This window comes from Lycorma delicatula, chromosome 12 (genome assembly GCF_047948215.1).
Source record: "Lycorma delicatula isolate Av1 chromosome 12, ASM4794821v1, whole genome shotgun sequence".
Lineage (NCBI taxonomy): Eukaryota > Metazoa > Arthropoda > Insecta > Hemiptera > Fulgoridae > Lycorma > Lycorma delicatula.
Genome location: NC_134466.1, coordinates 8,804,980 through 8,949,158, shown reverse-complemented (window position 1 = coordinate 8,949,158; position 144,179 = coordinate 8,804,980). Strand labels below are relative to the sequence as shown.

At 29.4% G+C, this 144,179-nt stretch overlaps 1 protein-coding gene across 4 annotated transcripts; it reads left to right on the top strand.

Annotated features, from left to right (window-relative positions):
* The first annotated feature begins 49,855 nt into the window (after positions 1 to 49,855).
* LOC142333015 (uncharacterized) lies at positions 49,856 to 125,200 on the top strand. Of its 4 annotated transcripts, none has more exons than XM_075379791.1 (7): positions 49,856 to 50,194; positions 69,291 to 70,284; positions 75,696 to 76,104; positions 92,781 to 92,893; positions 114,063 to 114,582; positions 117,803 to 118,080; positions 124,792 to 125,200. In XM_075379791.1, exons 2-7 carry the CDS (start codon positions 69,514 to 69,516, stop codon positions 124,936 to 124,938), a joined length of 2,238 nt encoding a protein of 745 aa, XP_075235906.1. In that variant the 5' UTR covers positions 49,856 to 50,194; positions 69,291 to 69,513; the 3' UTR covers positions 124,939 to 125,200. The 4 variants fall into 4 exon arrangements, with proteins under 4 accessions (XP_075235906.1, XP_075235904.1, XP_075235905.1 ...); XM_075379789.1 differs by lacking the exon at positions 49,856 to 50,194 and adding an exon at positions 50,236 to 50,374 and having other exon boundaries at positions 69,097 to 70,284; XM_075379790.1 differs by lacking the exon at positions 49,856 to 50,194 and adding an exon at positions 50,246 to 50,374.
* Positions 125,201 to 144,179: the final 18,979 nt, after the last annotated feature.

Here is a 144,179-nt window from a genome sequence, read left to right as displayed (position 1 = left end):
CTAGTAAGAACACTGTAATTCATTTTGAGCTAAGGTATTAAAAACCGATTGAAAAATCTATTATCTTAAAGTTAATTATGTAAAATTATGAAACGGTTTTCTAAAACCGTGTAATGTTTCCTTTAATTCGTTAAGAATTTATTTTCATCTGTAGAAAAATTAATGTGCGATATAATGTTTAAATCAAATATCTTTAATGCGGATCTTTTTTAATTATCCGAACAAAATTATAATTTAATGAGACGAATAAATGTTTTATACAGATCGCTATTCAATTACGTGTTACATAGATCATATAAGTAATGCGCTTGTTAAAAAAAAAAAATTATTACATTTGCGGTAAGTTCAAGGAAAAGAAAAAAAATCTTGATCCGACTGGCATTACAAAATAAAGAAATTAGTAAATTAATTAAAAACGTAATTACATTTCTTATTGTTATCCGTTTATAATATAATATAAAAATACAATATTGTTTTTGTAAAATTAGATGTTTAATTTTAAATAAATTAGACAAACAGTTGCTTTCTTATAAGATGAAGTACGAGTATGCTATGTAATAAAAAATAATTTTATTGAAGTTAAATATATATATATATATATATATATATATATATGTATGTATACAGATTTATTTTCATAATTTAAAGTTACATAAGTTATAATTTTATTTTGTGGTTTTTTTTTATATTAAACTATATTAGAATAGCTTTTTATTTATAATAAAAATTGTATTAATGTATTTATTTGATACGATCTAATTCTTGTTTTATAAACGTACTGTACGTGTAATTATTATTTAAAAATACTTTATCGGCATTATTTGTGTGTGATGTGCTTTATATGTTGTGATATATACGATCAGAGAATATTCTATGTTGTATTTACAATAATTATATCGATATAATTTTAACGATGCGACAGATTAATAAAATATGAAACAAGTAGTTTATAGAGAGTATAAAAAAAAATTATACTGAATTATTTCAGCTTGAAAAATACTGCGATCACGGCAGGAAATAAACCGTTTAAAGTGAGTTAAGGGATGCAAATGTTATCGATGATGTACGTTTGGATCAAAAGATGTACTAAATCGGTCTATAACATCCATTTGACTTTACATAATCAGCGTATCCGCGTACAATCTAATCGTTTTTGTAACACCTGGAACTATAGAGTAGTATTTTGGAAACGGAAGGATGTAAAATAAATTCAAAAATGCGTTTAATAAACTGCTTTCTATAAATCAATAAGGCAGCGCTCACTGCTTTTGATGGTTTGTATTAACAGGTAATGACTGTACCGGTTGATGCAATTATGTGGTCTTCATCAAAAAATTGTAAACCTCCATTGGTTGTTTTGTCTCTGGTATTTACGATACGTTTCTACGAATCAATATTTTTAAAGGCTTATTGAAGGCTATCTGTAATATCAAATACAATTTTTCTAACATGAGAAAAATGCATAAGGAGCTATATATAATTTCTGATGAAAATTAGCTTTTTAGATCAGAACTGACATAAAAAGTTTTGAAATTGTTATAAAAAAAATAATCTCTTACTTTTTAAAAACAAAATTAAATTATTTAAAATAGATATTTTAATACTTCACGGTTCATATTAATTTTTGATCGGATGTTATCAGATTAAGTGGCTTAAAAGTTTATGCGGTTTAAATAAATTTTTAGATAAACCGATTAATAAATTCTCATGTAAATAATTTAGAAGGAATCCTGAAAAGTCTGAAAAATTAGTCGTATTATGTGATATGATTACCTTTCTAGAATCGGTGCATTTTTCAAGCGCTAGAACATTAGTATTTTAAATTGACCAATGCTAGACAATATTTGTATGTGAATATACAGAAAACTTTTCTTTAATAACTTAACACTAGTTAATATAAAGAAACATTTTTTTACTGTTATTTTCATATTCATGTCTTTTTCCCCTATTATACGTGTGAACCATTACACCATCAAAAAACATTATTGAACTATTACCATCCGTATAATATGTATATTTTTTTTTTTAGATTTTCTTTATAACACCACAGAAAGGAAAAAATTACAGGTTTTTTTGTGGAATTTTTTGTTAGACCATTTTTAAAGGATAACTAAATAAGATATCTCCTAATAAAAAGAAATTCCAATTTCATATAGTCACCTACCATAAACGCATTTAATATTAAAAATTCTCTTCAGAATGTTGGGCATTGAATCGTATAACTGAACTCTGAACTATAGTTCATTTTATTAAAAACCTTCATGAATGAATTTTAAATTCGTTTAATTCGGTTATAATATGGGGTCCGGTTTATGAACCTGACGATTTTTTAGGAATAATAATTAAACTGTGTTTCGTACTAATAAAACATTTAATATATCAAATTAAAGATCAATTTTTGCAATTTATAGAGAATTACTTACATATATATATATATTTTTTTAATATTGTCGTCCAAATGTTTTCCATTACTCCTCACACACTCGCTTAACCACATTCTAAAATTTGACATTGCTCGCTCGATCATCACTTGTGGAACCGCTTCAATTTCCGTTGAATGGCCTCTTTGAGTTCTGCGATCGACTATGGTCGACTACTGAAGACTTTACGTTTGAGATACCCCCGCAGAAAAAAAATCACAAACAGCCAGATCAGGTAAACGCGCTGGCCAAGGAATGTCGCCAAATCGGGAAATCAAACGTCCAGGAAAGGTTTCTCGCAGAACATCCGTTGCGATTCTCGCCGTCCTGTGGTTTCCACAGGACGGCGAGAATTTCATGTCCTTGAAAGCCATTCGGTTTCGGTTGCAGAAATTCATTCGACATGTTTACGTATCGATGAGATGTTACTGTTACTCTGCGATTTAACTCCTAAAAGAAATACGGGTCGATTATGCCGAACTTTGAAACCGCACACCGCACTGTAACATATCGACTGTGAAGTGGTTTTTCAAGAATTTGCCGTGGATTATGCGAAGCCCGATAACGGTAATTTTGTTTATTCACAGATCCTGACAGTGAAAATGCGCGTCGTCACTTAAAAGAATAACGGCATCCTGGTGGACATTTTCGGGGATGACCTCGCAAGCTGCTTTGAGAGACGCCTAATCATTTGCATTAAGTTGCTGCACTAACATCGTCTTATACGGATGGAATTTCAGGTCGGCATGAAGAATTCGTCGTACACTTCGATCAGAAATGGTTAGCACAGCAGCATGTCTCGCTGCTGAACGTCGTGGAGACCGCGTAACGGCTAACCTTACAGCGTTAATGTTTTCAGGCGTTCTCACAGTCTGTTTTCGTCCTGTAGGTTTCATTTTTAAAGCAGACTATGTGTTCCTAAAATTCTTCACCCGCAACAATAGCGTATTCCTACTAGGAACAGACGCGTGTCGATTTAAATTGAAATGTCTGCGAAATAAACGCTGTGTTACAATAACGGAGTCATTATTTTTAAAATAGGCTTCGATCACAAACGCTCGTTGTTCACCCGACCACAACATACTGGCTACTGAAATAGCATGAATAGACCTGTCGATGTACAACACTCCCGCCTTCTCATTGACAGTGGTGCCAATATAACAATTACTACAAAATCGCCAGTTTTATATGCCGGACTCTGTACCTTTCAATATTATTATTTAATAAAAATTTTCTATTTCATCTTTTCAATTCAGATTAAGGAAGAATAGATAAAATTAGATCCTAAAACAAAAATATTTGGAATCTGTTTCTTTTATATTAAAATATCATGGATGTTTCTCAATTTTTTTCATAATCGTTCATGAAATATTACACGTTAAATAAAAAACTAAATAAGGGCATTTTAAATATAATTTTATTCTTTTTGATACTTCAAACAATCTTAAGCTTTTAATGAACTGTAAAATGTTTTAAGCTTTTTTATTTATAAAACCGATAGAAACTTTTAACTGTCTGTTATTACTTTTTAATTATTTTAAATTGACCTCAAAAATGTTGGATAAATTTAATCCTTTTATTTTTTTGTATTGTATTCTTGGAGATGTCCCACTTTAGTAAAACTATCAGGCGATAAAAAAAAACTATTTTCTTACCCAGGATTCAATTCGGTCGGTAAGAGTACTATCTTTTTAAAATTAAAAGAAATAACTATTTCTTACACTGAAAATGTCTTTCCTTCAATTCTTGTTAAATGTAATTTTAGAAAGATTATACAACTCCCAGGTGGAAAAATATTTGAAAAGTACTGGATCAGGTTTTACACCGAGTTGCAATCTTATCGAATTTCATCAACAATCTTCTCCATTGTTTCTATCTAGCAGCCTTATGAATAATCTAGATAAAGTAAGATTTGATGAGGAATAGCTTTACCCATTGGGAGACCACAGTCACTAGTTTGACATTTTGTACAATCTTCAGATAGGAATAAAGATTTCTTGGACGGTTATACAAAATAAAATAAAAGGATATGGCTGTTCTGTTTTTTGTTAGAAGATGCCACAGGTTGAATCAGCTTCCCCGCCCCCAAAACAACTGTATTTCCATCGTACTCATCCAAGAACAAAAGGAGTGATTGACACACAGCTTAGTACTGACTCTGATTGAGGTTGTTTTAGGCTCTACATGTGGCCTAATCGTGGTGGTTGATCTAATCGGTATGCGACTCTATTCTACAAAGATATTATCAGCAATCACGATAAAAGGAAAAACGAGGAGAAGACTAATTCAGGTCGATAACTCTTATCGTCTACAAAAGAACTCCAAACCTCTAAAAAGATCTGTTCAGGACTAGGATGATCGAGTAAATCCTTTTATCTTAAGATTTTTTTATCGCTTAAAATTATTTCCAAAAATGTTGTATTTATTGACAGTTTTTTGTAAGAATTTTCCATTCGCATCCAAATGGAACAAAAAAATTTATGTAATCATTAAATATATATTCATAGAGTATTTTTTTTGGAACACTCATGCTTATTCAGAAAATGCTTTTCCAGAAAATTAAATCCGGTTAAAACAGAAAATACATGTAATATAACCTAATAATTATGTTGTTAAAAATTCTTTCTATATGTTATTTAAAAATATTAACTAATTTATCGCTTATTTAACATAGGATATGTAAAAATCTATATCAATTGAACTAGTCTTAATATTTTAGATTATTAAGTATGCTCTAATTATTACTTCAAAATATGTGTTATATAAATAAAACTGTATTATTCTCGTATTACTAGTAAATTTTATTATTATTGTATTTATAACCAATTTTTATAAAATAAATACATCTGTGTAATAGTAATACATGACTAGTATCTATTTTATTTTATTTGTATTGTGTAGTATATGGCTGTATTATTGTTTATTTGATGGTTACATAAAGACAGCTGCAATACCAAAGATATTAATATATAGTATTTTTTTAAATAATAAATATTCTTAAATTTATCTTAATTATATACTGTCAGTTCAATAAATTTTCTTAATAGACTCAATTTTAAGGATAATTTATAAAATTCTTTTTTTAAGAATTATATCGCAAAAGTTCTTCCATTTATTAATTTTACATTGTGTTATACGAATAAAAAATGTTTTAAATTGCTTGAATATATTTACAATCTCAGCAATCTGAAAAAAATAAAACGCCTCAACCACTGGTTGTGCAATTTTACACCGATAGCTAAAATTACCATTCCACTGAACCCTGATAAAGAATCAGTTCTATTAACAAAAGACAATATGGACAGGAAATCCATGTTATTTATCTAAGGGTTTAATCATTTGGATAGCAAGTCAATCCACAAAATAACTGATTTAAATAATTGACCATCTTGCCTAAAATAAAAAAAATAAATTAATTAAAAAAAAAATTATTAGTAATTTTCTGCTGATGATAAATTACTGCTGTCATCAAAAATCAAAATTTGATGAAAAAATATTTTAATACTGTAAATTAATACACCATATTTTAATTTTATAATATTTTTAACTTTTTTTAATGTTTTTATTTACGTGTTTTAACAAATTAAATAAATCTTCAGATATAAAGGGTTAGATAATATGATATGTACTATGAAATTAGTAGTGTTTTGAATTGAAAACTTAAGTAAAATTATTTATCATTGAACTAAAGTCTTTACAAATTATTTGAATTGACAGTAAATATTTGTTACTGTCAATGTATATATAAAGTGTATGTATGCATGTATATATTTTTTTATTATTAAGGCTTGTAATGTTAATGTTAGGTCATTTTAGATAATAATAATTTTAGTATAAATTGAATTTAAGATTGGAATTATAGAAATTAAATCGGACAAAACAAAATAAAAATTTTTTTTCAAAGATTTTTTGTTTAGAATGCACCAATGTATTGGTACATTTTTATAAAAAAAAAAAAAGGTAGGTGACCCGATGGGAATAAAAAATTAATATGAGATTGAAAGAGAATTACTGAAGAAAATAATAATTTTTTTTAAAGAAAAAACAAATCTATTCATCAACCTGACTTCCTGTTGAGGTTAGATATCTGATTTCTGCGAGGGGCTCTTCACAACGGTTAAGAGTTGGAATTGGAATGGAAAAGCTGAGAGAATTCTCTTGTATAAATTGTACTGAGATCACTACTCAGAGTAAACTCACAGAGTATTCATAGTTCACTCTAGGTTATGTTCTAGGGCCCTGCTTCGTAATCTTTTATTAAAATTAATTCACAGTTAATAAATTTCAAAAAACCCTTTAGTATTATGTTTATTTTTATTATCGTCATAAAAATATTGTTTTGCTAAGCGTTTTTGTAAACTTATTAAAAATTTCTTTGACCTAAGGTATAAAAAAGTACGTTCTTAGAAAATGTAGACGTGTAAGAAGAATACATCAGCGGTTTGTTTCGGCTTAAATCTAATCAATCCATCATTTTCTAGGACGAGTTAGTCTGTGGCATCATCTGGATACCTCTGATGTTTCAAGTTTCAGCTATTGTTTAAAGCGTATTTAAAATATGATTTGCTATAAAATATGTTTTACCAATTCGCTCATTACAAGTCCCGCCTAGGAAAAGCTTATAAGTATACGCTTACTGTATAATAATAGTCATATGTTTCCAGTCGCTCATTTTGGGATGGGATGCTGTTACCTGTCGATCCATAGGAGGTATTTTATTACCTTCTCGTACTATTATATGTAGGAGGTGTTCCATTATCCACTGAATGCCCCTTTTTCAGTCAGGGTCCATTAAGTGTATATGAAGCTTTCTTGGTATTATATTTTAAACAAATAATTTCTTTTTCTACCAAATCATTTATATAATTAGACTTCATTTATTAGTAATAAGAGCACAAGTAAAGAGAATACATCCACTACGCCTACTGTAATCCGTACTACAATCGCTAAACTGACAACTGAGTGTAAAAATATATATCATTTTAGTCCATTAGACCCAGACAGCAAAACCACCTTATTTCTCAGAACATTAGTTTCGTTAATTTTTCAATAAAAAGTAAAAGAAAAATTACAATTTTCCAGTAAATTGAAATGCTACTTGAATGTAAAAATCCTACAAAATGTCATCTTGTTTATAAGACAAGGATGGATAAAGTTTTACTTTTAAAAAGAAAAATAACTTTTTCAATAAAAAAAATAACATTTTCTAACTACTGTACTGTAAAATTTACAATACTTTGTAATTTATTATGATTTAAAATTAGGATCAGATTTAATTTAAAGTTTTTTATTTTAAATCCTGTATTTTGTTAGTTTATATTACTTCGTATTTTTTTTTTTTTTTTTATAAAATGAAATAAATATTCAAATTTAAAAAAAATTAATTTATGGATCTTTAATTTTTTAAATTCCAATCTTTACATCAGTTAAAAAAGCATTTAAAAAATGTACAGAAGTGAATGCCTTTCTTTACATTTATATATATAATATATTAAATATATATATATATACACACATATTTGTATCATGTTAATATTAAGTAAATTATATAACTGCTTATAATTATATATATTCAGTAGCATTATAAATAATATTACACATTCATATATTATAAATGTATTAGTAATAAATATATAGTAACTGAGCAAATTAGATTTTAAATTTATTAATGTTGTTTACTATTAAATTATAATTTCTTCATGTTTACTGTGCATTTATTTCTCTACCATTTTAAGAATACTAAAAAAATATTAATATTTTTAATAAACAAAATAATTTATAATTAACATATTTATGAGTATATAAGAAATTAATAAAACTAATTTTTTATCAAATACAATTTCTTTTTTTGTAGAAATTATCTTGATTCCACAAAAATATATAATATAAAATAAATGATATCCATAATTCAGAAATTTCATGTAATGAAAAAAAAACATTCCTATAAATTAAATTCACTCACCCTACCTTTTTTAATCAAATAGCACATCCTGATTTAAATTTTAGTATTCTTTAAGTTAAAAAATATAGAATACATTTTATATTGTGATTTGGCCACATTATGGACTGCGTTACAATTTTTATTTTGCCTTACTCGGTTCTTTTCTCTTTTTCCGAATATTAATTCATCGTATCATTTTTTGATTTCCAATCAAGAGATATTAATTTATGTTTGTGCTTTTTTTTATTTTAGCTTGGTAACACTACCGATTTTTTGGATTTTTTTTTCATAAAAAATTTCCACCTACTAGATTTCTACTTCGGTCATATATTTCCCTCTCGATTTTAACAACTGAGAAAAGGGGTAATTAAATTTTTCTGTTTTTAAAGTATTCTAAATATTTTCTTTATTAATTTATTTTTTATTTTTTAAATACGGCTGTAAAATATTAATCTTTTCTTTCTTAGATATACTTTATTTTAATACAAAATGTATAAACTTTTACCTGCATCTGAACTATTTTTTGCTTTTTTGTTTAATTTAGAGAAAAATGTAGCAAATTTAGTTAAAATTTGGTATACCTTTTATCTTAAAATAAAAATATACTTTAATCATTTACTTATTAAAAATCTGTATGTATGTTATATACTTATTTCATTATGATTCATACTCAGTAAATGCATTTCAAATAAATTTTTTTCTAAATTTTTTTAAGAGGTTAGGTTAGTTTAAGGTAAAAGTGAAACTACTTTAGTATGACCGTACATTTTTTAAAAATACAAATTTAAGATAACAATTAAAAATGATAAAACTATATGTAGTTTTTACAATATCATTAAAACATAAAATTTATTAAAAAAAAAAATGGTAGAGGATTTTAGGATTTTAAAAATCATATCTTATGATAAATGGTTTTTATTTGCGTTTCATTAATTTAGTATAAAAAAAATCAGTGGTGGCTATTTAAAAAAAAATAATAAAAAAAATTTTCAATTATTATTTTTAAATGATCAATGAAAATTTTAAATTTTAAATTATTTTTTAATCGTTATTTAAATGATAAATTATCATATAAGATTGAAGCTTATGTGATAAAATACAGTGTATGGAAAGTACCTGATTGGAATTCAAACTCAGCACTTCCTTGATAAAAGTCTAAAATGTACTACTCTATTCATAAAAAATTGTTGAATATTTTGATTTATTTATTTTCTTAATGTGTACTTCTTTAGAATATGTTCAACTAGTGAACACTAAGCAACCCCCACAACCTAATGAAATGAGGATGATATGTATGACGTGTAAATAAGTCTTGTACAGACTCAGGTCGACCATTCCTAACCCGTTGGGTCGGTCTAGTGGTGAACTCATCATCGCAAATCAGCTGATTTTGAAGTTGAGAGTTCTAAGGTTCAAATCCTAGTAAAGGCAGTTACTGTTACACCAATTTGAATACTAGATCATGGATACTGGTGTTCTTTGGTGTTTGGGTTTCGATTAACCACACATCTCAGGAACGGTCGACCTGAGACTGTACAAGACTGCACATAATTTACATTCATACATACCATCCTCTGAAGTAATCACTTATGGTGATTCTGGAGCTAAACAGAAAAAGAGAGAGAGGTTGACCGTTCCTGAGATCTGTGGTTAATTGAACCCCGATCATTGAAGTACACATCCACTGTCCAGTATTCAAATCCATATAAAAGCAACTATCTTTTATTAGGATTTGAACCTAAGAACCTTCAACTTCGAAAATCGGGTGTTAGATAACTGACTTAACTACTAGAGACCGCTGGGCTAAAAAAAGCCCAGCCCCTGTTAACTCTGAGAGTTAATTAATTAATGACAGTATCTGAGAGCTTAGAGTTCTCAGGAACGGTCAGTTAACCTGAATCTGAACAAGGCTACACCTCATTTACATATTGCATATATCAATCTTATTTCATCGGGCTGTGAAGGATTACTTAGTGTTCACTAGTTCAACAGATTGCAATGTACGCATTAAGAAAATAAAAAAATTGTTAAAGTAGTAAAACTATTATTTTAATATAATAGTTAACAATTTTTTTTTAAACTTGTGAATTGAAACTATTATACCTGGATTAGGTTAGATTCTGAATAAGAATCGGATATCAGTGTATAATTTAAATACAAAATAATCGATAAATTACTATTGTTTGTTTAATTTTTTGTGACCATAATTTATTCTTCAAATTAATATACCTATTGCATATTACAGAATAAATTAATACGCATTCGATGTAAAGTCATAAATTAAGTAGTTAATTTTCGATTTTTAATTTTTTTTAACAGCGATTAAATAAAGTTTACAAATAATTAAATTTAAAAGCAAACTTTTCAATTCATTCTTTGTAATTAATAACATACTTTTTTTGTGAAACACTACTCTCCGGTCTGAAAATAAAAACTGTTCTTCAGAGTCACTGAAGCTGCAAGAGCAATATAAATTAAATTATTAAAAATGAATTTATTTAATTTTATTTGTATTTTTTTTAAAAAAGTTTATAATTTCAGATAATTTTTATCGCTGATCAACTGGAAAAAAAGTATAGCGTATAATGATTTTTTGTCATAAGCTGCCACAGAAAAAATTAAAATAAACAACATTTTAGGAAAAAAAAAGCTTATTGTTCTCTAGATGTTAATCAAAATAGAATTTAATTTAATTTGACTGTTTTAATTTACAGAAATTTCTTCAAAAAAGTTTTCTCATACAACGATACTAATAAAAAAATATATACTAAATAAAACACATGATTATATTGTGTTTTAATTAGTAACATAGTATATATTTTTTTTTAAATAAAATATAATCTAAAATATATTTATATATGTTACATGTCATCAGTGTACTGATTTGTTAATTTATCGTATTTATTTATCTATCTGCTCTATAATGTACTTAGATTAAGTATAATGTATTGTAAATCGTATTAAAATTAATTTATTAGCGGCTAATATACAATTTCTTAATTTTATATATTGAATATAAGTTTATTAAAAATTTAATTATAATTCAATTAAAAGACATCAATTAAATAGATTTTATTCAATACTATATTATATACAAATTTAAATAAATAATATACTAAGGTCTATAAACTGGATGTTGTTCTATTGTTAGTAAATTCTATTCGCCTGCATAATTTTTAATATGTTAATATTCAAGTTTATTTAAAAAATTTGTTTAATTTTATGAGGGCTTCACCCATCAGGGGACCTCAACCGCTAGTTGATAATTTTTGTAATCCTTGGATTGGAATAAAAATTTCTCGGATGGTTTTACAAAATAAAAAAGGAAGCGGTTGCTCTATTCTCTATTAGAAAGTGCTACAGATTGAATCAGTTATGGCAGCTGATCCGATCGGTATAATATTTTATTCTATAAAGATATATAACAATTAGGATAAGAAGAAAAATGAGGAAAGGACTAATATCCCACCTTTGACCTCGGGTTAATAACTCGATCGTCTTCAAAAAATCTATAAACCTCTAAGAAAGTCTGTTCAGCAGTAGCGATTCAAATTAAGAATTTTTAGGATAAAATCTAAAATGCTAGTACTCCACTTCAAAAAAGATACAAACTGCGCGTTATTTTTAGCATTAAAAATATATTACCCTGAGTAATGAGGATTATATCCTTAATTTTTTAATAAACAAATTTATTTTAAAATTCTCTTTGAATACTTGTTTAAATGTTATTTTATTAAACTTAGTTAATTTTAATTAAATCAAATTATCTTGAAGTAATTAATATGTTTAAAACGTATTTGACTAGGAATTGAAAAACGGTCAAGAATTCTCATCGGCTCTTTGCACAGAAAACTTTTTATCTTTTCGATTAGAAATGTTAAATAGAACTATTTCTTTCAATTGGTTATATAAATTTTTATCTAGATTTCAGATTATTGTTAAACGTTTCTTATTTAGTTTGACAAATTAGAAATTGATTCTTTTTTTCATACGTGAATAATAGTCTAAATTTATTTATTTTTTTATCGACCAAGTTCTAATTTTTAATATATTAACAGCGTCTTTGAAATTATTCAAATGTATTGGAAACTTTGTTTTTAGTACATAATTAATGTGTATGTTTATACAGTTTCCATACAGTACAATTTTTTTTAGTAGAAATATCATTATAATTCTAATTAATAATAATTTATTTAAATATGTTTGATACGTTATAGAAAATTTTATTTTTACTAATTAAGTTTTTTAAGTTTAATACAGAATCTTCAAAAAAGATGGTGGAGTTTTGAACATGAAAATCAAAAATATTTACAGTTGATGTTTATTTATCAAATTTGTCATCTCAAATAGTTTTTTTACCTAATTAATAAATTTCAATATGGCACCGTTAGTCGCTCGGGAAATGCCCAAATTGATACTCAGTTTCTCCCCGTACCCAAATTAGCTATCTTCTGTTACAGTTACAATTGTTTCATTAATCCTTTCCTTTAAGTAATGTAGGATGCTAATTTTTCAATCTTTTGTGTAAAAATTTGTGAATTTTTATTTTCGGAGTATCTAATTCGAGGCTTCGACAAGAGATGGATTTGTTAGGACTTCTGATTGTAGATTGTCTAATTCATTCAACAGTTTCATCTGCTACTCGTGGTCTGCCAGTTGATTTTTCCTTGAGAGCAAATTCAGTTTCTTCAAACCGTTTGAACCGCGTCATATGTTATTTTCATACGGTAGCTCTAATCCGTATTCACATTGTAATGCATGTTGAAGTAAAATTACAGTCTTTAATTCAGCCTACCGCAAAACAGCTAATGAACTAAACACTCATCAGCAACAATACAAAAACTAGTGTGGTGGTTTGAACTGCTGTTATACAAACTTTTGGGTTGGAGGCTATCAGGGCTACCAACATAACTTTTAAAAATTTCTCTACTGCCTTGATCTGAATTACAGAAACCCCACCATTCTTTTACGATTTGCTGAACGACTAATGGTGCACATATTGAAAGATACTGTACAATATGTTTAATCAAAAAAATTTTGTGTAAATTATTAAAAAAAAATTAATCTTATATAAAACAGTTTTAAAAAATGATTACAAAACAATAAAATACAATGAAAATTATAAAAAGTTTAACCAAAGTAGAACAAGCTTTTTGTATAAATCATATTTGTTCTGATACTATATCTATTTCTATGCTTGGTATCTTTTCAAGAAATTTTTTTATAAATTGATTATTTAAAAAAAAATTTACACTACATTTAATAGAATAACTGTTTAAATAAAAGTTAAAGACCTTATTGATAAAGAAATTATGTATTTGGAACGCTTAATATAAGTGAATTTATAGAGATATAAGCTTAAAATATCCCGGTGAGTAATACTGTGATTTCTTTATGATGTCATGAAAATTACACACTATAAAGTTATGAAACCTAGATAAGGCAAAAAATACAGTAATAATCTCATTTGTTTTGACCTACGGTATATATGTACCGTAAAATAAAAAGAAATATCATTATATCATAGTTAATGCTTGACCGATGAATATGTTTGCATCAATCTTTTAAGAAGTTAATTTTATATTGAGTTTAATATAGGCAAATAAATTTACTTATGTTTTGTGCTATATGAATTGCAAAAAAGTTAATTAGAAAAACCCAGTATAAAAAATCAATAAATAATATACATTTCCTTTTTTTGAATAGTATTTTAGATTTTTTAAATTGTCTACTGCAGATGTAAACAGTTTTGAAGATGAACAACCAAAAAGATAATCAGCATTGCATCATATTAGAAAAAGTAAAATTTTAAACAGCCTGCTACTACTTGAATAAAAAATGACTGGTTAAAGGATTTGAACTAACCAGTTCAACATAAGCTGATTGGAGTATTTAAAGAATAGAGAGGGATGATGGTGCTCTACGTAAAAATTTATTTGCATCATTCTAACTTTAATTTTCAATTTATATACTAATTTATTTCTTCACTTCAAATAACCAATTTTGTTTTTCTGTAGTTACCGATGTGTGTGTGTATATATGTATATAATAGTAATATAGCGTTTCACCTCCAATGTGAGGCTTTATCAAGTGCTACACAGTTAGTATATGTAGTTGATAAAGCCTTGCATTGTAGGCGAAATGTTGTGTTATTGTTTTATATTTTGTTTTATTTTAAGTAATTATATCATAATATTATAAAATGGTTATTTTTACCTGAAAAAAATCTGTAATCTGGGTATTTTATCTGCATATTAATATATTTATTTCTTTTATTTGCATAATGACTTATTTGGGTCTGAATATTCTGTGTTCCTGTTATTTTAATATCCAACTGAGAAGTTATAATTTATTATATATATATTAGAATCATATTCTTCTAGTATATAAATTTAAACTATAAATTTAAAGAATTTGATCAACCTAAGTACAGAACAATAAATAAAGTAGGATTACACTTACCTATTTTATCATGTATACAAAAACAGTTTTGCAAATTTCTCACATCCTCAGTTATAATCCCATTATTTTAAAATTGTTCACTTCAAATTACAATTACACATAAATGTTATCAAGAATAATCATTTTTTTATATTTAAAATATAATAAAAACTTTGTTAAATTTTTTTAAAATATAAATTATAAAAATCAATAATTTAAAGTTAAAAATTGAAATTAAAATTAAATAGTTTTTAACATTTAAAATCAAAAATTAAAAATTACATATATAAAAATATGACATCAATTCATAAATAAATATGTAGGTTAAAATAGAATAAATATACGTATGGTCTGGCTAAAATATTCTATTTTAACCTATTTATTTGTTATTTAGTTTAATTTTTAATTTTAATATTTTTATCAACTGACATCATGCTTTTATATATGTAATTTTTAATTTTTGATTTTAAATGTTAAAAAATGTTTAATTTTAATTTAAATTTTTAACTTTAAATTATTGATTTTTATAATTTATACTTAACAAAATTTAAAAAAAGTTTTTATTGTATTTTATAAAAAACAAAAAAGTTATTATTCTTGATAATGTTTATGTGTAAATGTAATTTGATGTGAACAATTTAAAAAAAAAATGAATTACAACTGAAATATATACACACATACACACACACACACACACACACACACACACACACACACATGAGTATATTGTAATTTTTATATGTAATATGATGACTTACATATTACTGTATTTAAAAAAATAGTACATATTGTATTATTGATTGGAGTAATTTGTAAATTTCTCATAAGATATAAATAAAGTCTTTTTTACAAATAAATAGCATACATAATTAGTAATTTTTATTCACTAGTTATAACATGACAGTTTATAGACAATATTTTTATCACTACAAAATTGTAATAAATTGTTTTACATTTTTTCCAGATGTCCAGATCATTTCAACAAAAATTAGTTTTACATTTTTTTTTTAATATCTCAAACTTTTCTGTTTCTTAAAGAAATGTAGAATTGTATATCAAGAGATTAGTATTCTTTTATTACCTTTGTTTTTATATTATTAAGCTATAATTTGTATGATTTTAAGAAATATATATATATTTTTTTCATATAATATTAGAATAAATGTATATTATAATTATATTACTAAATATTATAATGTTATATAAGATGCCATTACTCACTGCCATATAATATAAATTCATTACTGTTATATAAGTAATCCTATTATTTTTATTATTACTATTACTATTTTATTGTAATTATTGTTGTTGTGGTAGCTCTTACATTCATAAAAAAAAAATAGTCATTGCTACTAATATGCCTTATTAGATGAAAAAAGGCCCTTATATTCTAATATTCAAGAAATATTACACTTTTTTTTTAAAATCTATAAAGTTGTTAAAATGTATTTTCATGTTTATTTTCTTACTTATATATATATATATATATATATATATATATATATATATATATATATATACACATATATACACAGTAGAAATCTGATCTGTGGATTTTTTTATTATATTGGACCCAGTCTTAAAAATAAAAAATTAATAATTTTTAAAAAGTTATTTTTAATTCTAATTAAATACTGGAATAATCTTAATTAATATGAGGTAATTTAAATAAAATTAATTATCATGAATATTATTTTGATTATATATATGTATATATACAAATAACAACAATCATCTGAGTTTGTGCATCATTTTGCAGGCAGCAGAAGCTTGTCTCATTCTTGTACCACTTATCAACAAAACATACCCAGCGGAAAACAAAACAAACTACTGCGCATCAGTAGACTACACTTATCAAATTTACTAAGTCTTAAGATTAAATTTTAATAAAAATAAATATTTAATTATTACTTTATTAAAATGTATTTAATATTTAAAAAAAAAAAAACAGATTTTATTATTAAAAATTTTAAATTAGAAGAAATGAATAAATAGATATTACAAGCATTAAATTGAAAGAAAAATCTCAAAAAAAAGACTAATAAAAGAAAATTTTATTTAATTCTTGTGTATACCATTAAAATCTCTTAATTAATATAAAATTGAGGTGTATTCTAATAATATATTTAATTTAGCAAGAAATATTAAATTTGTCACACACACAGTTGTTTTTATTAGAAATTTTAGTAAAATATTCCCTTTTTTCGGAATTAATAAAGGAAACTAAAAATATAACACAGGTACAAAACAAAACTAATATGTAATCGATTTTATGAAGAAAATTAATACTTTGATGACAGTTTGAATAAACTCACTTTCATGACATTATTAAGGGATCTGCCTTAAATGGGTGCGAGCTGATGGCGACTGCTGGTAGAGGTACCTTAAGAACAAATAATGAGCAAGCAATCTTTGGAGGATAAAATCACCAAATACTAGTCATAAGTTGACAATTAAATCACATTTTTACCTTTTTTTTTTTAACTCTTTCTAATTATAGGTAAATCCATTCAATTTTAATTTTAAAGCATTTTACTATGGTATCTACTCAAATATTTTAATGTACATTAAATTGTAGCCAAACTTTACTCAGCAACTTCATTAATAAGTATACTACACATTATATATATGTAGTATACTTCATGTATATTTAATACAGTTCCTGATGTAAGTAGCTGTATTTAGCTGTACAGGATCCATACACTAGTACATAGCCACCATTTCACTGCGAACTTGGATGATCGGCCCGCACATCGCTGCTATAATATTGCTCTCTGAATCATGGGAGGAACACCACAATCAGTCATCTCTTAGTAGCATAAACATGATGCATGATACCTCTGGTAATAATCATCGCCACTCCAAGCTCACCAATACTTAGTGGCAGCTGTACTTCATAATATTTAAAAAACTATTAATAATTAATATTATTGATTTATTAGTGAAAAATACATTACAATTTTTTTTCTATGTTAATGAATGAATCTAGAATCAGTTCAAAGGACGAGTATGAAATAGTTTTTTTTAAATCATTATATAAACTAAATTGAATTTAAATCTGTTGTCTGTATAACCAGAGCACTATAATACCTGATTTACAAGAAAATTAAATATTTATTGATTGAAATATTGTACAATTCTAATAATAATAATAAGAATATTTCTTAAAATATGAATAAATTATTACAATTGATTGACTTACTTTCATGGTAACAATGTTATAATATTAAAAAAAAAAAAATTATATAAAATTTATTTGGTTTTTGAAAATAAAATTTAAACTTTTATATTTTATTTTATTACTAATATAAATTATAAAACATTATATTTTTTTATAATGAAAATTGAATAATTTTTGCGTTAATAATTTATTTAGTTATGATTTTAATAGTAATATCTCTCTCTCTCTCTCTCTCTATCACACACTCTCTCTCTCTCTCTCTCTCTCTCTCTCTCTCTCTCTCTCTCTCTCTCTCTCTCTCTCTCTCTCTCTCTCTCTCTCTCTCTCTCTCTCTCTGTGTGTGTGTGTGTGTGTGTGTGTGTGTGTGTGTGTGTGTGTGTGTGTGTGTGTGTGTGTGTGTGTGTGTGTGTAAAAAATAGTAATATACCAAAAATATTTTATTATATGGTTATATACAATAATATTACATTGTTATATTATGTCAAAATGTTAATAATAATATATAAATTAATTTAATACAATGATAAAATTAAGGTTATATGCGTATACAATAAAAATTAAAAAAACCCAATGCGTATGAATGTTAAAATATATAAATTTTGTTTATAAACTCATAAAAAAAATTAATATTAATTGTAATTATAACAATATAAAACTGACTGCTAGTGCTTCTACGTATGATGTTTTAATAATAATACAAATAGTAAGCTTTAAAAAGGAACGATTAAAAAAAATTGAATTAATTACGTTAATGCATTTTTACATTTCATATAATGATTATCATATATTTATAATTTTAAATTCAATTATAATAAATTGTAAACAGGTAGCATTATTTATTAAAATATATATATGTATATGTATGTGTGTAATTTTAATGGTTGCAGTCATCATGACTGAAATATTGGTAATATGTCTATTTATTACTTATTAATTTGAGATAATGAACAATTTCTTTCAACGTAGCCTGGAAATTGTTTAACAATAGGATAGGTTAGTTCATACATTGATTGCAATGTAATTTAATATTTCATGTTAATTTAATTAATAAATGTTATTATTATATGTAGATAATATTTATTGTAATTGTAAAAAAAGGGCTTTAAATATGTATTATATTTAAATAATATATACATTTTTTATTTATTTTAATATTATTAATTTTTCAGTAATACTTTTATAAAATGGACACTTCAGTTTAGTAATCGTTATTTTTTAATAATTTAATTTCTAAGAAATAATTAAAGCACATTAATGGATTTTTTTTAGATTCTGTTATCTTTATAACTAGCCATTTACATTTTAGTTGTTTTTTACTTGTTAAAAGTTATTTAAACAATATCAAATTTATACTCTCAGATTGTAATTTAAAATACAACATGCTTTTTTAAGTTGACCAGTTTGCATATTAACTTTGTCATATTAAAATTATAAGTGAACCGCTTTTTTTTCTCGAAGCCTCCCAGAATTACCTCCAATGTATCTAAGTATCCACCGAATGAGTCATAATACAAGCCAAACCACTGATCGACAGGGGTTTTCTGCATTCCTCCACAAAATGATGGGTACCTTCCACCAAGTGAACCGCTTTAAAATTAATGTAACATTTTTTTTTAATTATCAATCAACTAATTATCAATCCTTTCTTTAGTATTGAGTATCTAACTGGTAAAAGTTTTTTTTTATCGATTACCATTTTAAAACCCTTATCAATCAATAATTGTGTTCTGCCTTCTAGGAGGTCCTTACTTTCAAATCCTCCATGCTTCACAATTCTTATCAATTTATTAGTGTTCTCACATCTTATTCATTTTGTCAGCCTTCACTCGACATTCTCTTCTAACAGGTACCTAAACCGATTCATTTTATTTATCTTATATGCCGCATATTCTTTCTGATATTCATAAGAGAATATCTTCTGATATCTTTTAATTTAGCATATCACCTAACAGATCAATAGGAAGTGTCCAATTGATTAAAGTTTTGCTGTCAGTACCTATTATTTAATTTGAATTTCATGTAATATAAAATTTTAATTCAAATGTTAGTATTATTAATGTTGTTATCGTTATAAAATGGAACGCTATACATATAATGTTGTTAAACTCTTTAAAAATTATCATTATTATTAAAATAAATATTTTTAAATTTTTATTAAGTATAAGATTAATAAAGTTTTTATTTATTTTTTTATTATTTTTCTTACAACCGTAATGATAATGAAAAGTAAATAATTTTCATGTAAATTTTTACGAATATTGTGGAATAGTACTTTGGTAAGAAGATGACTTTTTAATTTAAATACAAAAGTTTAAATTAGTTTACGTTATTCATGACACTAAAAAAAAAAATCTGCAATCTACCCAAAATAATGGTCTATGCTAATTTCTGGTGGTTTTTATTAACATAATCACTCCTGTTTATTATATAAAGTACAGAATATTTAAGTTTTCCTCTCTTCTGAAGAAACTTGCTAATATATCTTATTGAATGAGTATTAAATTAATGCATTTTAAGTTATAAAGTCGGTAAATAACAATTATGATAGGTCTCCTTATCTGATAGACAAACAATATTAATATTAGTAAATTTACCATTCAAATGTTATATTAATTGAATAGAAAACAATTTATTTGTGTCGCTAGATTGTTATAAGCAAACTGAATTGTACTTGCTACATCAAACATCATTATTCCAATATACAATAAATTTTTTTTTATTAAATAATAAATACATAAAATAGTCAGCGTGATGATAAGTTAATATTTTATAAAATAAATTAATTAATTATAACTCATTTTCTAAATACCCAGTAATATAATTTTAAATCATTTATGGATAAAATCTAAGAAAGGACTGCATTATATTTATAAAAAGATCTTCTAAAAACATATTTCCAGGTATTTACAAAATGGATTGGGATTATTTTATTAAATATTTATAAAAAAAATATATATATATATATATATATAGACTGAAAACTTAAGAATCTAAAGTTGCATCTCAATAAATTCAACAAATAATTTGATTGGTAATTATTAAAATAAGTAATAATAAATATAATAGTAATAAATTAAATAACCAATAAAATGCAGTGAGTTATTATATTGTTTTATCTACTTAACATGTTTTCAGTTTTACATATTTTTGGATAATGTTAATTTATTTTTTATCTCTGCAGATTTTTATTTTTTGTTTTTCTTGTTATTCTTTTATTGAAGGAGTGATAATTTGCTTGAAGTAATTTTTCTTTTTAATTAAAACCATGTTCATTTATTCTTTTCATAATAAGCCATATACATCCCTTTTAATTATATTAAATTCTATTTCTTATTTATTTATTTTTTTGTAATATTCTTCACCCAATCAGAATTTGATTTACGTTACAAATTTAAAATATATATTGTAATTGTGAGAAGATCCATGATGGTTAATTTTATCAGACTATTTTTTTGGTAACACATAATATATTCTACGATCACTATTAAAATTCGGTATTAAAAAATAATAATTAGTTATTATTTGTAGTATAGGATTTTTTATAATGATTTGTTTGTAGTGAATATGTTAAAGATACTACAATGGTAATACCTTTATATAAAATTGCTAATTTAATCTCATAAATGTAATAAATTAACTCTATTTCTTTATCAACTACTACATTAACAATGGGTTTTAGTTAAACTAAAACATTTAGCCTAACGAACATATAACATATGTTAACATTTAGCCATAAGCTAAATTAAAGTACTTGTATCTATAATAATAAATTATTAAATAGTAATTTTGAACATTTATTAATGGTTATAGTAATTTTAATTACTAATGCTTTAAAAAGTTTAAATGAAAATTATTTTTTATTTCATTAACATGAATTGTTGTAAGGAAAGTGAGGGGTTGTTCTAGTCATTAGTATTTTAAGTATTTGTATATTACTGTGTATAAAATACTCACACACACAAATGAATTTATACAAAGATGTATATATTTATATACATATAATACAATGTTAGTAATCTTTATTAGGTTAGGTTTTATAATTTTAATTATTTAAGATACCTAATTTAATAATGTTCCTTAGATGCTTATTAAATAATGCCCCTTAAACATCTTAAATTATGTGTGAACCCACACTAATAACAACAATAGCACATAATTATATTTATATATACATATATATATAATCATTTCAGCTCTTTTTAATCCAATTCAGCTATTAATGATGTTTCTGCCAATTCAGTCCAAGTACTTGCTATTATCATCAATCCAACAAGACTTTGGTCTTTTCCATGGGCATTAAACATCTAAAGATATCCATTCAAGTGCTATTTTAGTCCTTTGCCATCTGTTCTTCTTGCTACCCGGCCTGCCCACCTCCATGTAATTTGTTTAACATTAATTTAAAATTTAGTCTTCCTATCGCATTTGGTAACTACAAGCATATATCGTTCTGTATTTCTTTGTGCTACCTGCAGCTTCTGCAATAGTGAAATGATTAATATCAAAGTTTCACTTCCAACAGGTAAGGACTGGCAGGATGCATTGATTGAAAACTTTTTAAGGCAGAAGGAGAGTTTATATATATATATAAAGGAATATAAAACATTCAGATTTTATGTTAAATTGTAGCTATAATTTATTCAGTACCTTGATTATGAAGTATGCTATATGTATATTTATATATATTATATTAATCTGATCAACCCAAGTATAGAATTAATCAAATAAAGTAAAATATATGACACCTACCTTAACCCATAATTCAAGCAAGTGCGCTTTCGCGAGTACCTTGCATCATCAATTGCTCTATAATTTTTCAAATCTTTCGTTGCAAATTACACATTAAAATTAAAATTTAATTATTAAAAGATCCTTTTCCGATTAAATCAAAGCGGAAATAAAACTAATTTTTTTTTTATATTCAAAATTTGAAATTGTAAATTTAAATTAAAAATTGCTTATATACAAAATATGAAGTCATTAATAAATTTAAATTTTTACTTCATTAAATTTGAAGTCAAAATTAAATTAATAGTCTAGTCTATATGGATGTCTATTTTATTTTTATTATTAATTTTAATTTAATTTTTATTAATGACTATATTTTGTAAATATACAATTTTTAATTTTAATTCACAATTTAAAATTTTGATTATAAATAAAAAATAGTTTTATTTCTGTTTTGATTTAATTGGAAAAGGATCTTTTAACAATTTTAAATCTCAATTTTAATTTTAATGTAAAATTTTTATTTTAATTATATTTTATATATATATTTGTAAATTTTATAAAAATTTAGTTAAACTAAAAAAAATTATTACAACATATTTCTTTGTATACTTTAAATTACTTTGTTATTTTATAGTTTTAACAATTTTTTATGTATTTTACTTTACCCAAAGTACTTACATTTCATAAAGATATAAAATTATATCTTTATTCTTTTATTTTAAATTATATTGAAAAAACCATAAATATTAACAAGTAAGTATAGACAATATGGATTCAGTAGTGGCATAAATAAACATGATCCGATTAACTGAAATATATATTTCTTATAAAATTAATTATTAAAAGATTATTGATAATAGTGGAATATCAAGACAGTAATAATAGCATAACTGAATAATAAGAAAATTTAAAAAAATTGTAGTAAAAAATTATATATACCAATATTTATAAATATGAAAATATATTGAATAAATATTAAAATGCAGTCTCAGACCAATTAATTGTACGATATATCTGTGCATTAAAAAATCTGAGTAAACAATAGTACAAAAAAATTAATTATATATTTAGTTTGAGGATGTAAATGTTTTAGTTGTCTAGTAGAAAAATTGAATTTTTTTTAGAGAAAAATAATTTATAAATATTTATTGACCGGCGTTAAGATTCATAGTTTATAACTGTTGTTTATTTAATGCTGCTGCTGTTGTATAGGATCCATACACTAGTGCAGTAGCCACCGCATAACTGGAAATGTATCAACATCACACATCATTGCTACACTATTGTTCTCTGAAACATTATGATGACTAATCGTGATCAGTCATCTCTTAGTAGCATAAACATTACGCTTGATATGTTTGACAATTCGTAGCCACTCCAAGCTCATCGTTACTTGGCGGCAACTGTATTTCATTATATTTAAAGATTTATTAATAATCATTATTCATTTAATAATACAAAATAAATCATAATTAATTTCTCTTTTACTTATGTTAATGAATGAATCTAGAATCAGTAACTAAACTGAATTTAAATCTGGGTCTGTATAAATGTAAAACTATAATAGCTGATTTACAACAAGAAAATTAAATATTTATTTATTGAAATATTGTACAATTCTAATATACAGATTCAATAAATATTAAAATATAAATAAATTATGATGATTGATTGACTTGGTTTTGGTTGACTTGAATTTATTTGGTTTTTAAAAATAAAATTAATTAAACTTACATTTTTTTAATTTTTATTTCTATTTTAAATAGTAATAATTATATATATATATATATATATATTATTTGTGTGTGTTTTATTTACGTACATAAAAAATATTATATTATACAAATATATATAATAATATTATGTTGTTATAATGTTAACAATAATATGTTAATTAATTTAATATAATGATAAAATTAAGGTTATATGGTTGTGTACAATAAAAATTTAAAAAAACCAATGTGTATAAATGTTAAAATATAAATTTTGTTTATAAACTCATAAAAATAATTAATATTAATTGTAATTATAACAATATAAAACTGAATGCTAGTGCTTCTATGTATGAATGTCTTCATAATAATACAATAAGTAAGCTTTATAAAAAGAAATGATTAAAAAAAAATTTAATTAATTAATTAATGCATTTTTACATTTCATATCATGATTATTATGTATTTATAATTATAATTTTAACTGATTATGTTAAATTCAATTATAATAAATTGTAAATAGATAGGCATTATTTATTAACAAGTATATATATATAAATTCTTTTAAAAGTTACTGATGTCATGATTGAAATATTTGTCTATTTATTACTTATTAATTCAAGATAATGGAGAATTTATTTTAAGGTAGCATGTAAATTAACTATAGGATATAGGATAATCCATACATTGATTGGAATGTAATCTAATATTTCATGTTTAATTTAATTATTATTAATATTTTTTTGTAAAAAAAGAGTTTAAATATGTATTATGTTTAAATAATATCATATGCATTTTTTGATATTTATTTTAAACATTAATTTTTCAGTAATAGCTTATAAAATGCACACTTCTGTTTAATGATCATTACTTTTTAATAATTTAATTTCTAAGAAACAATTAAAACATACTAATGTTTTTTTTTTATTTATTTATTTATTTTTTATTCTTTTATTTTTATAACTAACCATTTACATTTTACTTGTTAAAAGTTATTTAAAAAATGTAAAATTTATATTCTCGGAAGATGCTGTTTTAAGGTTGACTAGTTTGCATATTAATTTTGTCATATTAAAATTATAAGTGAAACTTTTTTTCTATATGCTTATAACTAATTATCAATTCTTTCTTTAGTATTGAGTATCTAACTGGTAAAAGTTTTTTTTTTATCGATTACCATTTTAAAACCCTTATCAATCAATAATTGTGTTTTGTCTTCTAGGAGGTCCTTACTTTCAAGTCCTCCATGCTTCACAATTCTTATCAATTTATTAGTGTTCTCACATCTTATTCATTTTGTCAGCCTTCACTCGACATTCTCTTCTAACAGGTACCTCAACCGATTCAATTTATTTATCTTATATACTGCATATTCTTTCTGATATTCATAAGAGAATATCAGGTTTCTTTTAATTTAGCATATCACCTAACAGATCAATAGGAAGTATCCAATTGATTAAAGTTTTGCTATCAGTACGTATTATTTCATTTGAATTACATGTAATATAAAATTTTAATTCAAATGTTTAGTATTATTAATGTTGTTATCGTTATAAAATGTAACGCTATACATATAATGTTGTTAAACTCTATAAAAATTATCATTATTATTAAAATAAATATTTTTAAATTTTTAGTAAGTATAAGATTAATAAAGTTTTTACTAATTTTTTTATTATTATTTCTTACAACCGTAATGATAATGAAAAGTAAATAATTTTCATGTAAATTTTTACGTATATTGTGGAATAGTACTTTGGTAAGAAGATGACTTTTTAATTTAAATACAAAGTTTAAATTAGTTTACGTTATTCATGACACTAAAAAGAAAAAAATCTGCAATCTACCCAAAATAATGGTCTATGCTAATTTATGGTGGTCTTTATTAACATAATCATTCCTGTTTATTATATAAAGTACAGAATATTTAAGTTTTCCTCTCTTCTGAAGAAGCTTGCTAATATATCTTATTGAATGAGTATTAAATTAATGCATTTTAAGTTTTAAAGTCGGTAAATAACAATTATGATAGGTCTCCTTATCTGACAGACAAACAATATTAATATTAGTAAATTTACCATTCAAATGTTATATTAATTGAATAGAAAACAATTTATTTGTGTCGCTAGATTGTTATAAGCAAACTGAATTGTACTTGCTACATCAAACATCATTATTCCAATATACAATAAATTTTTTTTTGTTAAATAATAAATACGTAAAATAGTCAGCGTGATGATCAGTTAATATTTTATAAAATAAATTAATTAATTAAAACTCATTTTCTAAATACCCAGTAATATAATTTTAAATCATTTATGGATAAAATCTAAGAAAGGACTGCATTATATTTATAAAAAGATCTTCTAAAAACATATTTCCAGGTATTTACAAAATGGATTGGGATTATTTTATTAAATATTTATAAAAAAAAAAATATATATATATATATATATATATATATATATAGACTGAAAACTTAAGAATCCAAAGTTGCATCTCAATAAATTCAACAAATAATTTGTTTGGTAATTATTAAAATAAGTAATAATAAATATAATAGTAATAAATTAAATAACCAATAAAATGCAGTGAGTTATTATATTTTTTTATCTACTTAACATGTTTTCAGTTTTACATATTGTTGGATAATGTTAATTTATTTTTTATCTCTGCAGATTTTTATTTTTTGTTTTTCTTGTTATTCTTTTATTGAAGGAGAGATAATTTGCTTAAAGTAATTTTTCTTTTTAATTAAAACCATGTTCATTTATTCTTTTCATAATAAGCCATATACATCCCTTTTAATTATATTAAATTCTATTTCTTATTTATTTCTTTTTTTGTAATATTCTTCACCCAATCAGAATTTGATTTACATTAGAAATTTAAAATATATATATTGTAATTGTGAGAAGATTCATGATGTTTAGGTGTATAAGTGATGGTACAAGTTGAACATTTATTTATTGCATTTTTATTAAAAAAAAAAAAAAATTATATTTAAGAGACAATTTTTGTGGTAGCAAATGATATCGTTTTACTTGATCACTATTATAATTCCATATTAAAGAATAATAATTAGTTATTATTTGAAATATAGCATTTTTTATAATTATGATTTTGTGGTGAATATGTTTAAGATGTACTGCCATAATAATACCTTTGTATAAAATTGCTTATTTAATCTCATAAATATAACTGTGTAACTCAATTGCTTTATCAACTACTTCATTAATAATGGATTTTATAGTTTAATATTAGATTAATTAAAACATTAAACCAATGTTATATAAGCTAAATTAAAGTATTTATAATAATAAATTATTTAACTATAATTTTGAACATTTATTAATGGTTGTAATAATTTTAAACTAATGTTAAAAAAATTTTAAATGAAAATTATTTATTATTTCATTAACATGAATTGTAAGGAACGTGGTCATCGTTTACTACTGACATTAGTGTTTAAATATTTGTATATTACAATTTATAAAATATGCACTCACCCATACACACATACACACACACACACACACACACACACACACACACACACAAATGGATTTATATTCAGTTATAAAAAAATATTAGTAATCTTTGTTAGTTTAAATTTATATTTTTAATATTTATATCTAAGCTCAATATGAATTTGAAGGTCATTGTTTTGTATGACTGTTTATATTACATTAGCATTAGTGTATGTATCATAATTAATACTGTGTAACTGCTCTTCATAATTGTTATAAATATTATTTAATAAATGCCTTAAAGATTTAAATATGTTTTTCCTTTCATTTCCTACCTTAAACAAATAATATCTGATTGTTATATAATAATTCATTATATATATATCACATAAAGAATGTAAAGATATGATTCAAGGACTATTCGTAAATTTCTCAACTCGACAAAGTAAAAAGATTTTTCAGAATTTTTTTTAAACTTGCGATTTGAGACATTTATAAAAACAAAGCGATTAAACGTCACAAAATACGCAATTATCACAGTTCTGACCTCATCATTTCAAGTGAATTTTTGTCCAGCAAGCCATTTCTTCTGGTTTGGGAAGGGAAAGTAATAGCTGGGTGCCAATTGTGGCACATATTGATGCACTTAGAAACAAAAGTTACGTAGTTTTGCTATGATAACCCAAGATGTGTGTGCAGGCACATTATCATGGTAAAAGAACTCTTCTATTTTATCCAGACGTGGACAATTAGATTAAATAGCAACCTTCATTCAGTCCAGCAATAAAGTATAATACTCCTTGATGATGACCTTGACTTTTACCAGGTAGTCTATATGCACTACACCACAAGAATCCCAAAAACCTATCCATTAACTTTACTGCAGATAGAACAATTTTCAGTTTCGTTGGCGCATGCACTTTCTACTATTTCTACCCGCTATTTGGACTATTGTTTGATTTCTGGTATAATGGTTACCATATCTCAGAATTTTACTTGAAGATTAGGTATCTAATAATGCTCCTTAGATGCCTGTTAAGTAATCCCCCTTAAAAATGTTAAATTATTTATGGGCCCACCCTAATAACAATAATAGCACATAATCATATAAACTACAAATTAAAGAGTTTTTTAATAGTACACACATTTTAATTTCTGTACTTAGATGAATCAAGTTGGATTAGATATACAATATATATATATTAGTGCAGAGGGATATGGGTCTTGAAAAGATTGACTTAAAAAAAAATATATATATAATGATTTCAGCTGTTGATCAATTCAACTGCTATCAATTCTTCTGCCAATTCAATCCAAGTACTTGCTAATATCATTAATCCATCAAGCCTTTGATCTTTTTCATGGGTGTTAAACATCTAGCTGTATCTATTTAGTCCATCTGCCATCAGTTCTTCTTGCTGTGTGGCCTGCCCACCACCATTTAATTTCTTATAGTTTCATGATTTCTTTAACTTTAATTTAAAATTTAATCTTCCTTTCCAATTTGGTTACTTATGCATGCATTGTTCCATATTTCTTTTTCTTACTCACAGCTTCTGTATTGATTGAATGATTAATATCAAAGTTTCACGTTTCACTTCCAATAAGGCTGGTAGGATGCATTGATCAAAAAAATGTTAAGGTAAAAGGAGAGTTTTTATTTATATCATAGGTTATATCATGACAGTATTAATAGACATAACTGAATAATAAAAATATTTAAAAGAACTATAGTAAAAAATTGATATATGCATCAATATTAATAAATATGAAATGTATTATAATCATCTCAGACCAATTAATTCTACGATATATCTGTGTATTAAAGAATCTGACTAAGCAAAACAAGTGAAGAATTTAATTAAGATTAATTATATCTTTAGTTAATTGTTTTATAACTTGGGTAGTAGAAAATTTGAATTTTTTTTCACACAAAAATAATTTATAAATAATTATTTTTTGACGTTAAGATTCGTAGTATATAACTGTTGTTTATTTAAAGCAGATCCTGATGTAAATAGGTATACAGGTTCAATACACTAGTGCAGTAGCCACCACAACTGCAACCTTGGATGATCAGTCCACACATCAATGCTATAATATTGTTCTTTGAAACATTACAATACCACGATTAGTCATCTATTAGTAGCATAAGCATGATGTGATAGGTCGAGTAGTAATCGTAGCCGCTCAAAGGGCACTGTTATTTGGTGGCGACTGTACTTCATTATATTTAAAAATCTATTAATAATTATTATTCATTTAATAATAAAAAATAAATCATAATTAACTTTTGTTTTTATTTATGTTAATGAATCGGTCTAGAATCGGTTCAAATAACAAGTATAAAATATTTCTCAGTCAATATATAAACTAAATTCAATTTACATCTGGGTCTGTATAATCACAGAACTATAATAGTCAATTTACAACAAGAAAATTAAATATTTATTGATTGAAATATTGTACATTTCTAATAAAAATAATAATACATGTTAAAATATGAATAAATTATTACAACTGATTGACATTGTGGTAACAATGTTAGATTATTTTTAAAAAATTATCTAAAATTTATTTGGTTTTCAAAAATAAAATTTTTATTTTTTTTATTTTATTATTTTTATAAATTATAAAATATTATATTGTTTTATAATGAAAATTGAAGTATTATGTATTATGTTAATAATATATATATATATATATATATATATATATATACATATATATGTATATATACATATACATGTATATGTATATACATACATATACATATATGTAAATAATGTTATTTACGTACCGTATGTAAAAAAATGATTATAATAATATTAAAAACAGTTAATAAATATATAATAAATGTATTTGTCCACATTCCACCCTGTACCAATTATATCAAAGACAAAAGTATTACACAGTTTTCCACCAACAGCATAGAATTGAGCAATTCCTCTTACCTTATGCTTGCTGTTTTTCCATTTTAAGAGCGCTTTCGAGGGTTTTCCTCATCATCAGTCAATAAAAACTTTTTAAAATCACACGTTAAACTCAAAAACATTTAAATTGTAACATATTTTATGTGATTTTAAAATTTTTTTATTAACTGACATTGAGGAAACTCTCAAAAGCGCTCTTAAAATGGAAAAACAATAAGCATACTGTAAGAGGCATTATTTAATTCCGCACTGTTGGTGGAAAACTGTTACTTTTGTCTTTTATATATATATATATATATATACAATAATATATGTTGTTATAATGTTAATAATAATACATTAATTAATTTAATATAATGATAAAATTGATGTTATATGCATGTGTATAATAAAAATAAAAAAATAATAAATGTGTATGAATGTTAAAATATAAATTTTATTTATAAACTCTTAAAAAAAAATATTAATTGTAATTATTACAATATAAAACTTAAAGCTACTGCTTTTATGTATGAATGTCTTAATAACAATACAATCAGTAAGCTTTATGAAAAACAATGATTAAAAAAAAATTTAATTACATAATGCATTTTTACATTTCATATAATGATTATTATATATTTATAATTTTAAATTCAATTATAATAAACTGTAAATAGGTAGACATTTTTTATTAAAAAGTATATGTATACTTCTAATGGTTACTGTTGTCATGATTGCAATATTGGTAATATTTGTCTATGTATTACTTGTTAATTTCAGATAATGGACAATCTCAAGGTAGCCCTGTGAATTGTTTAACTATAGGATAGGCTGGTTCATTCATTGATTGCAATGTAATTTAATATTTCATGTTTAATTTAATTCTTAATAAATGTTATTATATGTAATTAATATTTATTGTAAAAAAAGTCTTTAAATATGTATTATATTTAAATAATATAATATCCATTTTTTGTTATTTATTTTAAAAATTATAAATTTTTCAGTAATACTTTATAAATTGGACGCTTCTGTTTAGTGAACATTAGTTTTTAATAATTTAATTTCTAAGAAACAATTAAAAGCACATTAATGTATTTATTTTTTTTTATTCTTTTTTTCTTTATAACTAATTATTTACATTTTATATTAATAAATATGAATGTATTATAATCCAGTCTCAAACTAATTAAATCTACAATATATCTGTGTATTAAAAAATCTGAGCAAACGAAATGAAAGAAATGTTTAATTAAAATTAATTATATCATCAGTTAATTATTTTATAACATGGGTAGTAGAAAAATTGAATTTTTTTTAGAAAAAAATAATTTATAAATATTTATTTTTTGGCGTTAACATTCGTAGTTTATAATTGTTATTTAATGCAGCTCCTGATGTAAGTAGGTGTATGGATTCCATACACTAGTACAATAGCCACCACGTAACTGCGAGCTTGGATGATCAGCCCACACACATCACTGCTATACTACTGTTCTCTGAAAAACTGGCACACCACGATTAGTCATCTCTTAGTAGCATAAACATGACGCATAATATGCTAGTAATCCTAATCACTACAAGCTCACCATTACTTGGTGACAAGTACTTCATTATATTTCAAAAACTATTATTATTTTTTTTTTTTTTAACTGAATTTTTACGGGCATCGACTGCTAAGGTCATTAGCCCTCGTCACATTCTTTAAAAGAAATTATTATCTCCATCAGGATCGTCATATGTAAGGGTGTAAAGGGCCCTTACATTTTATTTAAAAACACAAACTTCACAATAAACATTAAAACATGAAAGACAAGGACAATCACAAACACTTACGGGGTGTAAAGGGCCCCAATATTAAAATTTGACATAGGTTCTCAAAAGACCATGAACTTAAAATTAAAATTAAACTAATCAATACCATATCTTTCTTTCTTCTGAAGTCTCATTTATAGTTTGCTTAAGCACCCTCGGGGCGACCAGAACCGCCGTTGAGCAGTATATCAGTCGTGCCAGGGTGCCGTGGCAGTTGAATCCTTCTTATATCAGGCCATAGGCATGCACGGCGCACACCCATAGCCTCGCGCCCTCAATCCACCCTTGAGGGTCCCCCATGCCATCATCGGACACACCCCGACTCACTGCTCTTGAATGCAGGTGAGCCAAAATGGCCTAGGCAAGAGGGCTACCTCCCGTCACTATACGTGCCACGCTTCGAGACTCCCTTATATGTATATATAAAACTACCGCTTAGAGTATCTTTTACCACAGCTTTAAACTTCCATTTTATAGACTTTTAAGAAGTCCACTGGCGTGTAAAAATGCAACTATATTTTCTTCATTTCCATTATCCAGATCAGCACTAATATTATTTGTAAGACGGAACCTCTTTCTGAGGTCCTCATATATGGTACACTCTTCTATTAGATGCTTGATTGTCAGTGTTTTATTACAAACACCGCACATTGGTCTCACTTCGCCGGTTAAAAAATATAAATTTGTTAATCGCGTGTGACCGATTCTAAGTCTGGTCACCGCTACTTGTTCACGGCGAGTCAACTTAAAGTCGCTTTTCCATTTATAAGGAGAAGTTTTAACCGAGTTTAATTTTGTATTTAAACTCCTCCATTCAGCGTTCCACTTGTTTCTTACTATGTTTGTTAGACGGTTTTTAACATCTGCCACTCTTACAGGAAATGCATCCAAATCATCGCAGACTGTTGCCTTTCTGGCAGCTTCGTCTGCGATTTCATTACCTGTAATACCAGCATGCCCCGGAGTCCATACAAATACGCATCGCTGTCCTCGTTGTTTTAGTACGTATAAAATGGACAGGATGTTTGCAATTAGGACATCCTTAATGTTCTTGTTCCGAATTGCAACGAGTGCACTTAATGAATCGGAACATATTAGCACTCTCTCTTCGCAATAGTATTCAGTGTAGCGAAGAGCTTGCTGAATTGCAGTGAGTTCTGCCGTGTAGACACTGGCCACATCCGGCAGTCTCCAAAAGTGGGCTTCTTCATTTACATATATCGAGCATCCAACACCATGTTCGGTTTTAGAACCGTCAGTATAAATTCTAATATGTTCTTCGTAATTACTGACGGTTGCCAAAAATTCCTGCTGGATGATCACTGCTGGTTTCTTTTTTATTTCTCCTTGAGAGAGATCCAAACTTACATTTACCGCTGGCAAGAGCCATGGCGGTATTTCTCTAGTAGAAATTGCTAGAGTCTCTGGTATAGCAATTTCATATTTTCTTCTTAATTCGTGGTACCTAATTCCGGCTGGTCTGGAATAGATAGCACGACGTTCGTATAATGCAGCCATGGGATGATTTGTAAACAATTTATTATTTATATGAGCAGGGAAAGCCCATATATTTGCTGCATATCTTAACAACAGGATCTCTCTTCTATAATGTAGTGGCATTATTCCGGCTTCAGACATCAGACTAGCCGCCGGACTTGTGCGGAAAGCACCTGTTGCGTATCTTATTCCGCTATTATGAAATACGTCTAACTTTCTTAAGTGCGATTTTCTAGCGGATGAATATACGATACATCCGTAGTCTAGTTTAGATTGAACCAATGCTTTATACAATCTCAATAATGTCTCTTTTTCTGAGCCCCAATTTAAGTTCGATAAACATTTTATAATGTTTAGGGCTCTTTTGCATCTATCACTCAAGTCCTGTATATGTAATCCCCATGTAAGGGATTTATCCAATACTAGTCCTAAATACCTTACGCTGTCCTTATATTGTATTGGATTATCGTCAATTGTCAAAGCAGGACTTTGATGAGGAATTCTCTTCCTACAAAAGTGTACACAGCACGTTTTTTCTGGTGAGAATTGGAATCCTGTATTCCTTGCAACTTCATTTAGAGCATTGATCGCTCGTTGCAATTTGTACCTCACCATAGCAGTCTTGTTGCTGGCATATATGATTGCCAGATCATCAACATAGACGCTTTTGCTGATTTCTACTGGAATGGCTAATATCAATTTATTAATGGCAATGGTAAACAAGGTACCGCTCAACGGTGAACCTTGCGGTATGCCATTTTCCAATATTCTTTCACGTGAATATTAATTTTTGACGCGTACTTGAAAGGTACGGTCATTCATGTAGTTGCTGAGCAGTATAGGCAGATTGCCACGAATGCCCCATTCATGTAACTGGAGCATTATACCATGACGCCAGGTCATATCGAAAGCCTTCTGAAGATCAAAGAAGACTCCGACACAATGTTTCCTTGTAATAAAGCTGTTATATATAATGTCCTCTAAGCTGATCATTTGATCACTGGTAGAATGGTATTGTCGAAAACCTGCTTGATACGGTGATATCAGGTTTTCTTTTTCCAAAACCCAGACGAGTCGATTATTAATCATTTTTTCCAATATTTTCCCCATAGCACACGTCAAAGAAATAGGACGGTAGCTATTGGGGGTCTGTTAAATTTTTATTTTTCTTTGGTACTGGAACAACATGAGCTTTTTTCCACTGCTGCGGGTACGTTCCATCCCGCCATATTTTATTATACAGTTCTAATAATCTACACTTTGCAGTGGTATTCAGCTGCCTGATCATATTATAATGGATTTCATCCGGACCAGCAGCTGTGTTACCTGCTTTTTCCAACGCTTTCGCGAATTCTTCCATTTTGAATGGTACATTATATGAGTAATTATACTCAGTTCTAAAATTTAGTATACCTTCGAGCTCTTCTTTTTTGGTTCGAAAACCTTCCTCGTAGTTGGCCGTTTTGCTGGCCTTTTCGAAATGATTGGACAACAGCTCTGCAATTTCATATGGAGTATCTTTTATTTCATCTTCATCTTGAAGGCTAGTTATGGGAGCAAAATCATTACGCCCACAAATCGCCTTGACTTTCCTCCAAACATCTGATGCAGTAGTAGTTTGGTTGATGGATGACACGTATTGCTGCCAGGATCGTTTTTTCGAATCTATCATAAGACGTTTTGCATACGCCCTGTATTTCTTAAAGGCAACAAGATTTTCTATACTAGGACGCTTCGTAAAGGCATTATACGCCCTTTTCTTTCTTTTTATAGCTTCACTTATTTCATCGTTCCACCATGGAACGGGTTTCTTTGTAAGTTTCCCAGATGTTTTGGGAATATATCTCGATGCCGACTCAATTATTGCATTTGTTATGGCGTCGACATCGTCTCCGATAACTCCAGTTGTTTCCGGGAGTATCGTTCTAGCTGTGAAGCTCGTCCAGTCTGCCTTTTCAAATTACCATCTTTTAGGGATGGGATATATTGTTCTTGTAACATCAGTTACAATTTGCACCGGGAAATGATCGCTTCCATGCAGATCGTCTATAACATGGAAGCTGTACCTCGAAAGATCTATAAGCTGTACATGGAAGATCTATACAGGACGTCGATCCATCTCTGGCATTGAAAAAGGTTCCTGATCCGTCGTTTAAAATAATAAGTTCTGAATTCATCAGGAACCCTTCCAGTTCTCTTCCACGGGGATCTACTCGATCCGATCCCCAGAGAGAATTATGAGCGTTAAAGTCACCCACCAGTAAAACAGGTGGGGGAAGCTCGGAAATTAGTCTTTCTATGTCATCCTTATTCCAATCGTAATTCGGTAAGTATATGCTGCACACAGTGATCTTAAGCGGTCGCTTCATTCTAACGGCGACCGCTTGTAGGTTGGTGTTTAGAACAACCGCTTCGGTGGTAGCTCTAGTCGATGTTAATATAGCTACTCCACCTCTAACTCTTATATTTGGTGGTTGATCTCGCCGAAATATATTGAATCCTTTTAATTTAAAATTTTCATTTCGGCGGAAATGTGTTTCTTGCAGACATATACAGATCGGGTCTACATCATGTACCAAGCGTTGGAGCTCATGGATGTTTGAAAAACATCCATTGATGTTCCACTGTACTATCGACTCGCTAATTTTTAATTAAATTATTGTCTGGGTTTTCCTTTCGGCCATCCTTTTTTCCGCTTCTTCTCCATGTTGCGAACAGCAGCATGTTCGCGGAGAAGGTCGTCGCCTGTAAGGCTTCCGGTCTCCGTGTCGGAGACCACCGAAGCCGCCGACGACGACGGACATGGATCGGCGCCGGTTTCAGGCGCCGATTGAGAGGCGGCAACCTGGCCACTCCCCGACACGGGGATAGCACCGGCAACCGCCTGTGGGAGGGGGGACACTCGCCCCCCCTGTGTGATTTTTTGTGGCCTCTGAGGCTTAGAGGCCACTTCAGTTGCAGGAGGCTTTGGAGCCTCCATAACAGTCTCTGTAGGTATTGTTGTTTTCTTTACATCAAGAATCTCACTAAGACGGACTTGGTATTCTACTTTGGGGTCCGTTTTCCTCAGCGCGAGAGCAGCTTTCGCTGTTTTATCTTCGGGAGGAGGCTGTACTAATATCTTTGGCTTTATTGTATCTTTAATATTGAAAGATTTCATTTTATTGTCAATAATTCTTTCAATCATGTTAGCCAAGTTCGGAGCAAGTTTACTGATGAGCTGAGTTTCATCTACAGCAATTGGAGCAGGAGCAGGAACAGTAGCCGCAGCCTGAGCATAAGATGTTGTTGCTCTGGGTTTGCGGGCGTTAACAATCTTTTTAGCTTCGATGTAGCTGACTTTCTGCAGAGTTTTAACTTCCTGCACAGCTACTTCTTCTTTGTAGACAGGACAATTCCTGGATCTACATGAATGCTGTCCCTTGCAATTGATGCATGTAGGGGGCTCTTTACACGGCTCTCCCTCATGCACCTCTTCGCCGCACACGCATATTTGCGTTCTCTCACATTTGATGGCGGTGTGGCCAAAACGTTGGCACTTGAAGCATCGCATTGGTTGCGGGATAAATGCCCGCACATCCAATCGATGTATCCCCGCTCTAATCTTCTCCGGCAAAGTAGGCCGGTTAAATGTGAGAACATGAGAGGCTGAAGGTAGGACCTCGCCATTCCTCCTCATGTTCAATCGGCGACACTCTATGACTCCCTGCGTTGACAACTCTTCAACAATTTCTTGTTCCGTACAATTTAAAAGATCCCGACAGACGACCACACCTCTTGAGGTGTTGATCGTACCGTGGGGATCAACATGCACAGCCAGTTCTCCAATCTTTTTAAGCCCTAAAATCTTTTGAGACTGGACATCATTTACAGTCTCAACATGAAGTCCTATAAAGGTCTTCCTTATTTCTTTTACAGGGCCACCAGCGCATTTGGTTATTTCCCGAGCGATGAGAAAAGGACTCACCTTCGAAAAATTTCCATCCTCCTTGGTAACAACCAAATATTTAGGTTTCGGCGTATTATTGTTCTTGAAAAAAGCTTTTTGTAAGCTTTTTCTAGCCTCAATCTCTATCTTTTTAGTTTCGGCACTTTTCCTCCGTTTTGCCTCAGGCGAAACGGCTGGTTCTAAACGAGGGTGTTTACGTGCACCCTCTGCCACGTTTAATTGTTCAACTTGCATGAACAATAAATCCCTTCTGTAGTAAGGCTAGCCGCCGGGGTACACCCCCACTCCAGGGCTACCAACCCTGGAGGTCCGTTCCGGTACTCCGGTGGAACCGGCATATGTCCTGGCAGAGAGCGGATGCGCAGTCTCTGCACTGACTCCAGGCCCTTACACACCGAGGCTTTCAGGGCTCCCATGCTCCGAACAACATGGGCACCTTAACTACATGCTTGCCATCGCGGGGGGCATGTGGACAGCAAAAGGTCTCCGTTACACCTGCAAATAACTTCGACCGTAGCCGCCACATCGCCAGCTCTAAGTTTGGTATATGTCCACTTCCTAATCCATAAATTGTTCATATCCTGCAGGTGGCCAAAAAATCCAATCCATGAGGGGACCTGAAGGTGGAAACAGGTCAAAAGAAAAGCATATCCGAGGAATTTACTCGGAGCCCCGTTAACCAGCTATATGTATTGTACATAAGTACGGCTGTTACCGCCCTGGACGTGGAACGTAGATGTTGTGTTCCGGACGTGGGGATTACCTACCTCAGGGCACTATTATTAATATTATTATTGATTTATTAATAAAAAAAAATCTTTTTTTTTATTTATGTAAATGAATAGTCTAGAATCAACTCATAGTAAAAGTACAAAATATTTCTGTCAATACATAAACTAAATTGAATATAAATCTGTGTCTGTGTAATCACAGAACTATACCTTATAACAAAAAAGAAAATCAAATATTTATTGATTGTAATATTGTAAAATTCTAATAATAATAACAATGTATGTTAAAATATGAATAAATTATTATTATTGGTGGTAACAATTCTGCTTTCATGGTAACAATGTTATAATGTTAAAAAAGAATTTATCTTAATTTTATTTGGTTTTTAAAAATAAAATAAATTAAAATTTTATTTTTTTTATTACTATTATAAATTATAAAATACTATATTTTTCAATAATGAAAATTGAACTATTTTTATGTTAATAATTAATTTATTTATAATATTAATAATAATAATATTTATATATATATAATTTAGCAAAACCAATTCTTCCATTATTGTTATTCATATCTTCCTCTGTACTAGTTATATTAAAAACTATAAGTAAAACTTAGCAATCCACCACAGTACAGAATCTAAATGTTCAAATGAAGAAGAGTAATAAGATAATACAGAAGAGTAATAAGAGTAGTAAGAAATATATATATATATGTTATTTACATACGTAAAAAAATAATAATTATCATAACAATATTATATTAAAAATGTTTTATTTTATGCATATACAATAAAAATTAAAAAACCCCAATGTGTATGAATGTTAAAATATATAAATTTTGTTTATAAACTCATAAAAAAAATTAATATTAACTGTAATTATAAACAATATAAAACTGAATGCCAGTGCTTCTACGTATGAATGTCTTCATAATAATACAATTAGTAAGCTTTATAAAAAACAATGAATAAAAAAAATTAAATTAAATACATTAATGCATTTTTAGATTTCATACAATGATTATGTATTTATAATTATAATTTCAACTGACTATATTAAATTCAATTATAGTAAATTGTAGATAAGTAGGCATTATTTATTAAAAAGTATATATATATATATATATATTCTTTTAATGGTTATTGTAATGACTGAAATATTTGTCTGTTTATTACTTATTAATTCTAGAGATAATGCAGAATTTCTTTTAAGGTAGTCTGTAAATTGTTTAACAATTGGATAGGATAGTTCATACATTGATTTCAATGTAATTTAATATTTCATGTTTAATTTAATTATTTTTAAATACTATTATTACTATATAAATAATATTTTTTGTAAAAAAATAAAGGCTCTAATTATGTATTATGTTTAAATAATATCACATGCATTTTTTGTTATTTATTTTAAATAATATTAATTTTTCAGTAATAGTTTATAAAATGGATACTTCTGTTTAATGATCATTATTTTTTTAAATTTAATTTTTAAGAAACAATTAGCAGCAGATTAATGTTTGTTTTTCTTCTAGATTCTTTTATCTTTATAACTAACCATTTACATTTTACTTGTTCTTTACTTGTTAGAAGTTATTTAAACAATGTCAAATTTATATTCTCCAATTGTAATTTAAAATACAACCTGCTGTTTTAAAGTTGAGCAATTTGTATATTAATTTTATCATATAAAAATTATAAATGAACTGCTTCTAAATTAATGTATTCTTTTTTCTGTACGCTCGTAAGTAATTATAAATCCTTTCCTCAATGATGAGTATCTGGTAGAAGTTTTTTTTTATCAATGACAATTTTAAAATACTTATCAATCAATTATATTTTGCTTTCTGGAAGGGAAGGTAAGTTAAAGTAAGGACTTTACAGTCATCCATCCAAGTTTCACAATTCTAATAAATTTTTTAGTGTTATCGTGTCTTATTTTTTTTTATCTTTCCATCCAACATTCCTTCATTTTTAGTCTTCATTCGACATTCTTCTAACTCAGTCAGTTCATCATTCTTTTTCTAATATTCTTAAGAGAATATCTATAAGGTCTCTTCTAATTTAGCATATCGCTTAATAGATAATTATAAATAGGAAGTGTCCGGTTAATGAAAGTTTTGCTATCAATACATATTATTTAGTTTGAATTAAATGTAATATAAAGTTTTAATTTAAATCTTTAGAATTATTAATGTTGTTATTGTTGTAAAATGTAACACTATATATATGATGTTGTTACACTCTTAAAAATTATCGTTATTTTTAAAATAAATATTTGCAAATTTTTAGTAGGTATAAGATTAACAATGTTTTTTTATTTATTTTATATTATTATATTTCTTATGACTGTAATAATAATAAAATGTAAGTACTATTAAGAAGGTGACTATTTATTTTAAATATAAAAGTTTAAATTAGTTTATGTTATTCATGTTATTATAAAAAAAAAAAAAGTCAATCTGTAATCTACCCAAAAATAATGGCTTATGTTAATTTTTGGTGGTCTTTAACATAATCACTCCATTTTACTATATAAAGTACAGAATATTTAAGTTTCCTCTCTTCTGAACAAACATGGTAATTTATACACACACACACACACACACGAACTTATGCTAAGATGCTAGCATAACATGATGCTAATGTTAGTAATCTTTGTTAGGTTAGATTTTATAATTTTAATTTTGTATATATCTAAGCTCAATATGATTTTGAATGTCAGTGTTTTGTATAACAGTTTATATTATATTAGCATTAGTGTATTAATTATCATAATTAATACTGTGTAACAGCTCTTCATAATTGTTATAAGTATTATTTAATAAATGCCTTAAATATATATTTTTTTTGTCATTTCCAACCTTAAATAAATAATATCTGATCGTTGTTTAATAATTCATTGTATAGATTCATGTATAGATGAAATACAAGGACAGTCTGTAAAATTATCGACCTGACAAAATGAAAAGACTTTTCATAATTTTTTATCAACCTTTCGATTTGAGACATTTATAACAACGATGCGATTAAACAATACAAAGTAGGTGGTGACCTCATCATTTGAAGTGCATTTTCATCCGTCAAATCAGCTCTTCTTGTTTGGTAAGAGCAAGTAATAGTTGGGAGTAAAATGCAGTGTGTGTTGAAGAACGTTGAAGCATTTAAGTTGTGTGGAGTTCTGTCGCAATAACCCAAGATGTGTCTGCTGGTGCATTATCATGGCAAAAGAGCTCTTCCATTTGGCCAGATGTGGATGTTTAACCTAATTAGCACCCTTCAATCGGTCTAGTAATAAAGTTTAATACTCCTTGGTGATGGCCTAACTTTTTCCAGGTAGTCTATGTAACCCACTGGGTTGGTCTAGTGGTAAAAACATCTTTGCAAATCAGCTGATTTCAAAGTCGAGAGTTCCAACATTCAAATCCTAGTAAAAGCAGTTACTTTTATACAGATTTGAATACTAGATCATGGATACCGGAGTTCTTTGGTGGTTAGGTTTCAATTAATCGCACATCTCAGAAATGGTCAACCTGTCTTCACCACTTCACTTACACTCATACATCATATCATCCTCTGAAGTAATACCTGTCAGTGATTCCCAGAGGCTCAACAGAAAAAAGTAGTCTATGTATTACTACACCACAAAAATACTAAAAAACTTATCCATGACCTTTACTGCAGATACAACCATTTTCGTTGGCAATTACGTTTGAATAAGTCTGTGTTCAGTAGAATGCGTTTTTGGTTGATTTTTAAATGTGGAATGTATAGAGTGGATAGCTTTTTCATATCCGTAAAATGTGATGGTCTACTGAGATGTTTGTATCTACTGAGATGTTTGTAATGTCAACAAGCTTGCGTACCTTCAGTTGGTGATCATTTAATATGGTATTGTGGATTTTTGCAATGATTTTGTCGGCTGTACAGATTTTTAGGCATCCCAAACGTTCATCATCTTGAATAGATGTACAATCACGTTTAAATTACGTAGCTCACAGTAGAATTAACATTTCGAATGTCCAATGAGATTAAACTTTTAAAACAGCTTTTTAAACTTTTACTTTTAAAACAGCTTGAACTTCAATTTTATTTATTTTTCAAACAATATCAAAGCTTATTTGCTTAAATTGATCACAAACAAGCAACTAAACCCACGCATCTAAAATTTTGCAGCACACCTTCTAATGAATCATACTTAAAATACATTATAGTCATTTGGTTATACTTGAAAAACGCCATAGTCATTTAGTCATAGTTGAACCTTCTCTATGTCAGGCCGATAACATTTTGAGCAACCCTGGCACTCTAAATATATAGGAAACTGCTTCTACATTTTCCTTGATGGATCAAGGAAAATCTTTGATGTTTTTAGTAAAATCTTTATTAGAGCGCATCATAAAATATACAATTATTTAAATTATTATTAATTATTTACATAAGAAATAATATTAACGTCAATCCATCATGAAGATATATATATATAAAACAGATGTAGAAAATTCAGGGACTTTTTTATGTTTTAATATTATTTAAAAATTCCCTGACAGAATAATATTCTTTCTGTAAAATAAAATATTTTAATTGCATTTTAAATAAATGGTTCAGTCATTTATTAAAGCATAATAAAGTATTTTTCTTGCAGGCCAAAGCACTGAATTGCACAAAAACACTGTTCTATTGGCTAAAGGTTTGTTTTACTCAGCAGTTTTAACCCTCTTATCGCTCTTTTGCAAAATTAACTAAAACCTGTATAACTTAAAATATGCCCCTTTATTTGCAACATTAAGCTTTATACTTTGCTTCACTCTTTTTCATCTTACGATATATATATATATATATATATATATTTCATCTTGCACTTTATTCAGCTACTTAATTTTAATAATCCTTCTGTAACATGATATTTCAAAACGTTTTTTTTCCAACCTACAATTCGTCACAGAGAAAAGGATTACGAGTCTTATGGATCCCATATCTCAGAATTTACTTGAAGATTAGGTACCTACTTTAATAATGCTCCTTAGATGCCTATTAGATAATGCCCTTTAAATACCTTAAAATTATTGGTGGGCCTACCCTAATAACAATAATAGCACATAATTTTTATATATATCTCATCATTTCAGCTGTTATCGATCAGCTGTAAGGTGAAGGCCTCTTCAGTACGTTTCCAATTAATTCAGTCAGTATTATCTTCTACTGTTTGGTCCTCGTACTTGATAATTTCATTAATCAAACGGGCCTTTGGTTTATTTCATGGATGCTAAAGATCTAGTGGTATCCATTCAAGTGCTAGATTAGTCCATCTGCCATCAGTTATTCTTGCTACAAGGCCTGCCCAATACCATTTAATTTCTTTTAACTTTCACGATATCATGTACTTTCATCTGTTCTTTGATCAATTTAAAGATCTTCTTATCTCATCTGGTAACTCCAAGCATACACAATTTCATATTTCTTTGTGCTACCTGCAGCTTCTATAGCGATTGAACGGTTAATGTACATGTACAAGTTTCGCTTCTATAGGTAAGGACTGACTGCCATAAGGAAAAACACCTGCCTTGTGATGATCCCGGTCACCACACCACCTCCTCTGTTTCTACCTTGATGGGCTTTACTGAAGGTCACCTAGACCCTTAATACCCGATTGCATATTTCAGTCCTCAATATGGCCTCTATCAAGATGGCACCAATGCAAATGCCTCAAAGGACATTTCCACTGATGTTAAAATCATCAACTAACAAAAGTTATTTTTCAAACTCATGTAACCCGAATAAAAACAAAACCGATAACCGATAAAATTTACAAATTGAGCTGTAACAAAATATTAATCTCATACCCTCAAAAATTGTTCACAACATCGCAATTTTGACCTATCATACCAAAGCAATCAAAACTGCCAATCAACTTAACAACCAAGCACAATTGCCATATGCTCTTACTCTTGCAGAAAGTAGCCACCCAGGCTACTATTCTACACCAAACACCTTAAAAATTTTTCAGATTTGAACCAATACACTCAAGCTCCCTGACCACCTCTGCATGCCAAACTCATATTTTGAGCAGATATACAGCACATGATATGCATCATCCGATACTAAGCATTGAGGACATTGACCCGAATCAGTCAAGCCAAATCGGTAAGGACTAGTAGGATGCACTGATAGAAAACTTTTTAAGGCAAAAAGAGAGTATGTATATATATTATATAAATGTAGTCACAACAAAATTAAACTGCTAAACATAATTTTTATAATGTTTCTTTAATCGATAATACTACAACTCTTATAACCTATAAATGATACACAAAAAATTGAAACGTATATTTAAAATATTTTTATACTGATAATGTTGTTGAGAATATAACTAATGATAAAAGTAAATTTAAACCGGCATACAAGTCAAACGATCGTATAATAAAATATTTAAAAAATAACAATCACAGTGACATATATATAATTCATGCGGAATTTATAAAATAAAGTATTTTAAAATTAGATTTTTAGAACACACTGAAATTATAAAAATGGTAAATTGGGCTTAGCTAATATTGCTGACCACCTTATTAATAACAAACATACTTTATCTGATATTCGGACAAATTTGGAAATAGAGGAAATCAAGAAATTTAATTTAAATAGTAATAGTAAAAGTATGAATATTTTGGAGAGATTTTATGTATATAAATACAAAAGAATTTCCAACTTGATCAACTTTCAGATGGAATATGAAGATGACACTCTTCAAGCGGTAACAGATGGCAGCATGTTTTTAGATAAAAATAGATATAATCATAATAATTCAAATCCACTCGGTAATGTAACATTGGCTGGCCAGGTTACATAGTATAAATATTCTATTTATTTTTTAATTTAAAATTTTTTAATTATGATGCCGTATTTATATATATGGCATTTTGTTTAATCGACTTCATAAGTTTTTGTATATATGATTGTAATTTTAATATTTTAGTCTTTTAAATTTAATTTAAAAAATTTTATGTTTGATACGTAATTTTATATAAATATCTTATATACAGGAGTTCCAGTAGTAAAAAGCTCTTAAGTAGTTATTTAATAAATTTAAAAAAAAAAATACATTTTTAAAAATTTTTATTTACAATAATTAAAAATTAAAATGTATACAAAATATAAATTATTGCTGGTGTTAATAAATTATGAAATAATATATTATTAGTTTAGATTTATAGAAAAATATAATAATTAGAAAATAAACAATTTAAATTGTTTACATATGATTTATCTAATTTTATATAATATCTATGTATGATTTAATTTACACATATTTTTATAAATAAATTTAAAATATTTCATTTTTATAAGTTCAACGAAAAATTGCGATACATTCCAGTTTTTGCTAAATCATTAGTAAATTTTTGATTCCTTGGAAAGAAACATGTTGGGACGGTATGTATACTTGGAGGAAAATATCCAAATTCAGATGACGTAGTTATGTAAAATGGATGTGGTTTAGGTATTTTGTGGCAACCATAATTTGTAAACAGTTCTGAAACAAACAATATTAAATTTCTTATATAGTTTTATTTATTTATGTAGAAACTTCAGGCTGACATCCAAATAACAGTTACTGATGAACAATAATTAATTTTATTGCGAGTTAAAAAGTAATGTGCCTGACTGAGACTTGAGCCTGGAATATCCAGTTTAAAGTCAGTGATGCTACCACTCCATCACAGCTACCAAAATATCACTATCACCTGCAAAGTGCTAGCATGAACTAGCAATCTCCACAGATATGACCATTTACGCATTAATACAATTAAAGGTAGGCAAACTATATAAACTATCTACTGGCACAATTCCCTGACACGATTACCTACCTGTTAATATGCTTGAAACAGATACACATGCAGTATATTGGAAGCGCAGCATCATAAAAGACAAAACAATCCTTTGTAATCACCTAGACATTATCGTTAAGAGATACGTACTTACTAGATATTGCCGTTCTCTACTTACATCATCTTGAGATAACATGGAACATAAAAATAAATAATACAGATAACATATTGCTGCAGCATTTGCTTGGCTAGATTAAGAGGAACAGCGATAAAATCTTGATCTGAGCAGCATAACAAAATACACAATTATTTAAAATTTAAAACCACAGATGTGATTAAAGGTCACAATAATTATTTACAAAATAAATACATAAAATAATGTTAAAAGTAAATGAATGAAGACGCTGAATATTAAAACCGGTTCACAATTCAAAAGGTATTAATGAAAATTACTTGAGAATACATTTATGTACACATCAAAGTATTCTTTTCAGCAAAAATTGAACATTCATAAATTCAAACTAAATTTAATTAAAAAAAAAAAAAAAAGACTGTCAGCATTAGTATAAATAATTCCTAATTGGTTATTATATTTTTCAAGTGAATCAAGAAAATTTACTATTAAAATTAGGTTTTTTTTCTAGGCGAAAAACAGTTCTGAGTTATCTCTCGAACACAATATGTATTTTGTAATAAACAAAGATATCTCGCATTATATATTTCAATTAAAGTAATAAAATAACTATCTGCTTTACATGAATAGCTGAAACTCGCTATCTAATTCAAATACTTGAATACAAACGAATGGCCTTAGAAACTGTAAAACATAAGATAACATTTCATTATCCCCTAGAATTGTTTGCATGTTAGCCCTAGGTTAAACTTGTGATACAATGCCGCATAACATATACAATTCATAAGAATGCGGTGCATGCTAGTTGGCAGTATTTTTCAATTATTATAAAACATGCTATATTAGGTAATTATAAGTAAAAATGATAAAAAGTGGGGGGCGTAAAACTAAAAAGTACTGAGGTGGATATTGTTATTTGTTATTAACAATAAAGGAATATTCTTTTTAGTAAAGATTGCAAATTCAAAAAAATAAACACACGGATAAGTTAAAATATTCAATTTATCAGTCTACATGATTTTTGTATACTGTTTTTTCCAGTGAGATTTATAATGGGTAGTTACTAGTGGCATATGTTCTATACATTTAACTATGTTCAGTGAAGTTAATGAATTTTAGCTAATTTTAAAAACTTTGTTGTATAGCTATAATATTTTACATCTAATATGTCACTTCTAATACTATTAAACACATAATTTTTTTTTTATATTTGTTGTCCAAACAAAATTAAAGTTAGTAAAAATTAAGTTTTCATATTTCCTTATCTTGTATTTATATATTTCATAATGTGTAACAAGATGTGTTTCCTTTATTATGGTTGTGTAGTCAATATCTGTTAATTTGTATCTACAAGGTAGTTGCTATAGATATAAGGCTTTTAAAATTTTATGTTTTTGTTTAAAGTTTAAAAACCCACTAACCCACTGCAGTAATACACAGTCATCCATCTGATAGATATAATCAAAAACCTAATAACACTGACAAAAACTTTATTATTATAAAATTAGGTACTTATGTGTTTAGGAGAGCACTGGATTTTTAAATTGTTTCCCAATTTATTTATGTTGATATCAGCATTGCTTATATTTATCAACATTAATGTATTAATTACGTTCCAAACAAAATAAAAAAATTTAATTATAAACTCCAAAAATTTCATCTCCAAAGAACCCATCACAAACACTCTATTTTTATTTATTATCATTATTTTAATTTCTCATAATTTATTAACAGTTTTTTCCTAATTAAATAAAAATTAATGCAGTTAATTATACAAATTTAAATGTAATAAAAAAAATTCTATTTAAATCAAGCTGTTATTTTTGCATTTAATTCTAAATTACTGAGAAATACAGTTATTGAGTTGAAACTTTCCTGCCAATGCTTTAAGTTCTCATAATTGTAGCACGGCATTGGAGAATGAGCAAGTAAATATGAAAATGTGAGAAAACATCATTTCGGTTTTGAATTCTGGTCAAGAATGTCATTTTTTATATACTACAAAATTTTCATTTCATATTCCTATGCAAAAGCTTTGTGCTGATATGGTGAATTAATCGTCAACCAAAAAAATCATTCTCTTCAATACAAAAAAAAATTGATGTTTATCAACAATTTCAATTATATTTTCTACAATAAAATAAAAACTAATATATTCAGGTCGGCACTAATTTTTAAACTGCCAAAGAACATATTAATTAATTTAAACAAAGAAAAATCATTATTTTAAATGAAACTATTGCTTGAATCTAATATGACTATTTTTGTAAAACAAATTACTACTTATCCTGCTTTACAAAATAAGTGACTAATTCATGTTTATTTTCTTGAATTTCTTTTGTAATTTGAATGAAATTTTGTGAACACTTGTAAGTATTCAAGCAAAAAAATAATATTACTGTATACAGTTTGATAAATAACATTTTTTAACGATAATATAAATTCTGTATTAAAAATGTAAAAATTAATAACAATAGTTTAACATATAACCTTTTAATAAATTACTTACGTGGATATTCAAATCTTATTGGTAAATTGCATGTATTATAATAATCCGATGTTTTTGTATTATCTGTGGGAACATCAACTCTGGGGGCAGGCGGGCGGTCCATAATCCGATTTATTAAATTTTATTTCATTCTTTATTTATGGAAATCGGTGGTACTTACCGCACAGTTGCCATAGTAACAACCGTCTTTTAATCTTTTTCAATGTTCGTATACAAAGCGCCATTTTCGAGCAACTTGTCAAAGAGGATAAAATTAAAAAAAAAAAACTACCATCACCGGTGTAGTTTGAATGAAGTCATAGTGTTAGGATTCTGCTAATGTCTTTTATTAAGTATAGAAAACGCACTATTTATTGAATAAAATCAATGAACTTTTAACTGTCTTCGTTTTTCTTCTTTCGAGTTTTTGCAATATTTGGCTTGACTCTTAAGATTATTCGTTAAACAGATAGATTACATTTTTGCTTTAATAAGCATCAATACGGTTATAATAATATAAATTAGTAAAATTAACGATATATTAATTTATTATGAATTTTTAAAGCCGAATTAAAATCATAAAATTGTCTCAATGGCAGTGATGCACTTTCGCCCGCGATGTCTTCTAAGGCGTTATCTATACGATGTGTGTGTGAAAGAGATTTTTGTCCAAAGTTGTCGTAGCAAATATGTTACACTGTCCCTAAACTTCTTAACATTTTGTTATCTTTAGTTGTTGTTCTGAACGTATTATTTTCTGATTTGGTATTTTTAACTGGTGTAGTTTTTAAAATAGGTTATGTGATCTTTTTAAACTATTTGTTAGTTTATATAAAAGTGGTTATTAAAATAATAGTGTTTCAGGAATATTGTAATTGACAGTTTTAAATTACACCAATAAGTTCAAAATTAATATTTTAATTGTATTATAAAACAAAATGTTAGGTATGATTGAATATATATATAGATATATATATTTTTTGTATTACGTTCGTAATATTTGTCTGAATATGAGTAATCAGATTCGTTGCTAACATTGTAATTATAAAAAAAAATGTTTATAGTTGCGATTGTTTGTGAGAAAGGGTTTGATTGTAAATTGGTTGTAACTGAAGACCCAGAAAGGTATTTTTATGTTTTACAGCTTTATCGTTTTACTTTTCTTGTATCTACTTTTTATATTTATTTCAGATTGTTTCATACCTATTTATGTCTACATTTTACTTTCATCACTATTTACACTCTTAGCTTGTTATGAAGTTTATATGATATTTTTAAAGATATACCATTTATGTTTGTAAAATTTCATTTGTTACTCAAACTAGTTTTAAAAATTTCCTAAAATATTTTTTTTTTTTAATTTCCAATGTTTCTACATTTTATTTTCAGTTATTAATATTACATTTAATTGGCCAATACTAAAAAAAAATTCAGATTTTTTTATAATTAATCATTTCAACATTTGAGTAGGAAAAATTTTAATTCTTGCCTTTATAGTGTTTTTATAATAATTTTGTTCACAACTATACATGAACACATAACCTTTAAATAAGTATGGATTTCATTTTAACTCAATATTCTTGTGTTTATAAATGTATTATGATTTTGCGCATGACTGCAATGAAAATTACTTAAAATATCAACTTTATAATAAATTTCTTATATATGAAATTTAGAATTTTTCTTTTCGTTCACTTGTGCTGCTGTTATTATTTGCTACCAGTTTTTTTTAAATTTATTATATTGCGTTTGTTTATCTGTGTATTTCATAATGTTAAAGTGCATTAATATTTGGTCCTTTTTTATGTATATTTATGATATCAAGCTTATTCTTGCTGGATCTTTTATGTACTTCTAAAGCAGTGTTTGTAAACATTAATCATATATAGGACACACATTTATTGTATTGTTTAATGTTATACCAATCCCATTTAAAAATTACAGAATATTTAATCTAGTTGGAGCAGTTGGGTTTATATATTCTAGAATATATGATTTTTGTTTTGTTGAAGGTCATGTTATATCCATTTAAAAAATTTTCTTTTAATTATTGTGTATGTATGTATTTTTATTGGTTGTTTTTAATGATTGTGAGATCAAGAAAATTTATATATTGTGCTCTTATTCCATTCTAAACTTAAAAAAAAATTTATTTTTGGTATATATTTTACAAATATAATTTTGTATGCATGTTTGTTGGTGAGAATGTATGTTTGATATCAAATTTCTGTTTTACACATATAAGTATCATGCCTTGAATAAATGTAGGATTTAATTATTTTCTTAGGCTCGAATATAGAGAAGCTAACATAATTTTTAAATAATGTAAATAATTTTTGTTAATTGAATTTCTCTTGAGTGGCTTATTTTATCCAGTGACATCTCTATTAACCCTTATGTTGTCTTCATTTTGCTCTTTTATGCCACTATTTCCAATTATTATCGATATACTATGTTCAGCATAAGAACTATCCTAGCTGTTGTTTGTAGTAGTGAGATTTTACTGTAGTGTGTGCTATTGTGTTTGTGCAATATATCAGGTGACTCAGTTTGTTAGACCTCACCAGCATTTATGTTATTAATTGCTTTATTTTAACTTGCAATGTTTTTTTAATTTTCAATTTTTTTTTCACGTTTGTCCTCAAAATCTTGCATCCTTAATTTAACATACTTCCTGACATTGGCAATTTAAATTTTATACAATTACTAAGGTTGGGTGACAATACAATATTCCACCATTACTTTTGCAAACATCACTCCATTCAGGGGTAAATTAAGGGTTCAGGTATAAAAAATTGCAAAACATCTATGCAAGGTTTTAAATCCAAATTAACCTACTAATTAAACTCATGCAGTGTATGATAATAATTTGATTAATGTATGAACAAAAGGTATAAAGCTAGATTTTAAAAATCTTTAAACATTTTTGTATTATTTTTTTATTACTTGCCTTTCTTTAACTCGCTATGTTTTTTCATGCTCATTTTCAAATCTTCCATCCTTAATTTAACATACTTCCTGACATTGCCGATTGATGAAATTTTGCACAGTTACTAAGGTTGGATGACAATACAATATTCCACCATTACTTTCGCAAACATCCCCTTGTACGAGAGTAAATTAAGGATGCGGGTGTAATAATTGAACATACTCCTGACATTGCCTATTGATGAAATTTTTCCACAATTACTAAGGTCAGGTGACAATACAATATGCCACCAATACTTTTGCAAACATCCCCAGTACTTACGTATTAACGCCACCGCAGCTACAGCTTTATTTAAAAACAAAGTAGTCAATCGGATTTCGGTGGAAAATGAACAGTCTCTTTATTAAATTTAATAAATGGTTATTTATATTTATTTATTTTATAAATATAATTTAACCTGCGCTCGCTAACCTTGACCAATTAACACCATAATTTGTTGAGTATTTATTTAATTAAATTAAAATTATATTTATAAAATAAATAAATATAAATAACCGTTTATTAAAATTAATAAAGAGACTGTTCATTTTCCACCGAAATACGATTGACTACTTTGTTTTTAAATAAAGCTGTAGCTGCGATGGCATTAATACGTAAGTACCATATCCCTCCATATGGGAGTAAATTAAGGGTGCGGTTGTAAAAATTGCAAAATCTGCAAAACTGCTTTGCGGTTTTGTAATGTAAAAACTCATGTAATGTATGATAATTTGATTAAAGTATGACTAAAGTATAAAACAAGTTCTTTAAAATTTTTATTTTTTATTGTGTTTTTGACAACAGCGATGTAACTTTATAAATAGCTGCGATGTAATTAATTCATAAATAACTTTAATTAGTCGGCGTCAAATAAAAACATCAAAGTAATAAATGAATTGTTCTTGCACTATTTACTTATTTGTACACTAACTTTTGTGACAGTCTATTACAACACCATGCGGTTTGTTTACAACAGGGTAGCTCTTAAAAGTGAATCGAGTATAACAGCATGTCACTTTCCAGTTACCAAATACAAATATTCATTAATGTATGAAATTATGGTTCTAGAAAATCCTTTTTTTCAATTTATTATTATTTAGCTGGCACCTTTCTCAGTGGAATTTTTTTTTTCACTTCCCATTGTCAGGTAATGCACCAGTCCCAAACCACATTTTTACATCAGAAAGGATTGTCATGGTTGGTTTCTTTCATAACTCCATGTAGGCCCATCTACAAATTTTTTTCAATATATTTTTTCAAATTGTTTTTTCTTTTAAAGAGAATTTAATTTTTGAGAAATAAGAAAGGTTTGTTGAAGCCAGGTCAAGCAAGAGCTATAACTAAGGGAATAGTAGAGGGTCTTAGTTTTGGTTAAAAAAAAAGAGTGATGTATCAGCTAAACGAAACTTGCATATGTCATAAAAGTTTGTAGTTATCCCATGAATTTCTGTATTTTCTCTAAGTTTATTGTAAACTTATGGAAAAATTGAAATAAAATCATGAGCCAATTGATATTTGTACTTTTCTATTTTCTGTAGCATCAGATCATGATTGGAATACATGATTTTATGAAAACTTGCAAAATAACTGTAATCCAATGATTCAAGGACCCTTTTTAATGTACAACATCATTTGTTGATTGACAGCTGTTTTTAAATTGCCCAACTCATTTTTTTTTTGTTTTAAATTTTTTACCAAAGAAAATAATTTTTTTAGTATACCAATATGCTGTGATACAGTAGTACATTAATTTTAATACTCTTTTTTTACAACAACTTTTTACATTTTTACAATAATAATCTCTCTCTATAATTATGAGACCTTGCCGATGATGAGGGGCTTGAGTGCTCAGTGATTCAGAGTAGCTGGATCGAAGGTGCAACCATATCGGTGAGGCATCTGTTGAGAACCAGACTAAGGAATGATTTCTGGAAGAGGGCAGTAGCTCTTAAGGGCGTAGGTCGGGAGGACTTAAATGGCCATATCAACATCACTCAATCTTTTGGGTACTGCGCAGCTGAAAGCAATGGAAAACTACAGCTGCTTTTTTTCCAAGAAAATGTAGCTCACTGCATTTTCATGTAACAAAGGTGGAGGCGCCTTCCTTGGTAAAATATTCCAGAGGTAAACTAGTCTCCCATTTGGATCTCCGGCTGGGGAGTACTAAGGAGGGGTAACTAGAAAATTAAAAAATAACATTCTACGATTCAGAGCATGGATTGTCAAAAAAAAGGTTTTTAGGTTAGAAAATTTAAAGAGGGAAATGGGTAGATGGAATGTACATGTATTAGGAATTAGCGAGGTTCGGTGGGAAGGGGAAAATGACTTTTGGTCAGGTGATTTTTAGAATAATTAACACAGTTTCAAATAAAGGGCAGGCAGGAGTAGGTTTTGTAATGAACAAGAAGGTAGGAAAGAGAGTAGAGTATTTCAAAATGCATAGCAACAGAATCATTGAAATAAGGATAAAATCAAAACTTAAGCTGTCAACAATTGTTAACATCTATATACCTACAAATGCCCATGGTGATGATGATGATGAGATAGAGTGTGTATACAAAGAAATTGAAGGAAATACTGTGGGTGAATTTGGGCTGGGCAAAAGGAATAAAAGGGGGAACCGACTTGTAGAGTTTTGCATGAAGTATAATTGTGTAATTACCAACCTGGAATAGATGCCTGGTGAATTACTGCACAGTGCAGGTGAGGAAGCGATTGATCGATTATACAAACTGGTGTGTAATATTTATGAAAAAGGGGAAGTTACGTCAGACTTCAAAAAGAGTGTTATATTTATGATACCAAAGAAAGCAGGAGCAGATTAATGTGAAGAATACAGAACAATTATCTTAACTAGCCACGCGTCAAAAATCTTAACCAGAATTCTTTACAGAAGAATTGAGAGGAGAGTGGAAGAAGAAGGAGAAGACCAATTTGGTTTCAGGAAAAGTATAGGGACAAGGGAACCAATTTTAGGCCTCAGATTAATAGTAGAAGGAAGATTAAAGAAAAACAAACCAACATACTTGGCGTTTATAGATCTAGAAAAGGCATTCGATAACGTAGACTGGAATAAAATGTACAGCATTTTAAAAAAATTAGGGTTCAAATACAGAGATAGAAGAACAATTGATAACATGTACAGGAACCAAACAGCAACAGTAACAATTGAAGAACATTAGAAAAAAGCCATAATAAGAAAGGGAGTCTGACAAGGATGTTCCCTATCTCCGTTACTTTTTAATCTTTACATGGAACTAGCAGTTAATGATGTTAAAGAACAATTTAGATTCGGAGTAACAGTACAAGGTGAAAAGATAAAGATGCTACGATTTGCTGATGATATAGTAATTCTAGCCGAGAGTAAAAAGGATTTAGAAGAAACAATGTACTGCACAGATGAAGTCCGACGCAAGAATTATCGCATGAAAATAAACAACAACAAAACAAAAGTAATGAAATGTAGTAGAAATAACAAAGATGGACCACTGAATGTGAATTAGGAGGAGAAAAGATTATGGAGGTAGAAGAATTTTGTTATTTGGGAAGTAGAATTACTAAAGATGGACGAAGCAGGAGCAATATAAAATGCCGAATAGCACAAGCTAAACGAGCCTTCAGTAAGAAATATAATTTTTTTACATCAAAAATTAATTTAAATGTCAGGAAAAGATTTTTGAAAGTATATGTTGGAGTGTCGCTTTATATGGAAGTGAAACTTGGACAATCGGAGTATATGAGAAGAAAAGATTAGAAGCTTTTGAAATGTGGTGCTATAGGAGAATGTTAAAAATCAGATGGGTGGATAAAGTGACTAATGAAGAGGTATTGCGGCAAATAGATGAAGAAAGAAGCATTTGGAAAAATATAGTTAAAAGAAGAGACAGACTTATAGGCCACATACTAAGGCATCCTGGAATAGTCGCTTTAATATTGGAAGGACAGGTAGAAGGAAAAAATTGTGTAGGCAGGCCACGTTTGGAATATGTAAAACAAATTGTTAGGGATGTAGGATGTAGAGGGTATACTGAAATGAAACGACTAGCACTAGATAGGGAATCTTGGAGAGCTGCATCAAACCAGTCAAATGACTGAAGACAAAAAAAAATTGTTAATTATTTTTGTTGAGAAATACATTTTGATTGAAAATTTTTATTTAAAAAAAATACAAATATATATATATATATAAAACAGTATTAAATCAATAATCATCCAAGTAACTGCTGTGCTTTCAAACTTATATTGTTTATATATATTGAAGTAATTGTATTTGTTACACATCAGTGAGTGAAACACATCAAAGTAGCTGAAGCCTGTATGAATTCATAGCTTGCTGCATTTGTTATAGTTAGCGTTAGCAGGTTAAATTGTTAATAACCACGCATATAACTCGTTCAGTGTAATACTTAAAATATGTTTAATTATTTCATAAAGGTTTGTAGAGGTTTATCCAATTTTAAACTTTTTATTACTCAATAGTATGCCATCTCAAATATCTCAAAACATGTATTACATGACTGAAAAAATAGCTGTACGTAATAATATATAGATCACATAAGGAGTTTTTTTCTAAAGATTAAAAAAGGAATTACCCTAACATTCACCGGGATATATCAAGGGAAATTGTGGTAAGATTCTTTTCGAGCAGCATCGCAAAATGTAAAATTAATTATAAAATAAAAAAAAATATGCGTGATTAAAGTCCATTTAAAATGTAAATATTAAAGTAAATATTTGAAGATATTAAATAACTATTAAATAAATCACAAATCAGAATGCGTCAAAAAAATTATTTTAACATATATTTATATACATACATATTGAACAGAAGTGCAGAAAATTCATTTTTTAGTTTTAATTTATTGTTCAATTAATATTATTTAAACGTTCATTTACAAGGCAGGAAGATATTTTTATTCTATCTTAAATTAATCGATGTGTATTTTTTATTAAGTATTTTTTAAAGGGTTCAGTAATCTATTAAAGCTTAATAAGACACTTATAAGCCATGTCAGTTACATGAAAACGTCATTTTTTTTTTTTATAAAAAATATACCTTGGTCTATAAACTTACACTGTAAAAGAAAGTAGTTTATTTTTATATAGTGGATAACTGATACTTGAAAAAAGTTTTAAAATTTCAAGAAATTGATGTATTTTGATTTTTTGTGTTCCCTCACCCCGAAAAAACACCTCCCAAGAACACATTTTGATTTATCTACGTTTTTTATGTTAAATGGAAGAAAATAAAAATAGATTGAGAGGTGGATATTGTAATTTTTTAAAAAGAATACATGACGTATTTTTAGCAGTGGTTGCACATTTATAAATATAAACATGAGGATAAACCAGAGTATCTAATTTTCTAATGATTCATACTTTTGGGCCCCAAAAATAAATATATACTGATATTTACAAAATTAAACACGTTAATTTATCCATGTTTTTATATTTATGAATGTGCAATCTTTGTTAAGAAGAACAATCATGTATTTTGAAAAATAATATCCACCAATATTAAATCAGACACTAACTCGGCAGTATAATTCTTTGGTTTACAAGAAATGACCTTGTTATGCTTAATGAATTGGTTTGAAACAGTTAAAAAATTTTCCTGACGATTCATTTAAAGTACAATTAAAATGTTTTTTTTTTGTTTTTTTTTACACAAACAACATTGTTTTGTTGATATATGTTTAAATATTACTAATCAAACATTTTAAAAACCTTTCAGTGTTTACGTGAATAAGTACTTAAATAATTTTCATTAATGTCTTCTGAAGTGTGAATTATTTCTTAATTATTTTTTTATATTTAATATCTTCATTTAGTGTTTATATTTTAAACATATGGACTTATAACACATGTAGTTTTTATTATTACCATGGTTTCCCTTAGTACATCCAGGTGAGTGATGAGGCAACTTATTTTTTTTTTTTACCTGTAAAGTAGCTTACTAACTGTTCCTTATGGGTCTACATAATATATTATGTACTAGTCAGAATTATTATTTATTTATTTACATAATTATTAATTCAAATATTCATTATTTTTTAAATTAATGAAAAATTTAACCACGAATTGCTTTATTTGTTAATCTTGTATTTTTTGAATAGTTTTCATCTGGTTTTCTGTAATTTTTCTACTGCAGCAAGTTCCTTTTTGTTATCTGTGGTATATCAGACCAACCATTCATGGGATGAAAAGTTTAATATATAATTCCATATTGGGCAGATTAAAATACTTGTTTGTTCATATTATATATTTAAAAAATTGGGCTGAAAACCTACTTCCAGTCTGTGTGGATATTCTACTGGATAGATTGAGCCGATTTTTTTTTTATTCTGCTCAGAATGACCCACAGATATGTCATCAAGCATCATCGAACCTCAAAATTGAGTTTTGTCTGAGAAATCCTCATGTATTCCTTAATTGAGAAACTTTCTAAGGGTAATACTTACAGGAAAATTACTTCAGAGGTCCATTGATGCTTTATGACAAATATGCAAGCCATTCCGACCGGAATAAAAAACAATTAGAACATGATTAGATTCAGTAGAACATCGAACAAAATAGAAGTAGGTTTCAGCTTTCATTTTACCTGTGAAAGGAAAAAAAGAGAAAAACATGGGGGTTGGAGATGAGACATATTCTAAATGGAATAGTTCTCATAGCTGATTTTTTAAAATATATAACATTAATTTGTAATAATAATTCTGTGCAGCAGTATTATGTTGTACTGTTTTTAGATGATTTTAGGTAGATTTCATAAGAAAGCTACCTACCTATTGTAATGGGTATCATGATTTGACTTCAGGAAAATTTCGACCTATCTTCGCATTTCACATCACCCTGACCCCAAAATCACCGTCAGTTCAAAAGTTTATATATATATATATATATATTTCACTTTCTTGTGGACACAATAACTGCCATCATTTTATGACAATCACTTTCAATTTGATTCATAAAATATAACTACTCAAAATCTTGGTCAAGTTCGTTAATGGGCAAAATTGGACCATGGGTGTGGAAATGGAGAGCTTTTTTGAAAAAATAAAATATCGCTATAACTTCCTTATTAAGTAAAATAAAAAATTTGTTTAAAGTTCCTGTTATTCTTTGGATAAGAGCCTAAAACTTATGTAAGTATTTTGATACTGCTTACCATTGGCCCAGGGGGTGGAAATCTTTTTTTTGAATACAAAAAAAAAATCACCTCCCTTAATAGGCACAGTATTGAATTGGTTTGAAGTGGCCATTGGGCCTCTAAACATTACCTAAAACATTTGTCTGAAACAATTTTTGATATGACCAACTCTTATGGCAAGGGATGACCAAAATGTTGCTAAAATTGTAAGATGTGGCTTGTATGCTACAAAAAAAAAAAAAACACGTTTTCACATGCAGCCATTGTTCTATTGAGTAAATTTGAAGTTTTTCGTAACTTTAAGGTGGAAATCTTTTTTATCTCCTAGCATCGGTGAAATCTACTTCTGCCTTTCGGCGTGCCAAAAGGGATTTTTTTTTAATACCGGGTGGTTCATTTTAAATTGAGACGTCCTTTTTTTTATTTATTTTTTTTTAACCTGTTTAGCCTCTGGGAATCACTGTCAGGTATTAACTTAGAGGATAAATGAGTATGATATGGATGGGTGTACGTGAAGTGCAGTCTTGTACAGTCTCAGGTCGACCATTTCTGAAATATGTGGTTAATTGAAACCCAACTACCAAAGAACACTGGTATCTGCGATTTAGTATTCAAATCCATATAAAAGTAATTAATTGCATTTACTAGGATTTGAATGCTGGAACTCTCGACTTCAAAATCAGCCGATTTTTAAAGACGCATTCATCCACTAGACCAACTCAGTGGATTAAATTGAGACACATCTATACCTCAAACACTACACATTTTAGGAAAAAATGTTTCCTTTAAAAGTTTTTTTATTTCAAGGGGGAAGTATGCTTACAACTAACGTTGTCCTTCATAAGGTCAAATAAAGGTCATTTCAAAGCCAACTTAATTTTTTTTAATAGGAACATATATATTTTATTACAGAATCAAATTATTTGCAAAAAAATTAAAATTTCATTTCAGACTTTTTTCCTAAAATTGATCATTTTTTTTAGTTCATCTTCAAAAATGCTGTAGGCCTATAAATTAGTATTTTTAGTTTCATTAGATCTGGCCCAGCTGACAATTTACATCCAGCTGATGTTAAATTTTAAATAAAAAACAATCTATGAAATGAAATGAACAATAGAAGAAGAAAAAGAAGTTTGGCATGTAAACACCAGAGAACTTTTTAAAATAGCCTAAAAGTGAAGTTCAGTTTCAAATGACACTTGTCTAAGTGAACGTATTATCAGTTCTTCAATTAAATTTTTATTAATTTGTTACTCGCCAACTATTAAATATTAAATTATTTACAATTAGACAGAAAATTGGGGTAATATTGCTTAAGAGGGAATGTCACTGAAATGTTGATCAGACAGTAGCTTTATATGCTCCATGATTTCCTGGTAGAAATTCTCCAAGTCGTGCTTCTGTGTACAGAATTGTAAAACAGTTTAGAGATGATGGAAGTGTGGGGGCCAAAAATAGGAACCATCCAAATACTATGACAGCAGAAAACAGTGAAATAGCGGTGGATGTGGCGGTCACTGTAGATCCTCATGTTAGTTCAAGAAGAATTTCATGTGACTCTGGGATATCAAAAACCAGTGTTAAGGACAACATAGGTTGTGAACGTATTAACCCCCTTGAAATGAAAAAAACTTTAATAGGAAACATTTTTTCCTAAAATGTGTAGTTTTTGAGGTATAGATGTCTCAGTTTTATCCACCAGGTTGGACTAGTGGTGAATTCATCTAACCAAACCAGCCGATTTGGAAGTCAAGAATTACAGCATTCCAATTCCTAGTAAAGTTAGTTATTTTTATATGAATTTGAATACTAGATCGTGGATACTGGTGTTCTTTTGGTGGTTGGATTTCAATTAACTACACATCTCAGGAACGGTTGAATTGAGATTGTACAAGACCACACTTCATTTACATTCATACATATCATCATCCTTACTCATTCTCTGAAGTAATACCTGAACGGTAATACCTGGAGGTTAAACGGAACAAAGTAAGTAAGATGTGTCTCAGTTTAAATGGACCACCCGGTATATAATGTTACTTTGTAATAATAAAGTTGCGGAGAAGCAAGGAACCACTGTTATTGATTTATAAATTTTTTTCTGTTTGTGAAAGTTTGAATAAAACAATTTAAAAAAAATCTATTATAAAAATTTGTTTAACTCAAATTTTAATGAAATTTTGTAAGGAAATTGGGTTTTCTGATGTTAACAAAACAAACTGTGAAGTGGGACAGATAATCAAAAATGTTTTTATTCACACAACCTATACCTGATGCACATATAAAACTACTAATTTGGAGTGAACTTACAATTGAATTCCACTAAGGAGACCATGCATCTAAATGTCGCTATTTTGTTTCATCGTTCTGCAATTTCAGGATTAGTTGTTCAAGTTAATTTATTATTCATATTTTAATTTATTTTTGAGATTTCTAAGTTATAGTTTAATTTTTCCATATCCAAATTTCTTGTATCATAGTAAGAAAAGATAAGTAATAAAAAAAATGAAAATTGAAATTTTTTTTGTATTAAATATTATGTAAATATTATTTAGTCTTCACCCTTTTGTTTTTGTTAAATCAATTGGTAATAGTTTTTTTTACTCTAGTTAGAATGAAAATTTGTTTCATATGTTACTTAATTTCATTTCATTAAACTGACCCATAATAAATAATTAAGTAGGTCTGTTTGACTTTATTGCTTTTATAATTTTTTGACCTTTTTGAAACTACTCCGTGAAATACACTGAATAGTGTAATTCTTAATGATATTGGCATGAATTGTATGCGATTCATCATTAACTTGACAATTTTTTTTATAGGATATTTAGCCATGTTGATATGTGAAAATGAAGCAAAACTTTTTATTGTTTATTCATATTTCTGATCATAAGAAATGTGTTTGTTTATTACCTACTTTATTTATAACTTTAAGTACACACTGTTTGTATATTAAATTAGTTCTTAATGTGAATGAAAAAAAAATAATCTTGATATTTTTATATAAAAATAAGAAAATATAGGAAAATATCTTGAAATAAAAAAATCAGTAGTTTTATGGTATATAATGTACTATATTGTGTGGCTAATCAAATCAGATTTTACATGTTGCAGTTTTTCCAGATCATAATGTTTCACCCCTCTAACAAAAAAAAACATAATTTTAATATTAAAAAATTCCAAAATGATGTATTTTTCTATTGGCCTGTTTTTTCTTGATATCTTCAGATTGGTTGGACTGATTTAGATGAAATTTGGCATGATTATTTCTGTATATTGAGATTATATTGCTGCTATTTAATTTTGGTCACACCAGTTAAGCAGGCAAGGAGATACGGATATTATCAGTGGTCCCTTAATTTAAAATTTTTCCTAAAAAAGTAGGTTAATTTTTTCACATCATTTAAAATACATTTCATGTAGCAATATACTTTCTGACTATTTTGTTCAAACTCTTATAAAAGAATGGCAGCAAAAAACCATTTTTTTCTTTTTTTTTTAATCTCTGGATTCAGTCATATTCTCTTTACTAACTAGGCCATTCTATTATATTGAAAATTCTATCATTTTATATGGAAAATTTCATTCGGAAATAAAAGATAAGTCTATTTTTTATTTTAAAATTTGCAAATATAATATTATTAAGTAAAACTTATTTATTTAATAAACACTTCCAAACACAGGATGAAATTTGAGAGACACTCTGTAAAGATGTGAACAGGTCACTAACTAATGTCAGACTGATCAGTCTGTATCTGCAAAGCTAAATGATGCAACAACCATAAATGAGCATGTTGCAATATGAATTTTTCTTTTGAGTTTTTAGTTATGATTTTTTCTGTAAATCCTTGCCATCACAAAAATAGGTGTACATACCATAACAAAAATGGCCACCACAGGTAAACTGCTTAAATAAAAAAAATAATAGCTTTAAGGTCCTGAGACATGTAGGAAACAAGTGGGTAAGTTTCAGTTTTTTTTTTTAATCTGTCAAGTAACCAGCTAATTTTTTTGGAACACTTCAAATGGATTAACCCTGTTCTTTTCAGACTTGAAAACCAGAAACTTTTTAAGTTTTGATATGGAGAGATTCACCATTGAACAAAGAGTCGCTATTATGGAGCTGTATTTTAAAAACCAATGAACCGTTACTGTGACTCAAAGAGCCTAACGCAGATATTTCATTGTAAGAAATCCACCATCAGAGATGACTATAAGCAACCTTGTTACATGTTGATGATAACAGGAATCTGTAATACTTATTTTGAATAGGTTCACATTCTGCCATTACGGAGCAGAATATTTGACACGTGCTGCCCAGCTTGGGAGAAAATGCAGGAACATCAATCGTACATCATTCTGCTCAGTTGAGGTTGACCCAGTTAAGTCTTCATTGTATTCTGAGACATTTACTTATAGTTGCCTTTAAAATTCAGCTTGTCCTACATTTGCTGCCTGTAGATACCAACGACTTTTCAATTTTCTCTTAGTTTTCAGTAACTTTGTAAAAAAATTTTCTCATCCGATTAATCATGAGTGTTGAGGCTTACTTCTGAAAGGATTCATAAATAAACTGAACTGTAGGTTTTAGGGAATCAAAAATCCAAGAGTTGTCCACGAAAGACTTCATCTCACAACATGTACAGTTTGGTGTGGAATCACTCATGCTCAAGGCATCATCAGACCTTCTTTTTTTGAAGGTGAAGATCGAAATTCTCTAACTGTTACTGGTGAACAGAATAGAACCATACTTCAAAATATTTTACATCCTGCATTACAAAATATGCCAGAGATGTGGTTCCAGCTGGATGGAGCCCCATGTCATATAAGCAGACAATAATGGAGCTTTTAACAGATACGTTTGAGGAACAAATCATTTTTAGATGTTTGGAAATTGCATACACACCACGGTCACCTGATATGACAGCCCCTGATATTCTTCTGTGGGGGTATCTCAAGGAGAGGGTTTACATCAATATTCCCGGAACTTGAACAACTAAAAGAGAATATCTGAGGTGAAATCAGGATTTCAAATGAAGATATTTTAACATCTGTAATGAAAGACTCTTTAGAAACAACAAAAATGTGCAAGGCAAGTGGAAGACATTTTTGGAATGCCGTCTTATGGAACTAATTTTAAAACACTCCATAAATTATACTAACTTTTTCTCCAAATAGTTTTTGTAAATTAAAATTCTTAAAAAGGTTATTGGCTTTTGAAATTCCCTGGGAACTTTTGGGACACCAGTAATTCCACAGATTGGTGTGATAAAATTAAAAAAATTTTTTAAAGAATACAATTCGTTTTTAAAATACAGGGAACCATGCTTTCACATACTCAAAATTAATATAATTTGTTCATTCTCGTGGTTATTTTTTAGTGATAATAAATAACCCACTCTGATTTCTTACCTTTAAAAAATGGATTTAAAAGTTTTGTGTTTGCAATATTTTTCTTTTTTTTGTTTGTGTATTATTCTTCTGTTACACAATAAGTATAAAAATGTTAATTTTAAGTACGCTGTCTGTGGGATTTTATAATTTAGTAAAGCTATAAAGAACTTTAAATAATATAGAAATTTTCCTCTTAATGTTTTTAAGTGCATAAAACATATCCCACTGGGAGTTTCATACTTGCCATTTTTCCAGTATGGCTTCTAAATGATTTTTTTTTAAATGAATATTCCCATTTTTATAACATTTTTGAATACAACACAATTCTATGACATTTCCCCCCTGAATGCAACCATTCCAAGAGCCACATATCATCTCCTGTTGTACTTTTTTTACCTGTAAGTTAATATTACCTAGACAATATTTTACCTGCAAGTAAATTCAACAATGGAATTGTTGTAATGGAATTGTATTTTAATAATATTTCATTTTATTATAATTAACTTTTAGAAACTGTACGCTTTTTTACATTTTAAATCATAGGTCCAAATTCTGTAAAATCTTGTTTTAGTAAGTAAATATAAAAAAAGCATTAGCCATGTTGACAGAGTAGTTATTTTTTACTTCAATTTATGAAAATAAGTTATTAATTTAATAAAATTGACAGATTATTTTTTACTAAAATTAAAAAAAAAATATATATTATTTTAGAGAATATAAAGGCAATATAAATTTAGACAATATGGAGAAATTATCTTTTACTATGATGTAGGAAAAATAAATATTACTTTTAAAAAAAATCATACTGACATAATTTATTAATTATATAATTAAAATTTATGAAAACAGATTAGGAACAATCTGTGAAAATCTAGGTGTCTTACTTTTCAAAAAATGAGGTTACAATGTTACATATTGTTGTCTGATACAACTGAAATTAGGTATAGCTTCTAATTTTAGTTCAAAAGGAATTTCTTAGAATTCTATCTGAAAATGTTATAAAAATTGGAAATTTCCATTTAAAAAAATGGAAATACTGCCATATTAAGACAAACAAATGGCATTGATTTTAAACATATCAATGGTATAAATTGAGGAAAAGTTCTTTAATTTAAAGTTCTTCATAGCTTTTCTAGTTTACAACATCCTGATGCTGATACACTTGAAATGAGTCCTCTTTAAGTTGATAATTTCATACAAAATTAATAATTCAGTATAAAGAAATTAAATTAATGGCTAAAAGAAATACTGCATTGAGCAAAACAAATGTTCATTAATTTATCATATGATATAAAAAATACCAAACATTATGTACATCATCAAAACAGTCTTTGTAATTAGCATTATAGAAATATGCATTGTGGGTAATAAACCTATCTTAACCTAACCAGATTTTTTTGGTTTTTTTTTTAATTTTAAGATTGTACTGCCTCATTACAGGTTACAAGATTAAATAAAATTATATAATTCTTGAAAAGTATAGTTAATTGAACCTACAGTGAATTTATTTTAATACTGCAATATAAGTTAAAAAAGTAACCTCCTTTAACTGGTCTTGAACCAGGGTTCTTTCTTTAGTATCAAATAACAGTTAAAAAAAAACAAAAAACAGTAATGTTCTTATGCAGCTGATCAACCATGAAACTGGCTATCAGAGAAATATTACATATAGCAAAAATTTTGTTCGTTTTACAAAAAAAATTTCATTTTGTTTAAATTCGTCTTTTAGGCGGTTAATCCTTGCTTTATTTTGATAAAAAGTGACTCTTCTGTATTTCACTAAATAAGTAAATAGAATTTTTATTAATTTAAAATAATACATTATATTGATCTTATCAGGAATGTGTAGATATACTACTCCGTAGGTAATAAAAGGAACTTCCCCCATATTTGTGTGGATGAATCAAAGGAAATCACATGGTAAACCTTGACCAGAGGAGCATCACAAAATAAACAACTAATTATTTAAAAATATAAAAACTACATAAAGATATAAAAAATTCTACCAAATAAATTAATTCAGAAAGTATTAATTAAAATTAGTTTAACACATTTTATTTTAAAGTAAAAAATCTTGATTACTATTATATAAACATTCATTGTCAAGAGTAATTCTTTTATTTGTATTTTATTAAAAAGATTGTTTGGAAGATTTTTTAAGTGGTTCGTTAATTTGTTAAAGCGTTATAAGGCTGTTTTTTTCGTAAGTCAAAGTATTGTGTTGTTGAGTACACAAATACTGGCCTGTCATGTGATTTGATAGATATTGTTAAGTAAGAATAAGTGGTAATGCTTTTTATCAAACATTCGACATTCAATAATATAAACACAACAAAAATTTAACATTTTCAATTTTCTAAAATTGTTAACATCTGCTGACAGTTTTTGTATATTTTTATGCTTTACTTGTGTCGTAGTCATGATTAATACGTAGAGTTAAAACAAAAAATTAATATGGCTGTTTCAGTTAGGATTATATGATTTTTTTTTGGTGGGTTTCTAATATCTAGTGCAGTTTTTTTTTATTCCAAACTATATGTTGCTGTGTCTACCTTTTTCATGTAGTAAATCCTAGTCATGTAGCTTATGTTACATTCACGAGTTGCAAGAGGTTAGCATAAGTTGTTAATTAAAACCTTACAGTAAATTGTCGCCTGGGGCATTTTCAAGTAATTGATAGTGTTAAAATATATGTTAAGGTTTGGCCAGATATTAAACTATTGACCTTTCACATAGGAGTAGTAGAAGTGCTAACAATCTGATCAAGGAAACACTTTTAAAATGATGGATTGTAGTACACTGACATCACTTTTGTGTAACATCACTTATAATGTTTAAAAATATTGGTAGTATAAATATTTTAGGTGTATGATTTAATTTAGTTTTCATAAGTTTTTCTTGTATATGAACTTTTTAAACAGCGAGTAATATGTAATGTTTATATATCTTGTAGGCTTAACCATATTAAAAGATTAACATAAATAAATAAAAACTTAAAAAAAATAAGTGAAAATGAAGTAAATGTTGCACCAAAAGATATCAGATTTTAAAAATTAAATATTATTTTAATATTAATGCATTTGTTTAAGTCTTTTTTTAATTTAAAACAGTTTTATTGTTTATAAGAAATGCTCAAGTATTTCGAAAAACCATTTTTATTTGCTTTCTTAACATGTTGGTGCTATTGCTTGAAAAAAAAATGTCTATTAATTTATTCATTATGTAGCATACACACAGTAAGTTTCTGATACACCCATGAATTATGTGTGAATTGAATCATGAATAATTTTATAAATCAATAATTATTGTAATTTGACAATTTGTATTAAAAAATACAAATCAAATATGGCCTGTATTTTTATTAAAATTAAATAATTCAAGATTAATAGTTGACTTTAAAACCTAACCCTACCTATTGATTTTTTCCTTTCAACTACAACTGTAGTTGGATATGTTTTCCGGTAGTTTATAGGTATGTTTTATACCACTGATTTAGTATCTTTACTGTATTTTTCATTCTTTACTTTTGTGATTTATGTCTTCGTATATAATTGTATAATGACATTTCATTTTATTAGGCAATTTGCTTTGATTTTCATTATGTTTAAATATTTTTTTAACATTTTGTTAACAGTGTTTTCTGTTATTGGAGAATTTGTATATTAAATATTAGTTGTATTTGTAGTTAATAATTTTTTAGTTTGTTTGTTGGTCTAAATAAATATCATTTCACTCTGGTGTTTTTATTCGGTTACCGTAACCGGGCGTAAGGCTTACGCTGTAAGCCTACATAGTTGTTATTAAATGATTAAAATATTGTAAATAATTTCTATTACTATTGTGCATTCATATTTTGTTAAGGTATTTTGCAAGGTGAGGTTTTTTATTCGTACATATCTTTAATAGTAATCTAATAAAGCATTTGTGGTTATCAAGAAATGTTTTCAACAGCGTATTACAGAGTGACAACAAAAAACGTTTTGCCACCTAGTTTATCCCGTATTTTGAATATTAACGTTTCAGGAGGCTTGAATACTTTTTCTTAAATAAAACATTACTTAATTTTTGTTTATTTATTATTATCTTTTTGTCATTGAAATGTTTAGTTAGTGAAAGTTTTCTGCTTTTCGAGCAAATATGGTTTCCTAGAATGTTCGAGTGTTCATGGCGGTAAATTGTTTTGGTATACGTGTCTGTCATAAAGTTTTGTATGCGTTATAAGACTAGGCAACAGCAGTTATTAAGGCGCCTGAGATAGTTGAATAATTATTTTCTGCTAATAGATGTGATATTTTGTGAAGTTAATTATTTTTACAGCTTACTTTTCTTATTTAGCGTATTCTATCGAGCTAGTGCTTTCATTTCTACTTTTATTGTGTCTGCAAGACGGATACTTTATTAATGCATTTTGATATTCAATGTATTGTAAGTAATTGCAATTAAAAAATCGACATTGTTTTTATAATAAATTTAATGAAACGTTGATTAATTAATGGTATCATTTATTTAGTGTATTTTACGTGCGATAGGTTGTTATGTACGCTTTACAATATTTTGTGTGGCCCGGCTGGCAGACCTGATATATCGACATGTTGATGTGCGCAAGATGCAGTCGCGTTTGGTGTGTAGCTGAGTTGTAGGTAGGTGCGTTGCGTTAGAGTTGAACTTTTCGTACTTGCGGCGTTTAAAGGTCGTGAATTTTATAAAAATTCGGTTAGTAGTACTGTTGTTTAATATAGTAAGACTGTTGGAATGAGTGAAATTCGACATCGTCATCGTATATTAGAAGCAATTGATCAATTGCGGCGTAGAAAAGCTCGACCCGATGTGAATAGAATATGCAGTTTCATGTTCAGAAGATTCTCCGTAAGTTGTGGAGAAACGAAATCAGATCTTCAAAAACTGATTGATGCGGAAATTGTTATTAAAGTAGATTATAAAGGTAATACTAGTTATAGAAATGCTGCAAAATGGGCTATGTTACCGAATTATAAAAATAAACAAGAATTGGATTCATCTAACACAAGCAGCATATTAAGTAGTGCGGTCGCGGAACTCATCGTATTAGAGCCTGATTATTTAGATATTGGAGTTCCTGCTCTTGAATTAGAAAAACATCTTCTTCGAAGAGACAGCAAACGATTTACAAAAAAAAATTTAGAAACGATTCTCAAACGTGAAATCGACAATGGAACTTTAGTTAAGTTAGAAAACGGAAATTATTTTTTAGGCGAGCATTCGAACGCTTCAAAACAAAACAATTCGCAGTCTGGCGTGAATTTAACGTCGCCGAAAACTATCAATAGATCACCGTTATCAGCAAGACCAAAAACTAAAAAAATAAAACCTAATAAACCAGTGGACGCCCCTCCCTCATCTGGTGCGGTACGACCGGTGGAAAACAACGGTTTAGAAGAACGCAGGGAACAACAAAAGGAAAAAATGGACGAAAATGGCACCAGTTCAAATTCTAATACTACCGCTAGCGAAAATGTTGGTTTCAGGGTCGGAGGTAGACAAAAGGTAAGAAATCTAATTGTTATATATGTGCGTTTGTTTAACAATTCTTTTTATTTACTTTCTTAACATTTTACGTTATTTATTAAATTGCAATTAAAGAAAAATATAAATTTTTAGTCATAATTTTTAAATTGTTTTTAATTAAATTACATTATCTGAAGGTAATTGTCACATTAGTCAATGTAATTGTCAATTGATGTTAAACAAATTGTGTTTTACTTGCATTTTGTAGCATAAGTAGAATTTTGGTTGGGAAGTACTTTGACAATTTGTTTTGCTTCGATGTAATACTTGCATCAAATAATCATGAAATGTAATGAATTTGTTTTTTGTTAAATTCTGCAGGTTTCATAGGCCTAATATAGACTAAGATTGAACTATTACAATTTTTTTATGTAGTTTTCAAATAAAACTTGCAAAACATACTATTTCTGTATTACTGCAGTATTACTTAAATCAAAATAAATATGTGTAAATTTTTGAGGATTCATCCAGATACTTTGTTTCTAGCTTGTATGCTAATAATAATGTTTCTGTTTTTTAATTGATGCTCCTGTTTAGTAGTTATTGAAAGTAGAATAAAAATTTTGATATATATTTAATCTTTTAAAAGTTGGAGGAGGGGGTAAGAGACAGAAACAGTATATTTATAAACAAACTCCCTGACTTCAAAAAGACTTAAAACTAACCTCCAGTATTGAAAATATTATACATTATTAATATTTACTCTTTCTACAGGAATTTATCATTTGAATAGATTGCATTACCAATAAAAAAATTTTGAATCTTTTACATTTTGTTTCTACAACCTGTCAACACAACATTATTTTTATAGTGATTAGATGATTAAAGAAACATTAGGTTAATCAGTCAGTCTGTTTTCCATAAATTTTAAGTTTTGAAGCCATTTCTCTAGAACTGGATTAAGCAACAGGAAATGTAATTTGTTACTTACAGAAAAGAAAATTTGAAAGATTCACAAATTTTGAAATCTATCAATATATAAAAACAAATTCAGCAAAACATTGTAATAATAATATAAAAATTGTCAACTTTAAATTAAGGATAATGAGATTTCCATGAAAATCAACTGGAAATATTCAACTTTGCTTTATTTGCATTTGGAATTAATCAGATTAATGTATGCATCTCTTATGGAGTGTAAAATCTTTGATGAGCCTTATGTATAACTCTATATAATTACATATGCTACAATACAGTATTTAGACTAATTTTAAGTATTTGATTGTAATTTGACTGATGACATAGCTGAAGTAGGTAAGTTTTTATAAAACTGATTATTGTCTAGATTTATTTAATCTTCTTTTTGTGAGTTAGTCTTATTCTGAATGAAAGTATTAGCTATATTGTCATACACTGGGATAGATTTATTATTTTTTATATATCTTTTTTTTTATTCCATTATTTATATTTTGATTGCTTTATTGACAATTTTTATTAGCCAGTAAGAAAAGAGAATCATTGATTATAAATGTACAATGTTACCCACTTGCATAGAGGTATTTAGAGAGAATACAACTTTCACCAAATTTGTTTGTTATTTTTGATAAGTTATTCAAGTTTTTTCATAAAAAATAAAAATTTATTGTACCAAAAGTGTAGTGCCATATAGTGTGAGTAGCACAGAAAGCAGCTGTGTTGATGGACCGTGCTTGTATCAGTAAGTCGGTGAAAATTCATTCTGGTGTGCTTCTAAAACTTTAAATAAACGTTTAGAAATTTACATTGTGGTAAGTTTCTCATGGTCTAATGATTTAAGATATGCAAAAAATTATTTTATTTAAATGTAGAGATGTTGGTACAAAAACCCTTCTAAATGTGCTCTTTTTTATTTATTTATTAGTATTTTACTGAAATAATAACATTTAACCTATGAAAACATCAGTTTTGGTCATATTTTTCAAAATAGTATTATTAATTGGATTTATTTACTTGTGTTTAAATAATTTATAAGAATTGTTATAAAGATAATGAGAGTAGTTATAAAGTACTAATGAATAATAGTTGTTTATCTTAACAGAAATTAGAATTGTAATAAATCTTTATCCAATTTTAAGAGAATTGGTACTTGTCAAAATTAGCTGAATTTGCCTCAGAACAACTGAAATATATTTAGAAATCTGTATATTTACTTAAAAATAAGTGAGGTTTAAATTTCACTTAAGGAAAAAAAAGATTATTTGTACTATGGAAAAGCCATTCACAAGAAACTCAAATGGAAAGACTGTCTGACACTTACATTTACACTTAAAATTTTCTTCTGACACTATTGATCTTGTATTCTTCACTTTACACAGACATTCAGTTGTTTCAAACTGATTACATGATCAGTGAATGTCATTGTCACTCAGAGGATCACCTAAAACTTTCTATAGCTTAACTATAACAGAAGATTCATATTTAATGAAGTGCAAAAAAACAAGACTTTCTGTTCAGGATCACCATCTTTGCTAATGGTGCTCTCAAGCAGAAGCATAGGGAATTGATCTACAACCATGTATGTAATTAAAATTGCCCTTTTTACTCTTTGATTCTAGCCTTTAATCAACCCGTACACACCATCCATGACATATTATAACAAATTAAAAACCTGATATTCTTTTTTGTAGACCTGGTAATTGAATTAAATTGTGCCCCTGAGTACATTTCATAGTTCATAATTTGGCTTTAAAATATTATTTAATCTTTCACTTAATGGTGTTGTCTTCAACAGTATTGGTTTATAAAAATGGACATGAACAATGACTTAAATTCTAAAGAATGTTTAATGAGTGTGACTAGTTGTGAATTAATCCAATTATAACTTTAAGTTAACAGTAGATCTCTCTTGAGCTCTTCGAAATATCCTTCAAATTAGATTTGACTTGTTCAGTAGTAATCACAGTATCTATTCTGTATATTTTATCATTATTTATACTCATAAAATTTCTCTATCTCCTTCTTCCATTCTCCACCTCCCTATTTTCTATCTTACTTCAGGAGATTAAAAATTATTTGTTCACTGTTTTCCTTTTTTTGAAATTGTTCATATGTCTAGTAGCACTTAAATAATTAAGACAGATATTCCTGATATATTTAGGTGTGTGTGTGTGTACAGTATAGTGACATAATTCCAGACTAAAAACATAATTGTTTAATGTATTTTTATTTGTATTGTGTGTATATTTTAAAAAGTATGATTAAATCATAAAAAAAATTAGAACATGCTCTACATGTGAAAATGTAAAATAAAATTAATATGAATTCATATAGCTAGTGAACATTTTTGTATTTATTTCTTCTGCTATAGTAAAATAAAACTTAACTGAAATTCTTAGAACTTAAATTAAGTGATACTTGGGCTCATGTGGCTTTTTATCTGAAAAGTTTAATAAAACAGATATCAAAATTTTGAGAAAATTATTGTAAAACAAAATATTGTAGTTGCAAAACTATTTGTTATGCTTGATTGTTTGATGTATTATAACGTTGTTAGATTGTCTGTAACGAAATAATATTTTGTAACAAAACTTATGGAGAAATTAATTTTATGATAATTTATGTAATATTAACTAAACATGAAGAAGAGTTTAAGAAATTTGACTTTTATTAAAACAAAACGGATAAAAACATTACAGGAAAGTATTATATTATAATTTTTTGGACCCATGTTCATATGAACATTTTTTTATTATTTTCACTTAGAGAACATGCTCTGCTATTGTTTATTTTTAATCATGAGATACCTCTATACATATTTGATTAGTGATATAATTCTTTCATTTTTATAACTTTGTAGTTTTTCATTATATCATAATTTTATTATTATTAGGCTATAACAATGTAAAAATATGACTCATTGAATTATTGTTATATTTAGATTAATATTTATGTTTGATTTTTGGGTTGAGACTTGTTGAATTCACAAACAGTCAAGATGATATAACTCATAAATGGATTGATATTGTAAATTAGTCTTATATAAAAACAATTTGATGATAGAAATGGCTAAAACCTTGTGTTTTTATTATTATTTTTTTGATAGTGTCAGCAGAAGTAATGTTTGAAAATATTTTTAAGGTAACAAGCGTTTTGGGCTTACTAAATTAACATAAAAAGTTAAGTGGTTTCTGGTTTTATTAAGAAATATGTACAAGGACAGTAGAGAAAAAGTATCCGACTGTGTTTTTTCCCCTAAAAGTATTTGATTACAAACTGTAAAACTTAGTATATCTGGCAGTAATACCTAATAAGCAGTCATTGTATATATTAGTGTACAGGTTCTTTTTGCAAAAATGGTCGTGTGGCGATACAAAAAATTGCACATAACATAGGGATTAGTGATAATTCCATACACATGATTTTAGCGGATGATTCAGATGTGCGCATAGTGGCTGCAAAATTTGTGCTAAAGCTGCCTTTATTAGAACAGAATAATTCTATTTTGACATTACACTGGCCGTGTTTGCGTTTGGCAACAGTGATCTTAACTTTATTTACACTGTGATAACTAGTGATGAAGATTGGATGTAAGGGTACCACTCAGAAATCAAATTTGAAGCTAAAGAAAAATAGAAAAGTGAGGAAAAAGGTGAAAGTTATGTTAACTGACCTTTTCAACTGTCACAAGGTTGTACATCAAGAATGTACACCAGATGGCATAACTGTCAACAAAAAGTACCATCTTGAGGTGGGATGCAGTTTGATGCAAGAAACCAGATATATAAAAATCACACAAGTGACAGTTGCATCATGGCTAATGAATGAAGCACAAAATTCCCCAAGTTCCTGTGCTCCTTATTCACCAGACATGGCTCCTTGTGATTCCTGGTTGCTTCCCAACCATCCAAATACCACAAACAGTTACAATCAACATATGTTATACATACACAAATATGTTTATATTCCACAAGTATTTGTGGAAGTCGCAAGGTGATCAGTTCAAAGCAGAACTGGGATAGGAAATCAGTTAGTAATTTTTTTCCATATCCTAAGGTTTATTACCTTTTATACAGATGTATGTATTGTTACCCACAAAACTAGTAGATGTTTAGCCATACGACAACTTTAACTTTGTTTGCCACATGGAATTTTTGAATATCAATACTTCCAGAAAAGTAAAATTTATTTGTTCCTTTTATTATATGTCATATGTTACATACATATATATATATATATATATGTACTACATTCACACATATGTAGTACATTTATACAAATATTATATGTACTTATTTTCTTTTCTATCTAATTATTTGCTTCTCAATATTAAAATAATCTCTCTCATCATGTAAATGCATGAAGTTTATTAAAAAAAAAGTAATAGAATATTGTGTCAATATATAATGTTTTATTCTAAAACCTTATTTGCAGAAAGGTATTAATGCTTGTTTTTTCATTTTGTTCTTTATCAGAGAGCTAAGGTTATGTTTGACCCGTCGGACAATAATTTACCAAAGGTGAGTCGTAAAAGGCCGCCTGGACGTCCGCCGTTGAATAATATGGTAAAACATATGTCGTCTATAAATCGTACATCAAATAATAGTAGTAGTAATAATAATAATAATAATAATAATACAAGTATTAAAACTACTACATCATCGGCTAGTAATTCATCATCACCAGTTTTAGTGAGTGGATCACCAATAATAAGTCCAATTAAAACATATCATAGTGTAACATCTTCGTCATCTCCATCGTCAGTGTCTGCAAATAATCTACCAGTTAATCCAAGTATTTGTTGTTTATGCCATTCATATGGTATTCGAGTTAAAGGTGTTCCAGAAAGATTAATTGCATGTGCAGACTGTACAAATTTAAAAGGTAAGCATAAATTTTACTAATAATATTTACTTACAGTATTTTTTATTAAAAAAAGAGAATATCTCTAATGTGGGTTGTAGCCTCTTGTTTATTTGTTGTATAATTCTTCACTGATATAATAGCAAATATAATTTCCATTGGCTTGTTTAAAATGATATCCTATTCAGTTAGCTTATAAAGTTCATGAAAACAAACTGCGCTTATGAGTGTTTAGGCGGTCGATTCACAAGCATCTCCTGTAATTCCCATACATATATAAGACACTATGTGATGTTAATATTCCGTAACCACACACTATTATATTTTAAATTTAAATGAGTTAAGGAATTTTATTTGGGTTTTTTAAGAGTTATGAAATTGTCAGTTGTCCACAAACAGTAAAATTTCACTAATATCTTAAAATTAAATTTCTATTATAAGCAAGTAATAAATTAAGTTCAGTTTTTGTCATCTGATTACAAGAAATCCATAGTGCTGTCTGCATTAATGGATACAGTGGGTCCCCAAATTAAACATTTAACCCTATTACTCAATTGGGTTGAATACATAATGATAGGGAGATAATCAAAGCACGGTTTTGCCATTGGATCTTGTTAACTCATCAATTTTATATACATTAAAATTACTTTTAATATGCAAAACCCTTTGCAATAATTGGACCTTAAATTCATCCGTTCCAAAAATTGCTCCTGTTGAACCAAGCCACATTTTGATATCATTCTTTTTCCAAGACATGGCTGGAATTCTTTCCTTTTTACATGAGTGGTAAGAGGCATTGTCTAAGACAATAACTGAATTATCTTCCAGAGAAGTTAACACATTGCTAAACTATTTCTCAATAAATAAAATTCGTATACTTTTTACGAATTGCATTTTTATTGAAATCGTTAACGTTTTCTTTAATTGACCTGCATGGTTTTATTTTCTTAGGTGACCATAATTTAGATTTCTACTCTTGAATCATGTTGTACACTGAAGCAGCACAACTTCTACTTAAATTAGCAGTTTTATTAACTATATCTGAAATCAGAACCATTGGATTATTCTGTAATTTACTTTTGTAAGCATTAAAAATGATGTGTTTTTTCAAACAACTTACAGGCTTTTTTCAGAGGGGATATCAATAATCGTACACTATTATCAGCTGAAACGGTATCGGACATAGTGTCAAAATAATGATATAACTCAAATCATACAGACACAAATATAGGAATACATTACACTCACATTCCAGAAAAATTACATTACTGGGATATTATCTTTAAATAACATTAGAGTAAATAAATAACAGAAAACACAGAAATTGAATACTAGAACAGATGATATATGAAAATATCAAGGGTTTTAATAGAATTGAGAAGGTATAACATTATAAAAACATTTGATTACATTGACTACTAAGTAAAAAATTAATTGTACGGTGACTATATATGAATATTGATTATATTGTTGTATATAGATATGGCCGCATTGTGAATCAGCCTTTATTCAAGGGATATGACACTGCAGAATCATGATGAATTCACACAAAGCCAACACTTGTTTATTCTTCACTATAAGCTAATTGATTTCAGTATAGTAACCGAATAATGAATTTGCTTAAATATAAACTGCTGCTCTGTATACAGTTAAGTACAAGGCACATTCGGAAATTAAATAGTTCTCCTTCTACCGCAATGGAAAGTGGCTTAATGGTGATTGTATAGAAAAGTAGTGAAAGATATGCTCTTCCTGTAATAATAAAATTATTCTGTTAAAATTATGTGAATTTTTTAATAAGAAAATAGTACTGTCTTGTTCTAAGACTCAAATTATTAAAATGGTTTAAACATTGAATTTAGAAATTCGTATTGTTACATGTATTGCATTTATACATTTGTACTTCCATGTACGAAGTAAAGCCGAGTACTATGATCGTAAAAAATTTTGGTTTTCAGATTTCAACAGAAATATCCATTTTGACCATCCCTGAATCCATTTTGACTAGTTTTGGCGTGATGTCTGTATGTATGTATGTATGTATGTATGTATGTATGTATGTATGTATGTATCTTGCATAACTCAAACATGATTTGCCATAGGATGTTGAAAGTATGGATTTAGGACTGTTGTAATATCTCGTTGTGCAACCTCCCCTTTTGATTGCAATCAACTGAACCAAAAGTGCCCAAAAAACGTCCAAAATCCCCCAAAATTTGGATTTTGGACTTTTTCTTAACTGCAGTAATAAGCCCTCATTGAGAGCTTTTCAATGATATGTCAGAAATGGTACTTACTTTCATTGGTCCCAGAGTTATAGCCAGATAAAATTTTAATTAATGTAGTATTTGGATCTTACAAGGGAAGGCACATTGTTCAAATCAGACTTCATCTCCTTTCTTTTTTTTTTAAACTTTTTTTTTAAATTTAAATGTATTGATTTATTAATAACTATTAACCCGTGATAAAAACATTTTTACAATAAATAATATTTCAATAATAACAGTAAAAAAAAAAAATGGAAAAAATCAGAAGTTATTAGTGAAATAAAATTTTATGTACTTTTTAAAATGTGTATATGTAATTTAATAGATATTATTACTTATTTGTATATGTAATAGATTTGGTGAAACACCTGATTATTTAATATTAATTGAAAATTATAATTTATAATTGTATTATTTTTGGATTTCTAGTTTAATTTGGGTTTTAATTATTCTGGAATTTTTGTCTAATTTTATCTACATTAAAGTTAACTACATAGTGACTGAAAAATAGACTCTCACAAGAACAACATATGCACTGAGGCATACATGGTCGTTCTTTAATAAATTGCAAAAAAATTCTTATTTTTTTAGTTCATTACTCCTTTGATATTGTTTGACAATATTTTCCCTAAGTTGGAGTTAATCATCATTTCATTTATTTGTTTTTTGTTGACAACCATTTAATCGCATTTGTGTACACGTTCTAGTTTTAAAATTTTCTTCCTCTTTATATTTATCATCTTCTCTTAATTTTTTTATTTTTCCCTTGTTCTTAACATTTTCTTCCTCTTCATATTCATCTTCTTGACATTTTTTTGAGATATATTTCTTCATGTTATCTTTCTTTTTCCTGTATGATGGTTTCTTTTTCATTTTTGATTATTTGCCAAATAATCCAGTAATAAAAACTGAATATTTTAGAAATTATTAACATTTTGTAACCAGTTCACTAAATGGAGTAGTTTAATTATTGTTAACTTTTATTTATATGTCACCAGAAATCTAAAAATTTGTTAATCAGCAACTCATGAAGATACAAATTATATTGATCTAGTAATACAAGTAGTAAAGGGATTTTTTTTACTCTATCCTAATATTCATGTTATTGAAATAATAATTGTATAAATATTTGTATAACTGCTGAAACTGATGTTTCAGCAGTTATGTAATTGTCCGCTTTATTAAAGAATTGGAGGACCATATCTCACTTTCAAATGAAATAAGTTTAAATGAAGTGCAACAAAAAATGTGTATATGTAATTTAATAATTGTACAAGGAAGTCATGTGGTGTCAACATCAGATTTTTTTTTAGAGTGTTAAAGAGTTCAGCGATCCCATGTAGTAAATAATAATTTAGAAAATACACTAAAAATTCTTGGTAGTTCTGTTATTTGCAATACTGGAAGATACTAGTTAGTGACTGTTTATAAAAACATTATCACTGTATAGATGAATTACCCGATATTCCTTCAGCATAAATTGCTATATTCTTTTTGTTATAAAGATCTGGAGGTTGAATGAAGAATCTCATTCTATTTTAAAGTCATTTAAATTAAACTTAAATTTGCACGATTCATTTTATCATAAATAATATTAGTGGTAATATACTTATCCGTAAATTTTTATGAATTTTTGAAAACTAATTTTTAAAAAAAAATTCTGATTTTGGTTTCAGATAACTGATGGAACTGGTGATAAAAATCTCAAATTTCCACAACTTGCACTGTTTTTTGTAGATGTTTATGGCAAATGAAAAAGTTTCTTGTGTATTGTACTAATAAAAAAGTTATAAACTCAAAAATCATGAGAAACCTGTTAAAAACTGTATCATTTTGACTCGCTAAATAAGTGCTCCAAGGGGGTTTCTTGTCTTTGCACTTTACATTTTTATTATATTTAGCCCCTATGTTGAAGTAGATGTTTTCAATATTTTTAAAAAAGTTTTTTTTTTAATAGGTTGTAATTTAATTATATTTAACCAATACCAGTAACCTAATGCAATTTTCATTCAAAAATGTTTTTAAAACTTATCAAACTGAGATTTCAATGAGTAACCTACATTTTTTTTTTAAGAATTCATTTTTGTTTTTATATTGGTTTATTTTTGCAAACACTATCAAAGAAAAGGTAAATCAATTAAAAGCAAAATTTTAATTATTCTTCAATGAAATAGCCTGTTTTTGTAGCAATAAAAGTTTTATTATTTTTCAGATACCTTGTTATTTTAAATTTTAATGCTGATGGCTTTTGAACCGTGCTTAATTTTTTCAATTTTGATGGGGTGATAAACCCAAAATGCTGCAAGCAGCATCCAGTTGTTCAGTATTGCTCTTGGTCTTCGCATTCTTATAGTTCTCTGATCTGCTGAGAAAAAATATACTTTTGAAACGGTTAACACAAAGAGACTCAAGGAACTAAATTTAAATTTGGAAAAATGTGCTCTTTAAGAGCTTGATCTAATGTTATTTATCTTAAGTTTTTCTTAACTGGTTTTTTTATGAGTTCTCAAATGGTTAAGGGTCCTGTCCATACAGGTGACTGAATTTTGATAAAAACTTTTATTCATGATATTTAAAAATACTAGTGGCATCTGAATTAACATTTAAAAAAAAATAGTTTTTTGGTTTTCATCACTAAATTCACAAATTTTAATGAGTTCATTTGGCACACTGTTTTATGACACTCTTCATTCACATAAATAACTATGGAACATTATTCTTCCATTGTTTTACGTGAAATTACTTAAAAATAATGTAAAAATTTAACTGATTTTAAAATTCTCAAATGAAATATTATTAAGTAAAACTTATTTATTTAATAAACACTTCCAAACACAGGATGAAATTTGAGACACTCGGTAAAGATGTGAACAGGTCACTGATTAATGTCAGACTGATCAGTCTGTTACTGCAAAGCTAAATGATGCAACAAGCATAAATGAGCATGTTGCAAAATAAATTTTCCTGACAATTGGAAATGATTTCAAGTGCCTGTTTTAACATGAACACTGCAGTTGAATGGTTCAAACAAGTCCATTTCAACTATAGTAATTAGTATAAATATATTAAAGTGCCAAGAAGACAAGAAACCCCCTTGGAGCACTTATTTAGCAAGTCAAAATGGTATCACTTTTAGCAGGTTTTTCATGATTTTTGAGATAACTTTTTTATTAGTACAATATACAAGAAACATTTTTATTTCCAATCAACATCTACAAAAACACTTTAAGTTTTGAAAATTTAAGATTTTTATCACCAGCCACCATCAGAGTTATTTGAAGCCAAAATTTGAATATTTTTTAAAAAGATTAGTTTTCAAAGTTCATAAAAGTTTACAATTAAGTACATCACCATTAATATTATTTATGGTAAGACTGGTAACATATGCCTACATATAAAAAAGTAATTCAAACTATGCATGCCATCCCTGACTGTTGAAAAAAGTTACCAAAAGTGAAATTTCACTGTTTTTTCATAGAAAGAAGAGAGATAAGTAAGTAAACCACCGGATCAATATTTTACCTTGAGAAAATGTGAATAAATTGCTTTTTGTTTCATCCTTCCAGGACCAATAGTTTTTTAATCTGTAAACCCTTACAATCACAAAAATAGGTGTGTACACTGTAACAAAAATGGCTGCCACAGGTAAACTGCTTAAATAAAAAATTAAAAAAATAGTTTTAAGGTTCTGAGACATGTAGGAAACAAGCGGGTAAGTTTCAATATTTCTTGAATTGGTCAAGCAACTTTGACACTTGAAACCTTGGGTCACTTGAAATGGATTGACCCATGGGAAAACTAGTAGTTCTTTTAAAACCAGATTTCTTGAACATGTTGACATTATAAAAATGGAAAATTGGGTTTATCTAATGTTTCTGATCATCTTATTAACAATAAATATTCTATTTCTGATATTCAAACCAATTTGGAAATATTGAAAATCAAGAAATATAATATGAATAATAATAATAAAAGTTAAGACATGTTAAAGAAATTTTATATTTATAAATATAAAAGGAGATTCAAATTGATCAGCCTACAAGCAGAATTAGAAATGCCACATTTATAAAGGCTGCAGTAGATGGCAGCACTTTTTCACATAATGATAATGTGTAATTCAGTTTAATTTAATTCAAATTCACACAGTACTTAACGTTGGCTGGCCAAGTTGCATGGTTTATTTAATCCTAGTTATTTATTTATTTATTTTAATTTTTAATAAATTTGACGTCATGTTTTATATTTGTAAGTTTTTAATTTCTAAAATTTATATTGTAAAAACGTTTTAATTTGTAATTTTAAAATAAATAAAAAAATTATATTGATAAATTTAATGTAGCGAGTGTAATATGTTATTTGATAATACATTTAAAATAAAATAAAAGATGGGAGAAAGGGAAAAATCAAAAAAGGTAAAAGGGAAGAAGGGGAAAATGGAAAAAAGAAAAGTGGAAAACGAGGCAAAGGAAATTGAAAGGGAAAAGAGAAAAAATAAAAGAGGAAGGGGGAAAGGGAAATGGGGGAAGAGGAAGGAGATTAAATAAATTTAATTAAAAATTAAATAAAATAATATTAAATTAATTTAAAAATAAATAAATATTTAAATTAAAAAATTAGAATATGTAAAGCAGATAATTGAAGATGCCAGATGCAAAAAATCGGTTGAGATTAAAAGCGTAGGTAAAGCGTGAAAATGAAGTAATTCATTACATTTGTCAAATAAGTAATATTAATACATCGTGTGCAAAAGTCAACCGGCTGTCCACCAGTAAGCGAGGCAGCTGTGAAGCTTGTGAGAGAGAGTTTCATATGAAGTCCACTGAAATCTACAACTGGAGCAGTATATCCAAGGTTTAATTTTTCTACACGCGGGTACTACCCTATTTTCACTCTGTTAGATGCGAACTGAATCGGTAACTACCAAAGAGATGGATTACGCTTCCTGGCCGTGATGTTAGTGAACGTTTGCATCGGCCTCTGCGTTCCCCCAGCCTTACATCATGCAACCTTTTTCTCTGGAGGATTTGTCAAGCAACATTTGTATCGGTGTCCATTACCACCTACCATCCAGGATCTTTGTATTCACATCACAGAGGCCATTGCATCAACGGATTGTCCAATGTTACAACATGCGTCATGACTGTACTTCTGGCCCGATGTGTATCGGGTGACACAGGGAGCTAACATTGAGCGCATGTGAAGCAATGCAAAAAAAATCTCCACGGCATAGCGGTAGCTTCTTGGCCTTTCATCTGGAGGTCCCGGGTTTGAATCCGTCAGATGTGGGATTTTTCATTTAGTACAAAATTCCGTTTCCATATTTCCACATACAAGCTTCTATGTAGTAAATTAAGTATTAAGTCATCAAACAAAAAAAATGTCAACTTTTTGAGTTTCTCTTTCTATTGATGGTATTACTTTCTATCTGAGTGTTATTAAACATGAGTCAACTCAAGTTTGTGACACGAGATTTAGTTTGTTATAACCCTGTCGATATGCTTATATATATATATATATATATATATTTATTTATTATACTATGTATTGTACACACTCGTTATTTAAATTTTGTTAAAACAGATTACATTCATGTGTAATTCCATCGAAGAAATAGTCAAAATTTGAAATGAATAAAGTCATTAGAATAAAAGCCTTTTTGTTTTCATATTAAAAATAAAATAATATAGGAATAAAATTCATATTAGCAATTATTTATGGTCAATTTTAATTATGGTAGATAACATTATAAAAAATAATGTCGATACCGTGAAAATTGAAGTGAGATTTTTTTTATAACTCCTTTTTATTTAAGCAAAAATATTACTACTTGAAAAATGGTAGTCTATTTAAACTTTGCTGGTCATCTAATAATGGAGTTGTGTGAATAAATTTACACCTAAAATCATATGAAATTTCAATATAAAAATTATTCAAGTCAATCCAATTCTTTAGTTTTAAATGAAGATCAGTACAAGTATATTCATTTACACATGCATAAACATTTGATCCTAAGATTTCTGTTGTAACAGTTTGCTTTAATATATCTATTTTCCATCAGTAGTTTGTAAACTAATATTTCATGTGTTAGTCGATAGAATATTTTTTATTAAATTTTATGAAATTGTAATTGCACAACTGCAGCACTTTGATAGAACGTTTTGTTAATAAATTTTATTAATGACAGAAATAGTGAAATAAAAAATTTAATGTGTTCGTTGTGAAAAAAGTAATTGTACTTGGATGAAATTCCTGCGTAAATACAAATTCATAATATCATATTTAATTAATTTGATGTAGAGGTAAACTAACTATTACTTTTCTAGAGTTCATAAACCTGAAATTGTAAATATTTATTTGGCGTTATATTATCTTTAAAGGTAAATAGAAAGCACAATTAGTTGTGTAGTAATCGTCTACATTTTATGGCAAAGTTATGTTTCTGTCTTTTTCATCCAAAAGGTTGAATTTGAATCTCGGTCGGCTAAAGTATTATTTACGTGCTACAAAATTCATTTCTCATTGTTGAAAAAAAAAAAGGAAATAAGTAATCGTGTACAATCCTGTAGTTAATGTATCGTGATAAAATTAAATCTGTTTGGATCAAAGCGTAAAATTTATTTGCTGTACTTCGGTGTCCAAATTATGTTTGTGATGTGAACTTTTGGTTGTGGTGGTGTAAATTGTACATTATTTTTTTTAAAGTTAGTCTGTACCGATTTAATAACTGATTCTCACATTGTATGGTTTTCTTCTGGTATTTTTCTTTAGGTTTTCTCTTATTTCTGTTACACGGTTAAAAACTTTGTCGAAGAGAACAGTATTTCTATCATTTTTATTTCAACATTTTATTATAAATTAATCTCATTTCAACGATTTCAATAACTGTAATTATTTAGATTACTAATATATTTCAAAGTTTGTTACCCAAAAGTCTTGGAATTTACGGGTTAGTTGTTATTACTATTAACAAAGTCAAAAACATTAATCGATTGGCATTACTAAAAAAAGTAATTTCTCTTTTATAAGAAACTCTTGCTTTTGAAATGTATAATTTTTACTTTTTAAACGTATGAGGTATGTTTTGTAAATAACAAGACCGATACAATAAATCGCCTTTATACGCATAGATATGTATTACAGGTCTAATGATCTTTAATGTAGTCCCCGTTCACACTTGCACATTGATGCAGTTTTGGTTTCCACTGGTTGAAGCCGTGGAGAAAATCAGTTAGTCAAATATTATATCACATCTGGTGTTTTCTTCCTCGATCCATCATCTGTCTCAAAAAATGTTCCTTTAAGCAAAAAAGAAAAAGAAAAAGTCTCAGTGCCAAATCTAGGAAATATGAAAGATCCAGAATATACCTCTTACAGCGTAAGAGGGATGTGTTTGTTGTTCAAAAACTGCAGACATTGCTGTGTGAGCCGGCGCATTGTCTGAGGAATGAAACCTTTTCCCATAGTTCTGGTTGTTTTTTCTCTTAATTCTTTCTTTCAGTTTTGTTGAAACTTTGCCGGTTCACTGTTGTGGCTTCTGGATGATGATGCCATTCTTTCAAAAGTACACCCTTCCATCAAAAAAATACAATGAGATGGCTATAAATTTACACTTGCTTTTTAGATTCTTGTTGATGACTGTGTTTTCCAGTATATCAATTGTAGTTTCATCCCTGGATCCTATAGGAATATCTAGGTTTTCTCATCTGGAGTGATATAAAAAGATCGGGTCTGTTATCAAGGTGTGCAGCATTTTAGAGTAAATTTCCTTGTGATGTTTTTGCTCTAGTGTAAAAACCCTAGAGACCATTTTGACGTATACTTTTTTCATGTTGACAACCTCATGCAAAATCTTCCATCCAGTGTCTTTGTCAATGTTCATGGGTTCAGCTGTCATTTGGAAAATTGAGTCTATAAACTTTCCAAACAATCTTGCCAATTTTTTCTTCAATTCTTAAAGTGGAAAGTTATTCTGGTCGTTAAGGTCTTTCATTGTCTTCCACGTTCTCACATCCTTCAATAAATTTTTGTGCCACTCATGCAGAGTGATCAAGTCTTCCCCATAAGTCTTGGTAAGAATTTGTAAACATTCTGTCAGTGTTTTTCCCCTGGCCCAGCAGCACTAATTGATTGCAATCGATCAAACATTCAAGAATTTTGATGTTGGTTGTGCTAATTCAGACTTGGACAAATTCTCTAGCAAAAAGCTCTAAAAGGTAGAAACAAATCTTATTCAACACACACATCTTGTATTTTTATATGCAGCTGGTTTATCTATCACCTTGCCGGATTAAATAAAAAATTATGTGTTGATATAATCTTTTATAACCTTTGGATAAAAATCTACTGTGTGGAATTTTTTCATGTTCATTATTCATGATCTTACTATAAAAATTGTTGAGAAAGAAGCCACTTGTGCTAGTAGTGGTATCCAAGTCACTAGATGTGAGTTCTGTGTTGTAAATTGGGACATGGAATTAAAACGCTTCTGTTGAAATTACTATTCTTCTGAACTTTTTGTTTTGGTTGACAGTTCCTAATATTAGCATTCCATATTTTTTTCTTCTGGTTGGATGATCTGATTCACTGTATAAACTCGAAGCTTGTGCGTAGGAATATGAAATGTAATTTTTGTAGTGGACAAAAAATGCCATACCTGACCAGGACTTGAACCTGGGGCCTTCAGACAATAAGCTAAGATGCTACCGGTCCACACAGAGATCCACAAAAAGGATTTCTCTGTATTTATTATTTAAAGTTGCTTTAGTTACGAAGATATTCCTTTTAAAAAACCAGATTTTAAAATTGCATTAAAAAATCCAAATTTTTTTCAATTCCAACCAAAAAAAAACAAATTTTATGAACGTGATTTTGGTAGCTCTGTTAAAGGAATTGAGAAAATTGCTTTTGTGCAGTTAAAATTATTTTTTTTTAAAGCAATCATGTCTTTGTTTTGCTGAAATAAATTGTGTCATTTAAAAAATGTTTAACTATAAAAAAAGCATTACTGCAAAACAACAGCTGAAAATCTAACCAATAAATAATTATATTTATAACCATCTAATTTCTCTTTGAGTATTTTGCCATTTCAGAACATTTGTTATTTAACGGTTTGCTCATCCACTCGTACAACTTGTTGGGGTAAATGCCAATATTTTTTATTTTTTTATAAGTTTTTTCATCTTCTATTATCAGTTTATTTCAGTCCCTTTTAGAAAGTTTTAGGGTTTGGTATTTTTAAACTAATATTTGTTAATTTTTTCAAATCTTGTTCATTGATCTGTTATCCAAAAAAAATATTTTTTTTTTTTAATGTTTTCAGTCATTTTACTGGTTAGATACAGCTCTCCAAGATTCCCTATCTACTGCTAGTCATTTCATTTCAGTATACCATACCCCCTACGTCCGACATCCCTAACAATTTGTTTTACATTTTCCAAACATTGCCTGCCTGCACAATTTTTTCCTTCTACCTGTCCCTCCAGTATTAAAGCAAATATTCCAGGATGTCTTAATATGTGGCCTATAAGTCTGTCTCTTTATCCACCCATCTGATTTTTAACATTCTCCTATAGCACCGCATTTCAAAAGCTTCTAATCTTTTCTTCTCAGGTACTCGTATCGTCCAAGTTTCACTTCCATAAAAAGCTACGCTTCAAACATATACTTTAAAAAATCTCTTCCCAATCTTTAAATTAATTTTTGATGTAAACAAATTATATTTCTGAGTGAAGGTTCGTTTCGCCTGTGCTAGCATTTTAAATCGCTCCTGCTTCGTCCTTCTTTTGTAATTGTACCTCCCAAATAACAAAATTCTTCTACCTTCACCATCTTTTCTCTTGCTATTTTTACATTCACTGGTCCTTGTTATTTCTACTACATTTCAGTACTTTCGTTTTGTTGTTTATTTTCGTGGGGTAGTTCTTGCATTAGACTTCATCCATGCCTTTCATTGTTTCTTCTAAATCCTTTTTACTCTCAGCTAGAATAACTGTATCAGCAAATCGTAGAATCTTTATCTTTTCACCTTGTACTGTTACTCTGGATCGAAATTGTTCCTTAACATCATTAACTGCTAGTTCTATGTAAAGATTAAAAAGTAACGGGGATAGGGAACATCTTTGTTGGACTACCTTTTTTATTACGGCTTCTTTCTTATGTTTTTCAGTTATTACTGTTTTTTGGTTCCTGTAAATGTTGGAAAAAAAAAAAAATATATATATATATATATATATGTATAGTAGCTACAATTTGGTGTCTTTATAGTTACTATTTAAACTAATAATTTTTCAGACCCATTGAATTTATGAGTAGCGGCAAAATTATTACTCACTTTTTGTTAAAGACTTTTATAACTTTTCTATTAAAATCAACTTTATTCAATAATTTTGCTGTATTTTCCAGAAATTACATAAATGAAAATGAATCGTTGAAACTAAGTACTAGTAGTTAGGTCATGAATAGTAAATTTGTCTAGACCATAACTGGACTGTGATAATTGTTTCTTGCTATTTCATTTAGTGTAATGTATTTTGCTTATCAGTTATTCATATTTTTTATTTGAGTCATCATTTATGATAAGTTAAAGCATGTTTGTTGAATCGTTTTGTTTATAATCAGTAATATTGATTTTTTTTCTTTACCGATTTAAATATTACTATTTAATTTTTATTAAGAAAAAAACTGTTAATGGAAAAGTTATTTTTATATATATTTTTTTGTGTTTGCTTTTACTCTAGGATTACAAAAAGTATAATTATGTTTTTTAAGGTCCTTTTTGTCAAATTGCTCTATTCTGTCTGTTTTGTGGTAATCAGTTTTTACATCTCAACAATCTATTGTGTCCACTTATTTATATAATATATGTTCATTTTAAGCGTGCCAACATTGGAATCTCATAAACTAATAAAGTTATGAAGAACTTAAAATTCAAAACTTTTCCTTGATTTTTGCATACATCAAAATTAGCTTACTGCCTAAAATCTCTGAATATTTTTCAATGTGGTATGTAACTTTTTTTTATCATAAACTGCCAATTTTTTAAATCTCATTTGACGTAGTTGTATTTTATAGTTATAGTATGTTTTTATAGTATAAAGTAAGTAGTGTAGTAGTTTTTAGTATAGTTATTGTACAGTTGTATTTTATTCTAAATATGACTGTTCAGGTGCTGCAACTCTTCCATTTGTACCTACCAACAATATGTACTATATTATTTGAACCTAAGTCCCCAGCGTTGTGGTTTTACTATTTTATTGTTTCAATGGAGTTTATTTTCATAGTATATAATTATTTTTGTTCACTTTTAAATAAAACTACATTTTTCTGTTTTAACAGTTTTACTCAATATTAGCGGCCTCAGACCTAATCTTGCAAGTCTAGTAAATAAATGCAAAAAGTGACGAAATAGTTGTATTTCAATTTTGAAAATGAAATATTAATTTAATAAAATTTCCAAATTACTTTTATTACAGTTTATAAAACTAAAGATTTTTTACTAATATTAAAAAAAAAATAGGCAAACGTTTATTACAGTTTTGGAAAAATAAATAATATTATTTTTTAAAAAAGTGAATTTAATATTTATATAAAAAATTATAAAACTAAATTCACAACCATCCATGAAAATATAGGAAAGAATTATTTTACAAAAGTGTTGTACAGTGTTGCATATTGTCTGTACGTACTATTGAAAATTAGATATATCCTCTGAATGATAGCGTTTAAAAGAAAATTACTAAGAATAAAAATATCTGAAAATGTTACAAAAATTGCAGGTTTACATTTAATGAAGTTGATCGCCTTATTAGAAAAGCGGTAGAGATTTTAAATATGCCGATAGGGTATTTTTAATGATTCAAAAGTCAAGGGGAAGTTTCCCTCTTCAAGTTCTTTGTAACTTTTCTTGTTCATGAGATCCTAGTGGCATACTTAAAGTAAATCTGTAGATTCCAATGTTAGTCTTCCTCAAGAATTTTAGCTTTCTTTATATACTGTCTTACTGAATTATTTAATCCTGGGTGTCTTAATTTACTGTCCACACACTTAGTTCATCTCAGTACAAGATCCTGCCATAAGTTTCTCTTCAGTAATGTTATCTTTCAAAGCCCACTATTCATTTAACTAATGTTTTTATTGTTGTCCATGTTTCACTTTTAGAGAAAACTACATCCATGTCAATATTTCTTAAAATACCTTGCTAATGGTTCCATACAAGCGTAAAATTTATGCTTTTTAGCTCCCTTGCTTTTGCCTGTTTCGATTTCTACCTTTAATCATTCATTCTTAGTAATTTTACTGCTGAAATAATGAAATCCTGTTTTATCTGGCGTATTAAGATCTCCATTTTTAATACCTGATCTTACCTTACTGTTAAATTTTATTATTTTTATTTTATTTCTGTATCAGAGTGAATGTCTCTCTTAACAATAAATTCATGTCATTTAAAATATTTATTAAGTTATTTCTAATTCTACCAAAAGGAATGATTTCATCAGTAATCTTTTATGACTTCATGAATAATTACTTCATTCTAAAATTTTTATTTTTTATATTTTCTTTTATAATACTTCTATTTGCAAATTAGCAACGAGGTCAGATTACATTTTTGTTTCATTGCTTTTCAAATCGCAGTTTGTCTTCATTTTCCTTCTTTTTACTATTTATAAAACAACACAAAAAAAATTCACAGTAGTTCTATTCCAGTTATCAAAGTAGTGTTGGCATTGCTAATAAGTAGTGCTCTGTCACAGGATGTCATACCAAGTCCAGCAACCTATTCCTGTATCTAATATTTGATGAATAAAAATTGATTTATGCAGACTGTAAATAAATCCAATATTTTCTTGAAATTTTATTTCATTCTACATTATCATACTCTTTTTCTAGGTCTGTAAATATGAATATTTGAAGCGTATCTTGAGAAAGTATCCGTATCGACCAAAATGGCCTCTTTTGTTCTACTGTACATTCTAGTTGTGCGCAAACATTTTTTTGTGTTTATTCTACGTGTGAGTTAATTAATAAATTGATTGTTTGGACATGTTTCCTTTGATACGGTTACAATTAATTTTTTTGTGACTGAAACAATCGCACCCACAAGTACCTGGGAGGGAGGAAAACTCAAAAATGTTAAAAAGGAGTAGAGTTGTAACAAAAAGGCCATTGAAAAATAATTATCTTGATGTAATATTTGGGCTGTGACAACCTTAAGCAAAATTGTAGACGTGGAATATTTTTCGTGGAATATTTTTGTAAAAATAGCCTACATTATATATATTCCAAGTAGTGATATCATACTGAAAAATTAATCATTTTGAGCTAAGAACAACTGCTATTTTTCTTTTTCTTCTCTTCTAGTATTTCACTTTTAAACTGATAATTTAAAAGTTGCTGTAGAACACTTTTGAAAGTAACTAGTGTAAAATATTAAATGGCCACCATCTTGATAAGGATTGTCATAGCCCAAAGTTTCTTATATCACAATTTATTTTACAGTGCTTTTAAATATTGTATGACCTTATTCTTTCCACTTCAAATTTTTGACTTGCCACAAGATCCGCGGTAGGAATGTTGTGGTGGCATGAGATTGAAATAACAATTATGGAAATAGTGAAATATAGAAATTAGAATAAAAACATCTACTTCAGTTTTTCTATTAACTATTGAAAAGTTATTTAAGGTTACAATATTTTGATAGCACTCTGTGGTTATATAATAATAATAATAATAGCAAATAAAGACTTTTTTCTGATTGTGGAAGTATTCTGGTGTTATATTAATTGGTTTTGTTTATCGTAAAGACTTTCTAATTATGTAAATTTAATACATTTATATTTATTTTATTTTTTGTAAGTCATTACCAATAATATATAAGGTCTGGAGTTGCCCAAAGTTCCAAATCATGGCTGTTAAATCTTCCTTAAAGTCTTAGCTTTTGAGAAAATTAATATAAAAATTTTAGTTTGATTTTGAGAGACAAGTTTTAGTATAGTTTTACCGCATTAACTTATTGCATAACTCCTGTGAAAATTATAACTTACCGGTAAACTTGTTTGCTTAAAATTTGAAGTTTCTTTAAAATTGTCACTTTTAACACATCATTATACTAAATTTAGTAAAATTAAGAGATTATAAGGTAGAATTTGACCGGGAAATTTTTTTGATCGGTATGGAATGAGCTGCAGTAATAAATTGATCTTAATTTTGAAATTTTTTTTATCGCCGGTTTTTCAGGAATGTTATATAGGATTCCATGTAGTTAACACATCACAATTAAAGATACGGTAAGTGATATTTACCGCTTAGCATATGATAGCTTTTTTCATACGGATAAGTACACTTAAACAGGGTTTTATTATATTATTATGATATTTTCTTTAGAAATATCTTATTTACATTTCATTTTGGATTTTTTCTTTTATTGTATTGTAGCACATCCAAGCTGTATTGAAAGCAGAAGAGAAGGTTCATGTAGAAATAAACATGGTCTCTGGCAATGTCTCCACTGTAAACGATGTGCTGTTTGTAATGAAACTGGGAAAACCGTACGTTTGTATAATGTTATTTATTTATTCTAGTATATTATTTATTAATTATAATTGTAAAATTAAGTAGTTTAGGTAAATAAGCAGGAGAAAATTTTATTTAACCATAGTAGTAATATGTGCGGAAAGATTTTTTTTTATTTGGAGCTAATTATTAGATTTCAATCTAGTTTTTGCCGGTATATCACTTTTATGCAAAGAACGGTTTTAGAGAATCTTTTTCTGCAATTAAGTAGCCAGACCAAATTTTATAAATTTTTCTTAATTTTGTTAAGTTATTTACACGTTCATAAGAGCACATATGCGGCGGCCCATCTTCAAGAATAGTTAGTTGAATGAGCTGAACTTGACCGCTAACCTCTATATTGATTTTAAGCGCTTCTTACATCGGCTAGTGGTGTTACTTATCAGGAAAATATTTGTATAAGTAAGAGAATTTTCCTTTCTGTAAACATCATTTGATTTTAAAAATGTTTCTATGAAAATATAATTAAGCATTTCCACTCCATATTCCCGTGCACAAACTATGAGCTTATATAGTGAATTAATCATGTGTGGAAAGAAGAAAACAATTTTTTTTTAAAAAACCTTTATAGCAAGCGGTTGAAAAAAAATATTGAACTTGTAATATATTGCACTTATATTGTAATATATTAATAGTTGTGGAACCTTGACAACTTTTTCAGTTCAACTCTTTTATTTAATTGCGCATCCCTGAAACATCCTTCATTTTTTAAAAGTTCAAAACCAAAATTTTTGTGATATAAAAATGAGTGGAAGAAGATGCCTCTAATAACCTTTGTATACTTTAACAAATATACATAGCTTCCTAGAAGGTGTTGGCAAAACTTAGGTATCGATTCAGGATAACAAACTAAACAAAAATGATCACATACAAATCCCCTATCTAACTTCATTTTCCCTCTGTTTGGCGCTTTTTTCAATAGAAATTATATATGAATAATGGATTGAGATATTTTAATAAATTTAATGTATTAGTATTCAACAATATCTACAAAACAAATAAGTTTACAAAATTTCAAAATTCATAGCCATTAAAATTATATTATAATTAATAGCTCTGTAATTATTCATTTTATCAAATTTTTTTTTTATTGGATAAAATATTAAAACTTTTATCTTTAACAAAATGACATTTCATTTGTTCAAATCTGTTTAAAAACAGCTGAGTTTTGGTTCTAATAGTTAAAAGAGGATCATAAAAATTATGCAGTCTGACTGCTTTGTGCATGCTTTCACTTCCTTCATTAATTAAATTAAATATAATTAATAATAATGAAAAAAAAATTAATAATAATAATAAACATAGATAAATAACACGATAATATTAATAAATTATAGATTGCAAAACAGATGTTTTTACAAAACAATTATTACAGGTCTTAATTCTCATTAATATAATTTAGTATTGTAAAGCTGTTAAGTTATGTGTGTGAGTTGAGTGCAAGCAATTGTACAGAATAATTTGTATCACGTTATTATTTGGTCATAATTATGGAATTTGGGAAGGTAAAATCTTTAGATCTGTATTTTGTAGATGTTGGGTTTTACGTACACCAAATTTCATTAAAATATATTAATCCATTCTTGAAGATAAAGATTTTTATGAAAAAAAAACCACAAAGTGAGGACAGAAGTGAAACGCGTATGATAGAACATTTACCTGCAAACTTGTTCTGAATCGGTTTCTTAAGTTTGATTGATACCTCCTGGGGGACACTGTATGTTAAATAATATAGCCAAAACTGATTTGTTAATAAAACTCCTAAGATTTGTAGGTGTAAATACACAATAAATGTGTAGTAAGATGTGTAACGGTATTATATAGTGCATAAATTGCATAATATTTGCCTGTTAATTGTATAAGGATGAAAAAATAATCAACAAAGTAATTTTTTTATTACGCTTCATTTAATTTCGCTAACCGTCATAATATTTAAAAAAATAAAAAAACATTTTATTAAAATTTTCGATAGAATTACATCTGTTATATTTTGATTCAGAACTAAAACTTATAGAAGTTCATTTAAACAAAAAAAGCTTTATTAAAAATAAATTAATTAAAACAAAATGTTATAAGATGATTTTAAAGAAATCAGAAAAAAATTTAATCGTAAAAGAAAACTGGAAATCAAGAAAGAAAGACTAAGAAAATTTAATCTGGTATGAAGCTAGTTAGAAACAAGAAGAAATAGAGATTTTTAAAACAATAATAAGAAGAATCTAAAAGAAGAAAAAGCACAAAAACATAAAGCAACCTGACAAGACTATAATATAAAGAGGTCCTTAGAAATTAATAAAATTTAAATTAATTTAAAGAAAAGAAAAACAGAAATGGTCAAACCATAATGATAGCGGTGGGGTGGAATTAAGTGAGGTGGAGTGGTGGGGGCCCCCATCACAATTTAAAGTTTCATTTAATTATAATGTAAACTTAATTGTATTAAAAATAATTTTTTAATAAAATTTTCAAAATTATTATTTTTTCTTTCTATTATATCAATTAGTAATTCAGTATTTCAGTGAATAAGACGATCTTAAAAGCGATATAAATTCTTTCTTATATTTAATTTTAAAATGTAATAGCAAATTTTATTTATAAGTAGATTTAAATTTTATTAGTATCCTAAATAAAAATAACATCCTTTGGATGATCGCAATTTTTTTTTTTGCGGGTGCCCAGTACTTTGCAACAATTTCACAGAAATTTTATTAACCTTTAGCTGGATTCTATGTTTCATTTTTTAACAAACTTCAGAAAAGAAGGAGGTTATCAATTTGACTGTATATTTATTTTTTTTTAATGTTTGTTATGCAGTATCTCCAACGTTAGTAAACCAATTTTGATCATTTTTATTTCTAATCAAATGAGTGTAGTTTCGCAGCGGTCCTGTAAATAAATCTTAACTAAATCTGATGATAATCTTTGGAAAAATACAAAAATCCAAAATGCTTGACACCCTTAGTTGCTGACTGCTCGCACCAGTACAGTGTTGCTCTCTATTCCCTGTACGACTAGGATATTAATAACAGTCTATATTATTGTTGTTTAGTCTCTGTGGTATTTCTTTCTCTATTTTTCTTCCTTAAACAATCGATCGTTTTTTCCTTGACTACTTTCCTGCAAACTCCATATAAATGTTAACCTACCTTTAATATTTATATAAAACGGTGAAAAAGTGTATTACCTATAATTTCTGTTGGAGCTTTCTCATCGTTTGGACTATTTAGTAACTTATTTTGATCCTAACCAGGCAAGGCGATGCCTTCTAAAGTTTTAACTTGACTAAGAGCGACACAAATCTGCCCCTTGGCAAACTTTTTCTTGTTGAGGTTAATCACTGCCCTGTCAAGAGCTGTACCCTGCACTTTGTGAACGGTTACAACCCAGCTTAATATTAGACATAGCATTCTACTCTTGACATCTCCGTATCCCTTTGTCACTTGAAATGTTGTACAAACTGTTAAAATGCCTATGCAACCGTCAACATCTTTCATTCTAAGATAGATAGTCTCATCATCAGATTTTATGAGTAAAGCTTCTAGTAACTCTCCTTCCTCATATATCAAGCTGAGGCGGTGAGACCGTTGCTGGTGCATTTCCTTTGACAAACATTTGTGTATTAAATTGACATTATGAGCATGACTCTCTAGACCTTCATTCTGTAAGAATCGAATATTGTACGTTCTCATTTGTGTGAGTCCTACATTCTCATTGAGAAGTCTGTGGAAATATTCATGGCATTTCATTCTCTATTTTTCTGTAAACGATCATTACTTTCTTGTACATGTCACTATCTCATTTCAGCAGGGCATTTAGTAGGACTACCTGTATTATAATTTTATATATATATATATATATATATATATATATATATATATAAAATTATATATATATATATATATATATATATATATATATATATATTTTATTTTCTAAAGTCAGTTCTTTTAAGAATTATATTCCTCCGTACTAATATACAAAATTTTATTAACTTGATCAACGTAAATACAGAAATAAATAAATAAAGTAGAAATGTACTTAGCTTATTCCATTATACATCCAAAAACGCTTTCATGAATTTCTCGTATTATCAGTTGCATTACACGTTTTTTGTAAAATTGTTCACATCAAATTACTTATTGTACATAAATACTACAAAATAATTTAAAAAAAATTATTTTATTTCTTATCAAACAATAAAGCTTTCTTAAAATTTCATAATTAGATTTTTTAATATGAATTATAAAATTCAATGATTCAAAGTTAAGAATTAAAATTAAACATTAAAAGTTAAAAATTACATATAAAAATATGATGTCAATTAATAAAAATTAAATTAAAAATAAAAATACTTTAAATAGAATGAATATACGTGCGGTCCAGCTAGCTAATGTTACATCACTGAACCTCCTTTTATGAGAAATAAAAAAGAATTTATTATTTTGTAATATTTATGTATAATAGGTAATTTTATGTGAACAATTTGAAAAAAGAAAAAATATAATGCAACTGATGATACGAGAAATTTATGATAGCGTCATTAATAAAGTGTCATCCTACTTAATTTTTTATTTCTGTATATAGGTTTATCAAATTAATAAAATTTATATATATATAATAGATTCAGCTTGATCCATCCAAGTACAGAATTGAATAAAATAAAATTACACACCTTATTTTTCATACAATCGCTACAAAAGCAATTTCGTGGCAACCTGTATCTTCAGTTATAGATTTTTTCTTTTTTGTAAAATATTTAGTATTAAATTATATATTAAACTCAAAATTAGAAATTAAATTATATATAAAAAATTAAAATTTATAAATTTATTAAAGGAAGTATAAAAATCTTAAAATTTAGACATAAAATATGAATTATAAAATAAAATAAAATAGTATTATTATAATACTTGTAGTGTTGGTTGGCCAAACACATGTAATATATTATATTTTATTTAATTTTATAGTACTTGATGTTATATTTTTATATGTAATTTTTAATTTTAACATTTTTATATTTCCTTTAATAAATTTTTATTTTTTTTTATATTTTATTATACAGGGTCCGGCATATAAATCTGACGATTTTGTAGTAATTGTTATGTTGGCACCACTGTCAATGAGAAGGCGGGAGTGTTGTCCATCGACAGGTCTATTCATGCTATTTCAGTAGCCATTATGTTATGGTCGGGTGAACAACGAGTGTTTGTGATTAAAGCCTATTTTAAAAATAATGACTCCGTTATTGTAACACAGCGTTTATTTCGCAGACATTTCAATTTAAATCGACACGCATCTGTTCCTAGTAGGAATACGATATTGTTGCGGGTGAAGAATTTTAGGAACACATCGTCTGCTTCAAAAATGAAACTGATAGGACTAAAAGATACTGTGAGAACGCCTGAAAACATTAACGCTGTAAGGTTAGCCGTTACGCAGTCTTCATGACGTTCAGCAGCAAGACATGCTGCTGCGCTAGCCATTTCTGATCGAAGTGTACAACGAATTCTTCATGCCGACCTGAAATTCCATCCGTATAAGACGATGTTAGTGCAGCAACTTAATGCAAATGATTGGGCGTCTCGCAAAGCAGCTTGTGAGGTCATCCTCGAAAATGTCCACCAGGATGCCGTTATTCTTTTAAGGGACAAGGCCCATTTTCACTGTCAGGATTTGTGAATAAACAAAATTACCGTTATTGGGCTTCGCATAATCCACGGAAAATTCTTGAAAAACCACTTCACAGTCGATATGTTACAGTGCGGTGTGGGGTTTCAAAGTTCGGCATAATCGGCCCGTTTTTTTTTGAGGAGTTAAATCGCAGAGTAACAGTAACATCTCATCGATACGTCAACATGTCGAATGAATTTCTGCGACAGAAACCGAATGACTTTCAAGGACATAAAGTTTGGTTTCCACAGGATGGTGCCACCGCCCATATGGCTAGAATCACAATAGATCTGCGAAAAACATTTCCTTGTCGTTTGATTTCCTGATTTGGCGACATTCCTTGGCCAGCACGTTCACCTGATTTGGCTGTTTGTGATTTTTTTCTGCGGGGGTATCTCAAACATAAAAGTCTTCAGTAGTCGACCACAGTCAATTGCAGAACTCAAAGAGGCCATTCAACGAGAAATTGAAGCAGTTCCACAAGTGATGACCGAGCGAGCAATGTAAAATTTTAGAATGAGGTTAAGTGAGTGTGTGAGGAGTAATGGAAAACTTTTGGACGACATAATATTCAAACAAATAAATCTATATAAGTAATTCACTATAAATTGCAAAAATTGGTCTTTAATTTGATATATTAAATGTTTTAATAGTACAAAACACAGTTTAATTATTATCTCTCAAAAATCGTCAGGTTTATATGCCGGATCCTGTACTTTAATTTTTAACTTTGAGTTTAATATGTAATTTAATACTAAATATTTTACAAAAAAGATAAAATCTATAACTGAAGATTCAGGTTGCTGTGAAAGTGCTTTTGTAGAGATTGTATGAAAAAATAAGGTGCGTGTCATTTTATTTTATTCAATTCTGTAAGTGGGTGGATCAAGTTGAATCTACTTTATATATACAATAATTATTAGTTCAGAGGTGATATGGGTCTTGAAAAGATCGACTTTAGAAAAATACATATACGAGGGGTCTGTAAATAAAGTAATGAGACCGGTTCAGAAAAACCTTTTATTTACAATCTAATTAACATATGGACTCTATCACCTTCAAAATAGTTCCCTTGGGAAGCCAAGCAATGCTTAAAATGGTTTTCCGCTCTTAATAGTAGTGTTGGAACTCTGAAACTGGAATATCCTTTAGATGGTCGGTTACGGTTTTTTTTAATGTTTTCTGCTGTTCCGAAATGGTGTCCTGGTATTTTTTTAAAGTCGGGAACAGGAAAAATTCACAGGGACTCAAGTCAGGTGAATAAGGTGGTTGAGGAGCTACAGGAATGTTTTTCTTTGCCAAAAACATTAATTGAGAGTGCAGTGTGACAAGGTGCATCGTCATGATGCAGCATCCAATTGTCTTTGATCGCTGGTCTCACGTGGGCAACTCTTTTCCGCAGTCTTTCAAGAATTTCTCAGTAAACATATTGATTTAGAGTTTGTCCTGTAGGCAGAAACCACTCCTTTTAGGCAATGCCATTACTATCGAAGAAACAAATTAGCATATTTTTGATTTGCTCATTTTTGGTTTTGGTTTTGATTTTGCTTTTTTGAGATGTGGTGAGTTTGAAGTATGCCATTCCTTGCCCTGGTGTTTTGTTTCTGGGTCGTACTCAAATATCCAAGATTTATCACCAGTAATAACATTTTCTAGAAAATCAGGATCAGTTTCCATTCGTCCTAATGATTGCGGCACACTTTCACCCTGTTTTTTGTTCAATAGTGAGGTTTTTTGAGACCAATTGTGCTCAAACGTTTTTCATGTCCAATTCGTTATTTTATCAAAATTTGATGGACTGTCTTATGTTTCAAATTCAGTTGTTCTGCAATCATTCTAACAGTTAATTGCCAGTTGCATCATATCAAATTTCTGATTCGCTCAACATTGTAGTCATTTTTTCACTTCAATGGTCTTATAGAGTGTGGATTGTCCACAACTGATTCCCGGCCATCTAAAAATGCTATAAACCACCTAAACACTTGGGCTCGTGACAGAACGTCATCTCCATTTGCCCTTTTCAAATTTCCTTTGAAAAGTTTCAGTAGCATTCTCACCAAGTTAAACACAAAACTTGATTACACAACATTGCTCATAATTAGTATCATTCATTTTTGTAACATGACAGAAACTCATTTCATGAAAAGTTTGTTTACATCTCACATGGCAACAGTAGACTAAAAATATTATTACCTAATATAAATCAGCTGTTCATATTACTAGTAACTTTACAGTGTTGCTACTTTGGCTGTCAAAAAAAAACTAGTCTCATTACTTTATTTGCAGACCTCATGTTTATATATGTGTATGTAAGTACTAGATACCACTAAAAATTTTGTAATAAAATAAAAATAAAAACCGACTTAAAACTTAATAGTACTAAAAAGCTACAAATAATTATATTTTTATTTATTAACTGAAGTAAAAGTATTTTCAGCAAAACTATTTTTGAAGTCTGTGCCAGCCAATACAAATTTAAAAAAAAAAAAATTATCTATATAATACAAATCCTGTTTCAAACAATGCAAAATTGGTAATAGAATTTTACTACAGTAAAATAATATCTACAAAAATATAACAATAAAATGCGACATCAAAAAATATGATATAAGAATACTTTATAGATTCTTGGTATGTCTATTATCACCAAGTATATATAGCTTACAGTACTGAAGATAGGTATGATTGTGAAATGCTCTCTCTTATATGCTCTTGAGATCCCATTTTACATGTGGGAATCCTGTTTAACTGCATAGCAGTCAGTTGAGGTAGTAACATTTTGTAACTTTATGTTTAACTTGTGTTAGCAAAAACTTCAAAAATAGTTATTTGTTTTAAATACTTTAATAAATAAAAATATGGTTATACATTTTTGTACTGTTAATTTTTTGAAGTCTGTTTTTATTTTTTAAATTATTTAATTTAATTGTGTGTTGGTGATTTTGCCTGTGTAACTGAATTTTCAAGTATTCACCAAAGGAAGAAAAATGCTGGAAGGGGCTGGTATTAACATAAAAAAAGTAGATTAAATTGCTATGAAAAGTTTCAAGAAGCTAAAGACAAGGGCAATAGGGGTTGTATTTACATAATCCAAAATCACTTAATAAATGCAGAAGGGGATTATATGGATTTTCTTATAATGTATGACAGTAGAAAATGTTTTACAAGAAACAGTGTCGTGCTTAGTCCATGACTATTGAATTTGAAAGAAATCTAACAATTACATTTAATAATGAGGGAAAATATTAGTAATCCATTCTTTTAAGCGATAATAGATTTTATCTTATTTCTTGATGGATGAAATCGTTCAAGAAATCCAAATCTAAATAAATAACTAAATCTTTTATTCAGATCAGCGAATAAAAGATTTAGTTATTTATTTTATAGATTATACAGATGTATATTTATCTACACAACAACCAGGATGTAGAAAATATAGGTTTTTAAATTTGTACTAATATTATTTAAAAGTTCATTGACAAAATAATATTGTTTTTGTAAAAGAGATCATTTAAGATGTGACTATGCCTACCCGATCATGGGCTGGCTCTACAATATCTCCAGTATTTTCATGTTTAATGTACATCTTATGCAAATTTTGACAGATCAGTGATAGAGTAATAGAAAATCTTAAAAGGAATTGTTCTTGGCTGAAAAATCCGTATTAATTTTTCTACAGAGCGTAAAAACTTGTTTTTTCATTTTAATCACTGTTATTAATGTGGATAAAAGGATTATTCTAATAACAATTAAATAATCAACTGACTACAAAATCAAAAATTCCCCATCATTTATTCAACACACAGATTTTAAATTTGTATGTAAAGAAAGTTGACATTTTATAGACTACATTTAGGATATTTTACTTATTTCACAATTTATGCCACTTTAAAGCATCTTATTTAGTGATTACTTTATTGTAGTGATGTGTTAAAGTTTTTATCTTAAAGGCTGTTAATTGTTGCTTAGTGTTCATCAGGTATTTACTGTATGTTATGCATTGATATTTAAATGTTATTTTATTAATTGCTATTGTAATCATAAAAATTGTCAAAATAATTCCATATAGGCAATTTAAATTGAATAAATATTAATTATAAGCAGATAAACACTCGCTTTCACTCTCAGTACTGTTTCTGGATGGTGTCAACATCAACATTATCCTGTATTAAGGTTGTCTTGTGTTACATCAATGGCATTTGTGATGCTGCGCATTTTTTAAAGGAGTGACATATTTCATTCTGGATGTTATTCCAGGTGATAACCCATTCCGCTACTGTTAACTTTTTGACGCCAGAGGAATTAAATGCCCTATCCACAGTTCACAGACGGAAGAGATTTAAATAATTTCAGTAGAAAATGCACATCTTTGTTAAAACTTCTATAATACAGCCAAAAAGGTGAAAATACATAATTTTCACCTTTATTCACAGGAGAAGTTCATAGATTGTTAATGTCAACATTAAATAGCTATTATTCTGTTCGTATTATTTGTTTTATGCTATTATCCTATGAAAACTATTCAAAATCGTCATATAAATGATTAATTTTACTCCTGATACTAATTATATAATGCAAGAACAATTCTACATATGATCTATTATTATTCTATTCGGTTTTACAATACGAAAGAATTATTGCAGCATTACACTGTCATTAGTGTCATATAGAAAAGAAAATATAGTACGTGCCTTTCACTATGTTGTAAATAAGCATACTCATCTAATTGAAGATGAAAACCTTCAAATAAATTTATTTCAGGCAAGCTTTTTTAATGTCATGCAGATTTTCCAAAAAAATTTGTGTTTTCTCCCTCTGTGAATCATGAGACCTTGTCGATGATCAGGGGGCTTGAGTGCTCAGTGATACAGAGTAGCTGAACTGAAGGTGTAACCATATCTGAGAGGTATCTGTTGAGAGCCAGACTAGGAATGATTCCTGAAAGAGGGGCGGCAGCTCTTTCAGTAGCTCTTAAGGGTGTAGGTCAGGAGGACTTAAATGGACATATCAACATCACTCAATCTTTTGAGTACTGCGCAGCTGAAAGCAATGAAAAACTACAGCTGTTTTTTTCCAAGAAAATGTAGCTCTGCATTTTCATATAACAAAGATGGAGACGCCTTCCGTGATAAAATATTCCAGAGGTAAACTAGTCCTCCGTTCAGATCTTTGGGTGGGGACTACTAAGGAAGGACTCTCACCAGAAAATTAAAAAATAACATTGTATGAGTCTGAGCGTGGAATGTTAGAAGTCTAAAAAAGGTTGGTAGGTTACAAAATTTAAAGAGGGAAATGGATAGGATTAATGTAGATGTAGTAGGAATTAGTGAAGTTCGGTGGGAAGAGGAAAACGACTTTTGGTCAGGTGATTTTAGAATAATTAACTCAGCTTCAAATAATGGTCAGGTAGGAGTAGGTTTCTTTAAAACCTCCCTGAGAGTTTCTCTCTCAGGGAGAGAGTAGGGTCTTTTAAAATGCATTGCAATAGAATCATTGTAATAAGGGTAAAATCAAAACCTAAATCGACAACAATTCTATATGCCTATAAGCGCCCATGATGATGATGATGATGAGCTAGAGTGTGCATACGAAGAAATTAACGAAGCAATTAAATACATAAAAGGGGATGAAAATTTAGTAATAGTTGGAGATTGGAAAAGGCAAGGAAGGATATATATAATGGGTGAATACGGGCTGGGAAAAGGAATGAAAGAGGGGACCGACTTACAGAGTTTTACACAAAGTAAAATTTAGTTACTGCTAACACCCAGTTTAAGAATCACATTAGGAAAAAGCCAGGTGATACTGCAAGGTATCAGATAGATTACATCATCATGGTTAAGCAAAGATTTAGAAATAAACTTGTTGACTACTAAGCTTGGTCTGTAGCAGACATTGATAGTGACCATAATTTAGTGATAATGAAATGTAGATTGGGGTTTAAAAACCTGAAGAAAAGGTGTAAGATGAATCGGTGGAATTTAGAGAAGCTTGAGGAAGAGGAGGTAAAGTAGATTTTTGAGGAAAACATCGCAAGAGGTCTGAGTAAAAAAGATAAGGTAGAAAAAGAACGGGAGAATGTTAAAAAGGAAATTCCTAAATCAGCAGAAGCGAACTTAGATGGAACAAAGAGAACTGGTAGATAACCTTGGATTTTAGACAATATATTGCAGCTAATGGATGAATGTAGAAAATATAAGAATGCTAGTGATGAAGAAAGTAAAAGGAACTATCGACAATTAAGAAATACTGCAAACAGGAAGTGCAAACTAGTAAAAGAAGAGTGGATTAAAAAAAAGTGTTCAGAAGTGGAAAGAGAAATGATCATTGGTTAAATAAATGGAGCACACAGGAATGTTAAAGAAAATTTTGGGGTACATAAATTAAAATTTAATATTGTGTTGAACAAAGATGGTACACTGATTTATAATACGAAAGGCAAAGTCGATAAGGGGTGGAATATATTGAAGAGTTATATGGAGGAAATGGATTAGAAAATGGTGTTGTAAAGGAAGAAGTCGAAGAGGATGAAAGGGGAGAAACAATACTGAGATCTGAATTTAAGAGAGGATTAAATGATTTGAATGGCAGATCGGCTACTGGAATAGATGGAATACCTGGTGGATTACTGCACAGTGCAGGTGAGGAAGCGATTGATAGATTATGTAACCTGGTGTGTAATATTTACGAAAAAGGGGAAGTTCCATCAGACTTCAAAAAGAGTGTTATATTTATGATACCAAAGAAAGCAGGAGCAGATTAATGTGAAGAATACAGAACAATTAGCTTAACTAGCCATGCGTCAAAAATCTTAACCAGAATTCTTTACAGTAGAATTGAGAGGAAAATGGAAGAAGTGTTAGGAGAAGACCAATTTGTTTTCAGGAAAGTATAGGGACAAGGGAAGCAAGCAATTTTAGAGCTCAAATTAATAGTAGAAGAGAGATTAAAGAAAAACAAACCAACATTCTTGGCATATAGACCTAATTAGGCATTCAATAACATAGAGTGGAATAAAATGTACAGCATTTTTAAAAAAAATTAGGGTTCAAATAAAAAGATAGAAGAACGATTGCTAACATTTACAGGAACCAGACAGCAACAGTAATAATTGAAGAACATAAGAAAGAAGCTGTAATAAATAAGGGAGTCCGGCAAGGATGTTTCCTATCCCTGTTACTTTTTAATCTTTACATAGAACTAGCAGTCAATGGTTAAAGACCAATTTAGATTTGGAGTAACAGTACAAGGTGAAAAGATTACGATTTGTTGATATAGTAATTCTAACCGAGAGTAAAAAAGTTTAGAAGAAACAACGAACAGCATGGATAAAGTTCAATGTATGAACTACCGCATGAAAATAAACAAGAACAAAATGAAAGTAACGAGATGTAGTAGAAATAAAACCACTGCATATAAAACTAGGAAGAGAAAAGATTACAAAGGTAGAAGAATTTTGTTAGTTGGGAAGTAGAATTACTAAAGATGGATGAAACAGGAACAATATAAAATGCTAAATAGCACAGGCAAAATGAGCCTTCAGTCAGAAATATAATTTGTTTACATCAAAAATTAATTTAAACGTCAGGAAAACACTTTTGAAAGTATATGTTTGTAGTGTAGCTTTATATGGAAATGAAACTTGTACAATCGGAGTACCTGAGAAGAAAAGATTAGAAGCTTTTGAAATGCGGTGCTGTAGGAGAATATTAAAAATCAGATGGCTGGGTAAGTGACAAATGAAGAGGTGTTGCAGCAAATAGATGAAGAAAGAAGCATTTGGAAAAATATAGTTAAAAGAAGAGACAGACTTATAGTCCACATATTAATGCATCCTGGAATAGACGCTTTAATATTGAAGGGACAGGTAGAAGGAAAAAATTGTGCAGGCAGGCAACATTTGGAATATGTAAAACAAATAGGGATGTAGGGTGTGTACTGAAATGAAATGTCTAGCACTTATATAGGGAATGTTGGAGCGTTGTATCTAACCAGTCAAATGATTTAAGACAAAAAAAATGTATTTTCTTTACGTTAGAAATTAAGTTTGATGTGATAGACCTCAAAATATCCTTCCAGCACAAACCAGCGTCGCATTGTGGACAACAATATCTTGTGTCTTTCTTGTTTTTGTGCTTAGTGCAAGCAACACACTTTTGTGTGTTAGCTTTTTTCCCGATTTAGTGATTTTTCTAATAAAGTGTCATTCTCTGAAACGAGGAATTGTGTTATCCATCACATGACGTCCAGCTACTTATCTATCATTATCATCTTATTTGAGAAAAAGGACCTCCCCTAGAATTACATGAAAAGCAAGTTGGTCAATTTTTCACCTGTGTTTTCTCTGTAAATTACTGTGCTATTTAAAATTGTAGCGTTTAGTAATTTTCTAAATAGTTTCGTGTTCCATTTGTGCATGCCTCTTCTTTCAACTAGATATGCCTGTAATGATTGATCTTTGAGATCAATTCCCCCATTTGTTTATTGTATTCCATCGCATAGACCGGTTTTTGACCGGCTCTACAGCAGATCAAAAGAATCTCTGTATATCCTATAAAGTACTGTGTAATTTATAAACATGCTGCTATGTTTGTTGATCATAAATTTTCTACAGTTATTTGAAACTCGGAAGACTAATAATAATAGAATAACATATAAATGATATGCGGTTTATAATGATAAATGGTCTCTGGGATTTTATATCTCAGTTTTTGCTAACAATAATGATGTAACACTATAAATAAAAATTATGTTAATGGGGTCATTGACAAATGAAACCAAAGTTCAATATGTCAGCTGTAAAGCTACACAGTCAGATTCTCTCTAACTTCGACCCTGAGGACACGGTAGTGCGAAGTACATCATGCACACTGGACCGTATTTCTTTTACGGAGGTCGGCAGCGTAACACGAGAGTTGAGTCCATACAAAATACTGAGGTCAGCATCCACAGGTTAAAGCTCTTAATATTTTATTTTTATTTTTTTGGAAGCAGTTCAAGGATGGTTTGCCGAATTTAACCAGTTTTTGCATTGTTTTCTTCCATAGTCTTTGACACCAGGCGGCTGGAGTTGGCCGGTCATACCACCCAGTATTATCATCCAAGTCACTTTCTTTCTTTAATCTTTCTTTTCTTTCTTTAATCTATTTTTCACTGAATCCTCTAAATGTCCTTTAAATACATCCATTAAAAGCATGTTTTTAGGTTTTTAGAGAGTTCCAAAGACCGTGTGTCTTCTGTGCCACACAGCATTTATCCAGTCTCTTATAATTTTAGAATTCACCTGACTGTTCTTGTGTGATCATGCTATCATATCATTGGGGAATTTCTGGCTGTCTACCATAATACATAGCATTACAGTGAATGAAACATTATTTTTTGTATTTTGTGCCGACTATTTTAACTTCTTTTTCACCCTTTAAAGTTACTGTATAATTATGCAGCATATTAAAGTAAAGGAGGGTTCATTCACATTTCTAGTATTCTTAAAGGATGAAGGCTAATTATATGTCACTGAAATTGTATAAGCTTATCTTCAAAATCTACAGGAGTTTCTGGCAGATTGAAGTTTTCCATCTATGAGAAAATTTCTTCCTTTTCATACATTTTCTGCTCTGGCCTGTTGTAGCAATAAAATCTTAAATCATCAACTGCTTCAATTGTAGCATTTTTTGTTACTGGGAATGCTTTAGATCAAGCTTTTATTATAAATTAAGTAACATAACCATTGCTTCAAGAAATTTCCTGTTTTTGATCCTGTGACTCCCCTTTGTCATAGATTTGCAAGTAAAAATCAAATCATATTTTTTACGCCATTGACAAACATTTGTTTCTTTGATGTTGAACTTTATGGCAATAGATCTAATCCTGTTTTCTTCTACGTATAAAATCAGCTTCTTTTTTGTACCAGCTTCGTAGTGAACTTCTTGATGCTATTGCTAATACTCTGATGATAAATGGACAAAAATATAGAGATAAAAAAATTCAGTATGTAAAAATATCAAATAGCAAAAAAAAAAAAATAGAAATAGGTAATTACACACAATCAAGATAGAAGATAGACCGAATACCTACTGAAGTTTGCCATAGGCAATTGTATTTTCCAAGTCATTGTTAAAAGCGTTCTTAAGCTCTAATCAAAATAAAAGGATTCATTGTTGTCTCTTACTTGCACTAATGATCCCAACCATAAAAAACTACCTAAGAAAATTAAGTTAAAATCATCAATTTTCAATGAAAAAAGATTTATTAACTCTGGAGAGAGAATGTTTTTATTTTCAATTGTTAATTTTTTAACCGTTAATGTTAAATCTTAACAATGTACATACAAAAAAAAAACTGTAATAAATCTTTTTTCAAATTAAAAAGGAAATTTAAGCTCTCATTTTGGTACTTGTGTATTAACGCCGCCACAGCTACAGCTTTATTTAAAAACAAAGTAGTCAATCTGATTTCAGTGGAATGTGGGTTGATAGAGTTTATCATAGATTTAAAACAGTCTCTTTATTAATTTTAATAAATGGTTATTTTTATTTATTTCATAAATATAATTTAACCAAACTTAACCTATGCTCGCTTCGCTCGCTAACCTTGACTAATTAACACCGTAATTGCAATTATTTATTATTTAAATAACAATAATTACTGAATTTATTAAATAAATACTCAAAAAATTACGGTGTTAATTAGTCAAGGTTAGCGAGCGTAGGTTAAGTTTGGTTAAATTATATTTATAAAATAAATAAATATAAATAACCATTTCTTAAAATTAATAAAGAGATTCAATTAAATAAATACTCAATTTTAAATAAAGCTGTAGCTGCGTTGGCGTTAATACGTAAGTACCCTCTTTTTAATTCGTTTTCATTGTAATTTTTTATTTTTTTGATATTAAAGAGGAAACAGGTGTTGCTTAAAGTTGAGCAATTGATTGTTATAGTTTTATCAATAACCACAAAGTTTATCACTGTTATTTACTATTTCCAGAGTGTATTTATTAAGTGAATTTATTTAAACAATTAAAATGTTTTATTTGTGTTTTTAAATTCAAAAGATATTGTTTTATGTTTTTAATTTTTTTTTTGTTCAGTACTTAATATCTGTAATTTATTGTTAACCTGAACTGTATTGTTATTATTAGTGAGAGTTACATGGTTTTCTAAAATGTTAATATAAAGATTTAGTCATTTTAAACATGGGTGCTTTAGTATATTTAAATAGAGGTCATATAGAGATTATTTTTTTGTGTAAATTAGTTGAAATCAACTTTTTTAGCATTATTGTTTATTAGCCAGTCAGGGGATCCTGCCCCATGGACCTCCATTGTGTTCATTATCCTCATGCTTGTGAGAATAATACTGGTAAATAATAGTTAGAGCCTGTTCAATTTATAAAAGAATCAATATATTGTTCAAGTTGTGATTAAAAAAAGACAAGTTGCACCACTGCTTAAGGGTTAGGTTTGCCATGATTGTGGAAGGGGAAGCTTGTTTTGTTCTTGAAACATTCTGAAAATATCACTGTGATATCTTTGTTCAGTAGAAAGTGATCCTGATGAGTTAAGATGTGTTTTTGGTTCCTCGGTGAATTATTGATTTCACAAAATGGATAAAAAAACGGAATGAGTTTTATCCAATTTTATTTGAACACTGGGAAATCAGCTTCAGAGACTTATGAACTCTTAAAGACAGCTTTCATAGATAAATGTGAATTTGTAAAATGTTTTTATCTGGTTCAACAGATTCAAAGATAGCCACGATTCAATCAGATACCCCTGATCCAGCCAGCCTTCCGCTTCAAAAATCCAACTATAATATTGTGAAAGTTTATGATTTAGTGTGCTCTGATCATAGACTTACTGAATTTAAGTTTTATGCCTATTAATTTAGTAAAATTAATTCCTCTTTTATTGTATTTGTCCATATCTTCCTCTTTACTAATTATATCAAAGACAAAAGTAAAACTTAGCTTACCACCAGCAGTTCAGAATCTAACAATATTTCTTATCTTATCTTACTGTTTCTCCAATTTTTACAATAAAAGCACTTTTGAGGGTTTCACTCATCATCAGTTAATCAAAAATTATATATATATATGTTTTTTATTTATTTATAAATATAAATTATTAATAATATTTATTTAAAAAGTCTATATATAGTAGAAGCGAATAATGAGCTCGCTTATAACTATAACTTGGTTGTAACGAGCAAAATTCTGGGATTTGTTTGCTTTTCTATCTCATTAATGATAAATCAACTTGCTTTTAGCGAGGTATTGATGCATCATGGACTTGGTTATTACGAGCATTTTCATTTTTTTAAATACAGTAATTCAAAAAAGTTAAATAAACAAATAGCCTCAATTCAAGGGAAATTCCATTTCTTCATTTATGATTTATATGTAAAGATTGTAACATTTTATCCTTTGGCTTGTTCAGGTCAGATCTGAAGGGTGAACTAAAGGTTTGTAACAGGATGTTGTACAGTACAGTACGTACAATTCAAGTATGTACTGTACAAGTTCAATTGCAGTATTACTAAGTCTGGTAGTTATTTTAATTACTCGGGTTTTTCTGTTTGCAAAATTCCAGGAAAGACTGGGGCCAAACAATGATCCATTTAAACCACCCAAACATGTTCATCAAACTCTATAGCACATTTTTAAACAATTTAAATGAAAGTCTTAAGAGGGATGTGGTTAAAGTTAAATTTTACCTGTTGTACCCCCACTGGTAAATTCAGTAGTCATAATTTTCAGTTTAAAAGTACAGTACTGTACCGTAGAATCAGTTAAACAAACAGTATTGTATTAAAGTGATTGATCAGATACTCAGTAGTCAAATACAGTACAGTAATACTATAGTTGCATCAGTGAATGCGTTTGCATTTTAGTGTTTCTTGCTAAAAAAAATTGTACAGTGTATTTTTAAAAAAAGTGTACTCTATTCCAGTTCGTTTGTAATGAACGATGTTGGGCATCAAAAGGTAACAACTGTCTTTGAGTGATAAAATTCAAAATATCCAAGAAATGGAATAAGGCCTATGGAATTCAGATGTTTGCAAAAAACATGGACCATCTACAGTTTCAACAGTTTGGAAGAGTTATGAGAAACTTACGAGTGCTTTTGAAAAAAATCGCACAAGCAAAAAACTCAAATGACAAAGACGACTTAGATAGCGCCCTCTTATCATGGTTTAAAGTGAAAAGATGTAAAAATGTACCTATCAGTGGTGCAGTTTCAAAAATGCAGACTGAAAAATTAACTATAAATCTATTGACTGAAAATTTACTATAAATCTCAGCTATTCAAATTTCATTTGTAGCAAAAGTTGTTTAAAAACAGACATCAAATTGTTTTGACATCAAAAAATGAAGATGAATCTACTACTCTCCCAGTTGTGTCAATGACTGATGCCAAAGAATGTTTTAAAAAATTAACAGAGTTGAGGGAGACTAATAATGTAAGTGATGAATTTGTGGAATACTTTAATAAACTACAGAACTGTTTTGATGATTACAGGTATAAGATTATTAAACAAACAAAAATAAACAATTATTTTAAGGCTAGTTAGTTTGCATGCGCAATTAAGTTTTGACGTATTGTGTTAGAATGAAGAAAAAATAGGGTAGAATGATTTTTTAGATTTAATAAATATAGTTTGTACTTAAAAACATTACATAAGAAATTTTTTTGTGGTGTTCATTTGTTACTTTGCTCGATGATTTTGGTAAGTTTACTGCAGACTTATTACCATTTGTTTTGCTAATTCATTGAACACTAACAGTTTTGGTTAAAAGCAAAATGTATTACCGTCTAAAGATTGTATTACATCTAAATTTTATTTGTTAGTGTATAAAATAAAACACATCGATATTTTATTTTTTTAAACAGCTTCTTAGGTATACAGTTTATTTTTTGTAATATAATAGATAATGACGGCGTTAAAGTTTATGGTTTCAATGTGGCAATTCAGAAGTACCGAGCACTCAGCTGTAATGAGCATATTTGATTGGTCCTTTGAATCTCTTGAATTATAACCAAGTTTTATATATATATATATATATATATATATATAGATGAAGTTTGTTCAGAAAATAACCAAACTTTATTTTTTTACTCTTTATTATTAATTTTACAGATTATTGGTCCTTTTCCCCACAAAGTACTCTCCTTCCCTGTTCACACACTTTTCGCAGTGGTTTTTCCACCTCATGAAGCAGTTCTAGGTAGCTTCATTTGAAGTGGCCTTTAAGGCCCGTGAAAAATGTTGCTTTAATGTCATCAATATTCTCAAAATGACATCCGTTCATCACTGACTTCAATTTTGGAAAAAATCACAAGGAGTCAGATCTTGCAAGTAGGAAGACTGAGGGAGGACAGTCATCTGATTTTTGTCAAAAAACTGACAAATTGACAAAGCCAAGTGTGCGGGTGGGCGCATTGTTGTAGTGAAGGAACAATGAGTTGTGTCACCACAATTCATCTATTTTTGCGAATGTTTTCATGTAACCATTGTAAAATGCCTTGATATATAGTATGCATGGTTCACTGTTTCGCCTGGAAGGCAAGAATTCAAAATCCACAATTCCATTAAATCTAAAAAAAAAGCATCCTTTGACATTGGATCAAGACTGACGTGCTTCTTGGAGCATGGAGATCCTTTGTCGATCCATTATGATGATTGAATTTTTGTCCTGATGTTTTAGTCGTACACCCAGATTTTGTTTCCCGTTAATGATCCTTTGCGTGAATGTCTCATCGGCTTGTTCAAGATGTAGCCAACAAACATCCACTTGATATTCTTTATGCTGTTCGGTCATCAAACGAGGAACAAACTTTGCTGCAACTCTCAATGGATGTCAATTTTTAGCATCCTGATTGGATCATTGCATGATCCAATCAGGATGCTAACTTCTGCAAATTCTGATACTCAATCTGCGGTTTGCACACTCCAGATCATTGATTTTCTGAACGCAAGTGTCATCAATTTAAGTTGAAAGCCCATCATTGAGGGTCGAGGGTCATTTTCAATTCACTAATGATCACTTTTAAATTGTGAAAACCATTCGTAACATTGTGTATGACCTGGAGCATCATCTGTAAGCTTGTTTCAAAGGTTGAAATGTTTCTGTGAAAGTTTCCCCCGGTTTAACGCAAACTTAACGTTGTATTGTTCTTCCTGAAAATTGCAAGTTACAGATAGCCACTAACATTTAAACATGTTGTACTCAAACAACAATAACATCAAAACCAAATGAGATATAAATAATCCAAGAACATGTGGTTACAGAGGAGGTTATACAGAACATGATGCTGCCAACCGCATGTCACTAAATATCTCTTTGTTAGTGCGTAATTAAAAATATTTGGTTATTTTCTGAACAGATCTTGTTATATATGTGCATGAGTGTTTTATATAAATTTTATTTAATATGCATTAAATTAATGTAATGAAACATCATTTTCTTTTACAGGGTAAAATAGCTGTTTGTAGTTCATGCTATGAAGCGTACCATTTTATTTGTCATAATCCACATATTCCATTAAATGTGACAGAAATTGATAGATGGAAATGTTCTAATTGTTCGAATAACAGCTCTTCTTCAAATTCTTCCGCTTCCAATTTAACTATTGCTAGTAGTAATAACAATAATAATACTAGCGACTGTAAAATTGATGAAGATGTTAAACCACCGTTGTGTTCTCCAATTAACGTTTCACCGTCATTATCGGTAACATCATCATCCTCCGGTATTGTTGTTACGAGTACCAGTAATATTACTATTATCAATAATCCTAATAATAATTATTGTTCGACTGTAAGTTCTACGACAGGTACGATTAATGTTATTTCTTCAACAATTTCGTCTTGTAATACTACAGGCAGCCCTTCGTCGACTTGTGTTATTTCAACAATGTCATCTGCTACTACAACTACAAGTACGATTTCGTCCACTGTAACTTGTAATAATTCTATTGCTACTTCAGAATTTGGTAAGTTATTATTTTAATATTTTGATGTATGTTATGTAAGAATGTTATTAAATACTTTTGATTAAACATCCTCTGATTAATCTCCATTTTGACTGTAAGTTGTATTATATCTCAGATTTCATTTGATTGTATTCTGTTAACTGGTCGTTACTCCATCTGTCACATAATTCTGCGGCAGTTTTTTAGTGTTATCTTATTTTCCTCCAATCTTAATTAAATCGGTCATTTAATATTTTCATATTAACCGGTGTCATCTTTCATCTAAATTTTTAAGCATCTGCCCTTCTGTGTTTATCCTTTGCAGAATTCTTTCCATTTTTTATTTATCCTCTCTTCTTACATCTTCCATTTTTCTTCGTATTCACATGAATGATTATGATCTATTAATGATTATTATATAGTTGTTGTTTGAACCGGTTCAGTTTAATTTTAAGTTGCAGTATGTTTCAAAATGAAAATTGGGGTTTTAAGGGTATAAAATATTTCTCAAGTTTCATGTATATTGATAAATTATACATGAAATGTGAAATGAAAGAACAACTAAAACAGATTTAGCTGTGCGCAAGCTTATTAACTGTACTTTCTGCTTCAAAGTGGTAGTAGCAAAGATGGTGACTAACCCCCCAACAGAAAGCATTCTGTGTTCTGCAGTTTGCAAAGAGCACATCTGTAATTACCATTCAACATATGTTCCATTCCGATCCCAGAGTGACAATAAGATTCATAGATGGTATAAACAACTTCAAACCGCCGGCTGTATTTGTAAAGGGAAGAGTACACAATATAGTGTGTTAGAAGACATTGTTGAACATGTAAGAGAGTCTTTTATGCTTAATAATAGGAAATCTTTTCTTGACTGCATACAAACCACAGAAGTTTATTTGGCAACAAGATGGTGCGCGTCCTCACTAGCATAATGTTGTAAGTGATCAGTTGAATGAAATTCTCCCCGACTGCCAGAATGGTTGCCAGCGACCAGATGACAAGGGTTGTTTGCCATAGTCTCCATGTTGCCCGATCTGACTCCTTGCAGTTTTTTCTTTGGGGGTTATATAAAGGATCAAGTTTATGTGCCGGCATTACCGACTGACCTACCCAACTTGACACGCAGGATTGAAGCGGCTGTTGCAGCAGTTACTCCACACTTGTTGATTAAATTATGGGATGACCTCTCCTATCAGCTGGAGATGTGCCGTGTTTAACAAATAGTGCTCACATTGACACTTATAGGAAAAACTGTTTGAGTTGCTTTTTCATTTCAAGTATAATTTATCAATGAAAGTAAGATGTAATAAATATTATGTAACTTTAAAACCCCCATATTCATTTTGAAACGCATAGTATGCGAATAGTTTTTAAACAACTTTAAACTACTAAATAAATCTACAATCAAAAAAATATTTAGAGATTTTATTTTATTATTTATGAAATTTATAAAAGTTATTGTAGAAATAATACCTTTATAGAGTAGAAAATTATTTACAATGTAAGCAATATTATTAACATCATAATGCCATTTTAAGTGTTTATTGTAAGCAACATGAAGATACCATTACTATTTGGTTCAGGTAACCAAATTATTTTTTTTTGTATCAACATGTAATATCTAAAAATAAAATTTAATTATTTTGTATTTTATAAAGAAAAACAACTCCAACAGTTGTAAGCTGACTAGGATGTATTGTTTTGTTTAAAAAAATGTTTTTTTGTTATAAAGTCCATTATTTCTATTATTAATTAAAGAAGAATCTTGCAAATCAACCAAATTATGTATTATACAATTTTTTACCTAAAAAGTTTTATTTCTAATATTACCTAAAATTGTGAATATTTCTTTACTTTTCAGAACTTCTGGTTTTTCAAAACTTGTTTTTGTCTTTATAGATACATTTATATTTGTAAACACATAATATTTATATAAGTATATATATTATATATTTTTATTGATATAAATATATTTAAATATTTATTAAGCACAATATATGAGTGATGTTAGATTATCCTGTAAAGACAAAAGATTCCGCTCATAGATTATCGAGATCATTTTTAATTAACCAGTGAGTGTTCAGTTGTTTAAAACCGATGAAGAATTGTGATTTGTGAAAAAGGGATGAAACAGAATTTTGTGTGCTAATCAAATATTATTGTTTGGAAGGCAAAATCACACAGGAAAGTAAAGCCCAGTCTAATAAATATTATAGTGAGCCAGCTCCATTGATCAAAAGCTTATAATCGTTTGTTTATTTTCAGAGCTATCAAATTTGCACAAATGAACTGAATATTTAATGATTTGAATGAACGGTGATGATGGATAGAAGATTGAAAGTGCTGCATGCATTCACAATTTATAAAAAACGTGAACGAGTAAAAATTTCTAAGTCCCATTAGGGGCTGTTTCGATGTAATTTAGAGTAATGTTTGTGTTGCTTCATAACAGTTAGTGAAGCTCGGATAATTACTAATAACCTGAAACCAGTATGTTGTACTTCAGGGAATTTGCTATAAAGAAGAACAAAACCGTTCCATCAGTAGGAAAGATGATCTTTTGGAATTTTTGTGGCGTAATTTTCATCGACTTTCTGAAGAATAGTAAAGCAATAACTAGGTAATAAATAATAAGCATCTTTGCTGGATTGTCTAGATTAAGAAATTAATAAGAATTATTAAGGGATTAAGAAAAATCGACTGCATTTGACAAAAAAGAAGGTTTTTTACACAAAGACATTGCACAGACTGCTCTTCTTCTGCGATTGTGGCAGCAAATTTGTTTAAATTATACTACTAAATTCTTCACCAGACTTTATACCATTGAACTGTCATCTGTTTTCATATAAAAAAAATGGTCTTGCAGGAACAGATTTATTTGAAAAGATGAAGCTGTTGCCAAAAAATGCTTATTTTATAATCTGAATAAATCACATTCTATAAGGACAGGATAGGAAGCTAGCATTGTTGGGCTAAGCGGTATAGATTTGAAAGGAAATTATGATAGAAATAAAAAAGATTTTTCTCCCAAAAATTGTGCTGTGTATATTTTTGCAGTCATTTAACAAGCCTAGGAACCGCAGCTGTTAATCCTAGGAACTATACCTAGAATTACAGGTAATTATTGCCAAAAACCAATGAGTCGATAGTGTATTTATTTTCAAGAAACTTGTATTTTAAATTTAACATGTTATATTTTTTAAATTATTTTTATTTATGTTTTTTTTTTTGTTAGACAATTCAGAAGATGTGAAAGATATAAAACCGGTTATAACAAATGATGTTAAAGAAAACATACAAAAGAATTTCACTTTACCATTATCTAATCATAATAGCAATCGACCATCCACGTATGAAAAGGGTCATCTTCCTCCTATGTATTTACAAGATCCTTATGATGGTTATCCTATTGACGAAACTATTCCGGATGCTTCTCCTTGGTCACCTCAAGAAGTATTTCAGTATTTTGTTAAATATTTTGATCCAGAAACGGCAAAAATTTTCAAGGATCAGGTAATAAATATTTTTTTTATTTGAAGTAGTACTAGATTAAAATGCATTGTATGCAGACCGGTTAATGTCAATTTTTCCTCTTCAGCGTTGCTGAGAGTAAATTGTTTTCAGGTAACTCAACATAATATTTCAACTTAATAGAAAGCATTCTATAATGTTTTAATAAATTACTGAGCATTTAAAAAATCTTCTAATCAATTGGTTCAAAATTGAATTTTGTTTACTGAATAATATTATAGTAAACATAATTTTAAAAAACCCTGAAATCTGCATCTTCATTGAATGTAAATATGTACATTACTTATTTTGCGATTAATTTTGTATTCTGTGATATTGTGATTTTTATTTTTATTTTTCCATTTAGATAGTGCTATAGGTCTAGAAGGGAAAGTATTGTAATCTGCCCAATTTGAGTATATGCGGTTTTCACTAGATATTGACGTTTTGATACTCAAGGAACCCAAAAAACCGGATGGAAATTTTCCAGATGTTAATGTTTATATGTACGTGTGTTTGGTGTTGTGTTGGCCTCTAAATCATCTTGTCACCAAATGGCTTTGTCGGCACGTTGCACTTAATAACCTCATTAGTCCAGAGAAGGACTGTTGTCATTGATCGGTTTCGACGGCTTGTTGTAATTAATAACCTTATGGTAGCCCTGAGAAGGGCTGTTGTTGAATGGCTGTGATGGCTGATAATTTATAACCTTGTGAGGGCTTTGCAGTGTCAGGTTGGCGTCGGTCATCTTTTGTCGGCGTGGCTGAGGTGATTCTCCCTGAGTGATGCCACGCTGGGCCAGCTCCTACTGCTGAGCCTGCTGGCCAGGGCAATTGAAGCTGGCGAGCTGGAGCAAGAAGATAGCATCCATGTCCAGCGGCTCCCTCGGCGGGCCAGCCGGGCCTGCTTCTTTGGTGGGGATGTTGGCATTCGTCGGGAAGTCCCATGTTGAAGCAGCCAGGGAACGTCTTGTCTTCTTCAGGTGGTGGTCAGTGATGAATTGAAAATTCACTCTCGTGCATGCTCTTTTATGAGAGCCTGAGAGTGGTGGCAGAACTGCGCAGCAGGAGTGACACTTGTACTAGCGCATGCGTATACTGTGCTCCAGCCGATTCTGAGCTGCTAGTGCTGTTTGCCAATATTAAATTAGGCATGTATGTAGTAACAATCTCTAGAATTACCGGACAAAATTTGACTACTTCTATATATATATATATATGAAAGATTACATGTATGATTATATTATATATATGAAAGATAATGGCATTGATGCCATTAATTTTTCAGATTAAAAGGTCAAGGAAGTGAGGCTGTATGGTAAGGTCACCTTCAGTATCTTGAGATCTCGCCTAATGAAGGTTATATTTGTTAGGTATGTTTGTTAATGATTATAAAATAACAATATTTTTTAAACAAATTTGCAAAATCGCACTGCCACCCCAAATGTTATTGTCATCTACTATGTTGAGATGTCACGGTGAGCGCTAGAATTAAATAACTTAATAATATTTAAACTCCAAAAAAGTAACTCTATCTGGCTGAGTCTCGAACTCAGTCGCCCAATTGACTGTATCTATGCATTAAGCCTTGCAGCTATACCAGTCTGCCGACCTTATAAGCGAAATTTGTTCTATGTAAGTTGTGAATTACATTATTTAGTGCTGACTATCACACTAGGACCACCAGACCTTTGCGAATTAAATAGTATACGCAAGTGCGTAGTTAGAATCATTGAATTAAACAAGAAAATATTATATTTAAATAAAATTATAATAATTTTAAATTACGTTTTGTGGGTAGGTGTGTGTTAATCTGTGCATCAGAAATAACCACCTGTGTTGTCAGTTTTTTTAACCCATGCATTTCCATGCAACAGCATAGTTTTAATTAGCATTGAACAAAACCTGTTTAATTAGCATTGAACAAGTTTCGTACAACCTACGATTTGCAAACATTATTGATTTTCTGTTGCCATTTTAAGAAAACTGCTGCAGAATCGCATTGAATACTTGTTGAAGCTTATGGTGACCATGCTCTTGGCAAATCACAGTACTTTGAGCGGTTTAAAAAATTCAAAAGTGGCGATTTTGACGTGAGAAATGAAGAACGTGGAAGACCACCGAAAAACTTTGAAGACAGCTAATTGCAAGCATTGTAGGATGAGGATGACACTTAGACACAACAACAACTTGCGGATTAGTTAAATGTAACATGAGAAGCCATCTCCATACGTTTGAAAGCCACGGGAAAGATCCAGAAGATAGGTTCCACATGAGCTGAATGAAAGACGGCAAGAAAATAGAAAAACCGCTTGCAAAAAGCTGCTCGACAGGTACAAAAGAAAGTCATTTCTCCATCGAATTGTGGTAGGTGATGAAAAGCAGATATATTTTGAGAATCCTAAGCGCAAGATCACGGGTAACTCCAGGCAAACCATTGACATCGATTTCAAGGCCAAATCATTATGGAATGAAGACAGTGCTCTGTGTTTGTTAGGATCAGAAGGGTGTGTTCTATTATGAGTTGCTAAAACCTGGCAAAACCCTTAACACTGAATGCTACTGACAACAAATGATCGATTTGAATCAAGCATTACATGAAAAATGACCAGAACATCAAAAAAGGCAACACAAAGTGATTTTGCTTCATGATAATCCACTATCATACACAGCAAAACCGGTCAAGGAAACGATTGAGGCGTTCAGCTGGGAAATACTTTCGCATACCGCTTACTCACCAGACTTGGCCCTGTCCGACTACTGTTTATTTGCATCGATGGGACATGTACTTCCTGAACAGCGCTTCATTTCTTATGAAAATGTACAAAACTGGCTTGATGTCTTGTTTGTCTCAAAAGAGCAACAGTTTTATGGCTTGGTATTCATAAATTGTCATAAAGATGAGGAAAATATATGGCTAGCGATGGACAATATTTCAAATAAAATATTTTTTATCACTTTCATACAATAAACGTGTATTTTCTATATAAAAATTTCAGTTTCATATTTACACACCTGGTGTATATGTGTATTTATACACACACACACTTGCATACAAGCTTCATCTTGATCATCTTTTTTAGGCTGATTTACTGATGTAAACAATTACTTGATAAATCAATTTTTAAACCTTCAAAAAACGGGGGCTGAATAAACTCAAACTTAAAATATCCATTTATTAAAGTTTTAATTTTCAAGATTATAAACCTAAACGTACCCAGTATTGGGACGTTATGTATGTGATCTAATTAAATTTTTACTACAAATTTTGGTTTTTTTCTTAGTTATATTTCTAATACTGCATAATTCTTAAGGCAAAACATGAATCTATAAAGAGTGACAAATTAGATCAAAGTTTTTTTTTATTGAACATTTTACAGTTGTACTTAATATTACATATTTAAATCGTTAATATTTAAAAAAGAACTGTAAGCATATTTGAAATAAAAATTTACTAAAGGTAAAGCTGGAAAAGTTTATGTACCCCTTTGCCGGCTGTTTTTTCTATTTTCATATTCAGTCAGAATTTATTAAAATATCCTTTGTTATAAATAGTGATTTCAATTTTAAATATTTTCTTAGACAAAAAATGTAAATGCTGTAATGAATATAGTGTTTTATCATAATGTAATAATATTTTCTTTACAAAAAGTTTTTGATATTGTTATTGCCGTTTTGTATGTGTATCTTCATGTATGTTAATACTGGATACATATTCATTATATCACAGGATGTTAACAAAAGTATTGCTCTGGGTGTCTGTTATTTACTTCAGATCTTTTTTTGTTGTAATTTGCTGCTATTTATAACTTCTTTTGGAGTATAACAGGAAGTAAATGATTATATATATATATATATATAAATACACACACACATGTGTATATATATATATACACACACATCACACACATGAGGGCTATCCAGAAACTAACTTATGTTTTGAAATAAAAAACCAACCAAATAAAAAAAAAGAAATTTTATTATGTACATTTGAAACTTAAACTATTTTTCTACATAGTCGCCATTTAAATTGAGGCACTTATAACGATGCACAAGCTTCTCAATTCCTTTTCTGAAGAAATCTGCTGCCTTAGATTTTTGGCACCCATCTTGCGATAACCAAGCTTCCCTGATACGATTTCATGCAGTAAACTTTATGAAATTTGGGGGAATGAAGCAAGTTCTGTAATTGTAATGCAACGACTTTCACAAATTTTATTGTTGATTTTCTTCATCAGTCATAAGGCTAGGCCGACCACTGCGGTCCTCATCATGAATATTGGTGCAGTCATTTTTAAACTGAATGCACCACTGCCTCGCTCCACCTTCACTCATTATTCCATCTCCGTGCTCCTCACAAAGTTGCCGATGAATTTCAGTTGGTTTGAGGGTTTTTGCCAGTAAAAACCTAATCGCTGAATGCACCTCACAACTTGCGGGATTTTCTATTGAAGTGTACTTTTCAATAATTAGTCCACTCAGCTTCTGCTCCTGAATAAGTAAAAAGCTTGCTTAGTTACCTGAGTAAGCTTGTTGTGTTGATTAACATAGTCTCAGGTAAATGTAAGCTGAACACAATTTCATTTTGGGTAGGTACCACGGTTGTCCTCCCCATCCCTGCAGTGAAATACCTCAGGGTGTGGATAGACAAGAACGTAGAAGTGTCTGTCAAATCCTAAGAAAAAAAAGGCTGTCATGATCAGTTGGATAATAGCCAACATGGGGGTTCCCACACATTGAAGCGGAGGGTCTTAATTGAGGTGGTATTCTCAAAAGTACTGTACGGAGCCTCAGTCTGGTCTGTCGCGCTGCAGAGGGGGAGAATCCATGTAATTCTTAGCAGGTGCACAGGCCTATCCCCTTCAGGTATGCTGCAGATACAGAACCGTCTCGGGCAGTGCTGCCCGAGACCTAGTGACTGTTAGAGACGAGACGAGTAGTGGCTGGACTTGTGTCCCTGGATTTTCTCATTCGGAAGAGGGAGGAAATGTATATTGGAGTGGGTAAGGCGGATGCAGAGGCATTGCTTGTTCGCAGGTGGTAGGAGAGATGGGATCAGTCAACAAATGGCCCTACAAACTGAAAAAACTGATCTCAGACCTCCAGAGATGGCTGTGTGAAAACACTGGGAACTAGGGTATGAGTTCAACCAGTTCCTTACCGGTCATTGATGTTTCACACCGTGCTTGTGCATGTGGATGCTGAGACCCTCCGCAGATTGCAATTACTGTTGGTTGGAAGACACTCCAGATCACATGGTGTTTATGTGCAATCATTTCCTACAGCAATGGGAAGCATGCAGAAGAGAATTAGGCAGGCTTACCCCAAAGAACATCTTGGGACTATGGTACAGACTGAACATTCATGGCACTTGGTGTCCATGGTGCCGGTTAAGATCATCCAAACCAAGTTGACAGAGGATGTCTTGAGATTAATAACTACCTCTGAGTCTCTCTTGGGGCAGGTCTCTGGTCCCAATAGGCCGGAAAAAATGCAGGATCCCAACAGGTTTGAGGTGAGTGGCCAGCAATGGAGACAAGATGTAGGTGCTGTGATAATAATACTGTAAGATGGTCCGGCATCCCATGTTAAGAGGGGAGGGGTTTTAGTAGGTAGGCCCACAAAGGAGAGTTCCATACTACTACTATCGGGTATGAGGCCACATAAGCCTATAAATGGTTTCCCCTTCTCCAACAGAAAGAAAAAAGTGTCTTCTGGAACAAGCATGGGATCATTCCCATAGGATTTTTTGCCACATGATGTCACTATCATGGTGAACATTACTGCCGTGTTCTGCACGATGTGCATAATACGGTAGAATTACACACGAATTACGGTAGAATTACTATGGAAGAAATGGCTTGATTTGATCACAAAGAGTGTTCTGTTTCTGCAAGATCTCATACTGCTCAATGCACAGTGCAAACATTAAAGGAAATAGTGGGGAATTTTTTTACGCCCCCCTATAGTTTGGACCTAGTGCCAAGTAATTTCTACCTGTTTGGGCCCCTAGAGAATTACTCAGAGGTCAGCATTTCCACAGTGATGACAATTGAAGCAGGCTACCCTAGTAGTAGGGCTATGTGGAAAAATAAATGCAGTTTCCACTCCTTGATGTTTTTTTTTTTTTTTTTTACAAAAAGGTCCTGAATTAACTTAAATGCCCCTTGCACGTTTTTTCCAGAATTTTTTAATGCTAAATTGTGTTTTTTGGTTGAAACGCCAAGATGTGGCAAAACCCCAAAGTGGAAAATTTTACCTGTTTTTCATACTTTCCTAGTTATATATTATTCTGTGGAATTTTCCAGTATAACTTCATAGTCGGGAAAGTAAAATAGTAAAAAGTAATTAATAAAAATGCCAGCCAAAATGTGGAATGTTACATTTTTTCATCCTTCCGCTTTCTAAATCCTTGATTCTTTCTTCATGGATAGGACTACAGGGATTTTATTAGCTACCTCATTGATTGCTATTTTCAGTTATGGGTGGCATAACTGCTGCTGCAGTGGGATGTTCACTCTTGGCTATTATATGAGGATTCTGATTTACATCTTAGGGTTGCATGAAAATCTCAGTTTGTAGCCGTGGTATCTATCGGGTTAAATTAAAACCTATACACCTATAATTTAAATCTTAATATATTTATTTTTTTTTACTTTTGTTACAAATTTGTGTTGTAACTTTGTTTCTCATATTTAATTTTTTTTCTGTTTAGGAAATTGATGGACAGTCATTACTTTTAATGAAAAGAAGCGATGTATTAACCGGTCTTTGTTTGAAACTTGGACCCGCATTAAAAGTATATAGTCATGTTAAAAAATTACAGATACGTCGAAGTCATCCGAAATTATTGTGGTCATAATTATTATTTACATATGTGTAAATATCTGTGTAAATATTTTTTACCGTATAAGTACACTTGTTCAGTGTAACTGACTGCCTTGCTTTTATTAATAAAAAAAAAGAAGGAAAAAATATATATAGAATTATTTATTTATAAGTAATAATAATGATGTAACTTTAGTATTGTATTCTAATAATACATCCGTATTTATTTTCTTAAATGTACCTACTCGTATACATCTATTCATTAGTAAAATGTTATTTATCCGATAATAAATTAAAAAATTATTATTTTTTGTTTTATTAAAGTATATTAATAGTGAAAATTATTTTTTTGTAGCAATTTATAGCATGAATGTTTAAAAGTTTGTTTATGTTAGGTTATAAATTTGATAAAGTGCGTTTTTTTGTGTTTGCATAGAAATAGTGAGAATTATTTTTTTACAATAAATTACCGATTGAAGTCATTAAAGATCACAGTATATAGAATAATATAAAAATTATTTGATTCTAGCAAATGTATATCAAAATGGCTAAATGAAATTTATTTCATTTTGTGACCAAATTAACATTATCTGAACTTGATCAGCGCAGCAGCAACTCAAACAACTTAAAAAATGAAATAACTGATTGCGATTGAAATAGGATAAAGTAATCTACCTGATTTTACTTTCTTGGCATCATAGCTCTAGAGCATTCGTTCTCAAAATGGGCAGTGTAGGCCTTCAGGGGGCGGTAGAAGACCTACAGAAATTGGATCTGTTCAGGCATTCTAGAAAGGCTATGGCTGATTAAAAAAAAAAGGTAAAAATGATGTATTCCTGACATTTCAAACTAAAATTAAATGGCTACTTCAATAGTACAAAAATTAAAGGGATACTATATTTTGTGATAAAAAATGATCATCGTATTCAAACTACTTTAACCACAAACCAGAGGCTTAGAGAAAGGAATAAAAAAATATAATTAAAGTTTTAATACTCTACTTTTTGACAGTATATTAAAGATTTCAAAAATCATCAAACTAAAAAAAAATCTGAGAAGTTTTAAAAATTTGAAAGTTCTTCGTGTTTGATCAAGCGCATAGAGGGAAACAAATTTTTTCAGTAAACTGCATTAAAATCTTTTAAAAGCTTCAGACTATAGCTTTAATTTCTTCATTTTTTTTTTGTACGTCTATGATTTTTCTGAACTGAAGTATTCCACTTTAAAGAGAAAAGACCACTTTTGCCTTTAATGCTGCATATCTCCCGATCTAAGCGATGTATTGATACAAATAAGTATGGAAATTAAAGGGTTTTCATCTAGCCAATCTTGCTATAATGACAAAATTGTGAGGTCTTTAATGTGGCATTGTAGTTTTGGCTTTTGTTCATTTTGCGCCTAGGTATTGAAATCTTTTAAGATCGAGACTGCAACACGTATCACCTGCTCTCAGGATCATGTTACCTTGAACCCTCACAGTTCATTACCATCATGGTTGTCAGAATAATACTGATAACGATTAAAGTATTCAGGCTTTATAGAGACTTTGTAAAATAAACTAAATCGCAAGACAGAGTAGTAGTAACTACGGTAATTAAAGTACATACACCTTTGACAACAAAAAATTCCTATCTTATTTCTGATGCTAAGGCGACAGAAATATAGAAGTAAAAGAATTAATCTTGTTTTCATCAATGAAATATTTTATTCACAACTTCACCCCCAAGGCGGGGTAGGGCCTTGGTTTACGGCTTAAAATCTTTCCTGGGTTAACATGAATGTATCCTGCAAAATTTGAAAGCAAGTGGTCGGTTGGTTCTTGTACGATGCAAGAACAAACAGACAAAATTTTGACTTTATTTATAAGATTATTACTAAATTACATTATAAATAACTTAATTTATCGCATTATTGTTAAATTATTTTTGCACACCTTTATTATGGAGGAGAGTAGGTGGACTGTCTCTCAGAACCTACTTAAACAAGTCATGATTTTTGCACTCACTGGCCTTATATGAACTCCAGCAATCCTTTCAATCGATTGCAGGTGAGCTTCTGTCTGGGGTTCCGTGAAATTTTGCACGTTGTTGTGACTGTAGCGAGTGTATTGTCTGGGCAATTTTGAATACCTCTGCAGACTCGCCATTCATTACAAATTATTGATGAACCTAGTCTTATTCTTCCTCGATAATAAATATCGATGTTTTTGCACTTCTACAAGGAAGCATTCTTTTTTTCCTTATAACCAAAAACAACACATTGCTGTGGTAATACCCAGACAACCTGATGTTTCTGATGAGAAGACATTCCCTTGCATATAATTGGACAACTACCATAGCACGATGGTCTATTTCCAATTCTTGTTCGTAAATTTGATAAATAGCAACAAGCCCTTCATCCAACGGTAAATAAAAAATACAATTCTACAAAAGGGTAAACGCATAAGGAATGTATCCCGATGAACGTGTTTTAAGTTCCCAAAATAACCTCAGGTACACGTCTGACTGTTCTATGTACCTTAATGCTAAACCGTATTATCCTCTTGTGTTTGTATTCATGATTTACATTCTATTCAATATTCTTGCAGAAACATGACTTGTTGTTTTACTATCGACCAATCACGCGTCTAAGTAAACAAGAAATAACATTATATAATCGATAAGTTTGTGCGCGTACTGATAATTTTTGCAAGCGACAATATTATTAATGTTTTCCCCATAAAAAAAATCATTAAGGAGGTTTTGGATTTTTTGGAGGCCACGGTATATGGCCTTGGCTTTTACCCATCTGTCTCGTTCATTCTGGCTAATGAACACGATAAAATCTAAGGGAAATAAATTTAATTTAGATTTTTGAGTTCGTGGCGGTCGAAGAAAGCGATAATCATTTAACGTATCTAGATAATATTTTCAATAATAGTTTTTTGCAGTATAAAAAAAGAACGTCTACTCAAATTTTGATGAAACCATACGTAACATTAAACTTAAAGAATGCCATCTACTTTCTTCAAATTGGGACGTTGATTATCATGTCTGTAATGCATCCATAATATTGAAAAATAGCTTCATCCATAAAAATTACATCGTTTAAAATTAATTCGCTTTTGATAATTTTATCTAAAATTTCAATCGTGAACTTGATACATCCTTCTGTATCAGATGCGATAAGGGTATGTATATTGAAATGTATTGATATTTGAAAAATTAAACAATATAGCTACATGTAATTATTGTTTTTATTTAAAATTTGTACGCTTAAAACCGAACAAAAGAAAAATGAAGTAAAATAATTTTATAGAGTCGTATTTATCGACGAATCTTTTGAAAAATACAGTATGATGAATAACGATTCTGAATTCAGGTTGTAAAAATGTTAAGACAAAAACTCTTCCCGACATCGATTGTCAGATCAAATTTTACTCTAATAAACAATTTTTTTATATAGAAAAAATATTTGCTATTTAAAATGACTTAGTGTAGCGAACAGGATTTTATTATGTTATTATAGATATGAAAAAATCTGCATTTAGATTTTACCTATCGTTTTAGTTTATATATAACATTTATTAAACTTGTTAAAAAGATTAATAAAACCTAAATAAATTTAGTTTGGTTGTACTATTTTGTTTTAAACTGGTAATTTCAGATTTATCTTATCATTAAAGAGTCGAGTTGCTTTGTATATCCATATCCCTTCTCACTCAAGAGACTTATATATTAATTATTCGTTTTTTAGTATGAGAGCCGATATCAAAAATTTCTGTGAAGGAGATTGTTAACAGTTTATTTGTATCAAATTATGTTTTTTTTTTTCAGTCATTTGACTGGTTTGATGCAGCTTTCCAAGATTTCCTATCTAGTGCTAGTCGTTTCATTTCAGTATACCCCCTACATCCTACATCCCTAACAATTTGTTTTACATATTCCAAACGTGGCCTGCCTACACAATTTTTTCCTTCTGCCTGTCCTTCCAATATTAAAGCGACTATTCCAGGATGCCTTAGTATGTGGCCTATAAGTCTGTCTCTTCTTTTAACTATATTTTTCCAAATGCTTCTTTCTTCACCTATTTGCCGCAATACCTCTTCATTTGTCACTTTATCCACCCATCTGATTTTTAACATTCTCCTATAACACCACATTTCAAAAGCTTCTAATCTTTTCTTCTCAGATACTTCGATTGTCCAAGCTTCACTTCCATATAAAGCGACACTCCAAACATATACTTTCAAAAATCTTTTCCTCACATTTAAATTAATTTTTGATGTAAACAAATTATATTTCTTACTGAAGGCTCGTTTCGCTTGTGCTATTCGGCATTTTATATCGCTCCTGCTTCGTCCATCTTTAGTAATTCTACTTCCCAAATAACAAAATTCTTCTACCTCCATAATGTTTTCTCCTCCTATTTTCACATTCAGTGGTCCATATTTGTTATTTTTAATACATTTCATTACTTTTGTTTTGTATTTGTTTATTTTCATGCGATAGTTTTTGCGTAGGACTTCATCTATGCCATTCATTGTTTCTTCTAAATCCTTTTTTCTCTCGGCTAGAATTACTATATCATCAGAGCAAATCGTAGCATCTTTACATCATTTTTAACATCATTAACTGCTAGTTCCATGTAAAGATTAAAAAGTAACGGGGATAGGGAACATCCTTGTCGGACTCCCTTTCTTATTACGGCTTCTTTCTTATGTTCTTCGATTATTATTGTTGCTGTTTGGTTCCTGTTCATGTTAGCAATTGTTCTTCTATCTCTGTATTTGAACCCTAAATGCTTTTTTTAAATGCCCTTTTTTTAAATGCTGAACATTTTATTCCAGTCTACGTTATCGAATGCCTTTTCTAGGTCTATAAACGCCAAGTATGTTGGTTTGTTCTTCTTTAATCTTCCTTCTACTATTAATCTGAGGCCTAAAATTGCTTCCCTTGTCCCTATACTTTTCCAGAAACCAAATTGGTCTTCTCCTAACACTTCTTCCACTCTCCTCTCAATTCTTCTGTATAGAATTCTAGTTAAGATTTTTGATGCATGACTAGTTAAACTAATTGTTCTGTATTCTTCACATTTATCTGCCCCAGCTTTCTTTGGTACCATGACTATAACACTTTTTTTGAAGTCTGGCGGAAATTCCCCTTTTTCATAAATATTACACATCTATCAATCGCTTCCTCCCCTGCACTGCGCAGTAATTCTACAGGTATTCCGTCTATTCCAGGAGCCTTTCTGCCATTTAAATCTTTTAATGCTCTCTTAAATTCAGATCTCAGTATTGTTTCTCCCATTTCATCCTCCTCAACTTCCTCTATAACACCATTTTCTAATTCATTTCCTCCGTATAACTCTTCAATATATTCCACCCATCTATCAACTTTACCTTTCGTATTATATGTTGGTGTACCATCTTTGTTTAACACATTATTAGATTTTAATTTATGTACCCTAAAATTTTCCTTAACTTCCCTGTATGCTCCGTCTATTTTACCAATGTTCATTTCTCTTTCACTTCTGAACACTTTTCTTTAATCCACTCTTCTTTCGCCAGTTTGCACTTCCTGTTTATAGAATTTCTTAAGTGCCAATAGTTCCTTTTACTTTCTTCATCACTAGCATTCTTATATTTTCTACGTTCATCCATCAGCTGCAATATATCGTTTGAAACCCAAGGTTTTCTACCAGTTCTCTTTATTCTGCTTAAGTTTGCTTCTGCTGATTTAAGAATTTCCTTTTTAACATTCTCCCATTCTTCTTCTACATTTTCTACCGTATCTTTTTTACTCAGACCTCTTGCGATGTCCTCCTCAAAAAACTTCTTTACCTCCTCTTCCTCAAGCTTCTCTAAATTCCACTGATTCATCTGACACCTTTTCTTCAGGTTTTTAAACCCCAATCTACATTTCATTATTAATATCAACTTATGGTCGTTATCAATGTCTGCTCCAGGGTAAGTTTTGCAGTCAACGAGTTGATTCCTAAATCTTTGCTTAACCATGATATAATCTATCTGATACCTTGCAGTATCGCCTAGCCTTTTCCAAGTGTTTATTCTTCTATTATGATTTTTAAATCGGGTGTTGGCAATTACTAAATTATACTTCGTGCAAAACTCTATAAGTCAGTCCCCTCTTTCATTCCTTTTGCCCAGCCTGTATTCACCCACTATATTTCCTTCCTTGCCTTTTCCAATGCTTGCATTCCAATCTCCAACTATTATTAAATTTTCATCTCCTTTTACGTGTTTAATTGCTTCATCAATCTCTTCGTATACACACTCTACCTCATCATCATCATGGGCGCTTGTAGGCATATAGACGTTAACAATCGTTGTCTGTTTAGGTTTTGATTTTATCCTTATTACAATGATTCGATCGCTATGCGTCTTGAAATACTCCACTCTCCTTCCTATCTTCTTGTTCATCACGAAACCTACTCCTGCCTGCCCATTATTTGACGCTGAATTAATTACTCTAAAATCACCTGACCAAATTATGTAAATATTCTAAATCTGTTTATATTTTGAAAGTGGGTTATTTTATGATCCTTTAATTTTGTCGGCCGGTCATCATCCTTGATAGCATCTAACGTATATTATCTTACCTTTATACACAACCGACCGTAATCCTACTCTGCAAGATCTTCATTCAGAAGTACTTCGGTGGTTTTCCTACTGTAATTTCTCGATGTAAGTAAAATATTTTTTTTCTATTTCTATATGTACATTTGCAATCTGTTCAAATTGTAAACTATAAGCAACCCCATGACCCTATGAGATATATATATATATCCTATCACATGTCATATAAATGAGATTTAGTCCTGTACAGATGTAGACCAACTATTTCTGAGATGCGTGCTTGATTGACCCTCAAGCCGGTATTATAAAAAATATTTATTTACATAAAATATAGAAAATTTAAACGTAACATTAATCATCACATTCTGTCATAGTAATTATTCGTTTGGATACAAGTGTTTGAAACCCTATTGTGTTTAATCGTCTTGAAAAAACAACATTAATGGTTTTGTTGTAGCTTGCACCAATCGACTGTTCATTGTAAAATTGAATGTTTCAAAAAGAAGCTATTTAAGCGCTTCTGATTTTTCATCGGCAATATTGACACTGAAGTCAGCAGACGAAATAAGTGATAATTCATGATGTTTGTGCTCCATCCGTCGAGCGATTTGTTCATTATTATTCTGCTAGTACTCTCTTAAGGAATATTTTTATTTCATCGATTATTTTCCCGACGATTGGAAATTACTTTAAGCGCCTGTTATAACATGAACGCTACAGTCGAATGGTTCAGACAGGTCTATTTCAACTATAGTAATAAGTAGCGCTGAGAAGAAGAAACCCCCTTGGAGCATTTATTTAGCGAGTCAAAATGGTGTAGCTTTTAACAGGTTTTTCATGATTTATGAGAGGTTAGCTTTTTTATTAGTACGATACGCAAGAAACCTTTTTATTTGCCGTAAACGTCTACAAAAACAATGTAAGTTGTGCAAATTTGAGATTTTTATCACCGGCCCCATCAGAGTTATTTGAAGCCAAAATTTGAATATTTTTTAAAAACATTAGTTTTCATAAGTTCATATAAGTTTAAGGTTAAGTATATCACCGTTAATATTATTCACGGTAAGACTACTAACATAAGCCTACATATAAAAAAAAGTAATTCAAACTATGTACGCCATCCCTGGCTCTTGAAAAAAAATTACCAATATTGAAATTTCATTCTTTTTCATATTCAACTTTGTCGGTAATTTTCTCATAGAAAGAAATAAGTAAGTAAACCGCTAGACCGATATTTTACCTTGAGAAAATGCGTATAAATTTTTTTGGTTCCTCCTTCCAGGACCGATAGTTTTTTAGCTATGATTTTTTCCGTACACCCTTACAATCACAAAAATAGATGTGCGCACAGTAACAGAAATGACCGTCATAGGTAAACCGCTTAATTAAAAAATTTAAAAAAAATAGTTTTAAGGTCCTGAAACGTGCAGGAAAGAAGCGGGTAAGTTACAGTTTTTTTGAATCGGTCAAGCAACCGACTATGTTTTTTTGGGATGCTTCAAATGGATCGACTCTTGCAGTACAATAAGTTTTGACAACGAACCACTTCTGAAACGTGTTAAGATATAAAACAATGAAGATAAGAAAGTTACATGTTTCTACGTTCATTATCCTCATTCGTCCTCTGAAGTAATAACTTTTGGCGGTTCTAGAGGCTAAATCAGAAATTCCGTTGTCGATTATAATTCAAGCAAAATATTCATCAACCTTTCTGACCGATTTGCTGCATATAGCTCGCCACACTGTAGGTGTATAAAATGGAAAAGCGGATTTGAATTAACGTTAAATGCGTGCGGGGAAGGCTCATATCTTTTGTAAATAAAAACGGGAAAGAAAATTAGTATTACAGGTTTTGGAGAGAAACTTGCCGTTGCGTTGTAACCTAACAAACAAATTCCAGAAAGAATTGTAAGTAAAAAGACTGTTGTGAAAGGTAAACGTGGTTGATGCGCAATATGTTACCAGAAATTTACCGCTAAACACGGTAGAGACTATGATGTTAAAAATTCAAAAAGCGTTACCGTCTGTTGCTCTGAAAAAAGGTACGTGTGTTCAAATTGTTTTTTTTACCCGTTAAGTTACGTTAAAAAAAATAAACTTTCATATATAATAACTTGTGAACAATTTTTTTTTGTGTTAAAAAATTGACATTTGTCTTCTGCGGCTATTATAAATGTGAACTAGAATATAGGCCTACGCACAGTTTATTTGTGTTTCTAATTTAGTCTATTTACAATTTGCCATAGTAAAAAAATACGATTAATTTATGAAATCAAGTATTTTATAGCGTAATTTCATCTCGATATTATTTGCATTAAATTTTCAGATTACTGTATTAGGCTATTTTACATAATTATAGATTTTTCAACGCAGTTTCATATTTTCATAGGTATATCGTGTCACATTTTGTACGCATGACTCCTATTCAAACGTGAAAATGTGATTTTCCGTTTGTGTAGCCCACGCGTACAAAAGATGGACACAATAGATGTTCAATTTTTTGTTAAATTGTTGCCAAAATCTTAAAAGTCATTTATAAAAAAAAAAAACATTGGGTTGGAGAGAAATAAATTACCCGATAACCGAAGTGTCAGTACTAATTATTTCTCTACATTTGAACAATTATAAAACCTTGTACATATAAACCAATAACACATATTATTTTGTAGGCAGAGGTGTGTAAATATATAATAATCTTTGCCGATTGACTTTTGTCGATCACAATTTTTAATCTCTGGAATAAATCACTTTGGAAATAAATACAGTGCATTTTCTCCTGCTTCATTTGCCTTTCGTAACCTTGCTTAGATACAAATAGCGATTTTCTTGTTTTCTAAATGTCATCTTCATTTTTACAATCTTACCGCATTTGTTTCCTATATAGCACTGGTGAAAACCCAGTGCTATAAAGGACTGGGTTTTGCAAATCACTTAATTTTCCCCCTTTGCATATTTTACCTTTTAGTCTTCACATTGTCAATAGTGCCCTTATTTCTTCTACTGTTCTAGCGCACACGACAATGTTTTCTTTGGCTATAATACATCTTTACCTCATTATTTCGTAGTAGCAGCGACTAAATAATATCTTTTAGTAATTTGCCAGTTTTTTTTTTTTTTTAGTTAAGCTACTACATTTTACCCTGCCCTTTACCGTAACTTCATTGATTCCTAGTTCGTAATTAATTGCAGAGATAAAAATAAAATCAGAAAGAAGACGTATTTATTATGTATAAATTTATACAAAATTTTTAGTAATTTATCGTTAAATAAAACATTTATTTCACAGAAAACTAAAATTTACTGAAAATTATTATATCGTTAACGTTCATTATTATTTTCAAGAATTATGCGAACTCATTTCTTGTTTGAATGAACACTAGTAAATTCACTTCATATAATACGTAGATACAAAAAATACTTTTTTGTATATAAATATAAATTATATTAATTGCAGCCCTCATAACACTCTTGCATTATATAAGCTGTAGTCATTCGCAGACAGAAATGAATAAATAACGCTACAAATCATTTATCTTGTGCTTTGCAGAATTAGATTTGACCGGTTTGTTTCTTCTCTACAGATCAAAATGATATTTATGTTTTTCAGTCGGGCGATGCGTTAACGCTGTGTTAAAGCAGTTGACTTTAACGGAAACAGAATTGTAGTAAAGGTCCAAAGATCGTTATCTCGATAGAGAAGCAGATCAGAACTGCCGGCTACCCGCTAGAAGCCAGAAGGGATACTTTTATCGTTTTCATGACGACCATCAAAGGAAGATGATGGAAGTAGCGAGGAAACTTTTATCTTCAAAAAAAAAAAAGAAGAAAGTTTTACTGTTTTTAACTATTTATTAATAATATTAAATATTTTACGGTATCGCAACATTTTTATAATTATAATTATTATTTTTAATAAACGATAAACCTCTCTATTTTAAAAATCCCGGTACTCAAAATAAATTGGTTTTTAATATAACGAAGTCAAAAAACATTTATTTAAATGACGTTATTAATATAGTACTTTTGATAATCGATTCGCTAATTAGAAAGGCGATGTGTTTTCAGCCTCTTCCTCATCAGTATCATCGAGTGTTATCTGAAATATTGCAGACGTATCATAAAACAAAGAATATAATTATACATTTTTGAACACGGATTAAAATATAACGGTATACGGCAGAATAACAATTTTTTTTAATGATTATTCGCTCGAGTATAAAGTATTCTTTAACTTATCTTCTCCCATCGTAATTTTTAATCGCATACATTATGCGTTCTAAGAAACCTAGTTCTGATACTAATAAGAATTTGCCACAACTCATTTGTTCCGGTTTGTCTTAAAAACTTCTTTCAAACTTTTAGCCCAAATATCTTATATTTTTCTATAACATTACGTTTCAGAATACTAAAAGTTAAGCGACTATCGCAGAAGATTCCCAGAATTTATCGCTGTTATATCTTAGGCCCAAAAGTTTTGCTCTCGGTTTTCATTTAATTACCTCGTTATGAAAAACACAGTTAAGCTATCGGTCACGCTATTGTGAATATTCAATCGTTTGAAAAAAAAATATTATAAGAGCACCCCATTGCACCTCTCAAAACAGTCCCCGTTGGAAGCCCGCTATTGTTAAACAGAAATTTTTAAAATTTATTTAATATTAATTTTATTTAATGTAAATTTTTTTTTGTCTCCAGTCATTTGACTGGTTTGATGCAGCTCTCCAAGATTCCCTACCTAGTGGTAGTCGTTTCATTTCGGTATACCCCCTGCATCCTACATCCCTAACAATTTGTTTTACATATTCCAAACGTGGCCTGCCTACACAATTTTTTCCTTCTACCTGTCCTTCCAATATTAAAGCAACTATTCCAGGTTGCCTTAATATGTGGCCTATAAGTCTGTCTCTTCTTTTAACTATATTTTTCCAAATGCTTCTTTCTTCCTCTATTTGCCGCAATACCTCTTCATTTGTCACTTTATCCACCCATCTGATTTTTAATATTCTCCTATAGCACCACATTAATTCTATTATTTTTGTAATATTCGTTCGATTGATTTTAATTATTCAGTTCAAACGCAGCTCACACAATGATAGAGATATTTCTTTATTTTTATTTTTTTTGAGATGAATTTTATCAAAAACCTCAGGTATGCGAAGAAACACGGGTAAAAATTTGTTTGTGACTGATCTGAGTAGTATTTTGTTTATCCAGAACAAAAAAATACCCTCGTCCTACGTATATCCATCTCTCTGTCTATATGTTATAGACTACGCTATCTCAAAACATTGTTAATCTTAAAGGTTTCTTCAATAATTTTCTGTGCAAATGCACAGAAATTATTGAAGCAAGGTGATTTGCAGCTGAGATCACAACCTCAGCTGCAAATCACCTTGCTACAATTTTTATCATTTTGTAAGCGTCAGTCAGGTACGTGTAAAATTTAAAACCGTTATCCACTTTCTCTTGTAGGTAGAATTCTGCGTACCCGTAAACTTGTTTGCTTTTATATTAAAACTTAATCTGTTAATTATCAAATTAATACGCCGATAAATGTCGATAATTTGCCTTACTTAATAATGTTATTTTTGATGTAAACCAAAAAAAATTGAGTATCCTTTTAAAAAAAATTGTTTAATTATAAAATTTTCCTCTAATTTTAAGCGAAGCCAAGCAGTATTTAGATTTGTAATAAATGAAAGATTTTCTATAATGAGTGTTTATGTAGTCGAACAGGAAGGTAGATTGTACTTTATGCTGTAAACAATGTTCTAACTTGTATAAATAAGATTAATTTGAATAGAAATTATGAAAAATAAGGGGAATATAAACGAACAAGAATATATAAGTGTAATTATAGTATTAGTATTTCAACAACGTGAAAAAGAAACAAATAAATACTTGCGAGTATGTATCGCATGACATTTACTGTCTAGGGCATAAGATCTATACTCTAAGGAACTGGGGAGTTCAAAACTCCTTAGAAATCATACCTCCATGGGTGAAGTCGCTGTTCGCTAAATTGTCTACTTATAGTCTTCCAGAATCCTAAAATTACTGAATAACTATGATAACACGAGAGAAGGGTTCTACGGCAAAAGTTTATGCGTGATGTTTTTGGATCCTGTAAGTTAAGAAAGTAGAATAAAGCCGGATAAGTAAAGGTTAAACTTATCGGTATGTAGCGAGAAAACTTTCCCGTAATATGTACTAAAATGTCGCCGATTATTCACAAACTCATCGGAAACAATTAAGTTCATTACGGTATTCTTTTTTCTCCTGTGCAAATCGGCTGAAAGATTTAACCTAACGTGAAAGTAGTATTTTTTGTGTTCAAAAATTCGATCGCTTTTTTTTCTTGTAACTAAGCGGTATTGACCGCTAAGATTATAAATTGCTATTAAATGCCGACAGCACACGATGAAACTACCGGCATTATTGGACCTTAACAATTTACAAGGACCGGTTTATTAAATGCGGTTTCGTTAGTATTTATTTTTATTTCGTACCTTTTGCTCTGCAACATAGCATTTTATCTTTACTTGTATCTTTCATTATCTAAAAGTTACTTCTCGAGTCGTTTTAGGTGTTACGGAAATATTAGGTTTGTAAGGAGAGTAGAGTATTCTTTTACGTTCAAATACTCGAGTGCAGATTAATTTTTTTTTTTTTTTTACCTTGTTAAACATCCCCGGCCTCGCCGTTAGGCTATGCTCAGGAATCTCGGAGTGTCGTGGCAGTCGACTCCCCCTGTCATGCCTTCTTCACGGCATCCCATCGGAGTCCTCTCAGTTTCATCGAAATGCAGTAGCCCTCCCTTCTGGACGACCACTACATCCCTCCGCTGAGAGGCTAACCTTCCCGTCCCTGCAGATTAATTTAAAAACGGTTATTTACACGTTAATAAAATTTACGTTACGAATTATTTTATTATTAATTAATATGGCTCGAGAGTAAATACAATTAGTAAATGAAAACGTTCGACGATCACCGTGTAGAGATGAATTCCTGTTTCCTCCCGTTTAAAAGATTATGGAAATTTTTTTTTTTTTGCTTGGTTTTTCTGGGTTTCAGTTTATAATCGCCCGAACAGGATGCGTATGTTAAAAAACTAAACGTTAAAATTCACAATCGGAAACTAATTAAAAACAAAATCATCTTTTAAAACAAAATACATCTTAAAATGAAAAAAAAACCTGTCGTGCAAAGATTCGCGCTACATATACGATTAAGATAATAAAATGACTATCTACGGCGTGCGGGGTGAATAGTTGAAACACAATGATTCAAATATATGAATGTAAACGGGTTGCCCCGAGGAATTATAACGCATAAGATAACTTCGTTTCATTATCCCCTAGAATAGTTCAAAGTTAGCCGTCGGTATAAATTTGTGACGCGATGTCGCATAACAGATACAATCAACAAACCCACCGGGTTGGTCTAGTGGTTAACGCGTCTTCCCAAATCAGCAGATTTGGAAGCCGGGAGTTACAGCGTTCAAGTCCTAGTAAAGCCAGTTATTTTTACACGGAATTGAATACTAGATTGTTGATACCGGTGTTCTTTGGTGGTTGGGTTTCAATTAACCACACATCTCAGGAACGGTCGAACTGAGAATGTTCAAGACTACACTTCATTTACACTTATACATATCATCCTCATTCATCCTCTGAAGAATTATCTGAAAGGTAGTTACCGGAGGCTAAACAGGAAAAAGAAAGAAAGATACAATCCACACGAACGCGGCGCACTGCTAGTTTGGAGTCACAACTAGCACAAACTGTTGCATCTGTTTGAGTCATCGGATATCCACGAGTGCTCCCCGTCTCCGAACGGGAGATCCTCCTAATCTCCTCTTGATGGTTATTTCTGCACGAGGAGCTCTACATCCCAACCCCGTAGTTTTTCAACTATTTTTTCATCTGATTTTACATAATTAGACGTAAGAATATACGATAAGGAAAGAATCGTATAAGTTTCGCGATCGTAAAGAAAAAGGAAACGTAGAAAATTCAACAGATGATTTCAAATTTAGAAGAAATTATGGCATAATGAATAATAAAAATCACAGTCAAGTAAACGGGAGTAATGAGAATACAACGCAAAAAAATTGAACAGAGAAATATTTTAGATACGATGTAAACAAAGGTTAAAAAAAGAGAAAATGAAATAAAAACCAAAATAGCGAAGGTTTTAAGGAAGCGTTTTTTTTGCTTTGTTTTTTTTTTACAAATATACAACTATTATATAGTAAAATGAAATTAGATTTCATTAGAAGCGCTACGTTTGGAATATACTTCTGTATAATGTGAAGTGTATGTATTTCGGAGGAAATGATACGGATAAACCGAGTGAAAATAAACAAGTAATAAAGAAAGAATCAGAACAGAAGCTTTACCGGAAAACAATTTAGAATAAGAGAGTATAAGGATCGATTAAAACAGGGCTAAAAGGAACTAAGAATAGAGGCCGAAAAAGATTAAAAGTTATTTACGATCTAAAAGGAAACGAATGTAAAAAATTTAAGCGGAAATAGAAGCGAATGAAGACGCACACGATATTTGCCTGAGTACAATGATGATATTTGCGCTAAGTGCTGCGAATTAGTGTGTGCGGCGATTTCTTAAACCCGTTAGAATTATCTTAGTTATTTAAAAACCATTTTTTGAGGTAAAAGGGACCGCGTCTCAGCCACGGATTGTCGAGCCCATTTTTTATTTAGATAAATATTTATTGTAGCAGGTTATTCCCGATTAATTGTTACGTGTATTTTACCGATTATCTTCGTCAAGTAACATTCGTAATAATAAATTATTTTATATTAATTTTATATAGTAGCCATATCGGTTAGCGATCAAAGGAGTACGATTTCTTCGTAGTACCCGATGCTGTGTGTTTTTACGGTTAGCGGGCTGTCTCCGCCTACTCGGCTACTATTTATTGGCTTAGAATAAGCTGGCGCGGTACGGTGCTGGCTTGCGCACCTGTCTAGCCTCTTGATATCTACTTCTTTCCGCTCTCACTCGCACCTTTCGTAATTCGCCTGATTATATTGTACGTAATTTTTGAAGGCGGTCCGTAGCATCCTATAGCATCCCCTCCACTGCTCTTAACATCACTCGGCGACTTTACGCACCGGCAACCAGAGTAGCGTTTCCAAAAATCTCGTCGATTAATTTGCGATGACTTGCATCGTATATCATTATGACGTCACTATTGTAGTAACCAAATACGTTCTGGTAATTTATTACAAATAAAATTATTTACGCGTATTATTTTGTTCAAGATGTATATGAAGTAATTTATTTGCTTATTTCTTAAAAATGTTTTTTTTTCAAGGTTAAACTAAGGTTTGCTGTAAATAAACAGTAACGATGACGTAATACAAAAGTTCATCGATCTGGTTGTTTATTTATTATAGTGTTTATATTATTTATTATAATGTTATGATTTTCTTTGACGTCGCGTAGTTATTATTTACGAAAATTATTTTTTAATACCGCGTACGCACCGATAAATAATATTCTTTTGAGGTTTTATAGGCCTACAAAACTGCAAAATAAATATATTAAATTGTACAAAAAATGCATAAGTAAATAAATTGTAAAAGATAATTTTATTTATATTATAAAAAAAATTATGAATACTACAGAGGTATTAAGTTCGTACTTTAATAAGAGTAAAATTAATTTAATTAATTATTATTTATAGTACAAATTTAGTAAATTTGTCCCATCAATTTCGTTCTTCTTCTTCGTATAACATTTAGAAAAGACCTCCTCTCACTCACTTCTACTAACACTCGATCATTTATTTTCCTATCCGCTTAGGTTGTTCTTCTTATTCTCCTCCATATCCACATTTCTATTGCTTCCAGTCTTCTTCTTTCTGCTTTCCCAAGCGTCCATGTTTCATACCCGTAAGTTGAAACACTCATGAGTTTTAGCGAACCGTTTCCTTATTTTCGAGTATTCATACTCGTTTGATTATCAGTAAGTATATTATTTTTATCCTGGAAAGCTCGTTTTGCCAGCGCTATTCTTCTTTTATTTCTGTGGCGCATTTATTGTCGCTAGTGACGGTGCTTCCCAAATAACAGAAACCGTCTAATTTAATATCAACCTTTGTGCCTTCCTTTGTTTTTCCTACAATCATAGTCTTTGTCTTCTCCTTGTAATTTTTCAGTTTGTTTTGTTATTACTTTAGATAGCGTTTCTCCATTCCTCTTGCTGATTCCGCCAGTAACACAATATCATCTGCAAAGCGGATACAATGTATGGATTTTCCATTAATTCTGATTCCTTTTGTTTTTTCTTTCGTTTCTACAATAGCTTTTTCAATAAACAAATTAAACAGAAACGGTGACAGCGGGCAACCTTGCCTGACTTCCCTTTTTATTTTGGATTCTTTCTTTAAGCCGTCGATTTCAATCTCCGTTTTCTGCATTTTATACAGATTCAGAATTAATCTTCAATCCCTCCAGTCGAGCTGTATTTCCCTCATCGCTTGAAATAGCGATTCCCAATCCACCTGGTCAAAGGCTTTTTCTAAGTCTAAAAGGTCTTCCTATTAACCCCAATTCTTCTCTCCAATTACACTCTCAGCGCTAGCATCGCCTCTCCAGTTCACTTCCCAGATCTGAAAGCTAACCGGTCTTCTTCCAAATTTGCCTCGATTTTCCCTTTTATTTGGCTTTTAACAATGGCGATTATCTTTGAAGTGCGGGATAACAAAGAGATTTTTCTGTAATTGGTACTATCCATTGCATCTTCCTTCCTAGAAATTATTACGGTTTGGCTATTTATAAGATCTAGCGGCGGTATCGTCCCTCTTCATAGCAGCATTTCATAAGCCTATACAAACACTCATTTGTTGACTCTCCTAATTCTTTTAATACTTCTACCGGGATATTATCTGTGCCTGTCGCTTTGCCATTATTCAGGTTATTCAAGGCGTTGACAAATTCTTCCTTAGATACAGGCGATCCCATCGCGTCTTTATCCACCCTATTTTCATCTTCCAGATATTCCTTACCGTTAACAATATCCTTTCCTTCATACAGCTCCTAAATATATTCTTTCCATCTGTCACCTACATCATCTAAATCGAAGAGAAGATCCATGTTTTTATTCCTTACCGTATTTTTTTTCGTTCTCGATTTTATCGTTATCGACTTCATACTCGAGTAAGCTCTGTCAGTTTTCCTCTTTCTAGGTTTTTCTGAATCTCCTCATTTCTGTCTTGCATCCGCCTTTCTTTTTCCAGTTTGCATTTTTGAGTAATCGTATTCTTTATCCTTTTGTACTTATCCAGGTCTTTTCCTCATAACTTGTTTCGCTCTTCAATGTGGACCAGTATTTCTTCGGTCATCCTTGGTTTCCTTGGTTCTAACATGTTTAGCCCTATTGTTTTCTTAGCCGTTACTCTTATGGTTTCTTTCATTCCTTCCCGTCCATCTTCTCTGCCGATCGACTCATCTGTCATTATTTTCAGCTCCTTAACTGTTTGCTCTTCCTTGAGTTTTCCTACGTACCGTTTATGCCGGCTAGCTTTTTTGTATTTCCGAAATCTAATATCGCACTTGCTATCGCAAAGACATGATCGCTATCTATGTCGTATCCAGGGTATGAATGACTAGACTTTATTTGGTTTTTATACTTATCCTTAACCAGAATATAGTCTTACAAGCATTGGAAAAGGCAAGGAAGGAAATATAGTGGGTGAATACAGGCTGGGCAAAAGGAATGAAAGAGGGGACCGACTTATAGAGTTTTGCACGAAGTATAATTTAGTAATTGCCAACACCCGATTTAAAAATCATAATAGAAGAATAAACACTTGGAAAAGGCCAGGCGATACTGCAAGGTATCAAATAGATTATATCATGGTTAAGCAAAGATTTAGGAATCAACTCGTTGACTGCAAAACTTACCCGGGAGCAGACATTGATAGCGACCATAATTTGGTGATAATGAAATGTAGATTGGGATTTAAAAACCTGAAGAAAAGGTGTCAGATGAATCGGTGGAATTTAGAGAAGCTTGAGAAAGAGGAGGTAAAGAAGATTTTTGAGGAGGAAATCGCAAGAGGTCTGAGTAAAAAAGATAAGGTAGAAAATGTAGAAGAAGAATGGGAGAATGTTAAAAAGGAAATTCTTAAATCAGCAGAAGCGAATTTAGGCGGAACAAAGAGAACCGGTAGAAAACCTTGGGTTTCAGACGATATATTGCAGCTGATGAATGAACGTAGAAAATATACGAATGCTAATGATGAAGAAAGTAAAAGGAACTATCGGCAATTAAGAAATGCTATAAACAGGAAGTGCAAACTGGCGAAAGAAGAGTGGATTAAAGAAAAGTGTTCAGAAGTGGAAAGAGAAATGAACATTGGTAAAATAGACGGAGCATACAGGAAAGTTAAGGAAAATTTTGGGGTACATAAATTAAAATCTAATAATGTGTTAAGCAAAGATGGTACACAAATATGTAATACGAAATGTAAAGTCGATAGATGGGTGGAATATATTGAAGAGTTATACGGAGGAAATGAATTAGAAAATGGTGTTATAGAGGAAGTTGAGGAGGATGAAATGGGAGAAACAATACTGAGATCTGAATTTAAGAGAGCATTAAAAGATTTAAATGGCAGAAAGGCTCCTGGAATAGACGGAATACCTGTAGAATTACTGCGCA

Excerpts from the sequence above, each read along its gene's own strand:
- LOC142333015 (XM_075379791.1), top strand. The coding sequence starts at position 69,514 with ATGAGTGAAATTCGACATCGTCATCGTATATTAGAAGCAATTGATCAA. Across the intron at positions 92,894-114,062 it reads GTAATGAAACTGGGAAAACC|GGTAAAATAGCTGTTTGTAG; the intron begins GTACGTTTGTAT and ends TTTCTTTTACAG. Across the intron at positions 114,583-117,802 it reads TATTGCTACTTCAGAATTTG|ACAATTCAGAAGATGTGAAA; the intron begins GTAAGTTATTAT and ends TTTTTTTGTTAG.